Source organism: Diadema antillarum, unplaced genomic scaffold (assembly GCF_040938485.1).
Source record: "Diadema antillarum isolate AM-2024a unplaced genomic scaffold, OU_Dant_1.0 seq00002191_RagTag, whole genome shotgun sequence".
Lineage (NCBI taxonomy): Eukaryota > Metazoa > Echinodermata > Echinoidea > Diadematoida > Diadematidae > Diadema > Diadema antillarum.
This window is the reverse complement of record NW_027272828.1, coordinates 62963-178799: the sequence shown is the minus strand read 5'-3', so window position 1 is coordinate 178799 and position 115837 is coordinate 62963. Positions and strand designations below refer to the sequence as shown.

Below are 115837 nucleotides of genomic sequence, written 5' to 3'. Positions count from 1 at the left end.
CTTTTTCTTGTATTGAATCTAATTCTGAGCAGATCATAATTAAAAATTGTTACAAATAATGCTGAATAGTGCCACATTGTCGCATACCTTCTGACTTCATTCCTGTTTGTTCCATAGCATAAATCCGACATTTTCAAAATTCAGCCAAGCTTGTAAGCCTTCAAAATATTTTACAATGTCTATGATAAATATACCAATCCATAATATATATCTAGACATAATGTCAAACCATTGCACAATGCCAAGGTTAAGCAACACCATGTCTTCCCTTGTTGCTGGACTGGAGGCTCCATTACAAATGAGCTGTGACGCGAGGAAAGGGCCCTTAAAAACCACAAAACGGCACAGAAGTCTGACAAACCAATACGCGCAAAATAAGATCAGCTAGCTAGCGCGCGCATGCATAGACTCATCAAAAAGTGGCAGGATTTGGGCAAAACATGTTATTCTAAATGTCACAATTGGGGCATTTAGGAGTGGAATTTCAGAAAATGGTTTGCATATCTAAATTTGTTCATTCTACAATGTGGCAGGGAAAACTTGTTTTTGGCATTTTACTCCCTAGGGGCCCTTTTCTTGCGTCATGGCCCAAATATATTCCCTCAATTGAATAGCATAAACAGATTTCAGAGGTAACTTTCTCTTTATCAGAGAAAGACAGGAAAAAGGGCAGTGCTTTAATTTAGTACAGAAAACTATACTCCTAGAATACACAGATATCATAACACACTGGATAAGTACCAGGTACTACCGTACATGAGACTTTGGTAAAAAAACACTGACTGTCCTCACCATGCTGAAGTGACATTGGACTCCTACTGACGTGACATGTACACAAATCTCCACAAAATTTCCTCTCTCTCTCTAACTTTTTTACAAACACAAAACACAGAGGAAAACTCTGCATGATCCCTTGCATCAAATTCATTGCATATCTGAATAACCAAACTGCCGATTTTTCAGGGAGAAAGAGGTTGTACATGATTTTATGATTGTAAAACAAAACAGCAGTGTCGGGAGGTGAGGACATGACGGTGTCATATGATATGCATATGACTTGTGACTGAAGTACTTTGCCGTGAAAGTATGTGACACTTCTATCATTCTATACAATTTTTCTTTCACATTAAATTTCGATGAAACCTTCACCATTTGTTTGTTTTCTCTCCTATAAAAGGCAAGCTCAACATGACATGGCACTTGATTCATATTTCAATTACCTTTGTAATATGTACATCGAAAATATGGCACAGCCGTAACTACTGGAAGTATATTTCATACTGATGTTTCATTCCTGTGAAGTTTTACCCTGTACACAAACTGCGAAGTCAACATATGCATTTGTTGCTGATGAACATGCTTACTTAAGTACCCACATGGTTACTTGAGATAAAGCTAAGTCCATTTAAAAGCAAAGTCAACTTTTTGTCACTATGCATATTAATGTCAGCGCCTATGTGAGTCAATACATTTGTTACCCGCTGCAACAAAAGGATCCGAAAGTCGGGGGAGGACAATTTTCTGAAAATGACATGACATTATTCCCTTATTCTTCCACTTTAATGTAATATATAACAAGACTCATAAAAGCACTTGGTTGCGGAGGTATGGATGATTTTATAAGCGCATGTCGAGTGGTTTAATGAATCAGCGTTTCTAGAAAACCGCCTTCAAAGTTTCCCTTCCAACGCTATCATGATCAAGGGGAAGCAAGACAATTTTCACTGTTTTACAATAGAAGGTACGCTCCTAACAACCTCCGCGATGTTCATTCAAGCTTAGCGCCAGTGGTCTACGCAACGATCAATCAGTAACCAGGATGCCAAGCACTGACCAATGAGATCACTCCCCGGTTATCAGGGGTGGAGTCTAGCTGTGGCACTAAATCCAAATCTTCAGATACGTTTCTGTTCCATTGAAAGTCAGAAAATCATGGCCCAGAAAAACGCTGATTTCTTGCCTTTCCTTAGATCATTTAGCTTCGAAATTTCGGCAGATGATAGAAGATACATGTACATTAGACTACAAAAATATGCCAACGACAGAAATCCAAATGTTTTGACGGATTTTGATGATCTGACTTCAAACTCCATTTTCTCGGTTCACTTGTCAGCGACTTTAGGATCCTTTTGTTGTAGCGGGTCACATTTCTTTAAATTCCATGTATGTCACACTTGGCAACATTGAATTATACAAGTACAAGTAAACTGTATTCCAGCAAAATTAATAAGCAAATCAAATACTTCTACATTTTTGATCTAGAAATACTAAAATGAAGAAATTGATAAATTTCCTAGGAGAATCATGAGTGAAAATGTTCCCTCTAAATCCAGTTCTACCAGGTACGACCAACCATGGTCTGACAGTATAACAAAAAGAATCTGTCCCAGGAAGACAAGATCATAAAACAAGGCAAAGAGGACTGAGAAAGACTGGGACTAGAAAAAGGTAAAAAAAAAAACAAACCTGAAAAAGCAAGCTAGGACACAATGTTGACAGGCTATCAAACAAGAGATACCTTAATTACATCATCTGCAGCAAAACAGGTGCTACCAAAAGACTGGGTGCAATCATCAAAGCAAAACACAGTGACCAATCTGGTGATGCTTCTCTGATAGGCTGACCTAGGGTGGTATTCTGAAAATCTTCCTAAGTTTCTTCCTAAGTTTCCTCTTAAGTCAGAAACTTAGGAAGTGCCTAGGAAAGACAGAACTGGTATTCTAAAATTTCTTCCCAGGAACTGCTTAATGCAAATTAGGCCATCCTTATCCCCGCCCACGTCCTTTCTTAAGCCAATACGAAATGCCACATCATAAGGAACCAACCAATGAAAATCGCATATTTCTTATGATGTAGGGTTAAATACACATGTGCCTGGCATTATATTCCCTTTCTCATGCCCAATTTGCGCATCAAAGTACATGTGCGTGCAGTGAATAACATGCGCCTATCACGATGTTTGCAGCTTGCTATATCTTAACAACATACTTATAGGACGGGGTTGAGCTCTCCTAAAAATTCTTTCCTAAATACATTCTAGAATACCAACTTCTTCCTAAGTCAGAAATTTGCATACTCCCGCCCCCTTCATAAATTTAGGAAAAAAACTTAGGAACAGACGTGGTAAGAAACTTTAGGAAGATTTTCAGAATACCACTTAGGAAAAAATCCTGACTTTAGGAAGGATTTCAGAATACCACCCCTACTGAATTGCCAGTTTGCTTCACTCTTTACTACTGACTCTACGTCAACCTTACCAGATTAGGGACCATCCTCTCATCCAGCAAGGGATGACATCTTCATCAACACCAATGAAATTATCGAGTTGCTCGTAAAGAACCTAAACCCATATACAGCCTCAGGACCAGATGACGTCCCTGCCAAGCTAAAAAACGAAACTGCAGAAGAGATAACCCCTGCCATTAGCCCCGTGTATCAGGCATCATTTGACTGAGGGTATGTTCCATTTTCATGGAAGAAAGCACTCATCTTCCCTATCTTCAAGAAGGGTAAGAAGTCATCACCAGCTAACTACAGACAAAATATCACTGTCTGACATATATTGTGCAAACTATGTGAGCATGCACATTGTACCTCTGAATTCCATCATCAGCCATTTGAAGGAAGACAGGGATCCTTTGCAATGCCCAATATAGTTTTTGGGAGCGAAGGTCCTGTGATACTGAGCTCATTGTGCCCATCAGTGATCTGGCCAGAGGTATCTAAGACAAGGGATCAAACATACCAGATCCTCCAAGAGTTTACCAAAACCTTTGACAAGGTATCCTACAGGATGTTCCTTCATAAGATGCAGGAGTGGAGTCTGGGGTCACACACTGAAGTGGGTGAAAAATTCCCTGAGGGGTTGTACACAGCAAGTCCTGGCAGATGGGAAGCTCAGCTCTCATGCCAATGTGGAATCTGTGGCCCCCACGGCAGTGTCGTTGGTTCTTGACTTCTCTTGGTCATCATTGACGACCGACCAACCAGAATGCATCAAGAACTCCAAAATCTGCCCTTTCATAGACGACTGTGTATTACACTGGAGGATACCCTCTTAAAGGTACATGGTCCCGGTGGTTTAGTAAAATGTATATGCGGGCGCACGGCGCAAGTTTCCTAAAGAGACCTAGGCTATCCACTCATCTTTAGCGCTTACGCCGTGGCCCACTTCCCTAAGTCCGAAGAAGTCCGATTCATTGTAGTCAGTGGTCCGATCACAGTTCGGCTCATGATTCGGCTGGGGGGGATGACAGCTTTAGCAAACTTCTTTTCTGATGTCATAATAACAAGCACATATGCACGCACCCTGGCATTACTACAGACTGCGCAATGCTCTTCAGTGTGTTGAACCACTCTACAGACGCTAAAGGATTCACTACAAATGAAAGACGAAGAAAAAAATAAATAAACTACACATGTATACACTTGTATCTTGACTAAGCCAAAGTAACATAATCCATATGGCAGAAAGACACTGTTTAGCAGTGTGGCAGCACAAATAAATACACAGCTAAACTTTCCTGGACATGAGCTGTGATCAGTGGCAGATCCAGGCAGGGGCATACCGGGGCGCACCCCCCCCCCCCCCCACCATTTTTGTTAAAACAAAATGTGTTGTTAAAACAAAATGAATAAAAAGAAAAAAAAAATTGGGGGGGGGGGGGTGGGGTGCATGCGCCGCCCGAATTCCTGGATCCACCCCTGGTATTGATGTTCATAAAGGATGGAAAAACACTAAATCATATGCAAGTTTGGAACTCATGCTGTCCTATTGAAGAAAACTGTAACTATATGTAACCATTACTAAGAGAGTCCTGTGATGGGCAGTTATTTTAACACAAACCTATAATCCATAAATTTCTAAAGTATCTAACCTCTTAGTACTGTTAACTTTTTGGTCAAGTCTGAAGGAATGTAGACAATTTTGCAAGTTATACATCACTTCTACTAACTTCCAATGACAAATCTTCCATGGATTCCTACTTATGATGAGGAGGTGGAAGCATTGGAAAAACGACGAACAGTCAGCTGAGTCTATCTCTCTCATATAATACAACCACATGCATAACTTGATATATAGTAATGTTGTGTTCTACATACTATTGACAAGAAACTTTACGTGTACTACACAGCAAGTGTTGCCTTTGGGCTTCAAGGGTACTCCAACTGCCTCACATGTGTGAGAACATGTTAGAAGTGAAAGATGTGCATCAGGCTGTGATTCCTCTCAGCATGAAACCATAAAGTCGAGCATTTTTACCCATTTTCCTCAAAATCTCCTTGTCATGGACAGTAAAACTTTCATATTAACAAAATCTTGTTCTGTGTCTTTAAGATTAGCTTGCTACATTGAGAGAGTTGTGCCATAAAAATGCATATAAAAAAAAATAAAAAAATCTGTACTGGGAAAATCTCGCAAAATAAAATCTTGATGTATCATTTTTTTTTTCTTTTTCTTTAAGGGGTTGCCTAAACATGAGGAATCCGAAGTGTTGAAAACTTTAGCCATCACCATCCCTGCGAGCTCCACTGTGAATAAAAAGACAGGTACAATAAACATAAAAAAACATACATTGATAAGCATCACTCCCATGACAACACGGGAATCATACGAATCAAATATCCACTTCTTGCTAAATTTCCCAATCCAGTCAAGGAGCTAATTTTGCATTCCTACAGGGTTCAGAGGTCAACCTACACCACAACATAAAAATGGTGGGAAATAAAATTATTGCTAAGGTGAAGACGTGGAGTGCAGTTAATGATTAAGATAATGAAAATGATTAAAATACTAAAGGGATGGTATAAATTTCGTTGAGTTGGGAATTCCTATTTGAAATTTTCGCAAGATGATAAGAAACCAGTTGTGAAATATGAAAGAGAATGCAATTCTAAGAAGAATTCAAAGTTTATTAGGGAAAAATTGGTTGTGAAATGGCTGAAATATAAAATAAGTAAATAAGTGGTCCTAATATAAGGTAGGTCCATCTTTTATTAGTACCTCTTTCTTTGTGGATATCTCTGCCATTTCAAAATCAATTTTCATCAAACATGCTTTGAATTTCTCTTAGAATTACATGCTCTTGTACATTTTATAGGAGGTTTCTCATTATCTCACAAAAAGTAGAGAACCCGAAGCCCCATCTCAACCGAAGCTACATGTATACCATCTCTCTAACACTGACATCAATATGGATAGATCTGATTGATATCTGAATAATACACCCTTTTTGTTGCTTCTAATCTTGCTACTGAAACCTAGATCAAAGCTAACTTGTGGCCCTGGTTCAGAAGGCATTGTACATGCAACATTGCTCAGTGGATTTAAAAAGCCCATGGTAATTTCTTATTTATCTATTTAGTTTTGTTTAACCCTCAGCAGTTACTGTTCAAGTTTGCAGTCCAGCATGCTATGCCCAATGCATGCAGTAGTACCAGGCAGATGGAAATGTCCACCTCCCTGGTAGCTCACATGACAAATGACAACACACACAAAAGTTAGTATCTTAACCTGTTGAAGATGAGTCCTGTGTGTACTTGGTCAGCTGTCTATGGGAAATGTGTGCTGCAGATATATCAGCTTATCCCCAATAGGTTAACATGATACATACCTTTTTGAACACACAATACTGAAGTGCATGTAACTCAAGTTGAGTGTGTCTGCATGTCGTAATTATGTAATACCGTAAATATTGTTATTTGTGTGTGATTCATTTTGCAGTGAGCAGCTAAAAGACATTTGTAGGTTCTTAAATTTGTGCTGTGCACTTGCTAATCCATGTTTGCTTTCAATAATGGCACTGACTATAAGAAGATAACAATTCTTACTCAGAAGTTCCGGTCATCTCATAACTGCTTGCTTTCTTCACAAGGCACGAGCCCAACTTTCCTGATTTCACCAGGCAGAAAAGACAAACAGTGATGACGGAGGCAACAAAACACGCAAGAGCAATGAGGAAGTACCCCCACCACTCTAATTTACGTCCTGCAGCAAAATCAAACCAAACCAAAAAAGAATAGGAAAGAAAAATGTCGAAGGAATGTTTTGTGTGAGTTATGAATAAACTTGGAAATAAAAACATTTTATCAAGTTTCTGGCCAAATTCTACAATTCTTTATAGAAGTGATACAAACTCAGCGTCACTCAATAAGAGGACAGAGAGAGGGAAAAAAGAGTAAAGAGTAGTTAGAAAAGAATTTGTTGTACTGTCAAAACAATTTGCATATAAATAGTCAGACTAATGTTAAAAAAAAATGTGATGTGAATTGATGAAAAGTAAAGAGATATGGTGATTGAAATTACGGACAAATGACCCAATATTTGATCCTAAATGAGCTAGAAATGATATAAATTAATAGGAATACACATGAAAGGTAACAAGCAGGGTCATTGTACATTGCTGTTGTATAATAATTCAAAGGTCCCACATCATCCTTGGTATACATGTAAATATGAGACTGCACTCCATGTCCACATTGATTCAAATCAAAAGGTACATAACTATGAAAAATTCAATTGAAATGGTTTGCAAAATAAGAAATTATGAGACTGTATACTTTTATGTTTGTAGGAAAGAGTTATAAAAGAAACAATTTTGTCAGTAGAAGAGGATCTTTTGAGGAATTTTAAATTCCATTACAGCAAGAATTTTAACTAAACTTCTCCTTAACCCTAACTAGGCTGGGGGGGGGGGCCTCCGAGGCCTCCCCTCGACGTTCCGCGCGATGTATCGCTATCGCGAAAGCTATTGCCGCAACGTTTCATGACTTTTTTCTTTCAAGTCTCCCGCATCTTTTGACACCAAATTTGCAATGCCCGGGCGCGCGGTTCCGAAGTTGCGCATTTTGTAAACATGTATGTGCATGTAAGACCAAAAATTGCTCAAAAACGTGAAGTTGTGTACAACTATTTTGGGGTTTAAAAAACCAATTGATAGCATATTTTCTTGTTCGGAACAATGTCACGGACAAATTTCATCGAAAAAACAATGAAAAACATACAGTTGAAAAAACAAACAAACACATAAGAAATTCAAAAAACAATACGAAGGAAATTTTTTCTGATGGCACAATTTTTTTCTCTTACATTTGCGAAGGACACTAAAAAGAATATTTACACAAAAATGTGGCTGTTTTAAGCTTTATTTAGTGATTTATACCATATTGTCTGATCTCATGCATCGTTATGCATAACTTAGCATAATTTAGCATAAATGATACTTTTTTGAAAAATTTAACTTCATGGTTCTTTAGATTACATCATGGGCAATGTGTGTGCCAATTTTCGTTGCGATCGCGCGGTCGACAGCGACAGCCCGGCCTAGCCAGAGTTAAAGGGATCGTATAGTTTTGGTTGAGACCCAACTTCAGGTTGCCAACATTTTTGGGTGAGATACTGTGAAACCTCTAATGAAATATGAAAGAACATGTAATCCAAAGAGGAATTCAACATTTATTTGATGAAAATTGGGTTTGAAATGGCTGAGATACCCAAAACAGAGCAATCCTAATAAAAGGTGGGACCCAACTATTGTCAAATAAACTTTGAATTCCTCTTAAAATGGTATGCTCTGTACTACAATATGTCCTCCAAAAAAAATTACAACCGGATTTTCACATTGAAAACTTCCAATATGATTAAACTATCTGAATGCTACTTCAGGGTCTTAAAATATAACATCTTAGCTATATTTTGCAGAAAACCCAATTCAATTTGGTTAAGTGGTTACAGAGAAATGTGAATCTTTGTTAAGCATATCATGGGTCTGATTCTTCCAAATTTAGTACTTGGATGCTCTTGGAATTGCATAATGTGTGAACACAATGGACAGAACTTGGAGGGAAGGGATTCCTGACATGTTCTACAAAACACCTCATTTCTCTTTGACCACTGAAGCAAATCAGATGGGGTTTTCTGCAAGACGTGGGTAGTAAGTTATAGTTTCATACCCTGAAATTGTATTTGAATTCATTAACTATTTCTAAAGTTATCATTGCAGAGGGTACTGTTGTAATTTTTTTTTTGGACATGCTGTATTTCATAAGTGGTTTCACAGTATCTCACAACAAAAGACCAAAGGCATCTCGCGCTCACCAGAGTATCGCAAGCTCACCTTCAATGCATTCTTGCAGACTCTTACCTGAGAAAATTGGAAACTTGGGGCAAGGGCAGCTTTGAAAGCAGGGGCAAGGTGTCCATTTCCATATTTCCTAAGTACACTGTACTCAGAAAGATGGACTATGCAGTTTGGAAGAAAAGAAAGGACTTAAAGCTTTATCACTCTCGATTATAATATCAAAGAATATTATTGAACATTCCTTAATTTTAATAGGAGGTTTGGGCCGCCGGGCCCCAAGGAGCATGTGCATTTGGACACGTTGAGATCCTATCCCCTAGGAATGCTACTTGCCAAGTTTAGTGGAAATTCATTATGTTGTTTTCAAGAAGAAGATGAAAATGTAAAATTTAGGCCCACATTTGGATCCCTCACCTGGCTCCATGGGGGGAGGGGGGCACCCCTGGATCTGCAATGAACAAACTTGGAACTACAGTAATCTATGTCCTAACTCATGGTATTAACTTTGCTATATCACTTCTGGTTATAGAGAAGATTTGTAACTTTTTTTCCCTTTTTTTTGGGTGGGGGGGGGGGGCACGGTGTCCATTGAAGGAATTGTGATTACATCTCCCTTGGGATGCTACCTGTCAAGTTTGTCGAAGATCAGTCATGGGGATTCCAAGAAGAAGATGAAAATGTAAAAAGTTTATGCACAGCGAACAACAAACGACGGATAACGAACGCCGAACAGAGAGTGATTGCAATAGCCCACTTGAGCCTTTGGCTCAGGTGAGCTAAAAAGGTAGCAGTCCAATCTTGATCTCCACCAATACTATACCATCGCTTAAAAAGCAGGGCTAACATTATATGCAGATTGGATTGCCTCATCCCACTTTGAGTATAGATTACCTGTTGATGGGTTGCCTGGAGGTTTAGTGTAAGGATCTTGGGAGTTGGCAGTTTGGGTTGTTGTGGTGGGGATCACAGTGGTGCTGTTGTGGTACTTTCCACAAGACGGAAGCACTCGTTCTTCTTGGTGGGGGCTGCAGACTGTGTCACTGTGCATGGTGCATGGCTGGATGGTGAAGTTGCCATTTTCTTTAGCATCATCACATGCCCGGCAAAGCTGGCAATCATCACAGTCATTCACTGTTCGCATAAATGTTCCTAGCTGGCAGCTGTGACACCTGATTATATAAACAATAGAAGACTTGTATAAACACATTCGTCTTTAAAAAATATCTTATTTCAATTATTTCAACATGGCTCCATAGAAAATGGATGTCATTCATAAGTTTATTTTTTGACATCTTTGATAACAACGATACTTATAATGTTATATGATTGTTTGTTTATTTGTTTCATTTTCCATCTAAGAAGATGGCTGGATAGCCATATTAAGCTGCAATAGCTGGTCTTCCATGGGGTCCTGTTAGATGTGAGGCAGGACCACTTCACCGGGTTAAACACCCTGCTCTTTGCGATGAATAAATGAAGTGGGATCTTTTACGTGCATGAGTTGTGACTATCTCACACAGGGACTTCCATTTTATGTCCTATCCGAGGGACAGAATGTTTTGTCTCTTACTAGAGGGGACGGTATGATTACACACAACATTGCTCAGTGAGATCCGGGTATCGAACTGGGGTTCTTAGGATTGTGAGGCAGATGTGCTACTGACTGAGCTAACTCACTGCCCTTTACTGTGATCATTGTCATTACGGTGATCATTGGTGGTTATTCGTCTTAGTAGAATGTGTAGTGGAAATAACAATAACAAAAATAACAATATTCACAATATAAAACATAAAGCAAACATCTTATCACCTCCGCCAAGGGAGGAGGTTATGTTTTTGTTACCGTTGGTTTGTGTGTTAGTTAGTTAGTTAGTTAGTTTGTCCGTGTGCAAAATAACTCAAGAAGAAGTTAACAGATTTGGATGAAACTTGCAGGAAAGATTTAGAATGATACAAGTATAATATAACAAATGATTAAATTTTGGTAGTGATCCGACAATTTTTGGAAAATTTATGAAGGATGTTTTATATTTTGGAAGGTAGGGTCAATGAACTTGGGAGTTCAGGCTGCGCGTATTTGAGGTTTGCATGCGTGCGCTAGTTTCTGCTGGGGTGAGGCGTGCCGTGCAGCTGAGGGTTTATGACGTAACACTAGCAAAGGCTTCTACAAGTTTATTGGGAAATAGGGCGACTTTCAGCACACAGTGCTCACTGATATCTACATGTATGGAAGAACAAGATCAGTGGTGGAAATGAGCTGCATGCTTGGCGGAGGTCTGCGCACTCATAGTGCTTTTCTAGTTATAAAAAGTGCTGAATACCACCATACCATATATTACCACGTGAATCAACTTCTTGAAATACTGACTAGAATATAAACATGTCTGAATTTGACATCATCATTGACACCCTGTTGAACTTACAATGTAGTCTAGTTTTTTTCATATACCAGGCAGGAATAATGTTTGTTGATATCATGACCTGGCACTGGATAAAAGAAAACCCTATGATGAATGGACATTTTGAATTACATTGCTCATTATTATCAGATAGGAATCATCACCTGTCTGCTCTTTTGAAGAATCCTGGGCAGCACCAGAGGTGATCCCCTTGGGTGAACGAGATGCTGCCATTTGTGCATACATGCTCTAACTCCTCCACAGATCCATCGTCATAGACCTGTGCCCATGAGGAAAAAGAAGGATGGGTGTGTTGGTGCAGGTTTTAACTCATTACCAGTCATGAGGCTATAGGAGCAAACCCACTAACTCAGCACAATTAGATACAGACATGCCTGTGCTAAAATCAAACAAAGGTGTAATTTTCAATTTTGACGGTCAAACATCATGGTACTTACAGTAGCAGCTGTTAAGATTTAATATGATCATGAGTGGGGCACTTTGAGACAAATCTAGCTTCTTTTCTTCCATAATTGCCTTTGAAATTCCATGAAACCATCAGATAAGGTTGTACATCTTAAAATTTCTAATAGCCACAATAAATTTTATTGACAAATTACAGAAACAAATGGTACCAGTAGATTGAGGATTCTGAACACCAACGCCAGACAGTATCGACCATCGTCTGTACAGTGCACCACCGAGTAAAAATTTGTGCAATGCTTGCATGCATGTATGCATGCACCATGCTCAAGCTCCACACTCATGCGTACAGGCAAGCTGTTTGTTGCACTCCAGCTACACAAGAAGTGACATGTACCCGACTGAGAATTTCTGATGAAAATTTCTGGACATATAATCCTTGAAGTTGAAGCATTTCTGCCTGAATTACATGGAAGTTTATAAATACAAGTGTGTAACATTTAACATAATTATGCCAGCATTTTGTATGTGTGTGTGTGTGTGTGTGTGTGTGTGTTTTGTTGCTGCACAAATTCCCATTCCAATATCAACTAATTTAGCAACTCGACACACTACCAGTTTAATTTCACCTGGACATTCCACAATATGAAAGTTATGGAGTAAATACCAGTATTTGAACACAACAATGCTATTGATGCAGACTGATACACTTATGCAAATTATAATACTGAGCCACTGTAATTGTCCCACAAACTTCTGATTTTGGGGGTATATCAGGTTAATGAATTTAACCTGTCAACTTTTGAGCCTATCCTTTATTCTCTTTTAGTTATTGTTTTAAAGAAAGAAGAGCAGTCATCATTAAAAACTTTGCTGCATGGATACAGTGCATTCTTCTTGAATTTCAGAAAGGAAATTCTGTTTGAATGCCAGATAATGAGAGCCTTGTGACCTTTGACCTCATCTCATTTGCATGTGATGGCGACGTACCCACTGCACTGTTTCATGAATCCCACTGAAGCTTTAAATTTCTGTAATGTTATTCACTGTTTGGCAATTTCACTGTAAGATACAGCTGTATGTATGGATATGCAGATTGTGTGAATGCAGCAAATTTTCACACATCAGTGAAAGTTTCAGGAAAATCAGAAAATTCATGAATTTTTAAAGTTGCAGGGTTGCCATCGCTGGATGAGAAGACTACTATAGTTTGTGATGTCACATGTGTAAGACAATATAAAAACTAGAAATGTCGCTATGGCGACTGATATGCCTCCGCCATAATGCATGATTCTCCTCAAATAGGTCTAGATAGTGTGGACAATGTGTGATTACATTTTCACAAAACTGGCAAAATACTGAAATGACAAGTTTGTCACAAATGTGTTGAATGTTCACCTTCCTTGACCTTGGTTTAATTGGATGAATAGGAGAGCATGTGTTTGGGGATTTAAGGACTTTAACTTGACTTTGACCCATTCATACATTTATGCATTGAGTCATTTTCATGGTACCGGTATGGAGAAAAAGTGCAACTTCTGTACTGAATAGTAAATTGTTACCATGTTCATCTGGCCTTTGACCCTAAAATTCATAAGATAATCACTTTCAGGTAGAACATGCATAAATATGCAGTAAGTTTCATGATAAATTGAGCCACTTCCGAAATATGGAGGAAAAAGTTAGTTCAGCACTTTCACTTGATCTTTGACCTTTTGACCTTTGAGGCAAAAAAAAAAAGAAAAGAAAAAAACTCTCCAGAGAATTTCTATTAGGTTACACATGCATACACCAAGTGTAAAAAAAAAAAAATAATCCTGCTGGCATTGCATGAACATGAGGGAAATAGTAAAATTTTGAAGTGTTGCACTTGACCTTTGACCCATGACCTTTGACCCCATGAACCCTTCATTCTCTAGATAATCACTGCCAGTCAGTACATGTATATACTATGTTCAATGAAGATACCTTGAACAATTTTCCAATTTACAGAGAAAAAAAGAAGTTTTAATACTTTTACTCGACCTTTTCACCTTTGACCTTTGACCTCATGACCCAAACTTTCACCAGAGAATCTAAATTGGGTAATACATGTATACACTTAGTTTCAAGAAAATATCTTTAGGCATTGCATAGATATGGTGGAAATAGTGAAATTTTATGTATTTGACCTTGACCTTTTGACCTTTGACCTTGAGCACGTGCACCCAAAAGTTGATAGGCACAACTTCACCCCCTAATACACATACATGCCAAGTTTCATTACGATACCTCAACAGCTTTTGATAGTTACCTTGTCCACAAAATTCATTACGGACGGACGGAAAGACGGACGGACGGACGGAAGGACGGACGGACGGACGGAAGGACGGACGGACGGACGGAAGGACGGACGGACGGACGGACAACCCGAAAACATAATGCCTCCGGCACCACTTCGTGGCGGAGGCATAAAAAATAAACTAAATACTCTCATTATACCATTCAATCACTTGTGAGCCAAGAGGAAACAAATAGGTCTGATGAAAATTGTCAAGAGTAAAGATACTGTTTTACTTACCGCCACTGTCTTCCCTTCGACACATACAGTGCACAAGGCACACAAAATTATAATGCCAAGAGCATGCTGGGATGTCAAGACCTTCAAACAAACAAGCACACAAAAACACAATGGATAAAGCAAACTTGAGAAATCCAGAAAAAAACCTACAGCCCTTTCCCAAAAGTTAGAATATACTGTATGATAAGATACATGTATTATAGATTGCGGAAATAAAACACAGATACCCAGACATCCAAACTATTTAAAAAAAAAACAAAAACAAAAACAAATATCACTAATCAAGTTGAATAAACTAGTTGACAAACTGAACATTCATGGATAATTTCTTTTGAGACCAAAAAATTCAAGTATCAATAACAAGCCATTCAAAACCTGTACATGCCTCATTTCATTCCAATAATTGGAATCCAGTTCTGGTTGTAAAGGAAAATGCTTTGATATGTTTCAATACACGTATGCATAGTAGATCAATCCATCACAGCATTTAGTTAAATACTATTAGAAATAAAACACAGGATGTTTCTGACCTAACATTGGGAAGACATTTAGGAACAAACAAAAGCAAACATATTACTCAATGCTATTGATATGCTGAACCATTCATAAAAGAATGAAGATGCTGTTTGTAACATCAGTGGCCTGACATGCACTCAAACAAAATAAAAATACAGAAATAAAATGGCTTTGCAGCTGGGTACTTGCTTTTTGGGTCAATTGGGTTCTAAAGCATCATTCTGGCAGACATTTTAAACCATTCCTAGGACATACAATAATTATTGTACAGGTACACCAATGGTACTCTGGGTTTCAACTTGACCATTAAAAGAAGTTATGTCACAAGTTAAGACAATTCTTTGAACAGGATACTTCATTTTCAAACTATTAAATGCCTTTACTGTTTGGTTTTTGTTTATGGATGACTTAATTTGAGAAAAGTCGGTCATTTATCAGTACCGAGTTATCAGTGTATTCAGCAGGCTGGACTTGCAACAGGAAAGTTAGAAAAAAGGTACTTTACTATTGGATTCAATTTTCATTTGAGAAGAGTATAAGGTAAAATAAGATTTAATACAGAAATTTGATTTCTCTTCAGTCACTCGGCTTCCTTCACTGACGATCAAGAATTTTATTTTGACAGCATAATTAAAACAATGATAGTAACTGTATAAAAGTCAAAGCAATACCTACTGTACTCCAGTTCATTTTTGTTTTTCCTCAGAAACATGAGCAACATTTCAAGGCTACATGCTTCAACTGATTGCATCAATGGGGGATTTAATCCAGATATTTACAGAGATGGAGTGCAAGCAGAAATATTAGAAGTATGAACAGGGAAGTTCAGACGATCCATAAAATTAAGTACAACAATGTCACAACTTTTAACAGCTACCTGTACATGTAGTCCGATTATCCTTCAACTTTGCTGCTGTGTACTGTACAGTGTTATAAATATAGACTACATGTACTAACATTGGTATGTTTCCTTATACAGTAGCCATATCATTTACCAATTAGGCATAAATTCTCCTCGAACATTAACAGAGCACAGATTTTGGCACAGTGCCTTCTTAAAATGACTTCCCAATGTTCTCCTCTGCTAGTACCAGGGATGATATATTCAGTCTCTGCTTGTCCCATGTCTGTGGGTCGTGCTGGCTGTAACCTCAGCTTAGACAGTTGCAGCATACAAACCAGAAGTGCTTCATGTTTTTGTTTGTTTGCTTGTTTGTTTTTTCTTTTTTAATGGGGCATAGGTTATAATAATGGCTGCAAGTGGTGGTTGTGAGATGGACTTTATCCATAACGTGTTGATTATATCATGTTTATCACAGGTTAACATTCTGGGAAACAAAACATTCCTTGTAAAATGTCAAGAAAGGATTGTAATCTAAAGATGAAAGCAAAGACAAGATGATTTGAGGAATGGACACAGACATTCATCCTACTGTAAGTACACTTGTACTACAGAAATATGATATTTCAGAATACAGTTAGGTAAAGCATACTGTAATAAAACTTACCATGCTCATATAAGTAACATATGCCATCCTCTTTCTGTTATCTGTAAAATTAGCATTCAGATCATTCTGTTAGTCAACTATGATGATAATGATAATAATAACAACAATAGAATGTACTGTACTAAGTAATAATAATAATGATGACAAAATAATAATAATAATAATAATAACTATTATTATTATTATTTATTACAATAAATTATTATTATTATCATTACTATCATTTGTATCAGCGGCATCCTTCCGCTATACAAACAGCGCCACTCGTATTGTCTAGCATGTTAATACACCTTTGCTCTGCTATTGCTAATGTCATTTACCAATACATGTCACATTATCCAAAGTCACATTTTCATTTGTGCAATAGCTGATGCTATTTCATTTTTGTAATGAACATCTGAAAAGGGAATCTTTCGATTTTTGTGTAAGTCATTCATGTTGTCAATCCATGTAGTGTTTGATAAGGAAAATAAAATAAATAGGAATTTGGTCAACTCTTTCGCGCACGCAAGCCTCAACAAACACATGCATTCAATCACATGCACATCCATTTCATCCAATAACCAAATTCTCCTAAATAGGAAAAACATGAGAAAGACAACTGGACAGTAACACCGCCATACATGTTCGCTGTCGGTGCAAGCACGCGAGCCCTTTTCACATGCTTTCGCAATGGGACTTGGCACTTACGCAATGTTCGCGAGCCAAAATGAAGGCGTTCAGCAGAAGATCGCGGAGCATGCGCGTATCGCATAGGAATTGTACATCAGGCCGTGAACGGAACTACCACGGTCGCAAACCGGCGGACACTGTACCGAATCACGGTCGCATGGTATTTTTTTACTATCCTGATGGACATTGGTATTGCGATTTTGACAATATCGTAAACTGGTAAGTGGTCAACCTCTATGATATAACCTGGGTTAAAGCAATTAGCAAATTTGCATTTCAGAGTGGAAAAACCCTTATGGGGCCGCAAACCGGGACTTTTACTCTAGAGCAGACAAATTTTCTTGAATGCAAGCTTTCTTCTCCCATGATATAGTTGCATGGCTCGGTTTCACAGCTTGTCCAAAATCATTCCAAAGGAAATACTTTGGATTTCTGAGCGCAAACCTATTCTCCAAAATTCAATTCTGATCAAAATGTCGAGAACACATGCACAATTTGTGCATGATTTCAAACTTGTCCTTTCGACTACACACAGTGCTTTCCAGCATGCATTTGATCGGCTGTCTTTTGGAAATTCAACCCAAGTTACACGGTTACACCTCGCATAAATGGGTAGATGTGGAGCCTTTTCGCCTTGTTTGAGTGCGATGAGTACTGTGCAGCTTCATAGTAAAATATCATGCTGAAATATGATACCGATGAAGAATTTGTCGCAAAATAAATGGAATTTTGTAGGTACAGATATCTAGATTGTCTACAAAATCTAGGGCTGCGTTTATCTAAAAACTTTCTGAGGCAGAATCACGATCCTAAACGCGTTTGAGGCATTTTCAGGTGTTAGATAAACGCAACCGTGTTTTGAAACGCGTTTGAAACGCCGTTTTGAAACGCCTTTCAAAGGGCGTTTTGAAACATGTTTGAGACCACAATCGCCCTTCTGTGAGTAGATTAATGCAATGCCGTTTTGAAACACTTTTATATCTCAAGGTCAAATCCCAGCTGTTTCCGGTTGTGCTCTCTACCCATACATTTTAATTTGTGTGTGACTGAGGAGGCATGTTTGGTGGTATGCAGTTGACCTTTACTTCCCGGGTCAAACAGCACAAAGCAGTGACACCACTCCAATCGCGATTGTATGATGGTTAGATAAACGCGGCTCCCCAAGAATCGCGTTTCAAACCACGTTTGTAAACACTGTTCCAAACGCGTTTTGAAACATGATTCTCTCTCTCAAGTTAGATAAACGCAGCCTAGATTATATGGGAGTTGTACACGACATGAGATTCGCCACATGTTTAATAGTATGCAAACACATGAGTTCGCTGCAAGTGTGGGAGAAGGCCAGTCCGAGCTGAAATGCGCAAGTCGAGAATTTGACCTTTGACCTGTTTATTGAGGGGATCACACAGGCTTTGTGCAGCGCTGTATCGTATATCAGGTGTGTGAATTGAAGGGCAAGTCCAAGATAATGCGCGCGTTACGTATGGGACATCCAGAGACTTTTATGACCTGAAAAATAGTGTTAATGGCCTTTGATCATATTGCACTTTACCATGGTGATTTATATCTGGGAGAAGAATAATCATGTAAAAAAATGGAGAAAAATGACCTTGACGATTATATCTAGAAGAGAAAATATGTGTCATTATGTATGGGACCATTTTTTTTTTCAACCTCACCACTCTCTAAAAATATTTCATTCTACAACTTATAACTCAGTGTGATGAAAGTCACAACACTCAAGATTATCAGAGGTTAAGTTTCATGTCATGAGGCAAAAAGCTCAAATTACAGACATGTCGTGTTACGTATGGGACAGTTACGTATGGGCCACTTTGTCCTGCATTCGTTTTCAGTGTGGCGAGAACCATATTTAAAGGTATTTTGCATAATTATTGAAGTAAAATCAGTTGAAATTACTCAAATACTGATCCAGATTGTCGAGGGAACAATATTCCCTAAATATTTACCATCATAATCGATCATATTTTATATTCTTATGACCAACCTTACATGCATGCCCTTTGTCCCGCATTGGTTTAGTGTGTGGAAAACCATGTTTATGGGTATTTTGCATAATTATTGAAGTAAAATCAGTTGAAATTACTCAAATACTGATCCAGATTGTCAAGGGAACAATTGATATTCCCCAAATATTTACCATATATCATCAAATTTATTAATATTTTATATTCTTATGACAAACCCGAGTATGCATGCCCTGTATTTTTATCAGGATAGGTATACTACTAAAAAAATTAGCAACATGTTTACTTCCATTGATGAAGGGCAGTTTGCCATTCAGTTTCAACAAAAAAAAAACAACTTACACAAGAAATATTGATTTCAATAAATATACAGACTGTATGCAATACCTGCTGCATGGAACCCCAGTAATCAAGTACATACGATTTTATAGGATATATGTCTGTCTATCGCAATAAGGACGTTGATTCGAGTCATACCTCGGTACGTACAAGTGTATGTACCCATGATTTTTATTGTGGCTACTACTAAAAACTGAATAAGGACAATTTGTTTATCACTTGCAATAAAACAAGGAAAAGTAGAAATTACGCAGTGCGTAATATATGTCCCCGCCGGAAGTAGCATTTTGTAGCAAAATGTACGATATAGGTCAAAAAACAAGGTCAAAGGTCAAAGAAGTCAAAGGTCAAAATTCTGTGTAGAAGTTTTGAAGCCCTCACCTAGTGCCATCACATAAAGCAAATGGAATCGAAATCGGGTTAGAAATGGCGAAGGAGTAGCATTTTGTAGCCAATGTACAATATAGGTCAAAGGTCAAAGAAGTCAAAGGTCAAAATTCTGTGTAGAAGTTTTGAAGCCCTCACCTAGTGCCATCACATAAAGCAAACGGAATCAAAATCGGGTTAGAAATGGCGAAGGAGTAGCATTTTGTAGCAAAATGTACAATATAGGTAAAAAATTAAGGTCAAAGGTCAAAGAAGTCAAAGGTCAAAATTCTGTGTAGAAGTTTTGAAGCCCTCACCTAGTGCCATCACATAAAGCAAACGGAATCGAAATTGGGTAAGACATGGCGAAGGAGTAGCATTTTGTAGCAAAATGTACAAGATAGGTCAAAGGTCACAACTGAAATTCTGTGTAGAAGTTTCAAAGCTCCCATGTAGTGCTATCATATAAAGCAAACAGAATCAAAATTGGCTGATAAATGACAGAGAAGTAGCAAATTGAAGATTTTGATCACACACGGACGCACAGACAGACACACAGACACACACACAGACACACAGACACACACACGTACGGAGCCGTTTCATAGTCCCCTGCTCGAACTCGTTCGGCGGGGACAAAAAGAAAGAAAAATGATGCAAGAAACAGTAATTTGAAGTAACATCTTCATTATTATCACATACATGTTTTATACTATAGGCAGAGACTCCAACCCCAATCACCTTCTGATCGGGAGATTCTCCCGCCTGAAACCCCAAGCAAACGGGAGACTCCAATTTGATGTGCGCGAAGTTCCTTGCTCTAGGGTTCTAGATGCTCTCTCGTGCTATCTAAGGTTTATTTTTTCAACATACAATGATATTAAGTAAGAAATCACTTCAAGAGGGAGACACAGAGCCAGGGCGGGAGAAATTGAATCTCAAGCGGGAGAACGGGAGTTTTTGCAAAAAAAGGGATTTCGGCGGGAGATCTCCCGTTGAAAACCGGAGGGTTGGAGTCTCTGTATAGGTACAATGTACATGTAGCTAGAGCTCTACCGGTACATTGTGTGGTGAACATGTACAGTGCCCAATAAGCCAGTTCTGAGTTCCAGTTTGAGCATGAGCAGAAAAAGGTCATTTGTACCAAGAGACAGGTTGGTTTTTAATTTCACTGAGATAATCATCTGTGATGTTATGATTATTCATGTAATCTTCATAAATGGTGCCCTCAGTACATCCACCTGACAGTAAGCCTGGTGTATTTGGCAATGTTAACAGAAAACGTTTGTTAATTAATGTATTTTAAACAGCACAATGAAATGGATGCTTCCCAAAGTGTTGATTGATGAACCATTCTGGTCACTTCATCTACACAGGTTCATTCTTAGTTTGAATACGAGTTCCATAAATTGCTATGTTGGGCAAGCTGCTGCATTATGTCGCTCTGAATTGAGTGAAGTACCTAACCAACTGAGAAAAATGAAAGGTCATCTGTACCCATGTGCACATGAGCTATCTCCGAACTGGCTTATATAGTTGAACCGCAGTCTTTCAATCTGCTTGTTAATGCAGTTTCAGTACCTTTGAATCAGAGATCTCTACTCACAGGGATTGTATACATCTGTACAAGGTATACAATGTAGTTCTTGTTCAGATAGGGATTCTGATTTCAACTTTTACAAGATAATTAGCACTTCTTTTATGAAATATCAAAGAGCATACGATTCTATCTAAGAGGAATTCAAAGTTAACATGACAAAAATCCAATTTGAAATGGCTAAGATATCCAGAAAAAGTGGTGTCCTAATAAAAGGTGGGTCCCATTTTTTATTAGGACCACTTCATTTTACTTTGTTTTTGTTTGTGTGTGTGTGTGTGTGTTTTCTTTTTGATATCCCAGCCATTTCAAATTGGATCTTCATCAAATAAACTTTGAATTCCTCTTAAAATTGTATGCTCTTTAAATATAAGTGGTTTCTAATCATCTCGTAAAATGTTGAAAACTGAATCCCCATTTCTATGAAAACTATACTAACTAGACTTGGAATTTGTCAACACTGACAAATTAGGTGATCTGATCTATTCGGAAATCAATGATTTGAGTCCTGATCCCAATAGGCATGACCATACCGGTTTCATTTGTGTTGAGGGGACATTGGCCGTGTGATGTTTGGATTCTCATTTAGAAAAGGGAGTCAGACCTGCCATCTTTGGTACCGAATTCCGCATACCGAGGTACACTAACAAAAATACAGAATGAAAAAATATATTTGACCTCAGACTTCACTTTGCACACCCAAGATGGCATCTGAGCAAAATAGTCCGGGAGCCAGCGGGGGTCAGCCTAGCTGAAAAGGTTACCAATTTTTATGTGTATAGCAATTTAGTACATATGCCCCTGAGTATGGAAATGTACGTCTGGCTGGTCATCGGTGGTGGGTGTGGCCAGGAGAGCCACAAAAAGGACCCCCCAAAATTAGGCTAGCCTAGCTGGAAAAGTAACCCCATGAAAACAACTGGAACTTGTTCGTTACACTTACAGGATAAATGAATGACCATTGCCAGACTGGTTTTAAGTGGTGGGGGGTAGCCGCCAGACGCTCTTAAAGGCCCAACTCCAGCTAGGCTAGCCTAGCTGAAAAAGTAACCTCATGAAAACCACTGGAACTTGTTCGTTACACTTACAGGATAAATGAATGACCATTGCCAGACGTTTTAAGTGGTGGGGGGTAGCCGCCAGACGCCCTTAAAGACCCAAATTTTTCCAGCTAGGCTAGCCTAGCTGAAAAAGTAACCTCATGAAACCCACTGGAACTTGTTCGTTACACTTACAGGATAAATGAATGACCATTGCCAGACGTTTTAAGTGGTGGGGGGTAGCCGCCAGACGCCTTTAAAGACCCAAATTTTTCCAGCTAGGCTAGCCTAGCTGAAAAAGTAACCTAATGTAACCCACTGGAACTTGTTCGTTACACTTACAGGATAAATGAATGACCATTGCCAGACGTTTTAAGTGGTGGGGGGTAGCCGCCAGACGCCCTTATAGACCAAACTTTTTCCAGCTAGGCTTGCCTAGCTGAACAAGTAACCTTGTGAAACCCACTGGAACTTGTTCTTTACACTTACAGGATATATGCATGACCGTTGCCAGACGTTTTAAATGGTGGTGGTGGTGGGGGGGGGGGGGGGGGGGGGGTAGCCGCCAGACGCCCTCGAAGACCCAATTTTACCAGCTAGACTAGCCTATATATAGCTGGAAAAATAACCTCCTGAAACCCACTGGAACTTGTTCTTGTGATACACTCAAAGGATAATTGAATGATTGTTGCCAGACAATAGCCGCCAGACGCCCCAAAGACCAAACTCTTACCAGCTAGGCTATAGCCTAGCTGAAAATTAGGAAAGTAACCCCATGAAACCCACTGGAACTTGTTCTTACACTTACAGAATAAATGCATGACCGTTGCCAGACGTTTTAAATGGTGGTGGTGGTGGGGGAGGGGGGGTAGCCGCCAGACGCCCTCGAAGACCCAATTTTACCATCTAGACTAGCCTATATATAGCTGGAAAAATAACCTCCTGAAACCCACTGGAACTTGTTCTTGTGATACACTCAAAGGATAATTGAATGATTGTTGCCAGACAATAGCCGCCAGACGCCCCAAAGACCAAACTCTTACCAGCTAGGCTATAGCCTAGCTGAAAATTAGGAAAGTAACCCCATGAAACCCACTGGAACTTGTTCTTACACTTACAGAATAAATGCATGACCGTTGCCAGACGCTTTAAGTGGTGGGGCGTAGCCCCCAGACGCTCTCAAAGACCCAATTTTACCAGCTATAAGGTTCACATATTTCAGAAATGATAGCAGTGTAATTCCATAACAATACCGCTTGCTTGCAAGTTCACCTGTCTATAATCTATGCATGCCTTATTCTTTTGTTCTCCTTCCTTGAGCCCCAACTCATGCATTCTTATGGCGACTCTCCCATGTCATCATCCTTGTTCATTGCAATTTGTTCTATTTTTTGAACATATTCTTATTCTTCATCCCAACCATCACAAATTCTGAAACTCTGTCCTCAGTATAACTAATTCATAGTTGTACAAATGTAAAAATCTGAGAATCACCCGGAGGTCTCCTTTAATGGGGGAGTTTCTTGAGCGCAAAGGGAAGCATGCTTTGAAATATCAATAGGGCAAGTGTTGAGACGAAATACTGTAGAAATATGAGAATATACAGTGCTGTGGTTTTTGTAGAAGAAATAGGGTGTCTGTATTTGTCCTCAGTGATAACCAAAAAACTTATTTGGGAAGGATAATAGACATCAAAAAAAGAATTGCCCAATCAAACATGTCAGGATTTTTCTCAAACATCAGTGTTCTCATTTTCTTTGCAGTGTAAAACAAAAATAAAAAACAAAAAACAAAAAAATCAGGGCCGGGTACAGTATCCGGATGGAAATTGGTGGGATGGGCGTAAACCCGCGGGTATTATAACATACTGACGTGAAAAAAAAAAAAAAAAACAAGACCAAAAACTACTTTCTTTCTGTGCCCTGGGGAGAAATATTCATCAATTGCATTTTGGAAATGTTGAAAATCACAACTTTTGATAAAATTGTGTCCTACAGTATCTCTTCTTATATGAAGGCTTTTTAAAAAAAATTAATTAGTTTCTTTCCTCTATGGCCATGATAAAACAAACATCTGATGATTAAAACAAAAGACAATCAAAATTGGCAAATGAACTCTTTGGACAATAGCAAAACCCATTAACAGTTTTTGCAAACACTTTATACAATTGTCTAATACTCCATCAAGCTCATAAAAAATACAATTCTACTGCAACAAGAAATCCATTCAGTAAGACTCGTCCTCGGTGTACAAAGCTTAAAAAGCCAACTTTTTTGAAAATAATGCCCCAGCTCTTAAATTTACTTTAAAAAGGGGAAGTAAAGCTCAACACCTTTGGCCGATGACTTTTTAGGTACCGTATCACCTTACGGTTGATGAGATGGGTAAAGAAAAATTATTAACAAAATAAAACTTATAGGAACATGCTTCACATGACCTCATCGTTTTCTTCTCTTAAGAAAGAAACGAAATCTGAAAATTGTTCAAGAGTGTTTTTGAACATATAGTACATTGCAAAAGCAGAAAAAATCAGTGTTTTTAAGAAACATAACTCACAACAACAAGGAATTCCTGTCGTGTCTAGTATTGCACGTTTTTGGTTTGGAGGGTTTTGGATGCTAATATTTCAAGACAAGTTTATGCTCCGGCACTTCAATGAACTTAAATGTAAAGTAATGATCAACCTCTCTTGCCAATAAACTCAACATTTGCTGTTCTTCAGTAAAGCATATGACAGAAACATATGAGAAACATGTCTAAAATTCATATGAATAAGCTCACAGCAACAACAAAAATATTATGTTATCTATAAACTAATACTGCATGTACTTAGTTTCGAGAGATTAAGATGCAAAATGTTATGACAAAAGCCCCTACGTGGCTACCAGCAATTAAACATCCTTCAAATTCTTTAGCAAATGAGCTCATGTGTACCATCTTCTTGTTGAGAAGACGAAGATGAGTAATGATAAAATAACCAAACTATCAACTTTCCTTAACATGTTTTACATGAAATCATTATTGCCTTCTCGTTACGAAATTGAAAAAACCAGAACATCTGAAATTGTTCAAAATCGCTTCGTGATAACGATGAAAGCAAAGGAAACTTAGTATTTGTAACCACTATGACACGTGTCTACAGATCTGTCATGCTCATAAGAAACGTAACTCACAGGAATATAATTTTATACAGTGAGTACTTGGTTTGGAGGACATTTAGATGCCAACTTTTCAAGAATAATACACCAGCACTGACATTAACTGGTGAAAAAAAGGAATGCTCAGCTTCTTTATCCAATTAGCTCATAGGTAATTCCTTGTAGTTGAAAAAAAAAAAACGAGTACACATAAAGATATAGACTTCCCGTAACATGTATCACAGGTCATGATCTCCACATTTGCTCCTCTTAACTTAAAAGAAATAAATATATATTTAAATTTGTTTTAAATGACCTTTAAACAATCTGAAGAAAAAAATTATGTGTCTGCAAAGGCTTGACACGTGTCTAATACTGGGTCACGCTCATATTAAACGTAGCTCACAGGAACAAGGAATTCACGTGTGTATAAAATAATACTGCAGAGAGGGTGCAAAGTTGAACCCTTTATTGAGGGTGCGAAAATGTTCCCTTGGGTACATCTTTCCACCCACACTAAGTGGTGCTAGATTGCACCTCTTCTTGAGGGTGCATCTTTCCACCCACACTAAGTGGTGCTAAGTTGCACCTTTCTTGAGGGTGCGATCTTGCACCCTTTACCTTTCAGCGCACCTTTGCACCCCGTGTAGCCTTTACATCTTGGTGCAACTTTACATCCTTTCGTGAGGGTGCAAAGAAACACCCAAAGTTCCAAGATTGTGCCTTGTTTTGAGGGTGCAATCTTGGAACTTTGGGTGCTACTTTGTACCCGCAAGAAAGGATGAAAGTTACACCCTCAGGAGCAACTTTGCCCCCTTGATGAAGGCGCAACCTCGTACCTTTAGGTGCAACTTTATGCCCGAAGGATGCAAGAATGTACCCTCTCTTGAGGGTGCAATCTTGTGCCTTATTGGTATGATGTTGCACCTATGTGGTGCTTATTTGCTCCATGACTGCTGCAAAATTGCTCCTTTAAAGGAGCAAGTCAGTGTCACTGCCCGCTCCTTTATAGGGGCAATATTGCCCATCATCTCAAGGTGCAACTTAGCATCACATAATCGGGTACGATTTAGTTCCTTAACTACTCTAAACCTTGAATAGTGCGAACTGATGTAAGCCTATTTGCTCAGTATATAACTTATGTTGTTGTTGCACTCTGCAAAGTAAATAGGATTAGTGTTACTTGGATCTTGTGAATCATGAAATGTGTGTGCGTGTGGAATTTGTGAGTTGTGAAAATGTTAATGTAAAAGTTAACTTAGTTGTGTTTGAATAATATACTGAAACCAAAAATTTACCCAATTACCTTTTCAATAAGGTGAGCACTATATCTATCAAACAGTTAACCTTCTCGGCAAGAGTATACATCTGCATGAATTAAAAGGAAGAGGTGAAAATATGATATGCAGTTGTCTGGATACGTTTTATTCAAATCGTCCTTGAATGCGTACTTATTCACATAATCTATAAGAATAACATATGCTTCTTACCAGTACTCAAAGCCTCTAAAACAAGAGCATGCTTCTTACACTTCTAAAGTATACACCATATCTTAAAGGACAAGTTCACCTTCATAAACATAAGGATTGAGAAAATGCAACAATATTAGTAGAACACATCAGTGAAAGTTTGAGGAAAATTGGACTATCGATGCAAAAGTTATGAATTTTTTAAATTTTTGTGTTGGAACCGCTGGATGAGGAGACTACGACAGCTTGTGAGTCATATGCGTACAACGGTATAAAGAAAATGTAAAAGAAAATTCAACATATTTTCACTTTTTTCGAATAATAAAAGAGCACTTGACTTGCCTCTTTCTAAAGGCAGGGGGAATAATATTACCCATAACATGTGTCGGTAAGGAGTCAGGGGAATGTGTACTTTTTTCAAAAGATGGAATTTTGTGAAATTCTCTTTATATTTTCCTTATATTGTTGTACGCATGTGACATCTAAGTTATTCATACACAGCAGTAGTCTTCTCATCCAGCGGGTACTGCACAAAAACTTCAAAAATTCATAACTTTTGAACGGATTGTCTGATTTTCCTCAAACTTTCAATGATGTGTTCTACTAATATTGCTACATTCTCTCAATCCTTATGTTTATGAAGGTGAACTTGTCCTTTAAAAACAAAATGTAAGAGGATTTAAGAAGCTGTTTGTATGCATTCAAACGAATCCATATTTCTATCTGAAATCTAAAACGTGTCTTGTAAAAGGGGAATTCGTTTTATAATGACGATGCCAATTGTCTTAAAGTCCTTATCACGACATGTCTTGGAGTTCACGCTTATTGAAAACATGAGATTCTTGGCACGTATCACTATGATTTAAAGAGTTAACTGAGATACGCATACCATATACGGGCATTTCGATGAAAACATTTAAATGCAAGGTACTGTAAATAATATGAAAATCAAACTTGATACCAGCCCTTATCGGCAACCAATAGAGACTATGGAGGACTGCAGTTATAATTGTGTTCAGATATTGTTTTGGGTGATACACGCATGCCGACTGATTTGGGATCAATCCGAGTCCCTCGAGCTGAGATTCCGGAACTGCAATGAGCAAACCATCATTATGCATAACAAAGTGACTGAGAATAATGTATGCACCAGTTTCTGTTTCGTTGTTCTATACACAGAAAGTTGTTTCGTTTTCCAATCCTGTGCAGGCACACAGATTTACAGAATTCAATCATATTTGGCTATAACGCCATGGTCGCGTGCAAAATTAATGCAGCTTATCTAACTTAACCTGTAGTTACTGAATAGGGGACTACTGTATATTCAATTTATGCATTATTAATCGGATGATAGAACCTGTCAAAGAGTAAATTGCGGATATCATACCATTGTCAAATTCACTTTCTGTTCTATACATAGTATCAATGGAATGTTATGAACCACTTCAGCATTACCAATCATTATCATAATTATTTCCCTGAAACGGCTGCATTTGTATGAGCGGGAAGAGTTTTGCATCATACATAGCAAGAGTCGTGACTACAAAACTAAATACATGTATTATACAAGGTTTTAGGACACTTTGAATCATGCCCCCCCCCCAAAAAAAACAACAACAACAACAACAACCAACAACTTAGTGAAATGTTGTACAATGTATGCCCTACTTCCATTAACCTATGATCTTTGACCTTTGAATACATGGCCCGCATTTTTTGAACGAATAGGCATTTGGATGCAACGTAGGTATTATATAAAAGAAAAAATGTTTTAGGAAAATACATTTAACCACTTCAGAATTAATTATGGAACAAATAGCAAAATATTGACACGTTCACTTCTTCCGTAATGACATCACAGAAAACTTTCCTCACCGAATCGTTCTGCCGTAATTCACGAGCAAGTCATGGATATATTAGTTCGATTAAAAGTATACATTGAGTCATTGCAAAAGCATCTAATGAAAAGTATGCTTCAGAACTACATCATTGTCATTTATTCTATAGCACTAATAATATAGAGCTATTGGTCCGCCATATTGCCTAACAGGTCGTTGTCCTCCTATCACTATACCACGTTTGTTTAGCAAATAAGGCACAGAATTTAATTTTGCACTTGTTGCCAAAGACTCTAATCTTCTTTACCGCTATTCTCAGACATGTATGCTGGTGCTGTATGAATTAGAAACGGAAGCTTACAAATATTCACCATCTAACAAGGCAAAAGCGAAGTGATGTCTCGTCCACGTATCGACTTTGTGATTACAGAGATTTTCAAATGGCATATGCCTAGTTCATTGACTTTTTGACTGTTGACGTAGTCAGACTTCACCAATATTAACACTTGACAGCAATCATTAGATGATCTGAGGAGTGAATTTGGTGGTCATAAGGATAGCTCAAAAGTGTGGAAAGTTATTGAAAGAACACCAGAATACTATGTCGACAGTGTTTATCAGGTGAGATACAAACATAGAACAAGTTCCAGTGGGTTTCAGGAGGTTACTTTTCCAGCCAGGGCTATAGTCTAGCTGGTAAAATTGGGTCTTTGAGGGCATCTGGCGGCTACCCCCCCCCCCCCCACTTCTTAACGTCTGGCAACGCGGCCATGCATATATCCTGTAAGTGTAAATAACAAGTTCCAGTGGGTTTCATTAGGTTACTTTTTCAGCTAGGCTAGCCTAGCTGGAAAAAGTTGGGTCTTTGAGGGCGTCTGGCGGCTACCCCCCACCACTTAAAACGTCTGGCAATGGTCATTCATTTATCCTGTAAGTGTAACGAACAAGTTCCAGTGGGTTACATTAGGTTACTTTTTCAGCTAGGCTAGCCTAGCTGGAAAAATTTGGGTCTTTAAGGGCGTCTGGCGGCTACCCCCCACCACTTAAAACGTCTGGCAATGGTCATTCATTTATCCTGTGAGTGTAACGAACAAGTTCCAGTGGGTTTCATGAGGTTACTTTTTCAGCTAGGCTAGCCTAGCTGGAAAAATTTGGGTCTTTAAGGGCGTCTGGCGGCTACCCCCCACCACTTAAAACGTCTGGCAATGGTCATTCATTTATCCTGTAAGTGTAACGAACAAGTTCCAGTGGTTTTCATGAGGTTACTTTTTCAGCTAGGCTAGCCTAGCTGGAGTTGGACCTTTAAGAGCGTCTGGCGGCTACCCCCCACCACTTAAAACGTCTGGCAATGGTCATTCATCTATCCTGTAAGTGTAACGAACAAGTTCCAGTTGTTTTCATGGGGTTACTTTTCCAGCTAGGCTAGCCTAATTTTGAGGGGTCCTTTTTTTGGCCCTCCTGGCCACACCCACCACCGATGACCAGCCAGACGTGCATTTCCATACTTAGGGGCATATGTACTAAATTGTTATTTACATAAAAATTGGTAACCTTTTCAGCTAGGCTGACCCCCGCTGGCTCCCGGACTAAAAAGTGGATATCTTGTGAAATGATTCTTGCGACATGGTCTTGGCATGTGCAAAATATGCGAAAGATAGGATATGTACGTACATGTATTCACCAAGATACAGGATGAAACATTTATGACCTTTGACCCTAATTCACATACCCAAGATTGTGTCCGATCAAGTTGTTATGTTATGAAATAATGTACGTGACATGGACTAAACATGTGCAAAATATGGGGGTGATATGGGCTGTCTTTCTTGAGTTATTGCAAAAAAAGTTGCAGAAAGAAAGAAATATCCTAATACATCGAAGATAAGATTTAATTTCAACCAAGTTTTTTGACGTGACCCGACATCGTATGAAAAAACGAAGGGCACAATAACGATAGCCCAAAGTCTCAGCTACAACATATTAAAATCTGGGAGAAATTCACCGAAGGGTAAGTGAGCTAGTGCTCAATAAAGATAGTCATGTCAATTTTCATTTCCAGAAAAACTGCACTCCCACCGTCCCATAGACATAACACGTAAACTGGTCAAATTTGACAAGGTTATTTTCAATCCATTTTTACGAGGTGATGCCGTCATCCAATCAAAATATTGTTGTTACAATTATGAAAGAACATTAAATAAGCTACAACATACTGAAATCTGGGTGGAAATAGGCAAAGGATAAGTGAGATACGCTGAAGTAAAATTGAAATTTGATGACATCATTTTGAAAATTTACGTTTTTTATTTTATTAAGAAATTTGATATCTTTTAATCATTTTTTCAGCATCGCCAACCCATGAAATGACATGTACAACTCATCAGCTTTTAGAATATGTAAAGAAAATGGGGGGTCACCGTTCATCCTGATGAGTAAAATTGAATTTAAAATTGGCGGTTTTTTGGCATAGTTGCACTGTATATCGCCATTGACGCGCGCGCGGAATTTCAACTTTAACGGGTCCGTATGACCTCATATTGGGTTGGATTGATTTGAAACTTAGTAGAAATATTCCTTGACATTTCAGACATCCGATCCGTGTGAAAAAACGGGAAATTTCTGTTGCATATGAGCTGTGCATGCGTGCGTATATATATATAAATTTTATCAATTTTTCAAAAAATGCTCCAAATGGTCTGAAACATCTGCAAAAAATTTTGAGCTCGATTGGAGCATGTACGCACACGAATAGAATAGAACAGAATTTTGAGAATATGAGTACCTAGAAACTAGAATGCACTTGACTTGAAATATAGATCTAACCAGTTAACTGTTGTAGTGTTAGATCTAGATCTATGTAATGTAAATATCATTGAAAAATTAATTTCCATTAATGAGATATGAACAAGTTTTCATATAATGACGTCATATAGTGACGTTGACCGAAAGATCGGTCTGTATCTGTCCGTCGGGGAATGTTCCGCGGAGACTGCGTCTGGCTTCACGGATCCCCTCCGTATACAGACCGAAGTCAATGATTGCGGCTCCTGTGTGGAGCAGTCGCGCACAGATCAAACGTTACGATAAACCAAATTTCAGACAGCTTTTTTACATTCAAACAAGTTTGACATGACATGACACATTATGCAGCAATATTTGGGATAAATTTCTCAATTGTGCAATCGAAATACTCACATAAACTCGGTTATAACGCAGACATTTTATCGATATCGCAACATCGCCGTTCGCAAGCTGTAAGTCGCCATTTTGAATCTGTAAGCCAATCACATGTGAGGTACCTGTTTTAGTAAAACAAACACGTAGAAACTACCTCGCATGTGATTGGCTAATAGATTCATAGTGTATGTTTCTGCAGTTTGAATGTGACGAAGCGACAGGCTGTGTTTTACGTTGAAAATTCTACTAAAATTTTGGATTATTCATTAATCTGGTGAGTTCATTGTATTCTTAAAAAGCTAACTTCACTATACAAGCTTAAATTTGCCGACCTAGGGCCAGGCCATGAATTACGTAGACGCAATCGAGAAGGGCGAGGTACCTCACCCAATTTTCCATAGAGACAGTGGTTAAGAACATCCACACAGCAATGGGTACTGCAACCTTCCGTCTGTCTACGGAGGACAGCGTTAATGGCAAAATATAAAAAAAGTCCTCCGGACAGACGGATCTTTCTGTCTAATAGTGACGTTACGGTCGACTGATCACTATGATCTTATTACTAAAATATATAGATCTGTCGTCTTTGGGACATGATACATGTATGGTATAATTTTGACATTGATACATGATAGGAATAGGACTTTCTGAGCTGAGCTAACCTCTAACAATTACACAACTTTTGAGGAGAAAGAAGAAGAAAAAGAAGAACAAAGAATCAGTACAGATACAGAAGGTGATCCGAGAGGATACTCGGATCACCTAACGTTAATTAAAATCTTTTGTTTAGCTCTAGAAAAGATAAATCGCGTACTACACTGCCACTGGTTCCGACAATGTTATTTGTTTAGACGACATGACATCTGCCAACACCATATCCGCAACCTGTCGATCACTTGTTGGCCATGCATGCATGCATGCCAGTACCGCATTAGGCCATTAGCTGATTAGCCGGGCCGATACATACAAATGTACCGCGGTTATCGGAAGCTCTGCTACTGCAAACACATGTACCTATGCACTGCCAGCTAATGTACCTCAGCTGCTTGCTGGCCAAAACAAAAAAGAGAATCGTAATCATGCACTTCATCAGTGCAGGCCTAGCTTTAGACATGACGATGTAGCTGCTACATCGAGTGCAACACACGTCATGTACGTCGTGCTTTTTGAGAATTATAGGAAGGCCGAGAAATATCACTTACACAGAGTATCCCGGAGAAAACAGGCGAAATTACACAGTCTCAAAGTTGCTGACCGATCCTCGTTGTGCAGTGCAGCAGTGTTGGCGTGGGACGTCAATGTGCGTGGATATCCCTGCAGTGTGTGTGTGTGTGGTTTTTTTTTCCCCTGCGCCTAGTGCCTGAAGCTGTCTTACCACCACACACAACGTACATGTACGTACTTCTTCTTCTTCCTTGTTTGAATTCCTCCAGTCAGGAGAACTGCTAAAGTTGCAGAGTGAGGTCAAGAATGAATAGTCACAAGGTCACAGGATAACAACAGGCTAACAACGGGATAACAGTTAATAGAACTACATAGCTGTACGTTTGTTATGTACTTCTTCTTCCAAGTTAGTGCATCCCTCTTGCAGAGTATTGTCGCACTTGAGTACAAAAAGGGTAGTGCCGTCATAGAAACACGCATGTGGAGGTGCAGAAATTAACATGAAACTAACGTGCAAGTAAAAACCAATATTCTGGTGGACTATCGTAAATTGATGGAAGTGAGGCAGCTCTTGAAGGCTTCAACAGAAGGAGCCGTTACTGCTGCAGCTGGTAGGCTGTTCCATAGCGGGACCACACTTGGGAAAAAGCTATGCTGGTAGGTTTGGATTCGGCAGTGGTGCTGTCTCAGTTGGAGATCATGACCTCTGGTACCCGATGCAGGATACATGTAAGGAGGTGCAGCTGGAATGGCTACAAAACCGTTCATGATCTTGTAGAGCATCAGAACTTTGTTTTGGGCTCGTCGTTCAAAGAGGGATCTCCACTGCAGTTGTTGAAGCATGAGGGCAACACTGCTTTGTTGTGCGTAGTTTGCGGTAACAAAACGGGCTGCGCGTCGTTGTACCATCTCGATTTGGTTGATGAGTTCCTTGGTGTGAGGGTCCCAGACTGTGGAGGAGTATTCAAGAGTAGGTCTTACATAGGTCTTATAAGCCAACGTCTTTATGTGTGGTGGGCATTTCCTTAGGTTGCGTCTGAGGAAACCAAGAGTGCTGTTGCTTCTCTTGCACATGTTATTGATGTGGGGTTTCCAGGTCAGATTGCGATGGATAGTGACACCCAAATATTTAGCCTCATCCACAATGCGAAGTGCTTTTCCATGAATTGAATATGGAGTTGTAGCATTGATGTTGTTTCGCTTGTTGGTGATTCTCAGCACCTCACACTTGTCAGCGTTGAGAGACATGAGCCACTTTTGTTCCCAATTCTGGATGTTACGAAGGTCTTGGTGAAGGGTTTCTGTGTCAGTGATAGTGTTAATGGATCGGTAAAGGAGGGCATCGTCAGCATAGAGTCGAATGGATGAAGAAACGCACTCGGGAAGGTCATTAATGAAGACCAGAAATAATAACGGTCCCAGGACAGTGCCTTGTGGTACTCCTGAGGTGACGCTGACAGTGCCACTCTTTGATCCTTCCAGTGTAACTTGTTGGGTGCGTCCTTGAAGGAAATCCCTTATCCATTCCAGGGGCTTGCCTCTGATACCATAGTAGTGGAGTTTGAGAAGAAGGCGCTCATGTGGTACACGATCAAATGCCCGAGACAAGTCAAGAAGGATTGCATCAATCTGTTGCTTATCTCGTAGACCTGTGGCAAGATCTTGGACAGTGACCAGCAGTTGTGATTCACAAGAGCGTCTACGTCTGAAACCAAATTGGCAGTCTGTGAGAAGATTGAGGGTGTCAAGGTGATGCATTATCTGGCTGTGAATGATATGCTCAACAGACTTACAGATGATTGAAGTGAGGGAAATTGGTCTGTAGTTTTCCGGTCTATGCTTATCCCCCCTCTTGAAGATGGGGGTGATATTTGCAGACTTCCACTCAAGAGGGATTTTGCCTTGATGGAGGGTGGCATTAAATAGAAGGCAGAGAATGTGCGCGAGTTCATCTGCGGCTTCTTTTAACAATCGTGCTGGTAAGTTGTCTGGACCGCATGCTGTATGTGGTGTGATGTTAGAGAGAAGCTTTCTTACTCCTTCAGGGCTGATAGAGAAGTCAATGATAGAAGGATGAGGACTGTAGCCAAGGTCTGGGAGCTCCGATGTATTTTCATGTGCGAAAACTGAAGCAAACTGTTCGTTCAACAAGTTAGCCTTAGTTGACGATTCACACTGTAGAATGCCATCTTTCAGTAATGGTGCAACACCACTGTTGTCACATCGTAGGCTTTTATACGACCAGAATCTCTTGGGCTTTCCCTCCTCATCGCTGAGCATGTCACTGATAAATGAATGGTACATGTATGTTGACCTGCACTCCCTCTGCATATCCTTTTTAACAGTTTTGTACTTGTCCCAGTCTTCAGATTTACCACTTCTGCGTGCTCGTATGAAGGCTCTTTTCTTCCTCCTAGAAAGAGCTTTGATGTGAGTGTTGACCCAAGGTTGACTATAGCGAGTAGAAGTGAACTTGGATGGAACATGCTTATCCAAAACCTGATGAAGTTCAGATGTAATTTGATGCCATATGGTGTTGACTTCAGTGGAGATCGAGTTTGCCTGAAGAAAATGCTCCCTGAAAGTGAGGATTTCCGACTTAATGACAGCCCAGTCAGCTTTCTTCCATAAGAAAATTTTTCTTTGAACAGGTTTGAGTTTCCTGGCACGGGTGTCCGACAAGGTGAGCACCATGTCATGATCGCTCACTCCAGGTGTAGTAATGCAGCGAGAGATAAGGGATGGCCTGTTGGTCAAAAAGATATCCAGTGTTCTATCACCTCTCGTGGGTTGGCTTACCACTTGTGTGAGTCCAGCATCAGCGAAAGTGGAGAGGAAGTGGTTGTTGACTGCAGTGGAGTACTGATGACCCTCAATGGCACCACTGGTCCAGTTAATGTCGGGAAGATTAAAGTCCCCACTAATCCAGACCACAGCAGATGAATTGCTAGAAATGATGTCCATAATAGCTTTGCACATGCCTTGAGCAAGGTCTGGGTCGTTCTTGGGTGGGCGGTAGGCTGATACAGCGATTACTGGTTGTTGGCCATAGACTTGTATCTTGGTTGCTATGAGCTCGCATGTAGAGTCAATCTTTATCTCACAGTCAATGAGATCCTTCTTTGTGGCTAGTAGGACCCCTCCATAGCCATCTGCACGATCTTTCCTTATGGGGGTGTTGTAGCCTGGGGGCAATAATTCTGTATTGAGAATAGTCGGTTTCAGCCAGGTTTCATTTGCGATGATGATGTCAGGTTGGCAACTATTGACCGCTTCCCAGAAAGCTTCACGTTTAGCACAAAGACTCTGCAAGTTGACAGACAGTATTTTGAGAGGTTTAGGTTGGTTCTTCTTTTGACGTGCATTGGTCTTAATCGGCGATGACTGATGGATAGGAGATCCAGGGTTTGGTTCTGATCCAGAATCAGATGGAGTACGGGTACAGGTACTGGAAGAATTTGGGGTTGAAACTGAATCTGTTGGTGGAGCTGAGACTGTGGCTGAACATGCATCCACAAGAGGAGAGAAACTGTTGTCAGTTGAGGTTGTGTATGAGTCCAGAAGAGAAAGACTGTGGTTAGGAGAATTGCATTTGTTACATATCCAAGTGACATTGGACTTATTTACACGCTCATATGATTCATTGGACATTCCCATACAGTCTGTGTGAAACCAGGTATCACAGGTGTCGCAAGCCACTGCAGTTCTGGTTTTGGACCAACGGACAGCTTTGCCGCAAACTCCACAAGGGTACTTGGGCGTGTACGGGCCTGGATTGATTTCAGTGTCATGAGCATGTATTATCATAAGAATAGCAATGTACATAAAAACAGAATCCTTCTTTGGCACAGGTTTATGCACTTGTCAATGTAATGACTCACCCCACTACCCCCGGACATGGGTGCGTCATTTCCTCGTTTGGTCCGTCAAATTTGTGACCCAGGTGTGCGTCATTTTACCAGCTATGTCCGTCAAATTTTTGACCGAGAGGTGCGTCAAAATCCCATCATTGTCGTCAAATTTTTGACCGAGGGGTGCGTCATGGTACGTCACTTGGCTATGGAAAATAACACGCATTATTCTGAACCGAGGGGTGCGTCATGGTATTCACTTGGCTATGGAAAACTGCACGCATTTTTGCACGCTACCAGTACCGGATACACGTACGTACCGCGAGTGAATTTACAGTGAGCGCTTTCCCGCGGCAAGTGAAAATCAAAGTCGGGAAGCGTTTTGGAGTAGGCCTAAGAGGGAAAAATGCTTGCCCGAATCTGGCAAGCAAATGACTTAAAAGCCACCCTTTCTCCTCACATTTTCTTTCCAACAAACTCATGAAATCACGCATACTCAATCTCAAGCCAGACGGACTGTTTAGCGATATAACGGTTTCGACTTCACAGACAGTACTATAGTAAAATCAAAGATCGTAATTAGTACGGAATTCCGTATACGATCTTTGGTATACCCGTTGCGTGGTGCGTACTGCGCGTACCTGCCGTAGCAGGCAAGTCGAGTGTTAGTGGTGCGCGACTCGCTCGCTAACGCTGTGCAATTCGCAAGTGAGCAGCGTGCTCGTTATTCCTCATCGAACGTACATCGTCCATGTGTTGCATTCAACCGGACTAGAAATGGCCGTGCACATACAGCGCATCTGCAGACAAGATATGTATGGCCAGGTGACTATGGATTGCATGCACATACATTCGGAATATCGTAGCAGCAGAGTGATGTACGGTGAATGACAGTACATTTTGTACGGTGCTTACAGGGCCAGGGTAAGGGAAACTTGCCGAAACTTTGACAAATTGTGTTTACGAACCGAAAGAAAATGAAATTGCTTGAATAAAGCGTATGCAAAAATCCTTTATACGGGGGTGCGTCAAATGTACCGAGGATGTCCGTCAAAAAAGTGACCTAGGTGTTCGTCCAAAACCCCGTGTTGTCCGTCAAAAAAGTGACTGTGGTGTTCGTCAAAAACCCCGTGTGGTCCGTCAAAAAGTGACTGTGGGGGTGCGTCAAAAACCCCGTGTGGTCAGTCAAAAAATGACCATGACGCACCCATGTCCGGGGGTAGTGGGGTGCGTCATTACATTGACAAGTGCATTAGAGCTGGTGTGTGACAAGGAGAGGCTCTGGGTGGAGGTGATCCAAGAGGCTTGAAGGTGCCTGAAGTTGGATAGGCGCACATCATTGGTACTGTTATTGGCAAGGTCTTGGCTGAGAAAGGTCAGTCCGGGAAACCCGCTCATGAGGACCGCCCCCGCGTACGAGGATGGTCCCTCCTCATGAGGACCTCCCCCCGCCTCATGAGGCCCCCCGGGGAACGCCTCATGAGGCCCCCCATTCACTTCTTATTCATCTCACATCTGACGTACAAATTGTCGCAACTTTGCACGGTGATTTTTTGTTACACACACATGTCCACTATCCATGATGAAAAGAAGAAAAAATCCTGTCTGTTTTTTTTTTTTTTTAATCGAGTTTTAATCACCCGATGCAGAGCGCCCATCAAAACACGGGCGCCAGCGCGTTCGCACAATGCAAGACTGCCGCACCTAGCGGCCTGATCCGACTAAATATTTTCGATGCTTTTTTCTGCGGCTCTCACCTCTCCGCGCACGAATCAGCCTCGTGAAGCTGAAGTCTGACATCTTTTTACACAAATTCGTAACGAGAAAAATTAAATCAGTACTAACCTGATCTTGTCCATATATTCCAAATTACTATTCCACACTGATAGAGTAGGTGGGTAGATGACATACTCCAGTTTGTTAGCAAAATAATCACTTTGTAGGTATGACGAGTTCACTTTCTTCGTCAATTCCGCCCACGATTCCGCCGCCCGCTTACCGTTTGGGCGCTTTCTCTGGAATCATCCCGCGACGCGACGTACGTCGCATCACATCACGCATCCAGCACATACCAGTCTGGTACTTAGTATGTGCTGGATGCGTGATGTGATGCGACGTACGTCGCGTCGCGGGATGATTCCAGAAAAAGCGCCCAAACGGCGGCATCGTGGGCGGAATTGACGAAGAAAGTGAACTCGTCATACCTACAAAGTGATTATTTTGCTAACAAACTGGAGTATGTCATCTACCCACCTACTCTATCAGTGTGGAATAGTAATTTGGAATATATGGACAAGATCAGGTTAGTACTGATTTAATTTTTCTCGTTACGAATTTGTGTAAAAAGATGTCAGACTTCAGCTTCACGAGGCTGATTCGTGCGCGGAGAGGTGAGAGCCGCAGAAAAAAGCATCGAAAATATTTAGTCGGATCAGGCCGCTAGGTGCGGCAGTCTTGCATTGTGCGAACGCGCTGGCGCCCGTGTTTTGATGGGCGCTCTGCATCGGGTGATTAAAACTCGATTAAAAAAAAAAAACAGACAGGATTTTTTCTTCTTTTCATCATGGATAGTGGACATGTGTGTGTAACAAAAAATCACCGTGCAAAGTTGCGACAATTTGTACGTCAGATGTGAGATGAATAAGAAGTGAATGGGGGGCCTCATGAGGCGTTCCCCGGGGGGCCTCATGAGGCGGGGGGAGGTCCTCATGAGGAGGGACCATCCTCGTACGCGGGGGCGGTCCTCATGAGCGGGTTTCCCGGACTGGACAAGGAAACATTCGTACGCCTCTGGCTTCGTATTCCGATGGGGTGTGTACCGCGATGAAAAAGGGCAGGAATATGATATAGTCAGAAGGAGGTTTGTGGCCAGTATTGGTAAGAAGAAAATACTGGCATAGATTTGTGCATTAAACATGATGTTCGCTCATGTGCAGTGTAGGCTGTAACAATTGTGAGGATTGAAAAGTTAATCTACTGACCTCGGATCAGGAACAGAAATATACACAGCGTTGGCCGTTGTTGTCTGTTAAGGATGAAAAACCTGTTTTACAGAACCAGGAGAATCTTGCTCAGAACTAGTAGTAGGCTAGCTAGTAGTAGAGAAGCTTGAAATCCCTGTGGGCTGTGCAGCGATGATGATTCAGATGCACAAGTGAAGAGACCACACACCAAAAAGCATAGCTGGGACTAAACTGTGCCAAATTTCCAAGATGGCTGCTTGGACCGCGACTAATGTGAAGATGTGAAGATGTCCAACACCAAGAAATATAGATGGGACTACACTGTATCAAGTTTCCAAAACGGTAGACAGAAAGATCCGTCTGTCCGGAGGACTCTTTTGTATTTTGCCATTAACGCCGTCCTCTGTATACGGAGGGGATCCGTGAAGCCAGACGCAGTCTCCGCGGAACATTCCCCGACGGACAGATACAGACCGATCTTTCGGTCAACCAAAACGGCTGCTTGACCCGGCCGCGAAAATGTATCTGAAATTCTTGTTTCAAATTCCGTTTAATCCAGATAAACAGTGTTCAGTTAAATACTAATATTGCTCATATTGAAGAATAACAATGATTCAATGAAAAAAAAAAAACTGCCGCGAAAAATAACCAAAAATTGAAAATTAGAAAATTAAAAGAGAGCACTCCCACGATACGTGTTCCCACAATGTATGTCGAAAAGAAATGTGTACGTACATACACATGCACACAAGTCGTCCGATTTCCTATCGTGTGTTAGTCTGGTTTCCAGACCCTTTGCCAACTGGACTCCGCGGCGCGTGCAGTGCAGTGAATGTGGCCTCCGGAGCTTCCCAGAATAGAAGTTCACGTTATAGTAGGCCCCACCCAACAACGAAAGAACTACACTACCCGTAGCAGTTTCAAGACTTTGTCGCCGCTTTAAAATCAGAAAAGTTTTGAAAATCAGACTCCTGAGTCTTATGTCAATACTTTGAAGCACGGGTTACTTCATAATTGTCAATATAAGTAGGTACCTTACGTTGTTACGTACATAGTACAGCTGTATATTCAGTGATACAAATTACAAACAGATCAATTTACATATTGCTTTAAAAATGCCCAAAATAACCATTATAAACTAAACATTAACTCGTGATACACAATTGATAAAAAAGGCAAAATTTACAGATATCTAAAGGCCTACATATATTTAGTGAACACAGTACATGTAGAGGAAACAAAAGGCGGGAGGAGGAGAAATAGGGGGATCTGGGAAGAGTGAGAAGGATGCACAAAATTGATTACAAAGTACTTCTTAGTCGTGGCATATTGATATACAAATTGACGATAAAAAATAGGAGGGATATATATAACCAGAAAAAGAAGAAAATGAAAAAAAAAATACTAACAAACTTGCAGAAATAAATACAGTGTAGGGCATACACACACGATATCAAAAGTGAACAAAAAAGTTTTGTGAAAGTGTAAAGTGCTTTTGTTGAAATTTAAGTGGAAAAAAGGAAGAAAATATGGAGATGAAAGCCAGAGGCTGAGAAATGGAGGGGTGGATTTTGCAGGGTTCTATAGACACTCAGTTGCTCCTGCAACAACTCCCCCGGGAATATGGTCCTAACTGCCGCAAGCCAAACATAAATTCTACCCACAAACATAATCCTAACCCTCACCCTACTCCTCGCATCAAACTCAACCCTAACTCTTAGTCCGGTGGAGAAAATGAGACCAAGAAATGAGATCGAGAAATATTAGGCCTAAACGCAGAAGCAAAGTCGTGTCACCTTTCGGGTATGGGGCTCTAGTTGTAAACGATGTCTGGAAACCAGACTATGTAGTAAACGAGTCCCCGCCCCTTTCTCTCCTCCTCCCCCCCCCCCTCAAAAATAAATAATGTATACATAGTGTAAATAAATAAATCATCCCGTTTACGGCGCTTACTGCAATTTGATATTGGAAATTCAACGATCTGATCCACACTTTTGATGGAATGCTCAAGAAATTTAAGAGTAAAAATGAGAAAAATAAATGTTTGGGTGAAATTATGAATCCTGGATAATCACATTAATTTGTAACCTCTTGCTCCACGTAGTTGTGCTTGTTCACGAGATGAAGGGATCGAGTGGAGATAGATATAATGCCATGTGCATTCTCACTACATAACGAGAAATTAAGTTGGCAGATATGGAAAAACACCTAAATTCTGTTATTTCCTTATTTACTGATCAAAATCATTTGAAAATCTAAAATAGAAAAAAAAGAGGGGTGGGGTTGAAAATCCTCCTCCTGGCTGCATTGTAGGTTCTATCATTGTATCAATCTGAAGGTAGCAAATAATAACAATTAATTTCATGATTGCCCTACCATGTTGTAGGTCCTAATAGTGATGACTTTGTAGTTTCTTTGTATGTTTGGTACTTGAGTATTTTAAGTTGATTTGTTTGTTATTTCATTGCAGTCCTATACATGTATTTTGTTTTTGCTGTTTGTGACATGTCTACAATTTGAGCAGAGCTAAAAATCATTTAGCAAACATCAAGGGTTAGTATACTCTGCAGTAAATAAATAGAGATAGACAGACAGACAGATAGATAGATAGATAGATAGATAAATAAATAAGTTAATAAATACACTTGTACATACATACATGATACATATATACAAACACACATACATACATATATCAAACATAGGCTACATACAGCATAAATAAATGTAGGAATGAATAAATGAAAAATAAATAACAAAAAATGAAAAAAATTTCCAGGCCTTAACTTCATTAATTCATTTATTAATACATTATAACTATAAACACAAGGATGGCAATGGTTGAGTTCGAGTGAGCGTACAGAAATTTTACTCGGCTGTTCACTCGAAATAAAGACTCTGAACAATAAACTCTGACAAAGCTAGAGTGGTAGGAGAGTTTAAACATGCCAAAGTTATTTACATGGATTTTGACTGTTGTTGTTTTTTTTTTGCATTTGAAATCTTAAAGAAACAGAAACTCTTCTGTTACATTAGGAGATTTGTAAGAAGTTTCATCTTATTTTGTTAATTATTGTTGTTCAACTGCTAGCATACCCTGCTCGCCAGCAGGGAGAGGGATGGGTGTTGATTTGTTCGACCCCACCCCCTTTCCCTCTCCTCAATTCCAATTCCCCTCCCCTCCCCCCCCCCCCCCCACCCAGAGAAAAATGGCACTTTTACAAGCACTCTCATGAGTACCTTAGAATACTGACATCGATGAAACCATCGAGGAATGGCAGTCTAGAATAATCCTAAGCCTGACAGAGATTTTCTCATTAAGACTTGAAAGAAGATGATTTTTTGAAAGATTTCTTCATTTGAGGGTTTTGTCTGTTCCACCCCCCCCCACCCATTTTTGTACCAATATTACATTCTATCACCCAAGCACTAATACGTGCTAACTTTGGTGAAGATTTGACCATGCGTTTTCAAGAAGAAGATAAAAATGTAAAATTTAGGCCAAAATATGCATGTCTGGACCAACCATGAACAATAAACTTATAATATCAACATAAAAAGATTTTTAAAGAGTCCTTACTTTCTTTTTATTGGGTGGGGGGGGGGGAAGCAGCATTGTGCCCATTTGAACAAAGTGGGATCCTATCCCCCTGGAGATGCTACCTGCCAAGTTTGGTGAAAAGAAGATGAAAATGTAAGAAGTTTACACACAATGCATGACACCGGTGATGCACGATGCTCACCTGAGCCTTGTGAGCTTAAAGTCTTTTCTTGAACCTGAAATTATAGAGTCAAAGCAATACATTAAATAAGTACTGATGACTACAGTTTCAAGTTTGTTAATGGCGGATCCATGGGTGCCCCCCCCCCCCTCTTTGGACTCGTTACAAAGGAAGTCACAATTTGCAATACTGAATATCACATCTAGTTTACTATATTCCTACAGTTATTAACTAGAAATGTCGCTATGGCAACTGATGCCTCCGCCATAATGCATAAAGTGAAATTGTAACATTCTCATCTAACCTTTGACCGTTTGACCTTTGACCTTATGACATGAAACTCTTTCTGGAGAGTCTTTACGCAGTAGTTCATGTCTACACTAAGTTTTTAATAAAATACCTTCGGACATTGCATGGATATGGGGAAATAGCAACATTTTTAGCATTTGACCTTGACCTTTTGACCTTTGACCTCTTGCCAATGTCACTAAAATCAACTCAACTAATTGCCCCATCATACATCATCCTTGGACCAAATTTGGTGAAAGCTGCTTCATCCAGTTTTGAGTTATCACGTAAACAGTTAAATTTTAGGATTTGACCTTGATCTTTGACCTTTGACCTCTGTCCAATTTCACTCAAAAACTAATCAAATAATTTTCCCATCATACATCATCCTCGGACAAAGTTTGGTGAAATTTGCTTGATCCAGTCTTGAGTTATTGCGTAAACGGATACAATTTCATGATTTGACCTTGACATTTGACCTTTGACCTTTGGCCGATTTCACCCAAAATCTAATCAACTAATTGCCCCATCATACTTTATACTTGGACCAAGTTTGGTAAAATTCCAGTCAATATTACTCAAGTTATCGCGTAAACGAATGCGGACGGACGTACGGACGGACGTACGGACGTACAGACGGACGGACAACCCGAAAACATAATGCCTCCGGCACCACTTCGTGGCGGAGGCATAAAAATACAAGCTTGTCCTATACAATGTACTACATATATACAGTATTCAAAATTTTGCTTTCTACTGTACGCATTCTTGGCATGTGAAACTGACGACTTCACTAGTCTGTACAGTACAATAAATAGCATTTATCTCAGCTTTCACTTTAATTTAATGTACTGGCTTTTTTCAGGTTTTACACAATTGCTCAAAACATGACTCACTGCAGAGGGTTTTTTTTTGTGTATGTGTGGCACTTCTAACAACTTCGAAAAAAAAACAACAACACCCAAGTGCATTTATCTTGCAAAAATATTTTCCAGCAGTAGCTAGACTTTTCATCATGCAAATATTTCTCCCTAAATTTATGCACAGGACTTGGAAAGGGTTGTTACTTTATCACAAAAAAAAGGATGAAGAAGAAGAAGAAAGGTTTCAAACACACAAAACAGAATGCAAAGACTACATTTTTGCTATTGCAATGCCGTACAGTTTAATCACACACTATACATTTCTAGGAGTAAACACAGTTCAGCATAATATCCTACGTAATGGAATCAACCACATTTTGAATGGTGCTTGGAGATCCAAGATCATAAGAGAGTAGATGCTGATTCCAGTAATTCATTTGCTTTTTTCACACAACCTGCCAGAATAAGTAAACCAACACCTTCGTAGTCTGCATCTGGACATACTTGTATGAAACAGAAATGTCTTTACAGTGTGGTCCCTCAAAGCAAGTTAAATGCAGTATACACATGTATTTTTTGGTGACAGAACAACAAGTTGAGCAAAAAAGACTTTACTAATCACGGACAAGTAGGTGAATATTTGACTCAATTTCTTCCTAAATGTGTGCACAAGCTTCAGTGAGACAAAATCATGAAAGTGTGGTACGTGGGATGGGGTATGCACATGTACATCAAACAACATGGATAGTGGTGTGTGGGACCACTTCATTCACTTACCCTCGAGTTCAAAAGAATCAAGAACTCATTGCAGCCATTTTTGAAAGAGCCTGAGAACTTTGGTATTACTCTGCCCACAAGTCATGTAATTTTCAGACCAAAATACCCCCAGTGCCGCAAGACTTAAAAACATTGATTTGAAATTGCCTGGGTGTCGAACAACTATTGTAAAATCTGATTTCACACGACTACAAAATGTGGAGATTTAAACAAACCAAAAAATGTGATCATATTTAGTTTAAGTGGTAAAAGTTTGGAGCATGGCCCCCTATGATGGTCTGTGAGACAGGGTGAGAATTGGCAGTAAAACCACAAAAAGGCACAAATGTGCAGAAATGCACAAACTTGCACAGAATTCGGTTTTGAATGTGTCAGCTAGTGGAATGGCAACTTCTTGCTTTAAATGGTGGAAGGCATTGACCATTACAGAGTATACTACTATAAGACTGTTCTTAATGACATAAAGCTGTAAGTCTACATTTGTGCCTTTGGAAACCGAATACAAACTCAAACAGCACTTAAAGGAAAGAAATATCATGATACGAATCTGCCCATGGTCTGAACACGGTCTTATTCACTCAGGGTAGCCTCTTCAGTGTTTGAACAGATCATGCAGCAGCTTTGGTGTCTATGTATTTTGCAGGATATAAAGCACCAAATTATATAGAGTATAATATATTCTTTTCACCCAAACACTGCTGCTATTTGTTATCAATGCCCACAATAGTATAAATCATAATTTTATGCTTAAAAGGCAGTTTGTTGAAAATATAAGAGGGTTAAAAACACAACAATACATTATACATGGAGCATAAAATTCAATGTAAAGTATTGAAGCTGCATAAATACTTCTTACATAATGCATACAATTCTCCAAACATAAAATTGTGGGTACCAGTTGATACATTTTATGGACAACATCTAAAAACTTCCATCAGAAATATTAAGGTAAAAAGTAATAATAAATACACAGAGGGCAATGCTTTCGCACTGGCCTGAGAAACTTGTGGAATATTTCAGCTTAAGTCACGGCCAAGAATGCACAATTTGAATGATGACAAACAAAAAATGGGTTAAGATTCTGGCATTTGAAATTGTACAGCTTGTACAAACAGCTTGCTGCAAGAAATGGTGACAAGTTATAGGAAACAACAATGATCTCATAGTATGAACAAACTGAAAACTGTTTCATTAATCTTTTGACTGCAATATAGCCCATATATTTCTTTCTTGGTATTCAAAGAAAAAGACAAAATCAGTATTGATGGACCTTCGTCGAGGTACTTGCTTCCCTCTCAAGGTTATTTCTTCTCTGCTACGCAAATCATCTGAAAATGATTTGTGTATGTGTGTGTGCTTTAATGACACACACATTACTCTACACAATATTTTTTTTTGCTGCCTTCATGTATGAAGAGGTGTTTGTCAAACACAGGTATGCAAAGTTAGACTAGGATTCTGCATTATGTTATTCAAGAACAGCTGAACTAACCACCAATAGCAGGAGTCATAGAGAACATTAATTCTATAGGGATAGACTTTGTAGCTGTTGACCATCTTTAAGCCCATCTGCTTGTAAGAGTACTAGGTGCATACAACAATCTTGCATTTCAGTTCAAATTTCAGCACTGAGTTTAACCTTGTGAAAGGTATGCTCTGGGCAAGAGGAATATATAACCTGCTCGTGCAAACTGTTGACAAAAATCTGAAAACGATATTTTACGCCGGCAGGCCTGTATAACTGCACGGTGCAGACTGCTGGTCATTTGAGCAGAACCTATGTTCAAGTTATCAATACTTATTTGTTCTTAAACCAATAACCACTGATTAATCAGCAAATAAGAACCTTCCCCTGAGCTGTACCCAACCAGTTGATCCATATAGAAAAATCACAAGCCACATGCTACCAATGAAGTACTGTACCAGCAGCCAGAGAGAAACCACAAAGTTTTTCAAAGGTAAATGCTGCAAGAGTCTACTGACTGCTGATGTATATTACCGTTCAAACAAAAGCTTGTGCAAGTTAATGATGAAATGTTTTTCATTTAATTGATAGTGGGAAAATGAGGAGAAGCACCTTGTTTTTTTCATTTGTGTCTTTTCCTTCCAGCACCAATTTGGACACATTTGTATCATGTTATCAAGCAGCATGGTAAGAAATATTATATAAGAACTTTTTTGTTTCAGTAAATAAGATTTTAAAAATGAGATGAGGATGTTTGACATATCCACACATCTGAAATGGTAAAATACATGATCTGCAACTTGAAGTGAGTGTACCCTTTCCCATTAGCCTCATCGTAATCCCAAATCTCTCTATTGCTTGCTCACAAATGCATCAGATTGAGACTACAACTGATACAAGAAAGGGATCTCCCCCAAAACCCACAAAATCAAATATCCCTCTATCCGTGAACCACACAATTTAACCCAAGGACAGATTTTTAAAAAAAATGGAAAAAGAAATGCTGCAGTACTGCAACCAACTTGCATAATATTATGAACTTTGACACATTTTCGCTGCATGATTATATCATATTATTTTGAAGTCATAATCACGAATTCACATCAAGGATGCCACTTCCTAGAAATTGCATTACAAAGATTATGCATTTGATCAGTACAGAGCAGGCTTTGGTGAACCAGCCCCAAACACATGACACCAAACCAGTCTGCAGAGGTCACTGTACTCTACAAGCCCTTACAAGGCATACAGATAGTCGGCTGAGAATGATAAGGGCATTAAGTTGGCACTAAAGAAATAGCGTTCAAGGCACCTCCTTAATGCCCTTATTCTTAGCAGACATAATGCAATGTATTTCATAGCAAATATTCACCCCTCTGTTTTTATATCTTGCTTCGACAACCTGTATGCAACATCAGGAAAATATGGATACATTAATTTTTTACATACTGAAAATAAAGGTATGCCATTCTACATTAGGTGTGAAATAATTTCTTAGGAACCACTGAGAACATGATGTACTGAATCTTTGCAACATTTGTTGTCAGGGGGCAAGGCCTGCCATAATTACCGTAACCACTGGGATACTATTATAAATCAACCCACTCTGAGTTGTTCGATGTCACGCTCTTGGTTGGCAATCTTCAAATGCAAGCACGTCTTTTTCAATTTTAAAAGATGGCTACGCACTGAATGTTTACTTCCATTACAATCAAACATACGACCTTATCATACAAATAATGGCACAACTCCCGTCTGATCATTATCAGACATACACCTCCTCCTTCAAACACAAAGTGATTGCACTAACTTTCATTGTAAATATTCCAACACATTCTCTCTTACTTCCAACAACCAACGGGCCAAGATAAAAATGAATACTTATGCACCCTGATCTTCAGGCTTTACAAATACCCTGCTACCACTTGAAAATGGCAACTAATTTCAAACAGAGCTCATTTCAGAAATAACACACACACACACACACAAAGTCTTTATATCTGTAGTTCCCATTCACCTGAAGAAATTGTTGATATTTGCTCTAAAATGGACACACATGCATAAGAAATGCATTAAATCTTTCTCCATTGCAAATTGTAAGGACAAGATAATTTCAGCAGCAAAAAAAAAAAAAGAAAAAAAAAAGCGTTTATTACCCTAGAAGTTGATGGGTCAAACAATTTTCCTATTTAATCATATCATGCATATACTTCTAAATGTTAAACAAGAGTAAAGCTGAATAAAAAATGAGGGAATATGATAATACAGAATTCAATTCAGCCTAATATTGCAGAAGATACATGTGTAACTCGACAACGTAGTGCGAGATTAAAAGCAAGTAAATACCTGGTTGCATATTTCAAGCCATATGGGTCATGGTCTACGATGTAATTGCACAATAACTTTAAAATGAAAAAATGAAGTCTTTATCACCACCATATCTCATTAACCACACTTAATTCAGAGTTTGTGCAATTTGCTGGAAGCAACCTTCCACACCATAAACATGTGCTCTTCTACGTGTAGTTCTTCCCACGAGAAACTCCCACCACCAAGGCAAGGAAAATGGGGCAAACGCTGACAAATGAAAAAACAAAATCAAATACACATTATAGGGTAATGAAGTTTCACTTATTTTTTGGTTGTGACTGCACTAACAGTCACCCGACTTAATTGCCAGCAGTGTGTAGAACTGCAGTATAGTTCAAGTAAATGGCTTTTTTTTTTCTTAATATCTTGATCAATTTCTCCATGTAACAAACCATACATTTGTGGCAATAGTATCATTTACATAATTCTGTCTCTTTGCTCAACCCCCCACCATCATGGAAAAAAAAGAGAAAAAAAAAAACAATAAAGGGAATGTCATATTGCAAATTCTTCAAATTATATTTCAGAAATTTAACAAGGTAAGTTTTGTTTGTCTCTCATATGTAATGAGATGACACTATGAGTTGTTGTTTCATCATCTACACTCACAAGCTACGAAACTGGATATACCATGGACATTCATTTGAAGAGATACAGGTATGCAGCACAAACAATATTCTGTTTGACTACTTTTATCCCCCGTTCCTACTTGAATTGTCAAGGAGAGAACTCTAGCATTAGATTTTCAGTCAGAAACACAAGCAAGTTGCTCGTTTCTCTAGTTGTGCTGAGCATATGATTGTAAATCCATTCCCCGGACTGATATCTTTAAACAGTGATCATGGCGAAATCAGCATCCAATTATTCCCACGGGAGATCGATATTTAAAACAAATCAAAATCAAAATCACTCTGACAGACATCTGCTAATTCATTTCATCCCCCCGCCCACCCTAGCTGATCTGACCAAATAACTGAAAGCCAGATTAGTATGGTCGTACAATATTTTGTCTCATCACTCAAACAGGTAATAATTCACTAACATGTCAATCATGAACAGTTCTAAAACATCGAGCCTCATAAAAAATAAAATGTATTCTCTGCATAATAACTTAAGAAATGAAATGAAAAATAAACATGTAATGCGTGGTTTACTATTTCAAAGAAGTCATATTGACATTCATATCTGTATTGCATGATAACAAGCATACATACTTACATACATAGCACAAACACGCACCCACAAATTAAGAAATCATCATTACTTTTCTATTTCAATCCCACATCTGATGCAGGCTTAAACTCACACACACCTGCAGCAGTATCCTGCCATTCACTCAACCTCTGTGGCAACTAAATACACACAAGAGTTAACTACTGTATACGCCATAGATTTCGCGAGGGTTTATTTCCGCAAATTTCGCGAGTCTGGTGCTACTCGTCTAATCAACAGTGCACGTAAAAAAAATATTTACCTCCGATTTCAATGCATGAATGCCACTTGCATATGCAGCCATATGCAGTGCAGGTGCAGGGTGAATGATACGACTTGTCTTATACTGACATCTCCGTTCAGGTCACTGCTCTCTTCCACTGCAAATTTGACTACTCGTAAAAGAGTTAAAGATTCACAAAAAAAAAATCAGACTCACAAAATACATGGCGTATACAGTACACAAACATGGCATTGATGCCATATGAATGGTGGTGATGTTGTTCAATAAATATTTTTAGAATGATCATACTTTTTCACACATTTCCAGCCCCTGCTTCTGTTCAAGGCTTCTTTTCTACAGGGCAAGGATTCATGCTGGTGATATCAGTCTGAACTCGACTCTCTCTGGCTGTCCACACATGTGATTGGTCTAGGTGGGATGCCAGAAGGGAATGATGGGGGTGAAATAAATGACTTGATCCGCACAGATCTGGTGGAGAAAGCTTGCAAGTTACTGCATCTTCAACAAGAGTGTGCCCCTCACCTCACATGGGAGAGGGATCTTGATGAGTAATGGTGGAATACACAAGATATTTCAGAATTACGAGAGTTCTTGTTTGTAATCCCCTTTCTGAATCGCTTTTTTCTAAAGTGAGTTGTCGACCACCAACTGCAAAAGACATTCTCCTTAAAATAGCTGTACAGTGCTCACCCATTAATCACGAACCTCTTGTTACTATGTAGGAGAAAAACTTGTCTCCTGACCCCTCCTGATTAAGCGGTGACCACTGTACCATTGATATTGTGTCCTGTCAATCAACTCTTGATAACACAACATGAAAAAGTATGCAAATATCAACATGCAAGCACCATGGCAAAAGCAAAAGCAAGGTCAAGTAAGGTTCCACCTTCTCAAACATATTGTAGAGGTCAAGCCGCTTAAATTACAAATGTGAACCCAGATTTGTGCGTAACACAATTGGCAAAGACCACAGCACCAAGAGTGGCAAAACACGATGTCAAAAGCATGTTTTGGGGAAATGTGGCTTAGTCTTGTTTTCTGACTTCCAAAATTTGCTCAATTACTATGAAAAATGTCTCTAATTATGAGAAAGAGAGATTTATCCAGGTGAACATTGAAGGGGAGTCTGGACAAAACCACTTTGGTGAGGATAAATACAAAGCAGCACTTGCCAAAATATCCTCACTTTTTGTGTCAATAAGATCACGCCCTTGGACTACATCACCATAATTAAAGTCCATGGTTAACTGATCGAAGCAGGCATTATCCAAAGAGCGTATTCCCCGAGGGGCCCGGTATGGCAACTCCCTTGAGATGCAAGCCATACAGCGCCCCGACGCCGACACCGAAGATCGCGCCGACCACGAGCACAGTGACGGCCAGCCAGCGCCAGCTCCAGCGGTACCGGGCCGGCGCAAAGCACCCGAGGAACGCGGCGCAGGCCGTCAACGTGTAGGCGATGGACACCAGCGTGTTGAGCGCCACAATCTGGCCGAACTTGGCGAAAAGCTGGACGGTGGTGAAGCAGAGCGGGATGGCGGCAATCACGGTGGTGAGGGCACTAGACAGGATGGAGACGCCGATGGTGCTCATCGAGTGAATCGCTCGCTGGCGACGTATATGACTGGAGGACTGGAAAGAAGACATAATACACATCATTTTGCTCAGTTCTGATCTCTTTCCAATCACTTCCACATCACTTTTGACAGATCTGCTCTTTCTGTTTTTTTCCTACCTTTGACATTAGGATAATACTACAGAGACTCCAACCTCAAGCACCTTGTGATCTGGAGATTCTCCCGCCTGAAACCCCTAGCAAACGGGAGACTCCAACGCGAAGCGCGAAGTTCCTTGTGGCCGGGGTCCAGCTCTAGGCTTCTAGATGTTATCTCATGCTATCTAAGGCTTATTTTTCAACATACGATGACACTAAGTTAGAAATCATTTCAAGCGGGAGAAATTAAATCTCAAGCGGGAGAACAGGAGATTTAACAAAAATGGGCTTTCGGCGGGAGAGCTTCCGTCGAAAGCGGGAGAGTTGGAGTCTCTGATACTAGCTGGGGAAGTATGTATAGCTACTTTTGATAATGAATTCCGAATTATTGAACTGTAATGAAGAGGTAATCCTATCAGTGGACATATCGAGTAGTGAGGAATATATCATTTATTTCAACAACATAGTAATACTAGCACCCATTTTATCTGGAGCAACACGCTGCAAACAGACAATTCAGTTCAATGCCAATCTATTGCATTGAATTCAATTCAATTCTGTTTAATTGATTGAATTCCAATTTGAATACTGCTTTCACTACTTCCTATGCATATTGTTGCACAAAGATTTTGGATACATTAAACATGAGTAAATCAAGTCTAAAAACACAATTTCAGGTCTTGGCCAACATTGCACTGTGGTATATATAGAGATATCAGCAATCAGCACTGCAAAAATTGAATTACAAGCCACATGACTGTTGAGTGAAAGGAAAAAATTATCACAAATAAAAAATCATGCTTAAGCAAAAATAAAAATTATGCTGAAGTAAAAAAAATAGTCACTTCAATGTCCTAATCCTTAAAACCGAGACCCTACTGTACATATACAGACAACAAACAACAAAGCGTGAGAGGATTTTTTTACCTTCCCTGAATCGAGTTTGACGTGGTTTGCGGCTACGCGGTAGCCCTCCACCAAGTGGATGCAGTAGTCGATGGAGGATCCGACAAGGATGGAGAGCGACACCGCCTCCACTGCGCCCATCTGCCATCCCAGCAGGTAGAAGAGACTGACTACCACCAGGATCACACCTGTAGAACGTTCCAAAGAACATCAAAAGGGTAATCAAGGACCGGCATCACATGCACACCCAAGAAGAAAACCCAGTCAACACACCATTGTACATTACCCCTCCCTCAAACATTGTAATGTTGTCATAAAAACATTCTTGGGCTTCAAAAGTCAAAGGAGATTGAGTTAGATGTCAAATGTTTGATTTTTCATCAAATAATAATATCTTATATTTCTCTTTCAACTCACCGTACTTACGCTTTGCAAATTTCTCGGCTTTAACATCTGTGACATTATCTGGGTATTGTAGTGACAAGTCTAATCTTACTATTTTATTTCTGTGGCAACTCCTCTTCTGAATGACGTACCTTTGTGTGAGAATAACACAATGATCACACAATCAATGCGGATTATTGTATCAATACTGCGGATGATAACTACATCACTGCTGTTATTGTAACACAGAAATAGTATTATGTATTGATTGTTTTTATTGATTGATCACCGGTAATATCTGATATTCTATGTCTGATATGGGTTGCAATAATGTAAACTCTAATATTGTTGTTTTGTATCCCCATGTACGTGTCTAAACCTGCCATTCGTTTTGAATGAAACGGTGGACCTGGTTCTTTTGTATATTTGTTATTCTCACACTTATTTGAACTTGAATAAAGTCATGATTAAACAACTGCTTCGTTACCTCTCCAATACATTGCCCAGTGAAGAATTTACTTTAACTGTGGCACCTACTTTTTGTTCAACTAAACCTTCTTCTTGAGGCAAATAATTAACGACAGAGATTGGATATTTATGTATTACTATCCCACTACGCTGAAAGACATAGCACACAAATTTCTTTACAAAGGCTGATCCCAAGTTCTTACTTATCCCGCCATCCAGTTCTGAAAATAGATGGGTATAGACCCTAAGACTTCTTCTCAGCACTCTTGTTCAGGGCAACAGAATGTACAAATGATATCACTTCTTTCATTGAAAACATACCTGCGATGGTCACAAATGCTATGAGCAGAATGGTGAGGTGGGCAGTGAAGAAGGCGACGGCCACCACACAGACGATCAGGGAGAAAGCGACACCATATATTGCACTGGTCACTCCTGTCAAGATAAAACAGACGCCAGGCAATTATTACCAGTGAACATTGGCATCCAGAGAACATGATCAAATCTACTGGATAAGGATAGACAGATGAGGTAGCAGTATTTTGCATGTTTTAGCTACATCTTCCTAGAGCTGTAAGTTGTGGTAAATGATGTTACATATCCTGTCTGACAAGTAAATATAAATAAATATGAATGACTGTGGACCATTCTCCACAGCAGTTTTTTACTACAGTCACCTTCCATAACAGGTAGTGCTGCTTATACAGTTGCCATGATACAAAGAAATCATAATTTGAAATTTGCGCTGCTTTGAATCACAACAGTACGCCCAAGATGCTAGAATCGACAAGCTTCTAGTGTGGCAAAAGGAAAATGCTCCACATTTCTGAATGATCCTTATCACTAGCATCATCAAGATCACCAACATTACCAACATCACCACCATGATCGCCAATATCATCAACACCACCACCACCATCACTACCATGATCTGCATCACCACAATCATACTCATCAACATCATCAACACCATCATTACCATCATTGTAATTATCAACATCAACATAATCATCATCGCCATCATCATCATCATCACCAACATCATCATCATCATCATCATCATAATCACCATACAACCATCATTCTACCAATCTAATGAGTACAACAACTCCCTGGCTCGGTTTCGTGAGGCACAGCTTACTTTTGGGGCTTTCAGTCACCTCTGAAGGCATGTCCTGACTTGCCCCATCTCACTCTGGCACGCTTTGACAAAGTTGAGACTGAACGCACCCCCTCCTCAACCTCTTCACTAGTCCCTTACCTATAATCTCCATGAAGACCTGCTCCCAGTAATCACACGTCTGGAAGGCTGAGTCGAGTCCCACCCTTTCCTCCTCCGTTAGACCTTCCTTCATCTCAGTGATCGCCTTCTCCCAAGCCAGGTAGTCCTTGTATGCCTCGAAGCTTGACTTCCCCTCGTAGATTTTCTGTTGGCAGAGATAAAGTTTTGAGTAGATGTAAGAAAGATTGACAAGATCTGTCAGTGAGCTTCTCATATCCATGCACTAATTCAATACCAGCAGCAGAGTACAGCAAAATCAATGTCATTATCAGGTACATATTGTACATGTGATAAAGTTTGGGACTGACCACATAAATCACTGTCACCATGTCATTCATGCACTTCATTTGCCTGGCTTGAACAATAAGGTGATGACTGCAACATGCATGAAAGTTGTCTATTTCCACAGTAAACAACATTCATTTTGCATCAATACCTCAGAACTTTAAAGACAATATATATGATCTGTCAGTTTTGTTCCATTAAAAAAACTGCCACAGACTGTAAAAAGAAATTCACAAGGATTTAAAACTCATACAGCAGGGTTGTCAACACTTTAAGATCAGATAAAAAACATATAAATGCATGGTAAAAGCAAACAAACAAACAAGGAAAAGTAGAAATTACGCGGTGCGTAATATATGTCCCCGCCGGAAGTAGCATTTTGTAGCAAAATGTGCAATATAGGTAAAAAATCAAGGTCAAAGGTCAAAATTCTGTGTAAAAGTTTTGAAGCCCTCACCTAGTGCCATCACATAAAGCAAACGGAATCGAAATCGGGTTAGAAATGGCGAAGGAGTAGCATTTTATAGCCAATGTACAATACAGGTCAAAAATCAAGGTCAAAGGTCAAAGAAGGCAAAGGTCAAAATTCTGTGTAAAGTTTTGAAGCCCTCACCTAGTGCCATCACATAAAGCAAACGGAATCGAAATCAGGTTAGAAATGGTGAAGGAGTAGCATTTTGCAGCCAATGTACAATACAGGTCAAAAATCAAGGTCAAAGGTCAAAGAAGGCAAAGGTCAAAATTCTGTGTAGAAGTTTTGAAGCCCTCACCTAGTGCCATCACATAAAGCAAACGGAATCGAAATCGGGTTAGAAATGGCGAAGAAGTAGCATTTTGTAGCAAAATGTACAATATAGGTCAAAAATCAAGGTCAAAGGTCAAAGAAGGCAAAGGTCAAAATTCTGTGTAGAAGTTTTGAAGCCCTCACCTAGTGCCATCACATAAAGCAAACGGAATCGAAATCGGGTTAGAAATGGCGAAGGAGTAGCATTTTGTAGCAAAATGTACAATATAGGTCAAAAATCAAGGTCAAAGGTCAAAGAAGTCAAAGGTCAAAATTCTGTGTAGAAGTTTTGAAGCCCTCACCTAGTGCCATCACATAAAGCAAACGGAATCGAAATCGGGTTAGAAATGGCGAAGGAGTAGCATTTTGTAGCAAAATGTACAATATAGGTCAAAAATCAAGGTCAAAGGTCAAAGAAGTCAAAGGTCAAAATTCTGTGTAGAAGTTTTGAAGCCCTCACCTAGTGCCATCATATAAAGCAAACGGAATCGAAATCGGGTTAGAAATGGCGAAGGAGTAGCATTTTGTAGCAAAATGTACAATATAGGTCAAAGGTCAAGGTCAAAGGTCACGACTGAAATTCTGTGTAGAAGTTTCAAAGCTCCCATGTAGTGCTATCATATAAAGCAAACAGAATCAAAATTGGCTCATTAATGACAGAGAAGTAGCAAATTTAAGATTTTGATCACACACGGACGCACACACGGACACACGGACGGACGGACGGACGGACGGACGGACGGACGGACGGACACACGGACGGACGGACGGACACACGGACACACACACGTACGGAGCCCGTTTCATAGTCCCCTGCTCGAACTCGTTCGGCGGGGACAAAAACGTTTTGAAGGCAAGAATCATAATTTTGTTCAATGAGGCAAATAGCACATATCCCACATGCTTTTTCAACCCTCAGAGAGAACATATTTTTCATGTCAGACACATATATCCTGATATTCTATGCAGAAAACAAATACTAAATAGAACAATACACAGACTAGATACATGAAAACATATTATGAGCTGACAACTCCACGAATGCTGACCAAGAGGTCAGGTTGAAATCAATAACTCAAGTGGCAATGGAATGCAACTTTTTTTGCCAAGGACTGAAATACAATACGGCGCAACTCCGATATTATCCTCCACTTCTTTGTGCATTTGATATGTCACTAATCCACTGTAGCCTCACCGATTCAAAGGCCATGGCGAACCAGACGGCCCCTTGACTGGACAGGCCCATCTTGGCGTGCGACCTCTGACCCACTAGCCGCTTGGTCGCTGGGAGGTCACTGCACTCTTCCGGTAGCATCATCCCTGCCCTCTGACAGGTGGGTAAGTATGCTGAAAGAATCCAATTCAATGAATCACTTTGTTGAACTTTCCATTCATGCACATACACATTCACAAGCTATGTACAAATCACAGATGGCTATTTGCAAAAATGTGGGCTGTAAACTGCACTAAACTGTGGTGCCATGGCAAATCTATATTTTTAATACACCTTCTTGGTACCTATCTTACAAGCTCATGATTTATACCACACAATAAAGAGGGCACCCTTAGCACACTCAGAAAGAAAATTCTAATTTTTCAATTTCAACTTAGCAGGCAACTCATCAAAACTAGGACAAGTTTTAGTCTAATGCACAATGCTACTTTCAGATTGATACTTTTTAATAAAGAAAGGTATTTCTGTCCTGTGCATCAATGATCATGACATTGATGGTTGAAATTAAAATGAATAAAGTCATCATCCCCATCATCATCATCATCATCACCACCATCACCACTATCATCATAACATTATCATTATCATCATCATCACCATCATCAGCATAATCATCATCACCATCATCTTCATCATCATAATCACCATTATCATCATCATTATCATTATCATTATCATCATCATCACCATTATCATCACCATCATCATCATCATAACCATCATTATCATCATCATCATCATCACCATCACCACCACCATCACCATCGTCACCATTATGACCACCATCATCATCACCATCCTCATTCACATCATCATCATCCACATCATCTGTTGTAATGTACCAATGGTTACTCCTTCAGCATAATCACAGTTCTCACACATTGCCCTCTATTTGCTTGTACCCAATCCAGTGCCACACTTGCATTTCCACTTGCAGGTCAAAAGTACATCTGAGAGGAACTACCAATGGCGGACAGGCAGAGAAACACTAGTCCCAGTGCTAACAATCACAGATTTATTGAGATATTAATGAATGGGCCCTCTGTGAGGGTGCTCTTCGTGTGACAATTCTCACCTGGCGGGAAGCACTCGGCTCCGCCGTCTTTGACGAGGTCGCCGTTGTTTCCGATCGTCTTACAAATCTTGCACAGCGCTTTCACTGTCTCCCACTGCATCGGTGAAAACTCAGGGTCATACAGCACGGCTCCCTGGAGAAGATGAAAAAGCAAAGTCAGTTTGACATGAGGTTATCTTCTGCCTCAGGCCATAATCCACTATTGACCAGCCAAATATGATAACCCAAAATGCCAACACAGAAATGCACATGTGGGACTATGACCTAAGACCATTTTTTTTTCTTTAATAGGTCAACAGGGAGAACCCATACATGCAGTTAAATTTCTCTTTTGCATTGAAAGTCCCATACATATTACATTATTGGAGCTTTGAAGTCTCTTTGCCTATGATGTGTGTATGTGTATATTTTGTGTGGGAGGCAGAATATTTGAAGAGGAAAAGAAATATACCACGAAGCATGCCCAACTATATGAAAACTCCACAGTTCAATCACAAAAAAAAAAAAAAAAAAATACTGCCATCATATCTTCACTCACTTTGTCTTCATTGAGGACGTGTCCGGTCGAGACATTGGTCTTGTCCACACCGCTAATGCCAAACACCACAAAGACCATGGCGGTGCTATCCAGGAGGGGACGACTGGCCGCCTTCCCGCAGTGGCCGGAGGTGGCGCACGGATCGTAGCCCTTGCCCGGAGAGGAGGGGTCAATGGACTGTCCAGATGAGGGGTCATCTCCACCATGGTGACCAGCCTTACCAGGGGTGGGTTTAACTTTGGGCGGGTCTATTGTCACAGACAGAAAGAGAAAGTAAAGGATAGTAAGTACTGTAGGATAACCAGGGGAAGAAAATTAAGGACTGTCATGTCATTATGGTGGGCATGAGATTCAAGGGCCATGTTGATGATTTTCCTTCTGAGGAAAATGCTCTCCTGGCAAAATCAATGACAATATAATGAGACATACTTGGTTCTTGATTGTAGGAAGATTCAAACTTCTTGAAAATGTACTCCTTTTTTTCTGCTCTAAAATAGATTGATAGCCAATCTAGATACAGAGAAACAGCCATTTTAAAAAATCTCTACTTGCTCCTTTTACATTTTCTAGATTGCATATTGTGCATCTGACTGAATGAGTTTAGGACAAACTGTACAAAAGACTTGCGTGTCAGATGTTAATGCACTTTGTTGCCACTTGCAAACCCATTTCGTCAGCAAATACTAAATTCTCCTAAGAAAAGATGACAGCAATATGCTGGGCAGTCCATTCAGGTGTTGAACCATATCACAAGTTACGTTCAGACGGGAGCCCTTAACCTCGAAGTTAGGAAACTTCGAGGTTAGAGCTTGTAGTTAGGGACCGTGAAGACGCACTCGTAGTTAGCAAACCTCGAGGTTTGCTCGAAGTTTCGAGCCACGAGAAATCTTATGGTTAGCGCTCTAACCACGAGCCGCGGGGGGTCCCCACTCGTAGTTAAGCACCGTGTGGACACAAAACACAACGAACTCGAAGTTAAGAGTGACCTCGCCGTAAACTCCGGCCCCCACAATTTCCCTCTGCTTCCGGGTCAACCTCCCAAACGTACACCACAAATACACCACACGTGAAAAACCTATGACGCATGACACAACAACATCATCTTTTCTTCCCATGCGCTTGATCTCTGAAACTGAACACGTCGAACTCGCTATCAAACTGTATTCTATATTCTTCTCCGACGCTAAAAAAATGTTTTCGACGAATATCTTCATAAAGGCATAAAGTCATCAGTGCAGTGCTATCTCTGCATACCATGACAGAGAAAAAGAGTACCCGTAAGCGAGTCCGACAGGGTTCGACTAAAGAATAAATAGACGCCTTGTTAGCAGTGTGGGCTGAAACTTCCGGTTTTGTGGTTTTAACATCGAGTAGGACCCACTCGTAGTTACGGGGGGCAGAAGCTTAACCTCGAAGTTTCGTAACCTCGAGGTTAAGATTCGTCGTGTGGACACACGTCGTAGTTAGGGGGGAAGAGCGAAACCTCGAGGTTTCCTAACCTCGAGGTTAGGGCCTGCCGTCTGAACGTAACTACAGTCAAATGGATCATTCATCGAGATACAATGGAGATTAAGAGGAATTGCTATCCCAATTCATTCATGTTTTTGATATCAGATATTTGGTGCCAATTGTCCAAGGGCAAACAGGCATAGCAATCATACAAATCAAAGTAAAACTGTCCCTAGGCAAATTATGTGAATTCGGTGAATGGAGAGACACTGGTGAAATACTCAATGAAAGTTTGAGGAAAATTGGGCAATATGTTAAAAAAATAGATGTTAAGTTTTGATGTGTTGGTTGAATCCCTGTGCCACACCTTCAAGATGCGAACTCTACATCAATTTGTCATGTAAAAGAAATACAAGAAGATTACGAAAAATAGCAAAATATCTCATTATTGTTCACATTTAAAGAAAGCACACATTCAATAGACTTATTACTAAGACATATTAAGGAATATATTTTTCCCCGTGCCTCTTGTAGGAAACTAGGTCAAGTGCTCTTTCAATGTCCTGGAATTCCTAAAATAAATCCTAAAGTCCTGAAATTAATATCAGTGAAAGTCTGTTCATATTTTCTTAGAATGACTGCCGAGTCTTGTGAGAAGCATACGATACCTTCACAAAGCCCAGCCTTCGTGACGTAGATCTCGCGCTTATCCAGGCACGCGTACTGCTTCATCTGGCAGACGTTGCCGTAGGTACGGCTGTCCGAGCCGCACACCGGCGAGTAATCGTCCTGGTCGCAAACCAGCTGGCAAACACAGTGAGGGCGTTCTCCTGCATCAGTATCCTGGCACACCGCACCAAACTTGCACCTCAGGCCTGTTGTGGTGCACGTTTCCTCTGCAAAAGGAACAAGATAAGTATGGCCAAAATAAGTGCATACTAGTATGTGACAGCCCAGCTCAAAACTCACAAAGAGCAGACCAAATTGAATTTCCACTTTTCTACATCGCTTAACTCGTTGAGGATGAGTCCCGAGTATACTTAGGCAGGTGTCTATGGGAAATGCGTGTTGTAGCAATATCAAACCGTCCTCAACGGGTTTAAACAGTAAAATAGTTATATAACTTGTTAAACAATGACCATCATGACCCATTTAATAAGTGATTGAAATAAGAGAGAGCTAGGAGGTGCAGTTTCATGGAGAAGGGAGACAAGAGAATTTGAAGATATGGGTCACTCAGGTGCTAAGGTCACTTTGGACGGTGTACTGTCTAATTTCCAGGAGAGAAGTTGTTCATATCTAATGTTGATTATGGTAAACTGTTTGAATGACATCCAATCATCGATGTACTCACTCTTGGCCGGAGGGGTTGGCGCGATTTTGTGATGGGTGGTACCATTTGTCTGGGGTGATGAGGAAGCTGTGGGGGAGGACACTGTATCTCCTCCCCCTCCTGTTCCTTTTCCTCCTTTAGCAGGATGCGTGGTTGACCCCACCGGGGGCCAAAATGTCGTCTCTGGGCTGTGCGTTGGCAGCTCCGGTCTTGGCGTCAGAACCCCCGGGTCGACGGGCACCAGGGGGACGATGGGTGGGGCCGGGTGGGTCCCGCCGTGCTCGAAACCGGAGCAGTCCCGGCAGGAGATGTCCTTCCCGCTGAAGTTGTAGGCAAGGTCCAGGAGGCGCTGGAGGTTGGTGTCGGGCCGGTAGAGGGCAGGAGGACGGCTGGCCGGCTGGAGCTGTGACACCAGCGCAATGGTCACACCCAGGATTATGCAGAACAGTACTGTAGTTCATGATACAGCCAAATGAAATGAGATACAGAATTTACACACACTGCAAATTGCTCCATAGCATCATATATTCTGCTCCCATATACTGGACCAAGTATGATCTGTCAGCAATATCATCTTTTTCACCAAAAAAGCCAAGATACACTCGATTGTTTTCACTACGAAGATGACAGAAATGCATGACTTTGATCAATTCCTTTTTTACTTTTAGACATTTACAAAGAAACCTTCGTATCTATGGAGTTACAAAGTAAAGTGAGGCTAGTTTAAAAGATGCCAAGATATGACAAAGCCAAATTTCATCATCATACAGGCAAAGACAATCAAAATGATGAAATGATAACATATAAAATTGACACAAATGCTATGGATGTATTGTTGCATGTTTGAGAGACTGTGTATTCATATACGTACATGGTTGTCAAACATCCTTTGCTGTGTCTTATTTAATAAGAATGAAAAGTACACATGAACACACAGGCTGCATAATCAAATCCTGCTTATAATAAAAGCGACTGTACATTCAGTGATGCGCAATTAGCTGCAAAATAATGATTAAAATCTTATCACAGTATTGACATATCAAGCAATCAATCTTCTTTTTGTTGTTGTTGTTGGTGTGTTTGGAATCAAAGTGACCTGGTCAAGCATTCCCTAGACCTACCTATAATGGCCCATCGGGCCTTCATGACTGGGATGGCCACGTAGCCATGTAGGAGCCGCTGCAGGCCGGAGGTCAAGCTGGCCGCCTCTCTGTTCTCTGCGGATGCCGCATCTGGAGGAGTGGAAGAAACCTGGAGCAGGGGAACATCATCTTCATCGTCTGTCAGAAGACCTGGTATAGGCAGAGAAAAAGGGGTACCAGTCTTTAGGGAAGATGATTCCGGGAGGGGGTTAATTACATTGTACCTCCTAGAGGTCAGTCATAAAGCGCAGAGTGCACTGATCGTAAAGATATGTAGAGCAGTGTATATCGAGATGTAGATTCAACATTCCAAATAAATATCATGTAAGAGAAAAATCACAGATTGTGACACATGTCTGTTCAGTCCCATATGCTGTTTATTGTGTATGGCAGGGGGTATATAGACCTGCCACTGAAAATGGAAACAATGCAGAGTCTGTACAGAATGGTCAAGAATGTGCTACAGACTACATGCAGGGCACACATTACTCACAACATATCTTTGTTTAGTACTACATGCTGCAAATTGGGTATGAGAGAAGGGGGACCAGGAAGAACTACACTAACTGAGATTAGTGACAATGTCTAGGAGCTTTATCAATTAGGGAGAGCTGGGGGAGCATCCTACCTTGTTCCTCTTGTTCATCCTCGAGATCCAACATGGGGATGTCGCTATCATCCAGAAGGTGGTCCGTGGGCACCACAGTCATCGGTGGGCTGGGAGCTGCCTCCAGCTGTGCCGGGCCTCCTTGGCTCTCGTACTGGGCCAGGACCCGGTACAGGCTGGTGCTGCGACGATTGGGGCTGGCCGAAGACCTGGCCTTGCACTTTTGCATTCTGTATTACAGGAAGACCACAACAGGTGTGAAAAGTTTTCTTTTGACTACACGTCTCACAAAGCCAGTCTCAGTCTGGCATCATCTTTTCTTCATTTAGCTGAAGATGCCTTTGTGATACTTTCTACTGATTAGGTCAAATCACCCTGGCAACATGAGATTACACCCGGGTTCCACTCATAAGATCCAAGGGTGGAACCAACACATTTACTCGGTTTCCATCCTACCTCTACGGAAGAAGTGAAGTTGGATCTTTCTTTCCTGCGTGAGTTGTGTCTCGCTTTTGTGCACACTACATCCAGTTTATGTCATATTTGAGAGACAGAACTATGAATCTGATCAGAAGGGACAATCACATTAGCATAACACAGAGCACTGGTTCAGCTAGTTTCACTAGGAGGGGTATTTCTACTGATAAGATATTTCTCCTACTTGCTGGATGCGCCTTACTGGCAAAGGATCCCATACTTTTGACAGACCCATTCAAATTATTAGCCCAACCATGGAGTCTCAGATGTCACACAGACACACTGCCGACTAAAGCTGCCAACTTGGGTATCTGGGCAACTACACTGTACCCCTGGATAACTACCACCCACACCCAGACAGTCCCCCCACCCCCCACCACACACACACACAAACACACACCACAATTAACCCCAGGACAATAAACCCCAAGGACAACCTCCCCTCTCCCCAAGGGTGATTACTCCCTATGACAATTACCCTCCAAGGACAATAACCTCTTACTTGTCCTGGGGGGATAATTGCCCTAGAGGTAGTTATTCTAGAATTGCCAGTCTGCTGCTCTGCCCAAGATTAGACTGTACATTATGTCCAAAAAAAAAAAAGATTACAATCGGATTTTCGCATTGATAACACCCAATTTGATTAAACCGTCTAAATGCTACTTCAGAGTCTTAAAATATAACATCTTAGCGCTATTTTGCAGAAACCCCATTCCATTTGGAAGCGGTCACAGAGAAATGTGGATTGTTGTAAAGCATGTCATGAGTCTGATTCTTCCAAGTTTGGCACTTTTATGCTCTTGTGTGTGAATACAATAGACAGAACTTGGAGTGAAGAGATTTCTGACATACTCTACAAAACTCCTCATTTCTCTTTGACCACTGAAGCAAATCGAATGGTGTTTTCTGTAAGATGTGGGCAATGAGTTACAGTTTCATATCCTGAATTTGTATTTAAATTGATTCACTATTTTTAAAAATATCATTGCGGAAGGTGCCATTGTAATTTTTAGGGGGGACATACGGTACTGCAACAAGGACAGCTTTCCCTGGCAAGTAAATTTTGGACTCACAGGCGCAGCTCGCAATTGAGATACCGGTGCCAGAGGTTGAGGGCCGGGGGCATGAGGGCAGCCACCATCACCCAGCAGAACACCACCAGCAGCATCATGAAGAGACCAAAGTCGAAGATGGCCGGAATCTAATTTGAGGGAAGAGAATTTGAGTAAACACTACAGACTGCATCTCTCAACAGTATGAAAACCAGACATATGGATACATTAACACACAGACAGACAGACAGACAGACAGGCAGATACCTTGTACATATTGAAGAGTTTGTTCGCAAAAACCAATAAGTCCATATTTGCCAAATGGAGATATTTGCGATTAAAGGTAAATAAAAATAAAGAGAATAATAAGAAAATTTCTGCTTCTTTCGACCATAACTTTAACAAGAGACCCGCGGGTCACGCGCTCACCTGAGTATCGCAATTTCACCTTCCATGCATTCTTGCACACTCTTACCCGAGAACATTGGAAACTTTAGGTCTGCATATGGATCCCTCCCCCCCCCCCCCCCCCCCCCGCCCCCTCAACTCGGGGGGGGGGGGGGGGGGGGGCAGTCCTGGATCTGAATCTGCAATTAACAAATTTGGAACTAAAGTCATCAATGTACAAACTCATGGTATTAACTTTGCTTTATCATTTCTGGTTCTAGAGCAGAAGATTTTAAATATTCCTTAATGTGGGGGGGGGGGGGGGGTGGGGGTGGGGGGTGGGCCCCCTAGGGGGCCCCCAAGAGGGACATGGTGCCCATTTGAAGGAATTGAGATTCTATCCCCCTAGGGATGCTACCTGCTAAGTTTAGTCAAAATTCATTTTGAGGTTTTCAAGAAGAAGATGAACATGTACAACTCCATTACAACTGTAGGACTTCTCCCCAGCCCTCTCCTGGGTCCTAAGGGCATTGGGGGGGGGGGGGGGGAATGAATACGCCAACCCCATAAACAAACTTGAAACTACAGTCATCAATGTACTTACTCATACATAGTATCATCTAAGCCCTATCACTTCTGGTTCTAGAGAAGATTTTTAAAGGTTCCTTAATTTTAGGGGGTTTGGCCCCCTAGGGACCCCCAGGTGGGCAATGGTGCCCATTTGAACAAATTGAGATCCTATCCCCCTAGGGATGCTACCTACCAAGTTTGGTGAAAATCAGACATGGCGATCTCAAAGTGAAGATGAAAATGTACAATTTAGGCCCCATTAGGACCCCTCCCCACCCCCTCCCCTGGGTCCCAAGGGGGGCACCCCTGATTCCCCCATGAACAAACTTGAAACTACAGTCATCAATGTACTTACTCATAGTATCATCTAAGCCCTATCACTTCTGGTTCTAGAGAAGAAGATTTTTAAAGATTCCTTAATTTTAGGGTGTTTGGGCCCCCCTGGGGCCCCCCCCCAGGTGGGCCATGGTGCCCATTTGAACAAATTGAGATCCTATCCCCCTAGGGATGCTACCTGCCAAGTTTGGTGAAAATTGGTCATGGGGTTCTCAAGAAGAAGATGAAAATGTAAAAAGTTTACGCACGACGGACGACGGACGACGCACGACGCACGACGCACGACGGACGCCGGACGAAGAGCGATCGCAATAGCTCACTTGAGCCTTCGGCTCAGGTGAGCTAAAAATGTACCTTTATACTGTACGAGTTGAAATTTTCGCATACAGATATTTTCGCGAATTGCTACTTGGGGGACATTTTCGCGTGTTGTTAATTTCGCGGTTGCGAGGGTCTAATTGAACTTAGTTATTTTCGCGGTTCAAAGGCGATTCGCGAAATTAAAACCACTGCGAAAATTTCAGCTCGTACAGTATCGGTATGTCGTGACCAATATATCATTTTATACGTTATGACAGAGACCGTACTTCAAAATCTTCAAAAATGGACTTATCAGTTTTTGCGAACAAACTCTTCATATGTCAGACATGAAAACTCAATATCATAATGATATGAAAGCCTACACAACATCCTCAAAGATATTTTTGGCAATAACAGATGCAAGACACTATTTTGTCAGTTACTGAGTTTGTCATTGTTCCTCACATATATAGATATTTTTTACAATGAGGGATGCAAGACGTATATCATTTTGCCAGTTATAGAGTTTGTATAAATTGTTCCTCACATATCTGGTTGTTCCTCAAATATAGATATTTTTGGCAATGAGGGATGCAAGACATATGTGTACACTATTTTGCCAGTTACTGAGTTTGTAACTGTCATGAAGAAGACTATTCATCTTCATGAATTGTGTGAGATTTTGTACCCCTTTTGCCAACAAGATCCCCTTCTGCGCGTGTGAGCGCATCACACATCAATCAAAAATTGTAACATGAAGCATTGTAACATCTGTGTGATGTTACACAAGCTGGTACAAAAATCTTGTGGCTTGTGCAGCTGATAAGATTACATAGCAGAGAGGCAGCGCAGACTAATTTGAATGTATCTACCCGCTGCTGATTCCCATAGCATCATTCTAAATGCACCACACCAATGTACTGGTGACTGCCAGTTGAGGTGGTTCCAGTCAAAACATGGCATTTTGATGCAGAGACAATATTAAGTCAGTTCACTTGACAATCTGAGCATGTACAAATAAAGGTCATTGCAGATTTTTTCTTGAAATTTACTTGCATATGAGGTATCTGAAAAACTGGATATGGGTTCATGAAAAGACCATTTTAAGTATTTATTTACATGGCTGTGAGCTAGGCGCATACAAAGGGAACCACACATACATACAGTAGTTTATACAATTCTGGTGAATTGATGGCACTGTTATATCAAATAAAAAAAAAAAAAAAGAGATTATACAAATGATGCGCCTCGTGCATGTCGCACCGTTGTCAATACTCTCGAGCGCGCCGCACCTTCACTAACGCCACGAAATAATCCTGTGCATCATTTGTTTTATAAAATGGGTCGAAAACTAACAGCATTATTTACGTACCTTTGTGGGTCAATACCAGTCAGCTACATGTAGCACTCGCTCAAAAGTCAAGATGTCCGAAGACGTTCGTCCCAAACATTTACGCACGTCGCACTCGGAAATCCCGCACGTAAGTACTGTACGTACGTATAAGAGTATACGTACGCCACGTGTTATGCACAAGAAAGGCCGCCGGCTGTTGTGGCAGCCCGAACTAGAAGTTGTTTACAGGATTGACAGCGCGTATAGTAGCGCGTGATGCACTTGTAACAACTGATTGAGTGCGCACTGCTAGTGTAAACATTGTGACGTACGTCAGGCCCCGGCCGTGCATTTACTAAGAAATTAATGCACGCACACGTGACTCATTTCAGCGCTTCCAATTGGCTACATTCTTGAACCCATTTTATAAAATCATTATGATAGCAATGTCAAGACTGTCAAACGACCTAACTCTGTTTTTTTCTTTAATCTTTCATGAAATATCGGAAAATAATCACTTGCTTTCTGTTAAAGCCATGGCTCAAAACCTCATTGAAAAAGTCCCCATTCATCTCACTTGGGGCGAGAACGAAAAGAAGAAAAAAAGATGTCGCAAGCGTCAGTTCTATTTCACAGCCATACCTGGGAAGCCATATTGGCCCCAAACGCCCCTGCGGTGGTAACTGAGGTGAAGAACGTGGCGGCCCCCGCCGTTGAAATGGTATAGCCCATCCTGACGGCGGGGTCTTTGATGGCCTCTGCTTGTCGGAAAGTGTTGACGAAAACGAAGACATCATCCACACCTGAGAAGGAGGGACAGAACGTAACGGGATAAATATGCCGGTATTAATCCATTTTTCATGATCTTATCATACTGTACTCAGGTTTGAAACATTCAACATTCCTAGATTTCGAGGATACAATTGTAGATTGAAGAATTTCCCCACACTTGGAAGATTTTCAGTAACTATGTATGCATATCTAATCTAATGCTTCTTGATTCTGCTGTTTAAGCAGAAGGCAAAGGACACTTTTGCACAAAAACTGACTGTATCAGTCATTTACTGCATTGGCCACTGCCACTGCAACGGCCAATATGGTCTTGCATTTTCATTTGTTGCTCGGTAGTTATGATCTTAATTTCAGCAAGCTACTGTCCCAGGGAGGACATTTTTGTGTCTCAGGGGCAAAAGACATATGCATAGTTTGATAAAAAATTTCTGCAACTAATCTAAAGCACTTGCTACATTGATTTCTGTCAAACATCAGACTAACGTCACATAACATTTTCATAGAATTAGAAGGGACTGTGGCTCAACCGTGGTGGTCAAGAGGGTGCCAAATGAGGGGAAACTCACCGATGCCAATGATGACGAAGACGGACACGACATTGAGCAGGCCCAGGGCCTCGACGCCGAAGAAGACGCGGTAGGAGAAGTAGGCGCAGGCGAAGCTGCAGATGATGCTGAGCAGGCCCCAGAGGGTCAGCCAGACGGAGAAGGAGGTGAAGACGAGGAGGAGGATGAAGATGGCCAGGAAGGTCGGGATGGAGAGGAAGACGTCGTGGTAGATGGTCTCCGACACCTCATGGTCGAAGATCTCTGTCCCGCCATACAGGACGTCCACTTTGCTGTGTTGACAAAAAACATCCTCGGTATCAATACCATCAATTGCACAGATGTATGTGTAATCAAAATCGTTGAAATTGTAGAAACTAGCTATAATGCGTATCATATTTGTATATATTATGTTTGATTATCTTGATTTTAAACTAGAAATGTCGCTACGGCGACTGATGCCTCCGCCATAATGATTCTCCCAATAGGTGTATAGTACAATGTCTTCACAATGTGTGATGACAGTTTCACATAACTGGCAAAATATCGAAATAACAGGTTTGTCAGAAATATCTTGAATGTTCACTTTCCATGAACTAGGTTTGCTATAATTGTCTATTAAAGAGTGCAGGTACACATATTTGGGGAATTGACAATTTTAACTTGACTTCTGACCGACCTTATTATAAGTTTATGCATTGAGTATACTTTTCAAGGTATGAAGAAAGAGTGTCAATTACAGTACAAAATATATCTTTTTTTTTTCATTTAAACCTGACCTTTGACCCGTAACCTTTGACCTTTGACCTTCTGGCTGGAGATTTCCAAGAGAATCTCCATTAAGTAATACATGTACATATATTAAATTTTAAAACTAATAATGCAATCATTGCATTATACTAGTATATGAGGGAAATAGTAACATTTTGAGGAGTTGACCTTGACATTTGACCCCCCTGACTATTGACCCATGACCCCTAAATTCCCTAGATAATCCCTGCCAGTCAGTACATGCATATGTACCAAGTTCCATGAAGATACATTAAACCATTTGCGAGAAAAGTGATATTGCTACATTTTCACCTAACCTTTGACCTTTGACCTTATGACATGAAACTCTCTCTGGAGAATCTTTACGCAGTAGTACATGTCTACACTAAGTTTCAAGAAAATAACTGCGGGCATTGCATAGATATGGGGGAAATAGCAACATTTTTAGCATTTGACCTTGACCTTTTGACCTTTGACCTCTTGCCAATGTCACTAAATCTACTCAACTAATTGTCCCATCATACATCATCCTTGGACCAAGTTTGGTGAAAGCTGCTTCATCCAATTTTGAGTTATCATGTAAACAGATAAATTTTAGTATTTGACCTTGATCTTTGACCTTTGACCTCTGTCCGATTTCACTGAAAAACTTATCAAGTAATTGTCCCATCATACATCATCCTCCAACAAAGTTTGGCAAAATTTGCTCCATCCAGTCTTGAGTTATTGCGTAAACGGATACAATTTCATGATTTGACCTTGACCCTTGACCTTTGACCTTAAGCCGATTTCACCCAAAATCTAATCAAATCATTGCCCCATCATACTTCATACTTGGACCAAGTTTGGTAAAATTCCAGTAAATATCACTCAAGTTATTGCGTAAACGAAAGCGGACGGACGTACGTACGGACGTACGGACGGACGGACAACCCGAAAACATAATGCCTCCGGCACCACTTCGTGGCGGAGGCATAAAAATGTAAATGATGTCATACGGAGAATAAATAAATCAAATCAAATCAAATCAAATCAAATCTGATTTGATTTACTGGCTTCTGTCTGATCATCAAACACCTGATTATCAGGTGATTACAAAAAGTTAGTACTTCTAGGAGCTGTAAATAGGAAACAAAGTGTCACAAACTATTCTTTGGCGATGCATTTAACCTGAAGAAGGGCTCCGATTTAATGTGCCCAAATGCTTGTACACTGTCGCAGCTGTAACTTGCCATGCTTTTTCATCACCACTCAGTTTCTGTATAAAAACTTGACCAAATTGGAAGTTGGCCAGCCCACTGAGATATATATGATAATGTGTCTCATTTCAACAAGATGGCCATGGTGACACAATAGGAAGTAAAGGGGATTAGGTAATCTCTATTCATGGACATAAATTGTTTCCAGACATCTGTGACACTCAGTGAAGAAAACACTTTATCATGAGGTCAATCAGTAAACAAAGCACAGCTATGTTTAAAGGGATGGTTCAGTTTCAGTTGAGATGAGGCTTCAGGTTTCTGAATTTTTTTGATGATGATTTTTTTGTGTGGAGACAACGAGAAACCTTTTATAAAATATGAAAGAGCATATTACTCTCAGAGAAATTCAACGTTTATTTGAAGAAAATCGTTTTTGAAATAACTGAGATATTCAAACCAATGAAATCCTTATAAAAAGTGGGAAGCACCTTTTATTAGGATTGCTTTGTTTTACTTTGTTGTTTTATATACTCGGCCATTTCAAAACTGATTTCCATCATATCAACATTGAATTCCTCTTCGAATTGTTTGCTCTTTAACATTTCAGAAAGTCAAGTGGTTTCCAAATATCTAGCCAAAGTCAAAAGCTGAATCCTCACCTCAAGCAAAACTACATGTATACCATACCTCTAAGCAAGGCTTTAAGTGAGCTTGCAAATGAATGGGAAGTGGGTGTGGATAAAAAATAACATGCTAAAATGACACAGTGAAAATATCAAATCAAACTTAGTGACTTGCACGACTGAAGGGGAAGGAAAGACAGTGTAACTTAAACTGAAAGTGAAACAGGATAAAGAAGAAACTAAGGCATTTGGATTAGATACCAGACCATAATATTTTTGTTTGTATTTTCGTTGCTCTAAAAAACATTTCCCGGCTAAGGTCTTTGAACTCCAAAGACTATCTACTATTTCACACATTGACCCAACTGATGGAACAGAAGAGAGGGGAGCCATCGAGGAAATGACTTGTCCAAAATAACATAGTGGGGGATACACAGACTTTTAACCCATTGAGGACCGACTGATTTTGCTACAACACGCATTTCCCATAGACACTTGCCCGAATACACTTGGGACTCGTCTTCCAACGGGTTAACAATCTGAATAATGCTGAATCCCGGCTGATGACTTCAAACACAAATTCAAGATTTCTCTGTTTTTACTCTGGATAGAAATGCAATGTCTGTGAACTAATGAACACAAGAAGTTAAAACAGACCTTGAATTCCAGTTGATTTTAGTCACAGCCATTCAGCCTTGACTCTCATATTTTTTCAAGAGGCATCAGATTCAGTTAGGGGGGCATCTAGGCCAAAATTAATTTACTTCCAGTTTATGTTTTGACTTTCACCAATTATCTGATTGGAGCTTCTTTGCCTGGCAACAAAAGTTACCACTGTTTTGGGTGTGATACTGTAATACCTTGATAATACAGTCTAACATCAAGCCAGCTGTCAAGCTAGCTAGCTACATGTAGCTAGATCAAGCTCGAAGCTGAAATGAAGTCAAACTTCAAGTTGTACAGAATCACATAAATGCATTACGCAGATCTATAAAGGCAGGGAAAATTATGTTTTTCTCTTCAAACTTATTAAATTTTCTAGTTACTTTTAAAGGAAAGGGTCACAGCTAGTAGTGGCCTTAAATTATTTGAATCTTGAAGGGGCATTGTGCCAGTTGAAGGGGCATCAAAGTAATTGGTCTCATGGTCTCAGTGTAATTTGAGCTCTGGAAGTTTGTTTTTGGTGACCAAATCCCTGACTACCACATCTCCTTGCCAAAACAAGAGCATCAAATTTTGGGAATACTGTAGAAAAGAATTTCTCAACTCTCAACTTAAATAATCAAGAAGAGGAAGAGGGTAGACAGGGACAATAGTTGATAAGAAGAGGTTCTGTTGTCTGTTAGAGGTTAGTTTGTCTGGTAAACCTTTACATGCATAATTATGTTGCATTAATAATGTTTCCACTTGGGTCTGTTTCACGAAAATCTTATGAGAGACTTTCAGCTAGTAAGACATGCTTATAAATGAGAGACTTTATGAAATAGATTTTAAAGTCTCTCATAGCTACGTATAAACAACTTTGGCCATTCTGAGATTTCATGAAATGGACCCCTGGGCCCCATTTCATAAAATATGTTAGAATAGCAACTCTTACTGGAATGACAACTTCCAATAGCAACAGCCAATCAGGAAGCTGGATTCTTGTTGTTACCATGACAATTGCCATTCCAGTACGAGTGACTATCATATCAACTTTTTATGAAATGGGGCCCCATGTCTGTCTGTAGCCATGGCAACTGGGCAAACTCACTCTGTTGATGCCTTGTCTAGTAGTTTGATGTAGGTGAAGACAAACTCCTTGTAGGCCTGGTACTCCTCATGTCTCCCCATGGATCCATCTCCAACGGGGGATCCAAACCAAATCTGGCAGATTGGGGAAAAAAGATGCAGAATTTCACGTCAATATTCCTCAGCATACGTCAGGAATGGTAACCTCTACAAATCAAAATACATACTGATGCACACTCAACGCATAAAAGGCAAGTTCATATTTTGGTTTAAGGAAGGGGGAACTGCGCATATGAAGCATATAATAATTCAATAAAGGTCCAGGCAAAATATGTTTTCATTAAATAGATTTTTTTTCATACTTTTATAAAGGTAGAACATACTGCATGAAAAATATAGGAATGGAATGCTTGCTCTTTAAGAAGTCACTATTATTATCATCACCATTATCATCATCATTATTATCATCAAAGAAACACAACCATACTTGCCATTAACAGACTTTAGTGGCCTAAAGTGCCATGACCCTTACCTCGCTGCGAATGAACTTTGACCTGCGGTTGGTGCTGGTCATGTTGGTGTCGACGAACCAGTAGAAAGTCGGCTGGTTCATGGCCATCGTCAGCGTACCGTTGATGTCGGCCAGTTCACTTCCCATGCCATCGTATCGGATCTTGGTATAAGGAAGGAAGCACAATATCAAAGGGTTGGAGTGAGCAGAAGAAAATAAGGACATGTCATCATTACTTTATTTTTTATGCATTTTTTTTTCTCAGTCATTCATCAAAGGTCAATGTTGTTACTGAAATTCTAGTGAACTTCGTCTTTCAGTTTTAAATAAAAAGGATTAGAAAAGAATATAATGTAGTCAAGTTCTGGAGTTCAAGTAGTGTCAGAGTGTGCACTAGCTGGTAATATGAACTGTGCAGATACAGTATATTACAAATGCAATGATACTGGCAGTAAGTAACTGCATACAATTATACATGTATACCATATATTTTGCAAGTTTTATTTTTATTAATTTGGCAAGTTAGGTGCTAATCATGAATTTAATGGCATAATTTACCATTTGCAGACAAAACAAAAACCCAGCATTAGTGCTTCAAAATAGTTCTAAAATGTGGGATAGGGATAGAAACAACCACTGTAAAAATTTGAATCTGTATGATCGATGTTAAGTATTGATAACTACACAAAACGTGAACAAATTAATAAAAATGTTTCCAGACTAAATCGTGTACACTTACTGTTTAATGTGAAAAATACTCATATCTCCTTATATTTTAGGCTTTATTGCAAAAATCTTATATGGTACAACTATTGTGATACAACAAGCCTACACATATGCATCAAATGTGATATCTTTAACATTTTTTAAATCACTGCTCCCAAAGGTAAACAGGACCTTTAACAGCATGCTGATTTGTACTCTGATCTTGACATGAATTGTGAAGTGCACTGTATACGTTGTACATTTCTCTTTTCATTAAAACTGTACTCCATGACATAAGAAAATCAACCACTCTGGAATTTCCATTTTATGAAAAACTATACATTACTGTATCTACAGTATATACCTGGTATATACAAGTGTGTATGGCATATTCATCCTAATTATGGGAAAGAATATCAGTATCAATGTCAGACCACTGTCACTGGGTGAAACAAAACAAAAGATGGACCAAGAGAGAAAAATAAGCTTGCTGCTCATGAAAACAGAGAAAAGCAAGATTTTAACTGTCACAACAAACCCCAGAAAAAGTGTCAAATCACGGTGAAGGACAGAAAAGGGTACTGAGAAGGCACAAAGACAGACAGAGAAACAACAGAGGGACAGGTAAACAAATCTAGAAAAACACAAAGAGAGAGATAATTCACAGTATGTATATTGTATTGTGTATATTTCCTGTAATCTTGGAGACAAACGATTACAGAAAGTTCTAATTGCAATCATTCTTCTAGTTGACTGGACATTACGAGGACTACAATGTATGCCTGGCGCCACTCCGTAACAATTAGAACAATTTGCAACTCTTTCCTTTAAGATCAAGAAAGTCACATCTATATTTGAATAGACCGCAATATTTTGCCTGAAATCAAATAGCCATAAAAAGACAATGCACGAAGGCTGACATTCAAAGAAACGTGTTTTAACGGTCTGCAACACACATCAACGAAGCCAACCACTGCTTTGTTTTAAACCAGTCACCAGACATGATACTGCAACCACAAAAACCATAAACCACAGGAAAATATTAAAATCAAAGTCTGATTGCAGACTGGGCTGGAAAAATGTCAATCAAAAGAAAAAAGAAAACTAGTCATTGTTCTGATTGATTGAGTATAATTCAAATTCCAATTTATGACTGAAAGTGCAGACAAGCAGAAATAAAAAAAAACAAAAAACCAAGGGTTCAAGAGACTGCCAGAAACAATGCTTATATATACAATAGTACATCTGTAAGAAGGAACAACAAAGACATCAGAACTAAGCACTGAACGAGTAAAGGCTACATATTCACTAGATAAAAACAAACAAACAAACAAACACATTTTTTTCTCAAGCTGCATTTTTAGACATTTCCAGAGGAGCTTTATATACCCAAGCCCTTCTAGTGGGGGAGTTCATTACTTGTCAACAATACGAAAGAAAGTTTATGTTTTTCTGAACTTTTCTCTTGTTATTTTTCCAAACACAGCATGTTGCCTTTAACTTTGAAAGAGGAAGACATATCCTCACTTATAAGATTGTAGATTCAGGTTTATAAAGTACTGCTTTCTCAAAGCTAACATGTGTTGATTGGCACCATACCAAGCACAGCCTGAAACTTAATCCTATTCCTTTTCACATCATCAGTTGGGACATTTCTGCTTCTCACAAAATCACAATAATTGTCTTTTTTGTATGTTTTATTAAGGCCCTTCATTTACATTTTGATGGAGTTCATTGATCCCGACCATGAACAAAGAAATGACTACTAACCCTTACTGCACAAAGGAAATATTTTCCAATTGATTGCTAATCACCCAACAAAGTAGTATTATGTTTGGACTTTAAATATGTATGCATAAATGCAGCACGGTTTACGGCTGAAAAAATTCATGGCTAAAAATGACTATTGCCCATTTGAGCGACTCCTGAACTTTTACCCTATTATTTCAGGCAGCTGTAACATCATTGTTTATATTCAGAATTGTAAATAGGTATTCTTCCCAACACACAAAAAAATTACTACGAGACATGTCTACCATTTATACATGATAATGTATGGCTGGGACAACATTCTTGGCCAAAGTATATTGATCTTTGACCTTCTCCACTATTTTCTACTCATTTTTCTCTTCTTCCAAAATTGAATTTACTTTCTGACATTCATACAAACAAGTACAATAGTTGAGTACGCACTGTCCTAAGTGCTAGCAGTGCTATTTTTTTTTTTTTTTACAGTTTGGCTAACTTTCACCTTTCATCTTGAGAGATGTTGCTTGAAATTTATGCAGTCCATCTACAATGCATGCTGCATGTACAAGTGTACATTGTAGCATACAAAGAGGAACTAAACTTATTTGAAAATCTATCAATTTCTTTTTTCAATCCTAATGCTGAGATATGGGACAGACAGACTGCTAGTCAGACAACCTGTTAACATACACCGTCATGCTCTTAGCACCCTCTGGAGCACAGGCATAATAACATTACTAAGATTACTACATTTGTACAAAGAATTAGAAAATGTTAACATCAAGAAATTCTTCACTATTAAAAGCAGGCTGTTATTCACGGTAGTATTATTACAATGCAAACTGGTTCAATCTATTGAACTCTACAAGACTTTTCTCTACATGTATACACCATAAATAGCAAGTCTACTTTTCGCAAATTGGAAGTTCCCAACAATTTTGCGTGGTTAATAAACTCATGATCATGGAATTTAAAGGAAGGGAAAAATGTATGAGTTTGTGCAAGTTGCATTCCTGTTGAGAAGAGACTTGATAATTTAATTATAATGTCATTAAATCCGCATACAGCAGCACCTGACTCGTGAAATTTGCGAAAATAAAAAACCTTGCAAAATATTTGGCCCATATAGTACTGTAAAAACTAAACTGCCCTATTTCAGTGCACAGACATGGAGTGTTTTATTACCACACATCATAAACATTGACACTCTATACAGCCTGTACTTCTTCAAAACATAAAATATGATGCATGGGAAAATGGCCAACAAGTTGACACTTGATAACTCTAGAGCAAGTGTGACCTGGGTTTTTGTTTTTCCTTACGAGGTTCGAAACCAAACTGGCTTGATATCAAAAGCAGCTGACAAAGAATGACAGCTGCTTGTCACAGCTCTGGCCAACTGTCCATGACTGAGTACAGTTGCAGCTGATAATAACAACAGACAAAATGTGAGATTTTTTGTGAATGAAAAAAAACAACAATCCATCAAACAAGATGTTTTATCTATAAAAAAAATTCTGAAAATACTAATAGTACACGTACTTCTCATGTTTATACAGAATAGGGACATACTACAATGTACATTGTATCTATCAATACCAATGTACAATGTAATCTCCGTTCATCAAACTCGCTAAGAGTACATGTTGTACATGTACACTACCTCGAATCAAGCATAATTGGGGGGATCAGGCTTTTTCCCATCGATGGGCCCAAAACTATGGAATGGCCTACCAAAATCTCTTTATAGAGAAGCATCTTCCATTGATGGTTTCAAAAAGAATCTCTAGACCTACATTTTCAATTTAAATTAACGATTGTATACCTGTATGTATATATGTGTACGTATATATTGTTTGTTGGTTTATTGTCTTATCATTTTCTGTGATGCTGTTGCAACGTGACACAATACAAAGTGTATGTACTCTGTTCCATGTATAGCGTCTTGAGTATCTTTATAGGTAGAAATGAGAGCTTTAAAGAGTCTCACTATTATCATTATTATTATTATTATAACTGGAAAAGCAATTCAGTAGGAACATTAATATGGCAAACATGACAAACTGTTTTTCATGAGATGTGACAAATGAATCAGAATAAAGAAATGCAAAATGGGTGTCCTGACTTGACAATTTGAAGATTTGTCTTGCTAATCATGGCAGTTTTATAACAAAAAACAAGAGATACACTAAGTTTTCAAACAGTATTACTGTCAATTTGAAAGAGAAAGAAGAAATCACCAATCTGACATAACACTCTTTAGCACAGAAAGGATAAAGGGGCTTACCACATCGTCAACTTGTGAGGGGAAGAAGTAAGTCATCAGTGAGTTGGGAGGGAGGCAGTGGTCAAACTGGGAGAGGGCCGGATCGGTCCAGGAGTGCTCGTTTTTGGCACAGAATTTGGTGAAGTCGGGGTGCTCCATGATGCTCCGTTCCACCTGCTGGATGGTGTTGAGTCGCTCGGCCGTGAAAATGTTCTCGTCCAGTCCTCTGGCCATGTAGACCAGCTGGATGCGCCACGACTGGCTACGTCTGTGGCCCCTTCTTGTTGACCGCCGATGGACGTGGTTCAACCTTAATCCTGCCTCGGCTTTATTCAGGGATGTGCCCGCTGAATTGCGTTCTGCATTCGATGGTGCATCATCGTCAGTTGTGTTGTTAGACAAGACACGTGGAGAATCTTGTGGGTCACTTGTCCTTGAGGCAACCTGGTCACCTCCACCTAGACTGTTGTCCCCTAACGGCATTAGATGGTCAACTGGGAGCGGGTGAAATACATCATCCTCGGAGTAGTCACTGGCATGAGCTTTGGGTCTGCCACTTAACTTGGCCTTGATGGCCTCTATGGGCGTAGTTCTTTGATGTTTCGTGTTTCCATGGTCAAACTGATGTGCCATGGCACTGCTGGCCACGAATTCTTCCACACTGCGCCGCGGCCGCTGAGGGCTCCCCCTGTCCTTCTGGGCCAACTCGAACATCTCCCTTCGGATGGTGGACGGATGATTTGGAATCTCAAAGGCATCGAGTGACTTGTCCCACTGCGGCTCTGGCTTGACCACTTTGATGGCCAGCGCTCCCAGGAGGACTGAAATAGAACTCACGCTCACGAGCAGTATCACGCTCACAGCAACATGCGCATGGAACTTCCCCAAATATCTGCACACGATGTTCAGCTTGACCTCTCCTCCACCTGTCGACCCGACATCCTCTGGGCCTGATTGCGAGCGTAGCGCATCCAGGACTTCGTTGGCATGGTTGCTGTCCTGGAGGGTCTCAACATTTGCGGACAGATCTGAAGTGCTCGAGCTAGAGGAAGCAGATGACGATGAAGCGGATGAACCGGCCAGGTCTCCCAAGGGCCGCGGCCGATTGACGTTGGCCGAATAAAATGTGACCTCATCATCCCCCTCCCACTCCTCAATGGGAGTTTTCAGTCTCAGCTGCCCCACCATGGTGACCTTTAACCCCTAACCCACTATAAAGCCGTGACCTTCGCCAAGGCTGCTGAGACTACCATATCACAGCTCTTCCATACTTTTTGATCCTGATCGCACAAACATCACAGTCTCAGCTCCACAAAATATCATGTACGACTACGTTCGACTGTTCCATGTAGAAGCTACCAAGATCTGTTTCTATCTGGTCCAATGGGTGTCTGAAATCTGTCAAGTATCTATAAGCGGCAGCTGGCATCACACGCTGAACATCAAGAGCACAGAAGCAGCCTTGCTAACCAGTACTTGTGATGGCACTCACTGCAGGGAAAGAGAAGTTGAGACAGACACAGAATTACATCACAATGATTCACAGTGATACAGTCTAATTGACAATCTAGACCATGCATGAAACCTAACATTATCACCACACAGCAAAAGTCTCCCTTGAAATGATACAATGCACATGGTGGATTATAAACAATGTATACAAGGCAGGTTGAATGGTTTTTGTTTCTATGTACATGTACTACCTGATAAAATATATTATTACTGTACATTACAAATCCAAAACTAAAACAGCCCAACTGTTTCTGTTTTCTGTATGCTGGCCCATTCCTATGGAATAGACTCCCACAAAACATTCGTAATCTGTCCTCTCTAAGTAAGTTTAAGAGTTCACTTAAAACCTGGCTATTTAGACAAGCTTTTTTGTAAACATTTCCTTTATTCCTTTTCTCATACCTCTTTTTCACTGGTATTTTCTTTTTGCCTCTCTTTCTTGCGCCATGAGTATCTATTCATGATGGATACTGGTGCATTACAAGTGTTCATATTATTATTTCATTATTAACTCATATGAACTCATACAAGTACATTTTGTACATGTACATGTACACCGTACAGCACCCACTAGCCTGTTGATACTCTTACATACACGTACACACGCAGATTGTACTTTTCATATCTAATTGCCAAGATTGCCAAATACACTATTGCCAACAATGACATGCATACAGAATGTTGTAAATCGTGCATGATGATGCCATTCGAATGCAGTACAATATATCAGCCAGAAGCATGATGAGAGAGGCCCCTTTACAGTAATCCATAATGATATGAGACACACTCTCAACGGACTTAACATTTACCCCACTGGTAATGCCACTTGAAATATCAATAAAGGAAGAAAGATTTATAGCCCTGTAGAAAATGCATGGCAGAGTAATCGGCAAAGTGGAGACAAACGCTCTCGGATACAATGCAGAATTAAATATTTCATGGTTTTCAAAAAATTATTTTTAAAAAGAATACTAGTACATGCTGTACAATGCGTATTGAGTGATTTTGTCATCCTGAGATTTATGGATATTCTCCACAATTTAAAATGGCTGTTTTGGCCAATACTCATCCAGTTTCACACAAACTTTCTCATAGTACATGTATGTATCTGTGGCACGCTGAAGACATTTATGTATCACTTGCAGACTTATTTTTGAGCACACAAATTCCTGTTCATTCAGCTATTTATAATCCGGATCCTTATCTCTAATAACTAATTTTGGCTTCATTGCACAGAGGGGCTCTGCGAAATCTGTATCTTGCAACGCAAGTACTGCGTGCTGTAAAGCTAACAGCCAGCAGGTATTTTAACATAAAGCCCAAGCTGCGCGAAAGGGAAATAGGGAAGAAGAAAGAAGAGAGTGGGGGGGGGGGGGGGGGAGAGAGATGGAGCTAGACAAACATCTTGAGAATCCATCTTGTTCATCTTCAAGCTGTGATGGTACACTACCCAATTCTGATGTCAAGTCATTTGCAAATCATTATTGGATGGGATGGCAGAGGCCTGGACATCAAAAATTAATTATGGTGCGTATTAAACAGACACAAGAAAGACATCATTTGCTACAGTGTGAGTACCTGGGATGGAGTGGGGCACTCAGTGAATACAAATGACTTCACTTGAATGTGTAGGGTCCTACACGCACGATTGCACACAGCAAACGTGGTGGTCGTATCAAACTTCTAACGAAAAAAAAGTCATTTCTATACATCACACAAGATGAATTTACCAGACTCCAACCCCAAGCACCTCTTGTTAATACACAGGAGCTTCTCCTGCCCGGACCCCCTGGAAGCTGGAGATTCTGACTGCACGTACATGTCGTGTAGTAATGTACACGTACGTGTACATATATGCTGTACAATGTACAAGTGTGCCGTACAATGTGTGCCCGCATGACAAGCGCGAAGCATGATGTTCCTTGCAGGAGGGGTTCAGGGCCTGTTTGAAGGACAAGTTCACCTTCATATATATGTGGATTGAGTGAAGGCAACAATATTAGTAGAACACATCAGTGAAAGTTTGGGGAAAATCCGACAATCCGTTCAAAAGTTATGAATTTTTAAAATATCTGTGCAATCACTGCTGGAGGAGGAGACTATGATGTCACATGCATACAACGATATAAGGAAAATAAAAAGAGAATTTCACAAAACTTGACTTTTTGAATAAAGTGCACATTTCCTCGACTTGTTACTGACTAATATGTTAGGGGTAATATTATTCCCCCTGACTTCTGAAAGAGAAAAGTCAAGTGTTCTTTTATTATGTGAGAAAAGTGAGAATATCTTGAATTTTCTTTATACTTTCTTTATATAGTTGTACTCATATGACATCACAAGCTATAGTAGTCTTCTCATCCAGCCGTGACTGAGCAGAAACTTCAAAAATTCATAACTTTTGAACAGATTGTCCGATTTTCCTCAAACTCTCATTAATGTGTTCTACTAATATTCCTGCATTCACTCAACCCAAATGTCTATGAAGGTGGACTTGTCCTTTAAAGGCCCTGGAAGCACAAGAGTATAAATACCTTTATTTCTGAAAATTTACAAAACTGAAGTTGAACAGGAAAAAAGGCATCTTTTAATAGTGGAAGAAAGCCAGGAAGGGAGAAATTCAAACTCAAGCAGAAGATTTCAGGGAAAAATGGCCTGCAATTGTAAAAGTGGGGGTAACATATCATAATTTGTAAAACTCTATCAAAGTTCTCTTGAACTTTATCAAAGCCAGTAACACAATTTTTGTACTCAAGAAATGTTACTAAAAATATCACGAGACTTACCCCTTGAAGGTGAGTATACTCCATCAATAGATTTAAAGGGAAGGTAAACCCAAAGAGCTATGTGGATTGAGTGAAAGCAGCAACATTAGTAGAACATATCAGTGAAAGTTTGAGGAAAATCGGACAATCGATGCAAAAGTTATGAATTTTTAAAGTTTTGGTGTTGGAACCGCTGGATGAGGAGACTACTAGAGGATATAACGTATGAGTGGACAACAATACAAAGAAAATATAAAGGAAATTCAACAAAAATTCACTTTTCTAGAATTATGAAAGAGCAGTGGACCAACCGGTTTCAGAAAGCAGGGGGAATAATTGCTATCCTTAACTTATGTCAATATCAAGTTGATGGAATTTGTAATTTTCATGAAACATGGATTTTTGTAGTATTTTCTTTATATTTTCTTGGTATTGTTGTCCACTCATACGTCATTACCTCTAGTAGTCTCCTCATCCAGCGGTTCCAACACCAAAACTTTAAAAATTCATAACTTTTGCATCGATTGTCCGATTTTCTTCAAACTTTCACTGATGTGTTCTACTAATGTTGCTGCTTTCACTCAATCCACATTGTTCTTGGGGTTTATCTTCCCTTTAATCATCTCCAGGACGCATCAAACTTCCCCTCATACATGTAAGCTACAGTACTTTTGTATTCAATATACGTGTGCAGTGTAAAGAAATCACCGGACTTGTCTTCAATGAACCCCTCCTTAAATGGCAACATACCGTAGCTAGGAATTCGTAAGAGATCTCCTTTTATACTGCCCAAGCTACATGTACATTTGTATACACTGACCACCTTTATGGACATAATGACCTGTAATTGTTTCAATGTCGAGTTTACAAACATAATAAACTTTAATCTGGACTACAAGACAATTGAAAATGATAGAGATTTACACAAGAGATATTTTGCTTTGAACAATTTTTTCCTTAAAGTTTAATTTTCCTTTTCTTACAAGTGCGTATCAAGAGCCAAAAATATCACATTTCTAAACGTCCAAGGTACAAACCAAGCATACAGGAAGTGGCCTATAACATCATGAACATGTGTACTACATATTAAAGCAGTGGGAAATTACAAAGAATACACTAGAGAGATTTTGCTCTTCCTCCTTAAGATTTTGGTGTCTTTTTTTTCCCCTAGGAACAAAGAAACCATATTTCGAGAAATCCATGTCCTAGATAAAGGCCAAGCACACAGGAAATGGCCTGTACATCTTAATATGCCTGCAGTTTGTGATAAGATGCAGAAAGGGGACAGCTAGTTGAAAAAGAAGATATTCTTGTTGCCTGGTATAGGGGCTGAGGTCAACATGCGCTATTTACACATGTATAATCTGTGACCTCAAATGTGAAATAAAGCAATTTCAGCGAAACTTCAAGGAAGTATATCTAATTACATTTCAATAAAGGGTTCATGTTAAAATTATTAAAATGAAGTAAAACACTTTCATACCCTGACCAGTGTAAAACTCAATACTACAATGAAAAAACAAAACAAAACAAAAACCTGATGAAATTATTTTGCTGCTAATATTGACTTGGAGAACTGAAGGAGATTACGCACAAGGAAAGATTGTGAATGTACTGTAAATCAGTGATTATTTCATACACCTGGATCCTTATCATTCTTTCTAGTTTGCTGAGATCACAGAACATTAACATCTAAAAAAAAAAAAAAGAATTACAAGGTAGACTCACTTACACTGTATGACCATACATTATTCATGCAAACCCAAACACACACACACACACATACACTCGTGTCATGGAGGGTAAAAAATTCGCCGTGGTACTAAGCCATGCAGTATACAGTTTGAACACAACTGTATGCAATCTGTATTCATGATGCGATAAGAGCATGGTTTTAACATGTCTCTATCATCATTCTTTTGTGGTATTATATGATATGTGCAGTATTTTCAGTCTTTTTGCTTTGATAGTGTAAAGTGCCTTCAGCATTTAATCAGAATGGAAATGTCACTATAGAAATTGTATTTTATAATCATTATTATATTGAATATGAATATCATGCACTGTATGTAAATATCAGTTAATGACAGGAAAATCAATCTAGTCTTTACAAGTATGACATCTAAATCCAATCTAGGCTACATTTCTTGGAACAATTAATGAGGCACTCGCGACAAAGAATCTCCAATTAGACACAAGATATCAGGAGCAGGGCAGTTTGACCTCACGCTGTCCCTCAACTAAAGTCTAAGAAGGATGACGAAGGTTGACGAAGGTTGCATCAAGATAAAATGGCCGGTTATCTCTTTCAAGAACCGTACCAATTCATGTTTATTACATTCTCTCTCTCTCTCCCTTTATATTTGAAAGATACATGTACTTTGTAGGGCCTACATAATGTACAGGTACAAAGGTGTATGTAGGTGATCTTTTGTGATATGACAATTTGTGTACAGTAGGTACATGTATATTTCAATATTGCATAAATTATACATTATGATTCAAAAGCTGGAGGTGACAATCCAAAAGTGCAATACTATTCTGAGCTACATGTATTAAAGTTCTCATCACATCCACTGTATAGGCCACATGTCTGCTGTTTGTTGCTGCATCTTTTCAGCTTGATTTTTACAGTTTGTGCTTTATTTCAACAGTTAGGGTAAAAAAAGGTCAAGTTATACAAGTATGTATTCTTTCCTCCTGAAATACCAATGATCACGACCCTACAGCCATTAATTCTTCTATAGTAAGCATGATATTACACACTTGATCTTACAGCATACTTGTTAGATTACTCCTGAAATCTGTATTTGTGTGGCCTACTGCAATATAAACAAGGAAAAGCAGAAATTACGCGGTGCGTAATATATGTCCCCGCCGGAAGTAGCATTTTGTAGCAAAATGTACAATACAGGTCAAAAATCAAGGTCAAAGGTCAAAGAAGTCAAAGGTCAAAATTCTGTGTAGAAGTTTTGAAGCCCTCACCTACAGTAGTGCCATCACATAAAGCAAACGGAATCGAAATCGGGTTAGAAATGGCGAAGGAGTAACATTTTGTAGCCAATGTACAATATAGGTAAAAAATCAAGGTCAAAGGTCAAAGAAGTCAAAGGTCAAAATTCTGTGTAGAAAGTTTTGAAGCCCTCACCTGCTGCCATCACATAAAGCAAACGGAATCGAAATCGGGTTAGAAATGGCGAAGGAGTAGCATTTTGTAGCCATTGTACAATAAAGGTCAAAAATCAAGGTCAAAGGTCAAAGAAGTCAAAGGTCAAAATTCTGTGTAGAAGTTTTGAAGCCCTCACCTAGTGCCATCACATAAAGCAAACGGAATCAAAATCGGGTTAGAAATGGCGAAGGAGTAGCATTTTGTAGCAAAATGTACAATAAAGGTCAAAAATCAAGGTCAAAGGTCAAAGAAGTCAAAGGTCAAAATTCTGTGTAGATGTTTTGAAGCCCTTACCTAGTGCCATCACATAAAGCAAACAGAATCAAAATCGGGTTAAAAATGGTGAAGGAGTAGCATTTTGTAGCCAATGTACAATATAGGTAAAAAATCAAGGTCAAAGGTCGAAGAAGTCAAAGGTCAAAATTCTGTGCAGAAGTTTTGAAGCCCTCACCTAGTGCCATCACATAAAGCAAACGGAATCGAAATCGGGTTAGAAATGGCGAAGGAGTAGCATTTTGTAGCAAAATGTACAATAAAGGTAAACAAGGAAAAGTAGAAATTACGCGGTGCGTAATATATGTCCCCGCCGGAAGTAGCATTTAGTAGCAAAATGTACAATATAGGTAAAAAGATGAAGGTCAAAGGTCAAAGAAGTCAAAGGTCAAAATTCTGTGTAGAAGTTTTGAAGCCCTCACCTAGTGCCATCACATAAAGCAAACGGAATCGAAATCGGGTTAGAAATGGCGAAGGAGTAGCATTTTGTAGCCAATGTACAATATAGGTAAAAAAATCAAGGTCAAAGGTCAAAGAAGTCAAAGGTCAAAATTCTGTGTAGAAGTTTTGAAGCCCTCACCTAGTGCCATCACTTAAAGCAAACGGAATTGAAATTGGGTTACAAATGGCAAAGGAGTAGCATTTTGTAGCAAAATGTACAATATAGGTCAAAAATCAAGGTCAAAGGTCAAAGAAGTCAAAGGTCAAAATTCTGTGTAGAAGTTTTGAAGCCCTCACCTAGTGCCATCACTTTAAGCAAACGGAATTGAAATCGGGTTACAAATGGCGAAGGAGTAGCATTTTGTAGCAAAATGTACAATATAGGTCAAAAATCAAGGTCAAAGGTCAAAGAAGTCAAAGGTCAAAATTCTGTGTAGAAGTTTTGGAGCCCTCACCTAGTGCCATCATATAAAGCAAACGGAATCAAAATCGGTTAGAAATGGCGAAGGAGTAGCATTTTGAAGCAAAATGTACAATATAGGTCAAAGGTCAAGGTCAAAGGTCACAACTGAAATTCTGTATAGAAGTTTCAAAGCTCCCATGTAGTGCTATCATATAAAGCAAACAGAATCAAAATCGGGTTAGAAATGGCGAAGGAGTAGCATTTTGAACATTTTGATCACACACGGACGCACACACGGACGGACGCACGGACGCACGGACGGACACACACACGTACGGAGCCCGTTTCATAGTCCCCTGCTCGAACTCGTTCGGCGGGGACAAAAAATCAAGGTCTAAGGTCAAAGAAGTCAAAGGTCAAATTTCTGTGTAGAAGTTTTGAAGCCCTTAACTAGTGCCATCACATAAAGCAAACGGAATCGAAATCGGGTTAGAAATGGCGAAGGAGTAGCATTTTGTAGCAAAATGTACAATATAGGTCAAAGGTCAAGGTCAAAGGTCACAACTGAAATTCTGTGTAGAAATTTCAAAGCTCCCACATAGTGCTATCATATAAAGCGAACAGAATCAAAATTGGCTCATAAATGACAGAGAAGTAGCAAATTGAAGATTTTGATCACACACGGACACACACGGACACACGGACACACACACGTACGGAGCCCGTTTCATAGTCCCCTGCTCGAACTCATTCGGCGGGGACAATTAAGGTCATCACAAACAGTCAGTAATTCCCTCAATGATTTGTGGTAATCTAAGCTCTGCTCTGCGCATCAACTTGATAATTAGGATTTCCTGTCTAATCAGTCCATTCATGCAGTGGTGTACACTGTATTTAACTGTTATGCGCCAAATTCTATAATTTGTACACAAATTAATTGTGACTTCATTATTCAATGTCAACATCAATACTGTACATAGTGTAAAAGTGTAATCATTATATGCTCACTATTCTTTTGTTTGGAATTTCATATACCTATTCAAAGTGCATGCAAATTTGTTGAAATCTCCTGTATAGTAGACTTTTAAAGTATAATTTCTATTAATTACCAATTACAGAGTATATAGATCCATCAAATATCCATGCCACACATAATGTATGAAAGAGTGTTAATTGTTGCTTTTAACAAGATTACCAGAGTCTCTATTTGAAACGTGATAGAGAAATGACATTTTCAGTTTTTGAAATCTGACCTAAAATCTCCCCAGTACTGTAAAAATACACTGGGACAATCACCTACAAATGTACGTACATTGTAAAGGATGTTGTAAAAAAATCTGAAAGGTATTACAGGTATTTACATTGTATACAGTTGTACAACGTACTGTACCTGTACAACTTATGTACCTACTGTACTACATTGTATTATCACTGCCAAGGAATGCCATGACTCTCAATACAAAATGTCAATAATGATTTTAAAAAAACAAACCAAGACAGATGATATTACATTATACAAATTACATCATGTTCTGCATACAGTATTTGTCATAGCTAGTTAATAAAACTTGTACATACCTACAGCCATTCCACAGACAGTAAATACAAGCACACACACATACACACACACACACACACATAATGGAATACATAAATATGTGTATACAACACCTGTAATGCAATAATAGACTCACTTTTTAAGGAGAATCTGCCCAGAATACAGTTGAGTAATAATTGTACAATACTTCTGTGTGTAACAATCATTGGCTGGATTAGGTTGCAGAGACAATTGCGAGCACTCAGCACCATGTTTGTCATACCGGTACACGATATACATTGTACAGATTGCAATGTACTCTGTACACACTACGCTGCTTTGCAGCGTTGCAGTACACCGACCGTGCTTCTACTATTCTCTCCACACGTTCCTATTCCCTCATCCCTTCTATCCCCCTCCTGACAGTCCTGGCCTCCCAACAACCCCCTTGACATCCCCCCTCCCAAGCTCTCGACTCATCATCATCTCCGTCCGGGTCAAATCACGATTAGTCACCTCGTCTGTGTGCATTTGAATGCCATGGTTACAAAGTGAACAGACTTCAGACTGTCTCTCCCTCGAATCCACAATGCGACATGCACTGAACGACTACAATACTTTTATTCTTTCTTTGTTTCACATTATCAAATTGTGCCCATTCTTTCCCACTGCAAATAAAAATATGACTCGGGTAGAAGAGCGGTGCTGACAATTGACTTCAGCGTAACACATAATGTAGAAAGTACTGTAGGGCAAGTCCAAGATAATGCGCGCGTTACGTATGGGACATTCAGAGACTTTTATGACCTGAAAAATAGTGTTAATGGCCTTTGATCATATTGAACTTCATCATGGTGATTGATATCTAGGAGAAGTATAAACATGTAAAAAATTGAGAAAAATGACCTTGACAATTATATTCTAGAAGAGAAAATATGTGCTGTTACGTATGGGACCAGAAAACTTTTGTTTTTTTGAACATTTTTTTCAACCTCAAAACTCTCTGAAAGTATTTCATTCTACAACTTGTAACTCACTGTGATGAAAGTCACAACACTCAAGATTATCACAGGTAAGTTTCATGTCATTAGGCAAAAAGCTCTAATTACAGGTTCTAATTAAAGACAGACATGACGTGTTACGTATGGGACAGTTTGTCCCCCATTCATTTAGTGTGTGAAGAACCATGTTTATGGGTATTTTGCATAATTATTGTAGTAAAACCAGTTGAAACTACTCAAATACTGATCCAGATTGTCAAGGAAACATTATTCCCGGAATATTCACCATCATAATCATATTCAATCATATTTTTATATTCTTATGACCAACCTGAGTATGCATGCCCTTTGTCCCCCATTCGTTTTAGTGTGTGGAGAACCACTTTATATGGGTATTTTGCATAATGATTTTGCAAAATACCCATAAACAAATTTTTGCATAATCACTGAGGTAGAATCAGTTGAAATTACTCAAATGCTGTTCCAGATTGACAAGGGAACAATATTCCCCATATATTTACCATCATAATCATATTTAATCATATTTTTTATGATCAACCTGAGTATGTATGCCCTATTTTTATCAGGATAGTTACTACTGAAAAATTGAATAGTTTAAAGTGTTTACTTCCATTGATGAAGGGCAGTTTGCCATTTAGTTTCAATAAAAGATGACTTGACACAAGAAATATTAATTTTGATAAATAAGCAATACCTGCTGCGTGGAACCCCTGTGATCGAGTAGATATATGATGTCTGTCTAGCAGTCAGGTCATTGATTCGAGTCACACCTCAGTATGTATACCCATGAATTTTGTCGTGGCTACTATTGAAACTGAATAAGAACAATTTGTGTATCACTTGCAATAAAAAAGAATTATTTTACTTTATATATTTTTTTGTATATATCACAACCATTTCAAATTGGATCTCCGTCACATAAACTTTGAATTCCTCTAGTCTTAGGATTGTATGCTCTTTAGTAATTCATATAATTGGTTTCCAATCATCTCATTAAACGTTGAAAACTGAATCCCCATTTCTACAAAAACTATACCATCCCTTTAATGCTGATTTTTCATTTTGTATTTTGCCATTTTCCCCTCCCCCTTTCTGAAAATTGTTCAGTCAAGTATATGCATTGTTTCAAGTGTCTAAAACTCAAAAAGTAGCTACAATGCTGGGATGCTTTCTTCAGGATGATTTACCATTTGTGTACTGAGAGACCTTCCCAGCTAGCTACATGCATTTACATGCAATATGTATGAGGATGTTCCATACGTAACGCATTTGTCCCATACGTAACATTATTTCAATGCCTAATAGAATATATTTCTTTTACTGTTTTTTCTTTTTTCTATGGTATTTAATTTCTCTAAACAATAAATTAGAACTTTCCAAAAGGGCATTAAAATATCCTTAGCAATTTCAGAAAAAACCTAAAAAAATGACCTCAATTTGTTACGTATGGGACATCTCATGATAGGACACGAGCTAATTTGCATAATCATTTGCATAATCCCTAAATTTTTATACCAAGTTAAACTATTTGATGAACTTCTTATGTCCACATATTAATTACATATCATTTGCTTTCCTTTGAATTAATATGAATTTTTATAAATGTCCCATACGTAACGCTGTGTTTCACATTTATGCAAATGAAGCCCTTGAAATTTGCATAAACTTACATAATATCATTTTTTCCTCCATGGAAATCAAAACTTCAACTCATAAGCTTCAAAATGATACCAAACATGTCAATATTGAGCAAAGATGAAATTTTGCCTTCTGAGGGGACCTTATCTTGGACTTGCCCTGTACTAGAAACTACATTATGTATTTGTACATGTATCATGCATGAAAACATTGCAAGACCTCAGGCATATAATTACATGTATATCATATGAATGACTTCATTTTTTTTTTCATGTCAATGAAAAATATTATTAAGACATGAAAAATGATGTTTGACTTTTCGATTCACATTGGAACACTTTGAAAAAAAGTTCATCTATAATGTAGTAGAAAAATCAGTGAGTTTTAGCAATCACAATGCCATCCACTCCACAGACCTTCAGCTTTGACGTTTCACAACAAAAGCCTTGGCAACTACATACGTGTACATGATGTAGCTCGTACAGTACATTCATTGTACGTGTATGTGGCCATGCTGGGGGGGGGGGGGGTGTTGTTCACATCAAGTGGGGGTAGATTTCAGTGACAGTATTTTAATCTGAATGGCCCAAACAGTGCATGCAACATTGCACTGATGCAGGTATTTAATGTGATACACACATTTGCATCACTGCAGGGTTGGAAGTCTGAATGAAATCGTAAAACATTCGGGGTCACCAGTCACTGTGCCGGTCATGGCTTGACCATTTGTTAATTTTACAGGTAGCATGGATCCCTTTCTATCCTTTTAAATTTGATGATAGATATCAAATATACTTTTATGGGGCTTCTTTTTAATGATGCTTGATCTCTTACATTCTAAGAAGTGGAATCATTAATTCTGTGAGACTAGTGCCTGTCCTGTTTTGTTGCCCTGGGGGCAGTACACACTGATGCCACACTACAAGATATTACACAGGGAGGTGATCTCACCGCTCTGTATTGTCTGATATTGTACATGCAGAGTTCAATGCAGTGTGCAACAATCCACTTGTTCAGGGAACTTTTAAACACCACTGTCTTTCGACAGGCTTTTACAATTTGAAGAGTATACTTTTTCTGTATTCACAAAAGTTTACAATTAAATGCTTCTCTGTTTTCAAATGAATGTCATTAGGAATGCATCATATTCAGTACTCCCTATTCATCTATTACAAAATAAATAAGATAAATAGGTATAATATATTAGCTACCTGTCAGTCTCACATAGAAAGCTGGCCATTAAAAATTTTCCTGTTTAGCTTTGAATAGTCGACAAAATTCAGATCTGACATTGCATTATAAATTCTTTCTTTGATATAAAATACACATTATGACTGGGTATTCCCTTTAATAATTAGACTGAATAGCAGAACACATTACTCTACAGTATACAGATATTTTCACTAATGAGAAAATTAAACCCTTGCAAAATAACAGCTTATTGAATACGGCATTTATCATCAGAACTTGCTCTTGAAAACTGCTCTTCATCAGACTGGTCACAAGATTTTCACCTTTTTTAATTCTCCTATTAAAAGTATACACAGGCTAACTGACGGATTGCATTTCCTAAAAAAGGACATAAAACTGTATCATAGAGTATACATTTCAACGTGTTCATACCATAAATCATGTGGCAGATTAGTGTTTTGTATTGTACTGAACTTTGCATGACAATTCTTTTATGGAATCGAATAACTATCAAAACATAATGCCCGTTTAGTTAATACCTCTCATACAATTTTTATGACTATCTAGAGAGTTCTTTAATCATGAGTGTCATTAGTTCAACATCTGTTTTTCATTTTTCTGAATAATATACACTCTCTTTGAGAGTGCAGTATTCTCTTAAAAACATAAAAGAAAAGAATATCATGAAAAGTGAATACCAGCATCAATTTTATTATTTGAGGCCTTTCAAACCTTGGAATCTGTTCCACTATCAGCTTTCAACACAGTCTGTACAGTGTACATCTCAAGTCAAAAGATACAATGATATGTAGATTCACACAACCCCTTCAAGAAGTTAATTTAACTCCGAATTTTAAATTTTGATGATTAGCTTGTAGTTTAGCCCTTTGTGGATGCACCCCAAGGTCAGCAATAAGAGAATTAGACAAGAAGGCATCTTCGGGTTTACGTTCTATCCATGAGGAAAGGGGTTCCCAATTGTAATTAAAGCGATGTGCAAACATGATAATAAACAAACTTAAAAGTAATAGTTCATGACCTGTCTGTGAACCCTGTTCCCCCCTTAGCTTCCGGGTCAACCTCCCATGCCTGTTACACCACTGTATCATCACACATTATTGAGTTTATTGCTAGCAAGTGCTGTGTGCATATATTTTTTTTCTTCTGGTTTTGTCAGTTTAATAATCATCAAGTGAGACTCTCACTCTAAAGTAAACTCTTATCAGTGTTTCCATGTGGACATGCATCTTAGTTTGAAACTACAAGCTTATCAATGAAGTTTAAAACTTTGATTTAGATGTCACATGAACTGATGTACAGTTGTAATGGTGTCAAACTGACACCTTTCCATCAAACAAAAGTGACTGCCTGTGGGGCACTTGACCTGAACTACTTAAAAAGGATGTGTTGAACCAAAGTGACAGGAAATGATCAAGGTTAATGACTTCCGAATGTAAACATTTTCAGTGGATATCAAAACTATTGTAGCAGGCACATCTGAGGTGGAACAACAACTCAGGCTTGCATTTCTGGTTCAAAAAGACAGTCTACGTTGTTCAGTAAAACAGTGTTTGTTAACAAGTGCATAGACTGTATAATGTGACTTGTACACCTGAACTTGCACATCATTCTGATAATAGTCAGAGAAAGTAGTTTAATTGACAGATGTCAGACTCAAAATGCAAAGCTCCATACACTGGCTCCTTTGCACAAAACTACGCACGTCTACATTGCATGGCAACTTTACAATTATACCAGTAAACGTAACTGCAGTAAGCAGCAGATCTCCTAACCTTTTTGACTGAGATGATTTGGCTCAAAAGTAGGAAAGGAGCAGTTCAGACAGAAGTGTGTAGTAAAATTATCAAGAAAAATAGGAAACTCCTATTGCCACAAGACCTGGGAATGGTCAAAATTTATATTCTTTCCTCAAAATTCAGAATGGTTGGGACTCGGAAGGTCTGGAGTAATAATTTGAGTCTTGAGTCTTGACAAAGTATAACTGCAACAACACTACTGGTGATTTCTTGGCTTTGCTCGGCTATGGAAAAGTGTTCATCCCCATGTGGTACAATATTTTGTAGTTACGTGTACCACTGATATAATGCAGGGTTACAATTAATTGTAAAGTTACCATACTGCCCATAGTTTTTATCAATGCAACATGGCCCGTATTTGTATGAGTCATGTATTTTCAAGACAACCAGAATGGTAGAGGGATCAACTAAGAAAGTTTACTATGGACTTGTAAAGTTCCAAATGTATTCATGAATTCAATATTCTTTTAATAGCAACGTCATGAATGCAAATTCGCTGTAGATGAAGTCAGAATACAATCTCCTCACAACTCTCTTCTTCTTGTTCAAAAGAAAATAAAAACAATGAATGGTTTTGGTCAACATCTTTTATAGAACTCATAAAATGCCATCATCCCTAGGTACATACTGTAGCAGCATGATGGTGTGTAAAATACACTTCATAGTACATGTACCGGTACTTCCTAATACCTGCATTACAAATTGTACATCACGTTTTAGAGAACAACAGACCGTATGTACATTGTACACTGTAATTTCAATGTGTACATGACATTGTATACAAAGTGTAGTATGCATTCACCAACATTAATATTGATTATCCGTTAAAGAAGAAAGACGGACAAGTAAAAGTTAGTCTTATAAAGAAATAGGAACATTTACTAAGCAAAACAATGAAAATTTGATCAAAATCGGATGAAATAAACCTGAGGAAATGGAACTGTGAAGTTTCACTAATTTTCACGTCACAGTTCTTGGACAGTCAGTTTGAATAACAATGCAATGAATTGCGGATGACATGCCCTCACAACTTGCCATACAGTTTGTATCGTTATATGTATAAAATTTTGAAATTTCCAGTTTCTAGTTCAAATGCAATGATGCCATAGTCTCAAACCCAGATCATACACCTGACTAATCATTATTTCAAAGTTATTCAACTAGGAAAAACATTAAATGCTTTATAATTTCACAGCAGAAAAATTGAATTTTCCAAAAAAAAAAAAATTGTACACAATCATTGAAAATTTGTGGGGTAAATTTGACATCATCAGCATACTAATTTACATTGTATATGTTCATATCAAGTCTTAGAGAAAGTTCTGTTTTGCAAAAAGTAGCGAATCTCTGAAATTTCATGATATCCTTATTTTAACCGGATTTTGACCAAGTTTTCGCTCTTTTAATTCAGACTAACCTTTATCTGAACTGAAATTCCCCTTAAAAGAGGGCAGTACTAGTCATAATGCTTGTGAAAGAGCACACATGAACAGACTGCAGTGTAAGAAGTAAAATTAACCACACAATACCAGCAAAAAATGATTTGGATATAAGCACTTAAAGGAAGCTACCCTCTTCTGGTCAAATCATTAACCCTGAAGTGCAGAGTTCTGCCTTTCCTGTTTATGTCTGTCCACCTGTTTACTATAATTATACATGTAGTATGTACAGCCTGTACAGCTGTAGGTGTGATTTCATTTGACAATTTGGCAGTATTGCAGCGTGGGAGTGATATATGGGTGACATAACACACAATATAGAATCTATGGTTCTGTGTTTTCTTTCTGAAGCATACACAAAAATGTGTGTCTGACCTTGAGCATGACAAGAGTAAAAGTAATGTACTGTATTTACATTCAACACACTCTGAAGCACACATTCTCTGGCATAAAGAATTCTTTTATAAAATGATAATAATCAGCACAAAACAAACAAAAAATTCCTGATTTGTATGATGCCTACCGCCTACATCATGTATGCTGCAAAATTGTCCCAGTTTTCCTTTCCTTTTTTTTAAAGTAACAACAGTGCTTGATTGCATTTTGATAATCATATCCACTGTAGAGTTCCTACATATGATTGAATGTTCAATTTTGGCTTTTAACACTGAGGGAAGAAGTGGCTAGTGTACCATTTATATTAAGTGTTCCCTCTTTAAAACTAAATGTCTACAATAGGCTTGATTTCAAGATACAACTGAAGATGTTCTATTCAAAAAACTTATGATCACTGATGTACTAATGGAAGGCTTTACTAGTACACTTGTAGGTAAATTGTAAGGAGTATCTGCCAAGTTATTTGTAATTTCTTTGTGTTGTCATTCTGTGCAGTATGAGCGAATTACTGTCGTATGTGTTGACCAATCAACTTTTACCGTACAACATGTATTTTGTAGTATGTGCTGCCAAAGCCCTTGACTGATGTGGCAGCCATGAGCTGTTTGAAGTGCTCCCTCGTCTGTCATGACCATCTAACGTGTTAGATCTGGAGTAGATGAAATTACATTCCCAACCAGTTGAAAAACAGGGGCCGTATTCTGAGGGCTTTAGATATTAAGTGTCTGATTAGCACTTAATTACAATTGAAGCAAATCGGTATCTAGCTTAATTAAGTAGGGGGTTTATTAACCATGACAACAAGCGCTTTGGCGGGAAAGTCTTACGCGCTTGCACGTATCAATGCGCGTACACCTCTGAGAGGACTTAATCACAGAGTTAATTACAAATCGGTATTCTGAGCGTGTAATTAAGTATGAAAGTTACTGGAAAACTTAATGATACCAAAGAGTGTCATTAACTACTCCGATATCACGCATTACAGAGCTTTTTCTCGGCCACAACGATGCTTATACTGTCTTCGGTAACCAAGGAGTGGTTGAGTCTTGTTGTCATGGTATCCGTAGAATTCAGAGAAAAAAGAAATAAAGGTGATCTTTGGGGAATTTTGTCATTTTATGTGAGCTCTTCGCGTGCATATAGATGAAGGGTTGTAATCAAAGACCGCATAGAACTAGTGTGCGCATGGAGCTCTTGCGTTGTAATTACAGGGGGTGTGTGGAGGAGCGCGCATTGAGGGCATATTTGCGCGCGTGATCATCATTCTGGCTTCGTAATCTAACAATGCGTCTGATTGGATGGATCGAATAACAACTATTGAATTAGATGGGAGGAACCTAGGATAATTAACGTTATAGGGGACTTAATTACGTCCTCAGAATACCAATTTTGCCCATGATAAAAGCCTATTAACTTGTCGACTTAATTACGAAGTTAATTACAGACTTAATTATGACCTCAGAATACCACCCCGGCAACCCAGGATTGCTTTTATAAACATTTCATGAATTAAAAAAAAAAAAAAAAAAAATCATACACACATCTACAATGTAGGGTGGAACATCCTATTACCGGACGCTTTTCTTTGTGGCTTTGAATTCCGTACTCATAGAATGAAATTTCGGCTAAAAACAACACCACTTATTCACAGACTCATGGAAATTACGAATTCAGCCAACTTACGTCATTTCTTCGTTCCAGTTTTTAGAAAATATGCTTCAAACATACCCCTCTAAAAATAGTGGTTTTTTGCGCCGTGCAAAATCGCATTGTATTACCGGACGCTATTTTCGTAATCGAATAATCGAGGTCTTTCGCACCTAATCCTTGCACCAGAATCACAATTCATCCCACAAATCACCGTACACATTCTCACCGAGCGGATGACACACACAAAAAATCTGCAAATGAAGCTCAAATTTCGTATTTTACAGTAAAATGTCTGTCTTGACCATTTCGAACAGTTCACGCAATAAAACCTTGTGAGAAATCGACAACGTACTGGTTAGAGTATACGTGCTTTGTCTATGGGAGCTGCACGCGCGGGCGATGAGTTGCGTGCCCCTTGGCGCACAACTATTCCGCATCGTTCGCGTTTGAGGACGATAGCTACAAATTTCCGATATTGATCAGTGAACTTTTGGTTCTAATAGAATCTTCAGCATTTTTCCTGTATGTGAGTGGGATTTCATGGAATTTCAGTCGCGAAATGTGATTCAAACATGCATAAATATTAACTATAAACGAGGTGCGGGTCACTCAACTATAAATTTGAGGTAAATTGTGAATTTTTTCGTGTTTTTACATTTTTATGTGGCGTTTTTTGCGATTTCGGTCCACACAAAGTTCTGTGAGGCTATTAAATTAAATCTACGAAGTCTCGCGCGTACAGAATGTCATTAGTACGCAAAAATGTGCGTGTCCGGTAATACCATGGTGTCCGGTGACACCTAGACAGAAAGATCCGTCTGTCCGGAGGACTCTTTTTATATTTTGCCATTAACGCTGTCCTCCGTAGACAGACGGAAGGTTGCAGTACCCATTGCTGTGTGGATGTTCTTAACCACTGTCTCTATGGAAAATTGGGTGAGGTACCTCACCCTTCTCGATTGCGTCTAATTCACGGCCCTAGGTCGGCAAATTTAAGCTTGTATAGTGAAATTAGCTTTTTAAGAATACATTAAACTCACCAGATTAATGAATAATCCAAAATTTTAGTAGAATTTTCAATGTAAAACACAGCCTGTCGCGTCGTCACGTTCAAACTGCAGAAACATACACTATGAATCTATTAGCCAATCACATGCAAGGTAGTTTCTACGTGTTTGTTTTACTAAAACACGTACCTCGCATGTGATTGGCGTACAGATTCAAAATGGCGACTTACAGCTTGCGAACGGCGATTTAGCGATATCGATAAAATGTCTGCGTTATAACCGAGTTTATGTGAGTATTTCGATTGGACAATTGAAAAATTTATCCCAAATATTGCTGCATAATGTGTCATGTCATGTCAAACTTGTTTGAATGTAAAAAAGCTGTCTGAAATTTGGTTTATCGTAACGTTTGATCTATGCGCGACTGCTCCACACAGGAGCCGCAATCATTGACTTCGGTCTGTATACGGAGGGGATCCGTGAAGCCAGACGCAGTCTCCGCGGAACATTCCCCGACGGACAGATACAGACCGATCTTTCGGTCAAGGTGACACCATGCTTGCCCCTATCTCATGATCTAAATCAACGTTACTCACCATCATGCAAAAAGGATTCAGGGCCTAGGGCCTAACGTTAGTAATAACAGACACGGGCAGCTTTCACAGGATTGCAAGACAAGTGCTGGAGATGGACGTAAAAACATAAAAACATAGAATAGAATCCGACTGCACTGTCTATGCTAACCGCAGCAGGGGTTATGTCTATGCAAACGTTAAACTCGTAGTCGTACTAATGTACGTACAGATGTAGTAAAATTTAGTCTTGTTAATGTTAGATAATCTATCGTTAACAGTGCGGCGGCGGCGGTGTCAGTAACAATCATGTCTCCCCAAAACCAAACGGAGTAACAAAGGATACTCACAGTCTCTTTTGCCTTTGTCCCGATTTACGACGCTAGCAACCATTCTTGGCAAAATGAGTCGACAACATAACACAACACATAAAACCGATAACACGCCGATATCTCTGCAGGGCATGCATGTCCTACATCAAACCCGCATCTCATCCATGCATCCTGCTTGCTCAGACTCGGAGCATACACTGATAATGTTTTGGTTTCGCGTGCGATACGATGCGAGCGGTCAAGCTCGCGAAGCGATACAATATTGTGTTGCTTTCTCTTTGTTGCTCACACAAAACGGTGCACAACAGCTGCAGTTGCCTCACAGGAGTGCGCGCGGGGCTATATACTGTAAGGGGCTGTCCACATTGGGGCTTACCTACAATACTCAGTAACTCCCCTAATATTATCAGTTTTTAATCAAGTAATCACTGAGACTAGAGATTTAAGTTCATCTACTTGCTTTAGTCAACAAGCCTATCGGGTCTAGGGCAATTATCCCTTATACAATAACTTTCCACTGACCCTAACCCTAATCCTAATCCTGAATGACATAATGCTATAATATTAGTAACCATAACCCAAACTCTATAACACTAAACCTAACCCTAAACCTAATCTTCACCCTAACATTATCACTAACCAGTCTACCAGTGTATAGCCGGGGGGGGGGGGGGGGGGGGGGGGGTAGGAGGCTATCGTCCATCATAGACAATTATGCTGGGGGGGGGGGGGGGTAGGAGGCTATCGTCCATCATAGACAATTATGCTGGGGGGGGGGGTAGGAGGCTATCGTCCATCAAAGACAATATGCTTTCTCCTCATTCAATGAGCAAGATATTATTTTGGTATGCCAAAAAAAGACCATAAATCTCCCTTGAAGATGGTATACTAGTACTGTTGAATTATTACCTATACGACTATGTACAGTCCTCAATACTTCCTCTATAAATTTTCCGCAAAATAATGAAAAAAAAAAACCTGATTGTAGGTTGTACCTTCCATGATGATTACAAACCTAAGAAGTATATCATTATATAGGCCTATATAATTGGCAAATAGAAATTATATATCCGATTGATGCGTCTACTGTTCTTGTGTTACACTTGGATGGATAGAGATATATATACTGGGACAGGCAAGATTTTCTTGGAAATTTTCACTCAAACACATGGAAAACAATGCAGACAGCTGAGAAGATCAAACTGTTCATTACAGTTCAATGAAAGTGAAGAAAATGACCCCCCCCCCCCCCCCAAAAAAAAAAAGAGAAAAGAAAAAAAACTAAACTAAACTAAACTAAAGTAAAGTAAAGTAAACAAAACAAAACTAAGCTAAACTAAGCTAAAGTAAACTCAACTCAACTCAACTCAACTCAACTCAACAAAAGTAAACAAAACAAAACTAAACTAAACTAAACTAAAGCAAACAAAACTAAACTAAACTAAAGAAAACTAAACTAAACTAAACTAAACTAAACTAAACTAAACTAAACTAAACTAAACTAAAATGACACACATCGGGAAGAACTGGAACACAGCTGAGAGCACACCGTGGAGAATTTTAATGGACGGCCCAAAACATTAATTAATTAATTCATTCATTCATTCATTCATTCATTCATTCATTCATTCATTCATTTTGTTCATGCAAATTTTCCATTTCCAACAGTAACACAAAAAAATATTCTACACTGGGAATTGAATGCATAAATTACATCACAATGTATAATAAAAGAAATCTATAAGTTTACAAGATATTGAAAGTGATAGTTCCCTTGACGGAAATGCTGGAAATGGAAACAATGCCATCCAGTTTCTTCCCCATACGGTTTTAAAAGATTTTTTATGCCCTATGGCGCCCAAAATAGCAACTCGTTATGCTTTCATTTGATTACATTGCTCATTAAACTATATAGGTCGTTCATCGCCATATGAATGTATATTCATCTGGTGCTTCGCATTATCACTGTTATTCGAATGACATTTTTTTTCAAGGTTTTGTTTGTTTGTCATTAATCTAACACGAGGAGGAAACAACTCCTTATACCGGAGTCGGACCATGCAGCACTGCTTTGTAATGTGGGCATTTATCAGTATTTTATTTATCATGTCTGCCTAGTGTTTGGTATACGCTTTATCACCGATGTGTGCACCAGGCACCAATACTATCATAGTAATCGCTGCTGACTGCTGGATGAATGTATTTTGAGATATAATTAGGGAAGTGCCCCAGCTCTAGTTCATCCCTGTGCTATTTCGATTAACCCGCTCTCCTTTAATGTTGTGTCGACGATAAGAGAACCGAAAACTCTTTGTATATACGAAATACGTTATATAAATTATCGGGTTTGAACAGTTTCCCCAGACAATACTTTGGAAAACAGAATTATCGCGGGAACTCGAATCACCGGAAACGACGTTGTAAAGGCATTGTTCTTTTATTTACCTCAGAATTTGACTTACTTGATCATAATCAGGTCCCTTCACAACTCTGCCTGCCTGTATGGATCATCCACTGCAGTTCGTCCCTTGGCCTATTACTGACATTCTTAAGATGCGACAGGAAGTTGCTATTACCAGCATGTTAAATCAAGCTAATTTATTAAGCATTTAAGCCAAGGACAACGGACCTGGTGTGGAGTAGGGGGAGGGGTTTGAAGTCAAGGGTATGTATGACAATGGCAGTTGCTATGGACGCATCCAAACAATCAGATGCGATACGCCGTAATGCAGCAAGTTACTACAGTATGCACTCTACAAACCCACTCGCAATTCTTAAGCTGTTGAAAAGGAGGTGTCTATGTGTCCATTAACAACCCAGTGGGCCTCACGCTCCTTTTCCGGGCTCCCATATATAGAAACCTGTTAAAATGCAGCATATTCCATAAATCATAAAAAATCAATCGAATGGTAGAATTTCTTTTAATTGAAGCAGATGAAGGGAAATTTTCTCTGCTTTCAAGTAAACAAAATATTTTGGGATGTTTTCCAGCTCTATAAAAAAAATTAAGAGCCTCCACACGAGACTAGTCATCCAGTCACTCTCAAAATCGATAAAGATAGCAAATTATCTCATATATCAATAAAAATTCATTAAAAATACAAAAACCCTGATTCATTCAACTTCTTCATAGCCTGCATGCAGAAGCTCCTGTCCTCAAACAATGTCCACTTGACTGATTTTTAATGATTTTTTTTTTTTTTTTTTTTTTTTTTAATAGAAAATAACATTACCTCATCATCAGCATAAGAGGGCCTACCAATTCAGGTGTATAAGCATTTCATCGGTATACTCTCACGAAAATGTTCTATAACTTTAACCCGTTGCATATAATTATATCGGGAACCTCGTGGCCTGCGTATTAAGTCTACAGGCATTTTAGAATTCAGTATGGAACGGGTTAAAGGCATGATTTGATGGATGATTCAGCAACTGCAACCCCTCCCCTCCCTCTGAAAAAAAGGCCATACACTGTAAAAACATCGGTGTTAGATTTAACACCACGGGTGTTAAATCTAACACCGATCAAACTTTAATAAAGGACCACACCCACAGGTGTAGAAAATGCACTGTGATAGTGTTGAAAAGTGTTCACCTGACACTTCGTGGTGTTAATTTGACACTGTACCTGGTGTTATTTTGACACTGTACTGGTGTTAATTCAAAAATAACACCACATGGTGTTGATTTGATATTTGTTGGTGTTAATATCAATGGTTTAACACCCGTCCAGCTTCAATAAGAGACCACACCAGCTGGTGTTACTGTGGTGTAAATTTATTTTCACATTTTTTCAAAAATCTAGTATTTTAATGTAAAATTCTTGATCGTCTTGTTCAAATTAAAAATCAACAAGAAGTGCAGTTACTAAGAAACTCTTCAAAAACAGTTTAGAATTTGGAAATGACACCCGGAGGTGTTAATTTAACACCAGAAATGAGCACCGAAAATTTAACACCAGCTCGGTGTTCACTATTTAACACCGGGCTTTTTGCAGTGTACCTATGCATGATTACTAAAAAACAAGATCATCGCCTCTATAGCCGTTTTCAGTGTGTAATATGCAATGAACAAGATAAAACTTGAGAACGTGCTGCAATTTCTATTATTTTATTTTTCGGTGTTATTGTCGTTTTATTTGACTCTATATAAAAATCGACTTTAACATGACACGGAATCGCACATTAAGTTCGGATTACAATATCCAATTCAAGATGTAATGTTCCAATGAAATGGTATGAGATCGCAGCAAATTACAGCGAAATATCTCAGATAATTCATCACATTAAAATCAAATTCAAATCGATTCATGCGAACAAATATAGATATATGAGGAGAAAATGAACAAATATTTTCGCACGAGGCAACCTTGAGATGCCCTCATCTTCTAATAGAGTAATAAATATTCACTAAATTTACAAGCAATGCTTCTCTTGTGAATTCCTCTTTTCCATGTATAGAGTTACAATTGTATTGCTTACTAAAATTGTTTATTTATCTAAAAACAAAGGTGATAATGTAGCTAGGTTTTGTTGAAACTTAACGTGATTCAAAGTTCCTTAAAATATTATGTATACTCATGTAAGCGTTATGTATATTGCTTTGTATTACTTTATGTGGAAATAAAATCATTTGAATTGAATTGACTTGAATCAATGATTTACTTGACATCGTGTTGGACATTGAGAATGCGAAAGATCCAAATCAAGGGAGGGGCCAGGAGGGGAAGGCACGACCACGACGTTGCTTTACAACCAGGATGGGATTTCCATCTCTTTATAGATCGATTCCATGCACATGCATGATGTTCAATTTGAATCTACATCATTTAAAGAGAATTATATACTCAGGCGAAATAGAAGTTTAATCGAAATTGGATTTGACATAAGGCAAAGTCTACAGCTTCACATGATTGCTTTTATCGAATAATGATGTATCAAAATAGTGTTGCAACCATAACATAATGCTAATAATCATAATATTATTGAGTGACCATTATTGAGAAGATCGGTCAACAGCCAGACATGACAGTATTATGAATATGGCATCCGCATGTTTAGAGTTTCGTTTCCTCCCCTCTCTCTCTCTCTCTCTCTCTCTCTCTCTCTCTCTCTCTCTCTCTCTCTCTCTTCAAGCAAAACTGGGCGCTTGGTACACTTGACAGCGAATAATGTGTATCTATATCCCTCGAAAGAGATGATCTATAATACGGGGATAACACAAGGCTTAGAACCATTGTCTGATCTCAGCAACATGAATTGTTAATGCAGTAAAAAATCATTGTTTCCGTGTCCAAGTTCAAGTACATAACTAAATCAACTTTGTACAGGTAGGTGAGACCACCTCACTGCTTTGTACCAGCTAGGACTTTAAAGACACCAAAATCTAATACCTCCCTGATCTAACCAAAATGCAGGACGGAGAAGGAGGAGGCCGGAGGAGGAGAAGGAAGAGGAGGAAGAATATCCAGAGGGGGAGGAGGAAGATGAACGGAATTTGACTGCTATATCCACCATCTCTCTCTCTCTATTTACAGAGAGAGAGAGAGAGAGAGAGAGAGAGAGAGAGAGAGAGCGGTCATAATATGAGAAAAAGCAAATTTATGAAGGAATTTACAAGCTTGCGTATGTATTTATATCTAGATTTCTTCACATTATTCTCATATCTATCTGGTTGTGGGAAGTTCATCCTGATTGGTATAGTCCATAATCATGAATCAACCACTCCTGGTGTCATCCTAATGTGTCTGTGTTGTCCTGCTGATCAGGATTTTCAGCGCCATTTCGCGCGCGCCCTGCCCATCTTTATACTAGGACACTCTCAGAACTATATTAATATGACTACACTTACAGATTCGTTTTCTTATAATAATTATCCCAAGAAATGAGGATTCGCACACTCTTTCCCCGTACTGACGTGGAAACAATGCCGAAATGACACAATTTACATGGGGGCATGGAGGGGGTGGGAGGGTTGTACGACCCCTAAATTTTTCATAAGGTCCACCTTTTTTTCGAATGACATTTTTTCCCAGGGCCTTTCCACAATGACATAAATGAAAACAAAAAGGCATTGACTAGGCATCAGCAATGATTCCAAAATCCTTGCCAATTGCTTTACGTAATTCCAACCCAATTCCAGCCATCTTGGAAGACTAATTCCAACCCAATTCCAGCCATTCTGAAAGACACTAAAATGATTAGTCCAGTGTCACAGAGAAAGTATACAACTCAGTATGTGGCATATACGATCCTCAATGGCGTATAGCGGTCTCTGGTTAAGTCGGCAGCAATCCTTCTTGTTTTGTTTTTGTTTTTGTTACGATAGATGTTGACAGTTTAACATTTTGCAGTAGTGTCATTATAGAAAGGTTCATAAAAGATTATGATAACGACCCCCATCCCCCCCCCCCAAAAAAAAAAAAAAAAAAAAATCCTGGGCAATCCTCCCAATTAAGTGGACGCTATAGGTATTATGGAAGGACGTCATGAATACACACACTGTCATGATTGAATGCACATAAGTATTATAGGTATGTATTTAAGAAATGCATGCGCAGGAACTAAACTGTATTATAGGTATGTATTTAAGAAATGCATGCACAGGAACTAAACTGTAATTTTCTGTCATTCATTAAGGGATATTTCCTCACTAATCCCTTTTCATGACCACTGTTTGATAGCATATCGCAGAACACAACTCTGGGACAGCCTTCTTATACGCAAGAAATTATTATAGATGGTCGAGACGGTCTTTTCATTAAGCCTTTTAATTGAATCATAGTCCAACTCTCCCTTAGTGCCGTAAGGTCACGCACCTATATGAAATAATTTACTACACAATAATTCAAAACAGGTAAATCTATAGCAATGTGAACCCTCAATGATGTTTATCAAAGAGAAGCCCAAACATCGAGCTATATACGATTTGCTTTCATGCCATGTGGGTAATACAAAAGGTTAGTATACTACCTAGTCAGCATCTAGTCTTTGTTGCTGTTGATTTTTTAAAGACATATTATTTGGTGTGCTACATCCACGACTTCTTCCTATTGTATTATGAAAGTACGTTAAGACAATGTTAAGTGACAGTCACAACAGAGGGCGCTAGTTATTGAATCCTTCAAGTCCAAAATTCACTGTACAAGTTTTGAGGAAGAAGCTAAACTGTGCTATAACTGTCTTTCCTTTACTGAATATTTAAATGCTTCATCTTTATGACTTTTATGAAAATAATATTATGCATACTTAGACTCGAACTATAGAGTACCTTGCTAATTTAATAAGATAGAATAGTTAGCTGCAACCGAAGGAATTCTAATGATAGGAATGATAAAGATAATCATTTTTTCATTTATCGAATTGCTAAGTCATGCTATGATCATTATAAAATGAACAATGCTTTTTTTTTAAAGTTAAATCTGGTAACAAGCTGTTCAAAAATTTTAATATTTTCGTAATACGCATCACCTTACTCTACTACTAATGAGTTCAATCATGCAAAAGTAAAAGTATAATTTTTTATGCCTTTGAAAGACCAAAATCAGGCATTCTTCAGAAATCTAAGAAAAATTTAATTGTGAAATTTTCTTCATAAGTTTATCTCTCTCTGATAAATTAAACTGAACTGAACTGTACTGAATAAGCTACAGACGCGTATACCATTACATTGTGATATTGTCGTTGTTATTTTTTCGTTTTATCATGATTTTGTTTTGTAAGGCTTTTTACTCATCACACTGCCGTTTGTATAATATTTTCTCTTTTTTGTGTTCTCTTCTGCCAGGTGCTCCATCTTTGTTTTGTCTTTCTATGGAGCACATAAACGCTTTTATCACGTTATATACAATGTAGTTATATACAATAGTAGTCCGACGGGATCCTAACCATGTACATTATTATTCTTCGATCAGTAACTGCCTGTTGCGCTCTCTAAGTTTTTATTGTTACACTCGATTGTTGGAATTCTTGCGCGTGGCAGCTGTCTGTTACCCATGGTCACACGGCCTGCATGGTTTAGGACCCCGCTGGAATTTGACACCAGTGTCCTGAGCTCCATTGTCCTTGTGTGTATATTTTATATTCACGACAAAATTCTTTTAGCCCACCTTCCATTTATGTATTTATGCCAAACTGTTACGTCATCATCTATACCTCCACACCCACTTAAATCCTTACAATCTCAGTCGTTGTTCTCTCAATGTCCTTACTTGTAGTAGGTTATAGTTGCAACATGTGACCTTTCAGTGTTTTATTCTGTATTTTATATAGCAACATTTGATTTGATCTTGTTCGTTTTAATCGGATCCCCCAATTATAGTATGGTCTAAAATATCTGTACTTATGCTTCCCCTAATCTGATTTTACCACGGGACCTGCGGCTCTATACAAGCTTGCTTTTACGCAGGCCCCATCATATTTTTCGCATTATGATCTCAGTTTAACTCGCATGTATACAGACCTTGTGTATACCAAGACAAACTTTTGAACATTCCGGTGAAGTTCTATTTTGAATTATGTTCTGTATAGATTTCGTGTCAATTTACTTTATATTGTGATATATGTGAGAAATATGAAAATAAATTGAAAATAAATTGAAATGAAATGAAAAATGACACAGACAAAAATGGCGCGGGATACTGAATTCGAGTTTATCAGGAGTAGAATATCTATCTATCTATCTATCTATCTATCTATCTATCTATCTATCTATCTATCTATCTATTTATCTATCTATTTATGAAGCGGGTGAAGAGGGTCTTACCTTCTCATTATAGTGAAAGGTTTAAAGAAATGGTATAGTATTGGTGGAGATGAGGATTGGACTTTTAACTTTTTGCTAGATATCAAGAAATCACTCATAAAATAGTACAGAGCATTGCCATTCTAAGAGGAATTCAAAGTTTAATCGAGGGAAATCGGTTTTGTAATGACTGAGACAAAGCGATTCTAATGAAAGGTGGGTTCCACAGGTCCACCTTTTATTAGAATCGCTCTGTTTTAGATATCTCTGCCATTTCAAAACTAATTTTCATGAAATAAACGTTTCATCAAATAATCTTGGAATTACAATAATGCCATGCTCTTTTACATTTCATGAGAAGCTTCTCATTATATCACCAAAAAATATTAAAGACCTTTAAGGTCCTAACAAAAACTATATAATCCCTTTAAAGGAACAGTTTCCATGAACATTAGTGTGGAGTCGGAGAATGCAAGAAGAGAAGTGTAACACACAGTGAAGGTTTGACACACGCCTGGCTTGACATGCTACAGAGGCCAATCGAACAGTCCGTTATTATTCACAACACTAACTTGAAGTGGTGATGGTTCGTCATTTCAAAGTGCGCCCCCTAGAAATGGGAGCTGTACATTACTAGTCATGATGTCACGGGTTATAGAAAGAGAGATAAGCTTATGAAGAAAATTTCACAATTTCGTTTTTCGTATAGATTTCGAAAGAGTACCTAACCTGGGTCTTTCAAAGGCTTAAAAAGGTATATTTTTGCTATTACACGATTGAGCTCATGAGTATGCAGAGTAAGGTAATGTATATTACAAAAATATGAAAATGTTTACACAGCTTATTACCAGATTTAACATAAAAACGAAGCAATCATTAAAAACACCAGCTAGTGCACTGCAAACGAGTAATATAGATTCTTCAAAAACCTGCGGCCTGTCAGTTGCTTCAAAATTGGTCAGATTTTATTGTTTAGTGAGCCCTAATTTTAAAGCGATGATAATAATGTATTGTTTTTTTTTTGCGATGGGGATTCAACTTTTCACTTTCTGCGAAATAGTTAGAAGCCCCTTATATCTTTATGAAATAAATTTAATAAAAAGAGCGTACAATTCTAGGAGAAATTAAAAGTTTATCAATCTTTTTATGAAAACAGGTTCAAGTTTCCACTTTCTACAAAATAGAAATCCCGTATGATGAAATATCAAAGAGCATACAATAATCATGATAATTTGCATTTCAGTGTAAATGTTCAGTGTAAATAAAAAAAAAGTGAAATGAAAAATGTGCGAATATAATAAAATTCGATGCATAATCTAAGAGAAACTCAAAGTTTATCAAATTTTTGATGAAAATCGGCTTTGAAATGGCTGGGACATCCTAAAACAAAGCCAAACAAAGTGGTGCTATTATAGAGAGGAGTGATCCTCTTGTAAGTCATATTTGAATTCTGGAATTTTAGTTTTGGGGAAAATATTGAATTGAAAGCCCAAATTTCAGGGTTTTTTTTCCCCTTGTCATAATCTTTTATTGTCTTTCGATATAGGCCTAATCCTCTCTACGCCTTGGTGAGCCCATACATCTCGCGCCTCTCGTGCGTTGGTTGTGACCCTCGATTAACCCCTCTTCCTTCGCCCCAAGTTTTCCCTCCCCTCTTCAGTCTCTTCCTGTTATTCCTCCCACGCATTTTTTTCTCCTTTTCTTTTAACAAGAGAGGACACTGGTACCTTGTGTTTATTTGTTGTGTTTGTGTATTTCTTGTAGTCTTTCATTTCTTTTTAAAGGCGATTTGCCTATACCGTCTTGTTAGTGCAGCAATTATAGGTATTATACAAGCATTTATTATACATCATACATAATTATTTATACATGTATTCATGTATACATTACATGTACATGCTACATTATATATTAATGTAAATATCACATCGTACAAACTCTGCTTTTTAGTGGGACATTCCATTCCATTATTATTATTAATGGTATCTTTATTCAACAAATCATTGATCGCAGCCTGAGGCTGAATTACAAATGATTTTACAAAAGTGAGAATATACCTACACAGTATTACATAAATATACAAATGTAAAATTACAAAATCAAAATGACACGCAGGCTTACACAATTCCATTGTACTATAATTATGCATATTATGTATATATTTGAAGAAAAAAAAATACAATTGTGCTTTCTTCATTGTTACTCATTTTCACATGTATTTTGTCCATTTACGTTTTTGCAATTATTACAAATAATGTTCTGCTTCTACATTGTATATGATTTATATGTACATTTTATGAAAATGAAAATTTTGAATCTTGAATATTGAATCTATTTGTTATAATTTATGAGGAGACCGCAAACTACAATCTCAACTTTCTGGCAGTCTTCTTCTTTTCCAGCCCGGCAATTTTGATTCGGTATATTTATCATAACAAATCACGACATCTATATCGTAACGATTTCATTAAAGGGTGTGTGGACAGTTCTGGTCGAGGTGAAGATTTAGCTTTTAACGTTTTGCGAGATATTCAGAAACCACTCTATGAGATGTCAAAGAGCATGCAATTCTAAAGGGTATCAAAAGTTTATTTGATGAAAATCGGTTTTGAAATGGCTGAGATATCCAAAAACAAGGTGAAACAAAGAGATCCTAATAAAGTTGTGGCCTGTCGCCTTTTATTATTATCACTTTTTTGGATATCTCAGCCATTTCAAAACCAATTTTCATCAAATAAACTTTGAATCCTTCTTAAAATTACATGCTTTTTCAAATTTAATAAGAGGTTTCTCATTATCTCACTTAGAAAAATTCAAAACATGAATCCCTTACCTCAACCAGTACTGTACAGTCCCTTTAATCTTTGATTTCTATAATATATGTTGTATTGATTTTATATTACTCAAATGCAATATTTGTAATTGCATTTCAGTATTGTAAATGAAATAAATGAAATGAAAAAATGAGCGAATACAATAACATTCGATGCAAAATAATGAAATGAATACTTCCCAGGCCACCTATTTATTGACGGACCATCAAACCGGTCTACGTATTGTAAGTTACATAGTTTCTTCTTTGCCGGAAACGGTGATTTATGAATTTCATGATTTGTTGCGTCGGGCAAGCTTATGGATTATAAAATTATGTCACCTTGAAAACGATGGAAATACCTACCCTGGCCTAACCAACAGTACTGAGGAAAAGAAAGGTTACTTGTACAAATATGTAGGACCAACATGGTCTAACTCCGAAATGACTTAATTAATATATAGACCGTTGCTGTAATCATTTTTATGGATGTTTCTTTTCCCACAGCCTCTTTTTGATGATGTCAGAAAATATATCACTTTTAGAACGCAAGGTACTGAAAATCCACCGTTCCGCTTTTTTGGGACACCCGGTATAGTGTACAGTAAGGAAACATTATCATTCACCTGCAACTTTCTCCCATTATGTTCCATTATAGGCAGGAATTCACTTAGTTGTTGCTATAGGTATAGGGTATAGGCTCCGGCAAGCTTTGTGCTGCTGGTCCGCGGTGGTTGTTAAGGGCAATTCTTGTGAAAAAAAAATGCATAAAAATTGATTGTGCCTGAAAATTACCGAGTACAGTATATAGAACGTGCATGATGCCGTGGAAAATGATGAAACTCATGAATAATGCGTGAATGTGGAGATGTGAGCCTTTAGAATGACATAAACTCCTAAAAGCACTGACAATGAACCTGGCACAAGGCACGCGACGTGAGAAAGCTACATACACTTTACCACCTGTGCTAACATACTGTAATATGCCTAGCAGAATGTGATTCGATGTTCTCTTGCGACCCTCGATCGTTCAGAACATTGAACTTCCGTATCCGCAGTGCGGGATGTGCACGCTCGCAACAGAAAACGGCGAAAAGACGCGTACGTTTGTCTTGTCCCCTTATCATAACTGGGGAGGTGACGGTCTCACCTCCTCACTGCCTTATCCCATTGCAATATTGGACCTGCTGGCCTGGATTGAGTCGGTGGATATACACTAGCAAATTACATGAGGCTTTCGAACTTGGAACAAATCTTCGGATCAACGACAAACCGAGGGATATCAACGAAGGTAATAAATGTCATCATGATCATTTCATCCTAAACGCGCAACAAACCTCTTATAGTTGTATGCCTAACCGACTAGAAAATAGCTTTTCGCAGCGAAGCTGTTGAAACTCCACACCGGGACTCCACATCACACCCTATAGCTGCATATAGTGGATCACAACAACAACAACAAAAACTTTCTATCTATTCTGTTCAGGCACTGATCGCGAAATGACCATTTGTTCAAAATGCAGATTAGTAGTTGCGACCTTACGAATTTCATTTGTATAGAGGGAGACAAAGCGACAAAAGCTATAATACCTCAATCTTCACCCCTCTATAATTTACTTGCTTTAATGACCATTTCTGTTTTTAATATTAATTCTTTGGAACTAGATACTTTTGATGCCCTAATCAAAAAACTCTCTGTGTGCAGCGAGAGAGACACGAGAACCAAATTTGACTTGCCTGACCTAGCAGTCTCTCTTCGTACACAATCGGGAACCAGTTCATATACACTATATAGTTAATGAATCATAATGTCATTGTTAGTGATGATTATAATATAGAAGGGGTACTAAGCTTGTCTTTATTGTGATAAGAACCTGATACGCATGCTATAGCAGTCGACTACAGATTAAAAAAAAAAAACAATTCCATTAGCTTCCAGAGTAGGTTTTTTTTGCCATTGTCATTACCAGAACAGATTTTTTTTTTTCTTTTTGAGGGGGGGGGGGGGATTTGAGGATTTTCAAACGCTTATGAACATGCACACTAAACATTTGATTAAAATGTGTGTGTTTTTTTTTGGTGGACAACCATCATACATAGTATCAGAATATAAAAAGTGCATGTATGTAGGCCCTATATGCATAAAATATAATAATTAATGTAATATGACAAAGAGAGGGGAGAGAGATGTGTTTGTTTTTATCTTTCAAGGTGGTTGGAGGGATGGCATAATGATAACGCGTACACCATTCAATTGCTCAGTAAGACTCGCCACAGGGATTCGAACCAACACCCGAACTTCATGCAGTCCCCCGGTATGCAGTCATTCGACTGAAAATAATTGTAATGATAATTGCTGTTTTCCATAGCGCATTTCAGAATTTCAATGTGCTTGATACACACTGCACTGTATTTTACCCGGTCCACTGACTTATAGTTCAGATACTAGTATAGGCCTCTTGCTCTCTCACAACCTTTTGGAGCATTCAGGTACGATGAGTATTCAATCTATAATAGTCGCCGTTTTACAGGCGCTCGTTTAACGTGCTTATCAACCAACGTGAACATTATCATCCTGTATACCGGGTACCTATATCAATATTTATATTAATATTAATGGACAAGGTGCCTTGTTGAGGGGGGCAAAGTATTGGGCTTCGCTTGCGGGGCTCGAACCCGCGCTCATCCATTATGATTCAAAGACGATCGCGGTGCTCATGCTCCATCCACTCGACCACGACACCTCCCGACTGAGCCACCTCGCCGCCGCCTTGTGTAGACGACGCCGTAGCCATTAAATGACACATCAGTCGGATAGCAATGATAGATGATTCATATAGATGGGTCATGATAGATAGATTGACGAACGAAGAGAGGATTTTACACGCATTTGGAGAGGCAAATATGAAGCTATAGGCCTACAGATAGAAGTAAGGCCTATACTCGCAGTGACTCCATGATCAGAGCCCCTTTATATGGCTTCTCACAAATAAGTATGGGGAATCGTCATGCATGGTATCCGAACTCAAAGTCCACGTATTTTTTTTTAAAGGACGGCAAAATTACTGTGTATCCCTTGAAGAGGTGCTTGTCTTGAAACCCCAATTACGCAACAAGCAACGAGTATAGAGATAGATGTATTGTATACATTGTCAAAAACGTCCCATTATACCGACGACTGCAAAGAAAAGGTGCATAGAAAGGCAGATTTACGAAAGGTTACCATTTTGATGTGTGTGTACTCACGGGGGTTCCTATATGCACACTAAACGTTCCAGTTTGCCGATTTACAATAGTAGCTTCCAACTAATCGGCACTCTAATGATAATAACATTTTACTGAATATACTTTTACTACTACCACTACTATAGCTGCCATATACTGCTACTGCTAATACCAGTAGGTATAGGCTTATACCACTGTTGATAATAATATATACCACTATTACTATAAATATTACAATACTATACTACTACTACTACTACTACTACTACTACTACTGATACTACTACTACTAATATACTTCGTGCCAGGATTCGC

General features: G+C 39.1%; 1 protein-coding gene across 1 annotated transcript; it reads right to left on the bottom strand.

Moving 5' to 3' along the window:
• Positions 1-52214: 52214 nt before the first annotated feature.
• LOC139714211 (protein dispatched homolog 3-like) lies at positions 52215-100903 on the bottom strand. The gene is made up of 18 exons (XM_071625925.1): positions 100762-100903; positions 79601-81070; positions 74881-75021; positions 74371-74483; positions 70043-70314; positions 69327-69487; positions 65780-65907; positions 64251-64459; positions 63602-63772; positions 62502-62930; positions 61816-62043; positions 59699-59946; positions 59161-59293; positions 58047-58198; positions 55762-55927; positions 54822-54935; positions 53670-53836; positions 52215-52660 (listed from the first exon to the last, which is right to left on the bottom strand). Exons 2-18 carry the CDS (start codon positions 80765-80767, stop codon positions 52292-52294), a joined length of 4368 nt encoding a protein of 1455 aa, XP_071482026.1. The 5' UTR covers positions 80768-81070; positions 100762-100903; the 3' UTR covers positions 52215-52291.
• Positions 100904-115837: the final 14934 nt, after the last annotated feature.

Excerpts from the sequence above, each read along its gene's own strand:
- LOC139714211 (XM_071625925.1), bottom strand. The coding sequence starts at position 80,767 with ATGGTGGGGCAGCTGAGACTGAAAACTCCCATTGAGGAGTGGGAGGGG. Across the intron at positions 70,315-74,370 it reads CTAGACAAGGCATCAACAGA|CAAAGTGGACGTCCTGTATG; the intron begins GTGAGTTTGCCC and ends TTGTCAACACAG. Across the intron at positions 62,931-63,601 it reads GGCCCGATGGGCCATTATAG|TACTGTTCTGCATAATCCTG; the intron begins GTAGGTCTAGGG and ends CATGAACTACAG.